We start from the raw sequence: 141,016 nt of genomic DNA on the forward strand, positions 1-141,016 counted from the left end.
GTTCCCGTGCTCTGGCCACACCTGGGGAGTACTCTGAGGTGCCCCCAGGTGTGTGTACCCGTTATCCACCCCTGATGGAGCTCTCACATTTGGTGGTTAGGGAGACCGCACTAAGGGACAAACAGCCTTGATTTAGAGATGACCCAAACCACAGAAACGCTCAGGAAGTTTTGTCCCACGTGAGTTTTATTACTTGGAAATGTTTATGCAGAGAATTTAGAGACAGGAATTGACGCAACACCGTGGAGTTAGTCCTGATGCTCACCTTATAAAACGTAGTGGGAGGCAGAACAGAAATACAGACCGACGAGGGGAAAGGCAGACTTTGTCTACTTTTGTATCAAATGCCAGGCGCCCAACTTGATCTCTTCTATCTTCCAAGAAGTGATAAACTGTAGGGAGCAGCTCTAGGATCAAGCCTCGGGCTGACCTGCGGCAGGGCCACAAAGAAGTCCCAGCCTGGAGGGCAGAGCTCTCCCGGCATCATTAAGCCTGACCCTGTAGCCCTCCCTAATTCCTTCCTAAGCACTAATGGGCTGTGGGAGGTGCAGCAAGTGTTGCCAAAATAAGAACATTTGTATACCGGTTAACCCACCCTTGTTTTAATGAGACTATAGAACAAAGCATCGGCTTGCGGGCTGGGTCTTTTGTGTCCTCACCCAGGTACCGGAGATCCACCGAGCCCCAGCTGTATTCTCGCCCGTCTTTTCTTCAATCCTTCACTGCCCCGCCCTCAGGTTCACCCTTGGCCATTCTGGCCCAGCGTAATAAACTAGGGATGCCGCTCCCCCAATATTCAGCCAGAGTCCTGGCCTCTCAGTGCTCCTGCAGACACCTGCAGGCAGAGTGTGGCCAAAGCTCCTCCCTTCTATGTAATTCACTGCTGGCAGCAAAACCGTGGGATTTTAGTAAAAATGAGCCAAGCACACACACACAAGGCATCTGGAATCTTTAATGGTTTCCAGCATACGAAGCGCAGCAGGCACAGCATGGGGGCCAGGACGGAGCACTAAGCCGGGAGAGGGTAGAGCGGACACTGTGTGCGAGTCACCTACGTGCCTCAGAGGCAGGAGTGGCCACCGGCACCGAGGTTGGGGACACTTTAATGACACGGTGCAGGCCCACCGCCCAGGCAGCGCCCTCACGCCTGCCTCCAGGAGCTGGACGGAGCCTGCACGGGCGCGGGCGCAGCCTGGGCTCAGAAGCAGTAGGACGTGTGGGTGACCCAGTGGGCCGACTCCTCCTTGGAGCGCTTGGCGGAGCTGTGGGTCGTGAAGAGGGACTTGTAAGCCTCGGACTCCTCACTCTGGGCGATGGACCTCTTCGTGGCGCCACAGGGAGGCTTCCCGGCTTTCCCAGAGCAGCTCCCACTAGCTGCTGGGAGAAGGAAAAGCCAGACGCTTTACGGCTGGAACTAAAGATCATTCCAAACACCACATTCTCAAGGGAGAATAGTAAGCCTGCTCCTCCCGGGAATCTTCCTCCTCCTCCTCCCTTTATCATCTGTCACCACCTCCTAGAGACAGAGCCACGATTACCTACTTGCCACGTGCCCACACGGACCCAGCTCCGTGGCTGACATGTCAGGCTCTCCTCACGAGGGGTGGGATGGCCTGTCTTACAGTTGAATCAGAGGCAATAGGGGGCTGAGTGAGCTCCCCTGCCGGGGGCTGCTACATGGGGAGCAGGGATCGAAACCCATAACCACTGTGGCTGCTTCTTACAACATGAGGCCATACATTCTTGCACCTAACCAATCTGTGTTTTCCTTTTTGTGAAATAAATACGGTTTTGTTTTTTAGTTACAGGTAGCAGGTTTCAGGAGGAATGCACTGAATTCTGGACTGTATGTTGAATGACTTTCAGGACGTGGCTGAGAGGCAGGTGGGGAGGGAAGCTCTGAGCACCTTGTGGGGTGCACACAAACCCAGCCCCCACCCCACACTGAGCCCAGCCCTCTACCCTGACTCTGGGATGTGCAGGCCTAGGTCTGGCAGCCCTGTGAGCCTGGACCAAGCGCACGATCCACAGGCCAAGTGAGCGTCAGCACTTGTGCCCAGGCACAACCCAGACAGGCCTTAGGATGAACCTCAGTTTCTCAGTTCCGGCCAAGAAAGCTGTGATGTGACCCAGGGCCCAGTCTTCAGAGCAGCCGCTGCGGGCTCCATGGGACCCACCTGCGCTTCTGGGAGCCGGGCCCACTTTCTTCTCCTGGGAGTCAAGGCTGGAGGCCTCCGGCTTTCCCGTGTTCATTCCCGACGGCCCCTCGGACGCTGTAGGAGAAGCAAAGTAAGAGAAGCGGGCCACCAGGGCACAAAGGCGCCCTCAGCCCGCTGTGGTGAGCACCTACCTTCACCGGCAGCCGGGTGCGAGACAGACTCTGCCGCCTTGGGCTTCTTTATTTTCTGGAGGGAGAGGAAGGGGAGATGCACCACGTTCCCTCCATAGTGGCCTCCGCAGGCCGTCCTCCCTTCCCCCCAGCCTCACGCCAGGCCGTGGTGCCCTCACGGCGGGGCTCATTTGAAGACACCCCAGGCGCCCATTTTTCCAGACCCAGACCCCTGCGCATGTCTCCAGTCATGCACTTTGCCTCACTCAAGAACACATCGCAGAGATCTGCCTACGTTTACGTTCCAGAAATCACATTCGCAACACTTCTAAGGCAGATGCCGGCTTTCAGGGTAAGTCAGAGTGAGTGGTGACTGCTGTCCACAAAGAGCAGCTAACCGAACTGGACCCAGCAGGACAAGCACCCACAGGGTGTCTCAGGTGCTCACACCGCCTTCCTGTTTGCTCTCAGCCCACGAGGGCTGAGGCTGTGCTGAAGGACACCGGGCCGGTCCTCCTGGCCCCGGGATTACTGCCATTAAGATTTTCAGGCACTAAGATTCTGTTGCTCCTAATTTTTAAAATGAAATGAACCATTCTAAAGCCACATGGCTGTGACAGAACCGATCCAATCATAGAAGGAGAAACAGGACCTTGTTCAGAAAATTTCCTTTAAAAATGCCATTTCCCTAAGTAGCCAAAAGATGGCGCTACAGACACGCAGCCTAAGCATCACAGAAGGTTCTCCTCATTAGGCAACTCTCTCGGGCAGGAGCCTGAACTTATAATACACATGTGGCATGCGATCTATAACATTGTGTAAGCCGTGAACACCTCGGCTCACTTCAAGGCAGCATTAACCCGAGGATAACGGCGAGGCCTTCCAGAGAGAGGCAGCTGCTGAGCTCTGAGCTGGCTCACAGCAGACTTAGGTGAATGGGAGCAGTTGCTAGGTGTCTCCTGCTGCGAGTGCCCAGCAGCAGTAACCGAGAGGCGTTCCCAGAGTGCCATGGGCACCTTTCGGAGAGGGCACCTGTGTCCCCGGGAGGCCTGGGACAGACGGTGACAACTCACTGAAGTGTCCGCCACCACTCTGGCATCTCGGGGCTCGGGCGCCCTCTGGAGCACCGGGGGGAGGAAGGCGAGGGCAGCTCCCGGTGCTCCAGGCGCTGGTGGAGGGGCTGCCCATGGGGCCGGGGTGGGCACTCAGATCTGAGCGGTGGGCTCTTCGGATGTGCTGGGTGGCGGCGACTGTCCTTGATTTCACTAGTTATGAGCGCTGGTTCCCGGACCCCACGGGGCCGAAAATCCAAGGATACTCAAGTCCTTTACACAAATTCATTTATAGAAAGAGCATTTACGTGTGACCTACATGAGCAGAGGCTACGGCAGGGGTGCCTACACATCAATTCACTCCTGTGGATCCAGCACAGTGCTCCATGTGCAGCCAATTAAAGCTTTGCTTTTTGGCACTTTCTGGGATCATCTCTGCATCCCCCTCCTGGAATATTTCTGATTTCTGGTTGGTTGAATCCCGTGATGAAAACCCACCAATATGAAGGGCTGACCACTCTCTTCTAAAAATCAGTGAGAGCAGCAATCCTGATCACCCCTGACAGGCCCCACCTTTCCCCCCAACCCCCCCAACCCATCCCACCCCAGACAGGCCCTGCTCTCACTCCACCCCACCCCACCCCACCCCAACCCGCCCCTGACAAGCCCCGTTCCCACCCCACCCCACACAGGCCCTGCTCCCACCCCACCCTGCCCCAGATAGGCCCTCTCCCACCCTGCCCTGCCCCAGACAGACAGGCCCTGCTCCCACTCTGCCCCACCCCAGACAGGACCTGCTCCCACCCGCTCCACCCCGCCCCAGACAGGCCCTCTCCCACCCTGCCCCAGACAGGTCCTGCTCCCACCCCACCCCACCCCACCCCACCCCACCCCACCCCACCCCAGACAGGCAGGCCCTGCTCCCGGCCTGTGCACTCACTGAAGACACTGAGCGAGGAATGGAAAAGAGCTGTGCCCACCCACAGTGATAGGGCTGGCAGCGCAGGCTGGACTGTCCAGCGCCCAGGCCCTGCCAGGTTGTAAAAAGGTCTCAGGTCCTGCCAACCCCCGCAGCCACTGCGAGGCAGAGGAGCAGGGGAGGGACACACAGGCTTACCTTCCCCACCCTCGCTCTCAGCCTCTTCTCCTGCATCCTGCTCCTGAGAGTGTCCACGTCCGCCTTGTTGCCATTGAGCACGATGACGTCTTCCTCCTGGAAGGCGGCCCCGCACTGGAGAGAGCGAGACAGACAGACAGAGCCCATGACCAGGGCAGCCACCGCCGCTGCGGCCCGGGGAGATGCCCGCGGTCCCGCCCGCACGGGTGGCTCAGCCAGCCCCATGCCTGCCCTCGCTGGCGATCGCTGTGGTCTGTCTCTGACCATCACTCGGGGTCAGCTCCTCCTCTAGGGCGGGTCTGGTACATTCTCATGGCTGAAAACACTGTCCTTTGACCACAATCCTGAGGTCAGTGCCACAGAGAAGGCATAAGAACAATGACAGCACAGCACTAGCCAGTTGCTCAGTGGATAGAGCATCGGCCTGCAGACTGAAGGGTCCCAGGTTTGATTCCGGTTGTGGGCACATGCCTGGGTTGCAGGCTCGATCCCCAGTGAGGAGGGGAGGGCAGGAGGCAGTCGATCAATGATGCTCATCACTGATGTTTCTATCTCTCTCCCCCTCTCCCTTCCTCTCTGAAATTAATAAAAGTATATATAAAAAAAATAGCAATGACAGGGGCCCAATACGGCACCCAGCCAGGACTGCCTGTAAGGAAGGGAGCCTTTCCTCGCCATCACGCAGGGAGGCCTGCGGGAGGGACAGACTGTCCTGCGGGAGGAGGCCCGGGGATGCCCACACTGAGGGAGGCGGGGCAGAGCCTTCTGCTGGGGGTGTCCTCCGTGGAGAGGGAATGAGAGGGACCTGCAGGAACAGAGTCAGGCGTGCTAAGGCCCTGGGGGCTGGGCTGGGCGTCAGGAGGCCTCCTGAGAACAAGAGTTAGGTGCCCTTTGGTTCCGTCAGCCCGCACTCTCCCTCCCTGGCCGCTCGGCTTCCTGTGGCTTCTTCCCTGCACCCTGTGCTGCCCCGTTCCGGGCTGAGGAACGAGGACAGTGATGAGCTGGGAACCAATGCCTTCCAAGTATTCCACGCTTGAATGGAGAGTTACAACGCACACAATGCCATTTTGAGGACTACCCTGGACATCACTTCTGCTACCGGAGAGATTCTAGCGCTTCAAAAGGTAACGGAGTGCACCCCACCCCAACGGTAACGGTGATTACTGCTGCTGAGTCTACAGCTCCACTCGGACCCCTGTCTTCAGGGGACTGGGTGCCTAGTCTTCGAATTGTTGTTCATGCGTGGAAGCCAGTTAACTGTCCTGCGCGTGGCCACAGAGGCTGCTGCATGGAGGTAAGGGATTACCTACATGCAGGGTGTAAGGAGTGGCAGCACCCCCAAAGCCTGGTGTGCTCCCTCACACACACTACTTTGGAAACCACCTGTGATTTCAGGGACACGGATGGAGACTGGGGTCTGGTGGACAGAGATCCTATCTGCTCTGTAACATTAGAACTGCCACTCTCTCCAGCCTTTAAAGTACATAAATATTCCAAATAGAACTTCCTGTGGAGCAAAACAGTAGTGCCAACACCAAGAGGACTGTACTTTTCTATGAGCTACGCATTCCCACCTGGAGAATAACACTTAATTTTCTTGGAAATGAATACAGCAACAGAGTCACAGGTTTAACACACTTTTACTATGGCTACAAAGCTGACTTCACAAGACAGACACAAACACCACCACCACCACCACCACCACCACCACCACCACCAGGCGTCAGGGCTAGGGAAGGTTTGCAGACCGAGTGCTGCCACCGCATTTACAAGGGAAACCGCCGGGCCCTGCAGAGTGGCCTCCGCGGGAACTTCCCCCGCCAGCCGCCTGTGCCACAGCAGCGAGCCCGAGGCCTCAGCCCGAGGCCGGCCTGACCCGCCTGAAAGCTGGCGGAGGCAATGACAACAGAGCTGCTATTCTATCGTGCACCTTTTTCTAAATGTCAGCGTGACCCTGAGCCGGACTGTGGACACAGCACTAACAGAACTGAGGGGAGGGGGCAGGCTAGCACCCCACCGCCACGTGCCTGTCTCTATTAGGGAACAAAACACACTCAGCCCACAGGAGTGCGCTACTCACGACCATCACTGAAACCACTGAAAACACCCAGTTCCCTGGCTCTGGGGTTACATGGTGGGAGTGTCAGTGAAGTGGGGCTAACACTTCTGTGGTGGGACCCGAATGTTTTACATCGGCCCCAGCTTAAACCCTCTGAGCCTCTCTCTACACGGAAGCTACCGTACAGGACAAACGTGACAAGTGACAGCACGTGGCGAGGTGTGAGCACGGCCTGTCTGGGCGGGTGCAGCTTCTCAGAATTATTTACATACCTCAAAATATTTACTTATTCACACTGGTGAAAAGCCCCAAAGAAGCAAAAGGCTGCTGTGCACACCCTGGTGAACTGTTGTGAAAATATTTTCATTTCACTGAAGAGCAAGAAGGTGGCTCCCCCTGGCTTTATAACGTTTGATCTCAGGGTCTGAAGTTAGCTGAGCGCCCTGTGCCCAAACACCTGGCTGCCTTTGCTCTCTCTCCAGGGCAAGCACATCAAATGGAGCCTTAGAAAATCCTAAATGCAAAGATTTGGAAGGTTCTCCATACACTTAATAAACTAGTGAATCCTGCTAGTGCTGGGCATGGTGCGAGGGGCTCCTTAAGAATAAAAATTAGTGCTAAATGTTTTGGTGGCAGTATGAGAGCTGAGAGAGGCTCTCTGAGAGGCCTAGGGAAGCAGCCCCTGCCCCCTCACTGCAAGTGGTCTTCTTTTCTCTCTGTGGAAAGCTGGCTGGCTCCTATGGGCCCTGGCTTCTGCTTGAACAGCTAAGCTCTTCAGTCCAGATGACAGCACAATCAACGAATCCAGCAGAAACCGGTAGGGACCTTTTCATAATCTCTCATGTCCACAGAACATCCCATTTTCAAATTACCTTGAAGGGTTTAGAGAGAAACAGAATCCAAAAATCCCAACATAATCATGAAGAACACGCTGTAAACACAAAGTCATTATCAGAGACGGAGAAAGGGCCGGGAATGAAACCACATCCCCAGTACGGGGTGTGAGGAGCGAGGCGGCGGTCCACGCCAGCACCCCTGCGGGGCAGTGCCCACCGCGCCCCGAGGACAGCGAGGCGGGGCGTGGCTGCTGCATGGAGCGTGTGGGATCTAGAGAAGGTGAAGGTGAAGTGCAGGAGCAGGAGCAGTGTGCCGACAGAAGGGGACCTGGCCCAGGCCCCCGGCACGTCTGCTTCTTTCCCCACAGACGCCAGGAGCCACACCGAACGCTGGCTGGGAAGGCAGCATTCAAAACACCAAGTGGAGGAACGAGGAGGGAAATGTCCCTGATGGACGTAAAGGTAAAACAGAGATAAAACCAAACAAAGCCTTCACATTTTACCAAAGCTAGCCAGCCGCTGCCTGGGTGACGGAGGTGGAGACCAACACTCACACTGAAAGTATTCAGGATTGGTGGTGATCCAATTGGCATGTTTAAAAACAGGTTTTTAAAAAACGGTTTATTTCTGGAAATGAGCTCTGTGTCTTCCCAGGTCTCCATTAGAACAGAAAACGGAACACAGGCATCTGCTCCAAAGAGGGCCAGCACTACCCGCTGCAGGCTCCCCGGGCTTGCTTCTATGAATGAAGTTTATTGAACAGCCACGCCCACTCGCTGTATTAATAGGACAACGAAGGGCAGGGTCCCCAGTTTTCCAACTCAGTGAGCTTCACACCCGCTCTGCGTGCACAAGGAACTGGAACCTTTATTACAGGGCTAATTGTTGCAAAGGTGTCCTTTTCAACCTACTGTAAATTGTATATGTGCTTTGACTAGTTTATCATTGACACCCTGCAGCACAGATATAATTCAGCTCAATCAGCTCACAGTAACCTCTGTCATATTGTCAAACCTGGCAAAGGCAGTCCCCATGGCCAAGCTCATTGAGCTGAAGACTGACTTTCTAAAAAACCCAGATGCATATAGATTCGAATAAATGTTTTAATATGTATCCTTGTAGCAACCTTCTAGCAATGAAACCTTGATTTTAATGTCCTTAGATAAGGCCAGAGCACCCCCCGCCCCTCCCTCAAGTTCTTAAACAGTTCTTGAAGAGGAAGTTTTTTTGGCCATGCCCACAGATTCTCCCTGGGTAGCTGAATTCTTTAGCCCCTTTTTCTGGTATCCCAGGGGTTTTAATTACCAGGGCAACAGACAAAAGCAAGATTTGGGTCGGAGAGAGCAGAGTCCCTTTCTTGTGAAAAGTTTGGAAGAGCACTGGCTGACCACAGGAGAGTTCTCAGGCACAACAGCTTTGGGGAAAATACCTATGGAGTTGAAAAGCTACTCCCCCACCCGACCCCCAGGTGAAGATGGCTGCTCGGAGAGCACACAGTCTGGGGAGAAAAAAGACAGACGATGAAGTCACAGCACAGTGTGAACGAGTCGGGGGCGGGGGGGGGGGGGGGGAGGGAGGGGTGGCGCCTGATCTTCAGGGGGCCCTGAACCCTGGTGGACACAGAATACAGGAAGACAGAACAATCTGCGTGTGAAGGCAGCTGCCAGAGCACCCTCTCCCTGGGGACAGCGGGCAGCTTCCCAACCACTGCAGGAGCCGCCGCAGACACATCACCTACTGTAACAGTGCATCTGGGTGTGGTCCTCAGGTCTGAATACTGTGAGTCAGAGATGCAACTACACCAGGTCACCAGTTTTTGAGATGTTTAAAAAAAAGTAAACTCTGACACCAGAGCAGTCCAAAGACAGGCTGTTTCTGCTGCGCCACACACACAGCCAACCTCCCGTCAGGTCCCTGGTCAGTGGCGCTGCAATGATTTCCAGTCTTTGTAAAAAGGCAGAGATGATCCAGTCAGGGAGGTATTCCCACAGGAAGGAGGTGACAGTTAGCGGCTAACAGACCACCTTGGCCTTTCTTCAGAAGCAGGGGCCCGTTGTCATCACCCACTGGGGCTGACAGGACCGGTAAGTAAGTGCTCAGAAAGGGAGCTCAAATTCTCCAAAAAAAGTGACCCGCTTATATGCACAAGTGGCACAGAAAGTAAGGGCTGTTGGCATCAAAAATAAAGTAATGATTTGGAATTATTATAGTGGCAACATGAATATTTCAAAAATGTTTGCAAAAACCCCCCAAAATTAGTTATTGTGTCTTAAAACCACCATTCCCTAGCGTGAACAGTTCAGAAAGTTCTGGCCATCACCAGCTTCGTGTGCAAACTGATGACGGCAGTGAGAGTCAGCCTGACTGGTAGGGACGAGGTGACGAGCCCTTTGGGAGCCTGGCTTTGGGCCTGCAGGCCATCCGCACAGCGACTCTCAATAGACACTATGGTTCACACTTCACAGATGAGCAACCAGCTCAGAAATGAGGCCGCTCCCAGTCACAGGAAGTGAGAGCTGGGTGCTGGGTGCCACTCTCCTGGGTGAGCCTGCAGCCTAGCTCTGTGTGTAGTGACAGCCCTCCATCATTATTAGCAGCAAAGAGTTCGTTAATTTTAATTACCAAAACAGCATGACACAACTGTGAAAACATCCCATCTGTGTGCCTTCCCTCCCAGTGTATACCCACACCTACAAATTAGTTACCCAGTTACAGCCAATGAGCTGCTGCTTCTCTCCTCACTGGGTCCTGTCCTCACACTGCTCGCCTTCACACCCATGCACCCCGCTGGGAGATGCACTTGCACTGGGTCCTCACACTGCTCGCCTTCACACTCAGGCTCCCAGCTGGGAGATGCACTTGCACTGGGCACTGTCCTCACACTGCTCACCCTCACACTCAGGCTCCCAGCTGGGAGATGCACTTGCACTGGGCACTGTTCTCACACTGCTCACCCTCACACTCAGGCTCCCAGCTGGGAGATGCACTTGCACTGGGTCCTGTTCTCACACTGCTCGCCTTCACACCCAGTCGACTCACATCTCTGGCCTGTCGCCCTGCCCCACTGCGTGACCACACCTTGTGCCCCATCTCCTTGGACTGCCTGGGCTCCTCCCCAGTGGGACTGCTCCTCTGTTGGGAGCCATCAGAGTTGAGACAAGCAACTCCGTCTTAAGGAAATAGAATTAAGTTCCTTCTAGCAGAAGTTATTCGGTGCCCCGAGGGTTTGGCCAGAAGCTAAAGATTAACCTGCCGCTTAGCATCTCTGCAACTTCCCCTTCCTGATCCTCCCCCATAGCTAGCCCAGCCTTGGAATGTTACACCTTGGAATGTTACGCTGCCCTGGCAGTTAGCCAATCCTGTGTTGCCAGATACCTTAGCACCTTGTCACTCAGTGCCTAAACCAATTATACACTGCCAAAGACCCCTCTGCATAGGCAACCCTGCCCCCCTTTGTTCCTGCTGTATATATACAGCCATTTCAAAAAATAAAGTCGAGGCTTGATCAGAACCTTGTCTTGCCTCCATTCTTCCACGTTCCTTGTTTCATTCTCTTAGGTGGTTCCTGCGTACCTCCGTTGTTGCCCCGCGGGTCGGGGCACTCCTCCTTTTCCTCTTCTTCAAAACACCCTCCAACTCTCCTACTCCATCCCCTCCCCCACCACCTACCACCATCATTTGCAAGAGCATTTCACAAATTTCAGGCATTTCCCTGCCACATTACTGTCAGTATTTTAGCATTTTTCTTTAAATCTACCCATTGTTTCTATTTAAATTTACTTTAAAAGTTAATTTTATATTCCTGTTATAAACTAAGGAACAGCATCCCTTACAATAATATAAAATAAGTATAAAAATGCAGAGACCACAAAACAGTCCCACTGGAGCCTGCCTGCCACAGCTCTGAGCACAGGTCCTCTCTCTGAGGAGCTCGAGGGTCAGAGGCACTAGATCGCACGGGGGCAAACAGAGACTTTCTCCTCCAGCCAGCAGACGCCTGAAGGAGCAACGACTGGGAGTTACTTCTTCTGATGCTGTTTGCTGTCCTGTCTGGGACCGCCCCACACCGGCCCCCCTCCCACCACAGGCAGGTCCCGTCCTGTTCTCTGGGCAAGTCTGACTGAGGAGCAAACACCTCCTCCTCCTAAAGCCAATTCTCATCAGCTCTGTCCACAGAAAGTGCTCTGGCCCCTGACCTCCAATGGCCTCTTTACCATCAGTTTGGTGCCTGGCCTCAAGCAACAAGGTAGAATGGGCCTTTCCAGGGAACATATGCTCCTGCAGGACTTGTCTCCAAGAACACAGGGACTGCCACCACGGCCTTGTTCCCCTTGGACACCTGTTCACACTGTTAATTAGGAGATGGAGTAGGTACATTCAGGAATTTACTTTCTGAACTTTTTTTGTAAAAGTTTAATGAGACAGATTCTAAATTATCCAATGGCTTTACTCATAATCACCCCACAATAACTTCTTCCTACCGATGACCTTTTGCTTGTCTTTGCATTCCAAATAAATAAAATCATCAGTGTGTCCTCCTCCACATCTGGCTTCTTTAAGAGAGGGATCATTTTAAAGTGAATAGCCATCTGGCCTACCTTAAAGGTGCCTGTGGCTTCCCACTGCTCCAGCGTGGCCGCCTGGGCCGTAGGTGGTGTGACCCCTGCCTGACCCTTCAATCTCGTCTACTTCTCCTCTCCATCCCCATCCATCCTCCACCACTTTCTGTTCCTTAAACCAGCAAAGACCTCTATCATTTCTGAGCTTTTGCTCCAACTTTGCTTGGCTGCCTCCTTTGCACCGATCCCTCTGACTAAGATTCCCGGGAAGGACCCTCCAGGCTGGCAGGGCAGAGGGAACAAAGCACAGGACAGGAGTGGCTCTCAGGCAGCGGCCCAGTGCGCTGAGCTGGCAGGCAGCAGGGACATGGAAGTACAGACCCAACTTCCAGCAGTGACAAGCTATGGGAGGGGTGTAAACAGAGAAACACTAAAGAGATCCACGCTTCAGAAAAAAGTGGAGGATATGGAAATCACACGTGGTGGGGAGGACCCCACACCATCTGTTTCCTCAGCCACTGAAAACAACTGACTCATGTCAACAACTCACTGTGTGACAGACTTCTGTTCTTATCTCCTTCAAGGCTCGTTCAGAAAACACGCAGCCACAGCACCGCAGGAAGCAAAACCTGGGGGAAAAATTCAGTATGGAGAATGACTTACATGATAATTTAAAAATATTACCCACATTATCAATGAACATGTGTTCAGTTTATACAAAGGCCAAGAACCACAAAGAAAAATGGTTCCATTTGATTATATTTATATATAAATATAATTTTATATTTATGATTTTATTTTTATATAAAAATATATAAATATAATTTTTATTCCTCTAAAAATACCACAACAGAAGGTTTTCCAGTTTCCATGGGGTTATAGCAGCTGCAGGCTGCCCTAACAAAAACCTGATTCATAACACTGTACTAAGCTCATTAAATTAATCCTATTTTTAAAAAAACTCATGGATACTAATTATTAGTAATTGAGGAAATTTTTTTTTCTTTAAACAGAGGCTCAATTGTTTATTATAATACTAATTCATTTGTATTTTTCTATATATTTAAATCTTTATTATACGAACTTTACTAAACAGACAGACAAACCAACTTTCTTGTGTGAAAGCCCTAGCAGGAGGGAAGAGCCAAACAGGGGAAGCCCAATTACCTGGGAAGAGAGAGAGGAAGAGCAAAGGAAGGGAAAAACTGGGAGAAGCCACAACCGGAGCAACAGCTCCCGGTAATCCCCGCCCGAGACCCCGGAGCTGCCTTTCCTGCTTCGAAGTTCCTCTTTTGGGGTGAACCATGGCTTTCTTAAAAAGAAGTGGGGAGCTAGACACGAAAGGTTACACACTCTAGGCTTCTATATTTATACTAGAGGCCCGATGCACATGCTTTGTGTAAGAGTAGGTCTTCGCAGCCCCGGCTGGACGGTCGTTCTGCTGTTCGGCCGTTTGCCTTATTTGCATATTATGCTTTTATTATTATAGATGAAATATCCTGATCAGGTAAAACTACTGAGACAGAAGCTGATGTGTGGTTGCTAGGGGCCGAGGGGAGGGGATTAGGTACATGAGTCTGGCTCCCGAATAGTTCCTACTTGATCCAAATGGTGAACATTAGCTTTTGTTTCATTATTTTCCAGCTTTATTTAGGTGTAATTGAGAACTAGGAATTGGGCATGTTTAAGGTGTACAACCTGACGATCAGATGCACGTCTACACTGCGCAATGATCAGCACAGTCAGGCTGAGTAACCACCACTATGTGCTGAAGTTTGAGTGAGGGAGGCTGCAATGACTTAAATCCAGACGACTTGAAGAAGAACAGAATCCTAGGCTATTCAATCTCAGAGTGCTGATGCTCTCTGGCATAGCTGGCCATACAAAGCACATATGTCTGTTAGACGAATGTACACAAATGTGCCAGGAAGCCCCAGACGAAATGTGGTTGTTTACAGCTCGGTAAAAACTGTCACTTACTTAAGATGCTTTCTCCCCCTTTCCTGAATAAAAGTAGTAAAAATTACTACCTTTCAACATGTATTGTGTTGGATGGAAGATTCCATCTAGACTACCAGCTTTTGGAAATATTTCTAAATGGTGGGAAGAGTTTAGAGCTTTGGCTTAGAGACTCCCAATACAAAGATACCTACTAACTCATTCAACAGTCATATATATCAATATATATATATATATATATTTTTTTTTTTTTTTAAAAACCAATTATTTTTTAAAAAAAAATACATTTTATTGATTTTGTACAGAGAGGAAAGGAGAGAGATAGAGAGTTAGAAACATCGATGAGAGAGAGTCATCGATCAGCTGCCTCTTGTACACCCCCTACTGGGGATATGCCCGCAACCAAGGTATATGCCCTTGACCGGAATCGAACCCTGGACCCTTCAGTCCCCAAGCCGACGCTCTATCCATTGAGCCAAACCGGTCTCGGCAACAATCATATTTTTTAAGGGAGAAATACACAGGGCACTTACATTTTCATTATAAATCTCAACCTTAAAATTTCTGGTGCTTTAGCCAAAGGATCTTTGGCTACAAATTCAAATCAAATAATTATCAGCTGGGCCTTGAGTTGACCAACCAACCACATGTTCTGTAACACTGTACCCATTGTGTAATTTTTAGCAATGACAAGGAAATGGGAGGCTTGATAGGAAACATCTGCCCTTTGCTTTCTTTCCCTTAGGAAGAGATCAGATAATCCAACCCACGTCTCATAAGCATCACAAGCCCTAGATGGTTTGGCTCAGTGGATAGAGCATCGGCCTGTGGACTGAAGAGTCCCAGGTTCGATTCCTATTAAGGGCACATGCCTGGGTTGCGGGCTCACTACCCAGTAGGGGGCGTGCAGGAGACAGCTGATCAATGATTCTCATCATTGACATTTCTATCTCCCTCTCCCTTCCTCTCTGAAATCAATACAAATATGTTTTCTAAAAAAAAGCATCAGGAGAGAAATGTTTAAAATCCCTCCTTATTGCAAGCTTTCCTTCTCTTGAGAACAGAAGGCCACAGACAACAGGGTGAGTGCACCAGGACGCCCCATTAGTGGACTTGGCTGACAGGGCGCGAGCCATCCAAACCGAAGAGCACCTTACAGAAGTCTGTGATTGCCAGGCTCCGGACAAACCCTACAGCACCAGCGTTACCTAGGCAGACTGACCTGTGCCGGCCATTCATCTCCAAGCCCACGACCGGGCAGATGAAACGTGCGCGCTGGAGGTCATCGTGCTTGTCTCCTTTTGTGTTTCCTTTATCCCCTTCCCACGCGGGGTTGTCAGAAAGCCTCAGCTCTGTCACATGCTGTGGAAAATCATCCAGATTTTAAGAATTCATTTGATTAAGTGGATCACTCTTCCCTTAATAACCACCTAAATCAACAGAGAAATTGTTATTCTAGTCCCTTCCCATTCAAACCTCTTCTTCCTACCTCCTTTCCTGTGGCCATCAATTAACACGGCTATAAAATTAAATAATAAATTGTGACAGAAAAGATGATTTTTAAAATTCACCAACTAGCAAATAAGTTAGTTAATTTCTATTTCACAAACATTTTCTATTTAAGGAAAAGTAACTTCTGACATGCACAATTACTCCACTAAGAGAAAGCTTTATAATAATTTCATCCAGAGAGGCAGACTCTTTTTCCCTGCTCACGAATCCTCACTGAGGCTAGTCCGTACTTCTGATTACCCATGTTTACTCCACAGCTGGCGAGACAGTAAAATCTGAGGCCATGGTCTAATGAATCCACAGCACACTATTAGCCAGAGAATAGTACCATATTCTAAGATCCAACCATTCAGGTTTTCAAAAAATTCAACTTTACAAGGAGTGACTTAGTCAAATTTTAGCCCTTGAGGCATTTTCCACATTTAACCGCACCACTGATTTCAACCCTCTGGAGCACCTCTGCAGGAAAGCCTCCATCCAGTCAGCTTCCTGGTTTACAGCAGAGATGTGTCCCATCAAGTTCTCTGCGCGGGGTATTTGTGGACTATTGGCTGACAGTAATGATAACCTTGTATGTGTGCACTGCTTTATTTAAATCATTTTGTCTTTACAGTTCAGACTTTTGGAAGAGAGCTTTTTTTTTGGTGGCATTAAAATGAAAAGCTCAAGCACATACATTGAATACTGGTTTAGGTATAGAACTTTATAAATTTCAATGAGAATCACATTTTTGAAATAATTATGTTATCATGGGTCTCTTGATACTCTTCCCAAGGCAAAAGATGACAAAAATCAGCATGGTTATTTCTACATTACATTTCAAAATTACTAATTTGCCTGAAATAAACATATCCTGTATCTTGTAATCATCCCAAGAATTCAAAAAAAAAAAAAAAAAAAAAAGCCTATAATACTATAATAATAAACGTTTAAAAAGAAAGAAGAAATAAAAGAAAATACCCAAAGTCTTAGATGAGGAGTGAGGGGCTCTGGTTCTGGTTTAGCCTCACTAACTGGCCATGTGGTATTTATATTGAGGGTGAGACCAAGTGTTTGACAGCTTGATGGTTCTCAAATTCTTTGCTACTTTTCTAGTTTTTCTCACACTGACCAAATTTGAAAATTTTGTCCTCTTAACAAACTTCCTTTACTACAAACCTTGTTTTTCCACTATCATGAAAGTATTTTAACTGCCAATCAGTACTTCTAGTCAGCAAGAGATAACCACAATGACTCAGCAGTGGTCTACCTATAAAATCTCTAATTCTGCCCTAGCTCGTTTGGCTCAATGGATAGAGCGTCAGCCTGCGGACTGAAAGGTCCCACGTTCGATTCTGGCCAAAGGCACATACATGCCTGGGTTGCAGGTAGCCAATCAATGATTCTCTCTCATCACTGATGTTTTTATCTCTCCCTCTCCCTTCCACTCTGAATCAATAAAACATACTTTTAAGTATGTTTTAAAAAAAGGAAGAACAAATTCTCTAATTCTATAAAGGTGTTTTTCAAATAAAAAATTCAAGTAGCTGAGTTTTAACTACAGAAATAAGGCTCCCCAATGTTTATACAGCACATTGAGAGGTTTTTAAAAATAATTTTTTCTTTTTTTGTTTGTTAATCCTCACACGAGGATATTTTCCCATTGATTTTTAGGAAGAGTCGGAGAGAGAGGGAAAGACAGAGAGAAACACTGATGGAAGAGAAACACAATGATTGGCTGCCTCCTGCATGCGCCCCAACCAGGGCCCAGCTGGGGAGAAGCCTTCCACCGAGGTACGTGCCCTTGATCGGAAGTGAACCCAGAATCCTTTGTTCCATATGCTGATACTCTATCCACTGGGCCAATCCGGCTAGGGCACAGTGAGAGTTTTCAAAGCTCTCTCATGCATATTAAATCATAACAGATTTATAATGTAGAAAGTACAGATGTGGGACCTTCCGGCTTAAGCTTTAAGTGACCACCCAAAATCACATCTTTATTAGCTGGCTGGGTGGGACTGAAATTCCAAATATTTGAGTTCAGTCTATAACATACATGAATTCTATAAGATAAACCTTAATCACTGAAACTCTTGGAGCACTTCAGAATCACCTTTGTTACCTTAATGTTTTTAATGTGAGATGCTGCCTTCGCAAGAGCCTTTTCAGAAGATTTGTCCAGTAGAAACTCAATGACAGCATCTTTGTTATAAAGTCTGCAACAATAAAGATTAGTCAAAACATTCTGGCAACAATTAACCTTCATACAAAGGACAAAGACTAAATTGAGTAAAATCCAAAGTCATTTTACATATGATAACAGAAATGTCCAACCTTACTCAAAAAGTAAATTTAATCCTCTCTCAACTATTTCCAGAGCATACAAAGAAACTAGTTTAAAGTCAAGGGCTCAAATTGGCAGTCTGAGGGCTGAATGTGAATTCAACAAGGATTTCAAAAATTGGGAAATTTAATATAAAAGTACGTATTTTCAGCTTTTCCTGGATGAAAACATAAAATCAGAAGTTCTAGAACCACCAGGCTCACATTCTTGAACTGCAATGGGCTGGAATAGAGTAGCAGCTCCCCTTTTAGATGAGACATGAACTCTCCAGGTTCTCCTAGTTCCCACCATTCCCTAATTCCCCACATGGTTCCTCCATGCATTTGTTTATAACTCAGCTCCTATTAATCTCCGCGTTTTCAATCCATGGATTAAGTAAACCAAAATGAACAGGTTTGTACAGAATTATGTTCACATAATAACCTAGGTTTCACAAATTTGCTTGTGATGATTCACATTTGATGAATCAAGAATTGCATTTACACATTAAAATTCTTTTAAAAATAATTTAATAAAAACTCATCACTATTAAGGAACCATACCTGCCAAGTTCACAGGCAACTATTGGTCGCCTTAATATTTCTTGACTTAGAGCACAATAGTTCCATAGGGCCACCAGTTCAGCATCTTTGTCAACCTACAAAAATAAAAATAAAAATCTTTTAAATTAATTTTTACCTCTGAAAGACATGGTCTACCAATCAACACATAAAGGCTTATTCAGTAATATCACACTATGATGATTTTTGGTTTTCACAAAGATAATGACACAAAAGTTGGGATTTAAAAAGTCACAGTAATCAATACTATGTGAAATGAAGTCCCCTGTAAGCATGACACCTATGACAAAACAGTTTATCTCAAGTCATTAAATTGCCTATGTAAGCTATATATAAATATTAATATTTGTATCTTAACAGTAAGTTAGGGAAGTGATGCAGAAAAAGCAAACAGTCCAGTTTAATTTCTAACAATGGAAAAGGCTCCAAAGTTTTAGCAGAATGGAAGGATGGAACACTGAGAAGATGGGAATTATTATTTAAAAATTTAGCACAAAGATTATTTAATTCTCTATAAAATCACCAACTTAACAGAAGTATTTTTTTTTCCAAACTGTTCACTAGGAGGCATATCAAATCCTTAAGAACAGTATGAAAATGCAGATGTAAGACCATAACCTTCTAATGATAGCTTTACCTATATAATATCCCATGTCCCACTCCCCCCCCCCCTCCCCCCCCCCCCCCCCCCCCCCCCCCCCGCCCCAAGCCAAACCTGAATAATGTAACGTAACAAAATGGCACATTTGGGAGAAAACGGAAATAGAAAAATAAAAACATTCCCTTAAAGCTGATTTTTTTTTTTTTTTTTGAAGCAACAACTGTGTCAGCTTGTGCTAATCGGTTTCTGTAACTTAATCTTTTAATCCTCATAAAAACCCTATGATTCAGTATTTTCACCTTTGTTCTTAAGGAAAGTGAGGCAACAAAAGGTCACAGCAAAAAGATGAAGGCACTAGGTCCTTAAGCTTTAAGTGACCACCCAAAATCACATCTTTATTAGCTGGCTGGCTCCAGAGACCATGCTATAATCATCACTCTCAATTATTTCAAATAAAAACAAACCAAACCCACATTCCTGCAATTGTTACTCTACCCATTTCCCAGATCCACAGCTGCACGTTAGCAATTTAAATAGCTTTTATCAAAATTCACTCTGCCTTCTATTATCAAAAAGCAATGACTAGGCCTAACTTTGAAATCCTGAGCAAGTGAATGGGAATCTTGGTTTCATCACCTATGGGATGTGAAATCTTGGTCATGTTACTGACTCAATTTCCCTGTCAGTAGCATGGAAATGAAATATAATTTGATCAATTACCTGTGAGAATTAGAAATTCATTATATTGATTTTAATGTGCTAGGATCTGGGCTACTTACAGAGCGGGAAAAGGGACAGACTGCCACTGGGGGCTTACTGTCCCGAGATCGACACCAACCAGCCATGAACGCGGCGTACAGGGGGGCGGCATAGTTTTAGGACAGTGTTTCCCAAACTTCTCTCATGATGAGAATCACCTGGTGGAGTTGTTAAAACACAGATTCCTGAATCCCAACTAAGAAGTGCTAAACTAGGATTTTTGAGAACATATAGGTAAAATTGCATACCTAACTTAGTGCTCTGTATATAACATCTGTCTTAGAGCACTAGTTAAGTATACAATTTTACCTATATGTTCCCAAAAATTCTAGTTTAGCACTTCTTAGTTGGGATTCAGGAATCTGTGTTTTAACAACTCCACCAGGTGATTCTCATCATGAGAGAAGTTTGGGAAACACTGTTTTAAGGGAAGGACCTGCTCTCACGGGGATAAGGGGTCGTTCCCTGAGAAATGATGTTAGTGCACACAAAGCCCGGTAAACAGCGCCCATTTGTATCGCTGTTGCTACGGCAGACAGGCTTCAAATCCTGCCGCTGTCACTAGCGTGGCAACTTTCTCCTTTTCACTCTCAATTTCCATGCCCGCAAAGTGAGGATGATGACAGTACGTACCGATGTGAGAATTGGAAGAGACATCCCATATTAAGGGCACTTCCGGGTGAATGGCAATAGCAAGCACGCAATAAAGATCCGTTATTAATACTGATTTAATTTTAAGTTCTCCCCAAGGGATAAATGAGCGCAGCTTCGTCTGCCCCCACCCCCACCTCTCCTCGCTCCCTGGGGGCCCCGACACCCCCAGTCTCCCCCGAGCCCACGTCACTGACCTTCTCAACCTTCTTGGGCCCCTTCACCAGTTCGTGCCTCTTGGGGATTGTACCCCCGTCGCAACCCATCGCTAGCCGGGTGTCAGAGTCAACAGCACTCCCCGACAGAGCCAATTTCCGTAGTCTTAGGCGATTGTGGGAGTCACTTCCGGCGCGCCATTATGACGCAACACGCCCGTCTTGACGCAGCGGGGCGGGGCCGTTGCCAAGTCTCGGTTGCCATGGAGAGCGTCGCTAGGCGCTGGGCGTGGCCCCGCAGCGTGGGCTGCTTAAGGCTGGCTGGGCCTGGAGCGCGAAGTGGGGTGCTCCGTGTTTCCCCCACTCCCGCCGGCCCGCCCCTTCCTCTTTGTGGTGGGCGCTGGGTTTCTGCCGCTCCCGCGTGATCTCTCGCCCTCGCCCTCGCCCGGGGGCGCGGCGGACTGGAGCACCCTGCTCTTGGCTCCTGTCCCTCTCCAGCCTGTGTGTGCATCTGCGAGCGCCTGGCGGAACAGCTGCTTTTTATTACTGCAATTAGTGATGCATATGAATGCTATCATTCAGTTTATTAAGGTGACCGGCGGGACGGTCCCGATTTTTAGCAATTTGTCCCGACTTTTTTAAAACGCCGCGGGACGCGGGACAAATTGTTAAAAATCGGGACCTTCTGGTCACCTTAGTTTACATGTATCTGTTTAAAAAAAAAAAAAAAAGGCATCTTTGTTGAGCACCAACTCTAACCTAAGCACTCATAGCAAATCCTGTGAAATTATGTTATAGGTGATTCTGGGGTTAAAGATCCTTTATCTAAAGCCTGGAACTTTCTGATAGTCTCATGCATATTGTATATATGTGTGAATATATATATATATATATATATATATATATATATATATATATATATGTGTGTGTGTGTGTGTGTGTGTGTGTGTGTTGTGTCTGTGTGTAATTATACATATAAACACACACTTTGTGTACAGTTTGGACACATGATTTTTATTCACAGCCTCCTGAAGTCTGAAAAAAATACTTTTACTTATTAAAAGGAAGGTAGAGTTACAGATAAAATTATGAAAGGTACACTAATGTTTAAATGCCCTTTCCTGAAGCCGACATCACTGGCCATGAACACCGTGTACAGGGGGTAATACAGTATTTCCAAGAGACAGCTGCACTGTATAAGGAGAACCCAAATCCCTTGCAAAATCCCTGCTGACATTCATGATTGTCAGCTCTTGTGCTTTGGGATTGTCTGCTCTCACGCTCTGGACTGTCTCTGTTTGTCCCATTAGTTGTAACTACTAGGAGAAAGCCTGCCCACTGCAAGGGGGTGGACAGGTACAATTGGATGTTACCATGTTAACCAAGGTGAAACATCCAAACTGCTGAAACCATTCTCCACTTGGGAACAGAAAATATGTGCACATGAAAACTTTCAGAGCTATAAGATGGTGTTCTGTCACTGAAACTAATGGGAATGAAAATAAAATAAACCCTTAACTTTTTACAGAGAAGAACGGAGAGGGAAAGAGAGTTAGAAACATCTATGAGAGAGAAACATTGATCAGCTGCTTCTTGCACACCTCCTACTGGGGATGTGCCCACAACCAAGGTACATGCTCTTCACTGGAATCAAACCTGGGACCTTTTAGTTTGCAGGCCAATGCTCTATCCATTGAGCCAAACTGGTCAGGGCTAAACTAAACTCTTGAATCAGTTGTTCTCTCATTGGCTTGCGGCTTGTTTTTATGCCATCACAAGAATTGTAAAGACCATGCGGGTAGGAACTTTGTCATATTCCCTGTTGTGTCCTCAGCACCTAGAAGAGTCTCTGGCAGACTCAATAGTCATTTCCTCCACAAACCAGAAGAAAGTACAGAATCATTCAGAGAGGAGCGACACTCAGTTATGGCTGCCCTGAAACTGGTAAGTACTGTTCAAATCCCATCTGCAGGTGAGGAAACAGATGCCTGGAAAGGTCACATGCCTTCTTTAAGGTCACACAGCTACCCTGTTTCCACGAAAATAAGACAGTGTCTTATATTAAATTTTTCTCCCAAAGTTGTGCTAGGTCTTATTTTCAGGGGATGTCTTATTTTCAGGGAAACATAGGTAGTAGGTGAGAGCTGGGAATAGGTTCCACAATTTTCTGCTGCTCCCAATGGGACAGAAAAATCAGACACAGCAGAGAATAAGCCCAAGGATCTCTAGACAGATTCTCAAACCAGTGATTTTTTTGGGAACTAAACCAGGCCCTCACCGAGTTCTTTTGGGGAAGAAAAATAAAAAGAGTTGCTCTTTATAGGACCATGCCCTGGTGATGTGGGGGTGCCCTTTCCTTCTGGGTTCACAGCCATCTCAGGAGGTAGGGGCTAACATGCCTTCTTTTTCTTAATGACTCACCCAAGATTTGGGTGTATAAAGTGTCCTAGGGCCAGGGCCACACAGCAGTCACAGGTAGTAGTATGTAGCAGTCACGGGCGAGGAGCTTTCTTGAATGAGTCCCATCTAACGAAGGACCAAGGCCATGTTCCTCCCCTCCCCCCCATTTAATTAATTAATTAATTAATTAATTAATTAATTAATTAATTTTAAAAATTTCTATATTGATTAAGGTGTCACATATTTGTCCTCAACCCCTCATTCCAATTCCCCACTCCCCCCTCATGTTCCCACCCCCCTATTGTCCTTGACCACTGGTTAGGCTCATATGTATGCACATAAGTCCTTTGGTTGATCTCTCTTTTATCCCCACCCTCTTTTTGAGCTCCAACAGTCTGACCCATGGCTCCTTATCTCTGGGTCTGTTCTTGTTCATCAGTCTATGTTGTTCACCATTTCCCCTAGATGAGTGAGATCATGTCCTACTGGAAATATACTTATAAGACTCAAAAATGAGACAAGCAATAATCGTTATGCTGAAAAGCATATGAATCAATCTGTAGTGAGTTTCTTTCTGGGCCACCAGTTCTTTTCAATGTCAAACAGTTCCTTATGTGTACATGTCAGCAATGATATTTCAGTTCTGGATGGTGGGCAAATGGTGGTAACGCAGGTCCAACCCTCTCTGGTTTGGTCCTGGGCAACCTGCAGTGATACACAGCTGCTGACTGCTATTATGACAAGACGTCATCAGCGACTTCCATCTCTGTACTGCTTCTCTTTTGTCTTCATGGTTGGAGTAGTCCTGTCAATTCCTCTCTGTTGCCAGAGTCCACATGGTCTCAGAGTTGTTTTATGAAAATATACAAACATATTCTCAACCAAAAGTTAATAAAGGAATATTTTCTATAAATTTGACTTGGATCCTTTTTCATTTTTTGCCCAAATGATTTTCCTCTGACTTGTTTTGACACCATGTGTGTTTTTCATGGGTGTCTTGCTGATAGCATTACGTTTAATTTTCTAAAGTACAAATTTTCTAGATGTAATTTACTTTTAGGATATTTTTCCTTACATGATATTCTTCTACTTTCCCCCTTTTTTTTATTTAAATATTAGGCTTTTGAAAATTTTATAATGTAGTCTTGATAACTTTTAAATTTTAATTTTTTACACTATAATATGACTGCTTTAGGTTCATTTCCTGTTGTGAGATTTTATCCTAAGATGAACTACCAATAAAAATTTTAGTTAACACTTTAAGAATAGCTTTTTGTCTGGTGCATTTAGTTTTTCTAGTATATTTGCTTATTTCAATTAGCCAATTTAAATTAGCCTGAAAACTTGTCTACTATTTTACTGTCAAATTTATTACTCTAAAACAATCTTATTTTACCGTATAAATATTAGGGGAAAGGATTATTTGCCTTCTTGAGTAGGCCCTGAACATTCCTGGTGGTAGGCTAGATTTAGATATAAAAAACCCACTTCCCCACACCATGTTTACAAGACAACTCAAACAAGTCGTGTTGTAGTCCGAGGGCAGCTGCTGTCAGCCAAGTCTCTGTCTGTTACCCGGGTCCCGATTTGAGCTGGGCATGGGAAGTTAAGCAGCCATGGGGGCAGGAGACTCCCTCAGCAGGGATGAGGTTTCAGGCCCCTGCAAAGTTTTGGGGGTGAGGGTCTGTGCCCCACCTCAGTTGACCCCCAAGTTCTCTCCTGATGGCCCCTCTTCGACTGTGCCTGTCTTAGGTTGTTTCTTCCCTGAGGAATCTTACCCATCACTGGCTAACCAGCCATCCTCTGGGGCCAAACAGGGTGATGTGAGGTTTAGTTCTGTCTCCTTGGTATCCTATGCCCCCGTAGGGCCATGTTCCTTGACCTCTGCCCCAGCAGTGACTGTAAGGACAGTCATCGGGACTGCCTGTGTGGGCCCTGAGGGTGGCAGTTCAGTTAAATGTTTTTTTTTTTTTATCTTGCTTCTTGGTTTCCCCTTTTAGCACATTGGTCTCTAGGCAACTCTGTGCCACAGACGATACACAGCTAACACGTCTGGATGATTTATTACCATTGATAGCAACTGCTTCGCATGGAGGGCAGCTGTGTGCCAGGATCATTTTGCCTGTTTCAATTTTGTTGGATCCATTTGCCCTGCCCTTGCCTGCGCTTCTCTCTGCTGTCTTTGTTGAGTGATCTAATAATGGCCATTATTTTACAAGGAGCCTTGGTGACAGTGTTGCCCCAGTCCAGCTGTGGATTTGAAGGATGGGAAGAGGAAGGAAACCATGAAATTAAAGAGAAAAGCATTGTTCTTGAGCAAACCAGTATTTCTTAACATCTTGGGGGGAGGGGGGGTGTCCCTGGACCTGTTGGAGACTGTGATGAAAACTTCAGACTTATTCCCCACCCCCCGCCCCCTGTCCCCGTCCAAATACCCATGAGTACCTAGGAAACTTTGCTACAGTTTATACATGTATGTATTTCATTCACAGGCTCCTGGGGGCTAGGCTAAGAACCCAGTGCTTAAAATGCGTCTACTCTGATCTGGTAGCTCAGTTGGTCAGTGTCGTCCCTATACTCCAAGGTTACGGGTTTCATCCCCAGTCAGGGCACATACAAAATTCAATCAGTGAATGCATAAATAAGTGAAACAACAAATCCATGTTCCTCGCTCTCGCTCTTGATCTTTCAAATCAGTTAATGAGAGAGAGAGAAAGAGAGAGAGAGAGAGAGAGAGAGAGAAGAGAGATATGTTTCTACTGCCTGTTAACAATAGTTTCCCAACTATTTCAGGCTATTTCCTGTTGGTTCTGCCCCTATGCTCTTCCATAGCGGCAGTTTAAAATTCTGTCTGGAAAAAAGCCAACATGCAGAGTAACTCATTTTAAGAGTTAGCATAAAAAACAACAATTAGGGGTTGGGATTCTTTAAGAATTTCACAACCATCTTCTTAGGAGGTTGAAAAGAAAATGAAATGGAAAATTGAGGTGATTACTGAGATAATTCAAGACAAAATTAACTCTTTAAAAAATTTTATTTATTTATTTATTTATTTATTTATTTATTTATTTATTTATTTCAGAGAGGAAAGGAGGGGGAGAGAGAGATGGAAACATCAATGATGAGAGAGAATCACTGATCGGCTGCCTCCTGCATGCCCCACACTGGGGACAGAGCCAGCAACCCAGGTATTGAATCAGGACTTCCTAATTCATGGGTCGATGCTATGCCATTTGGGCCAAAATTCCTCTTAATTCACAATGTTGGGGGAATATTAAAATGATTCTAGAAATGAGCAGGTGTACATGAACTGGCCCTGGCCACTCCTCCGTCCACTTTCTGTCCCTGGCCCCATCCAGCCACTTTGAGGGTCGTCCTTTTCCGCCTTTTCCAGTGCCCTTCCACTTCCGGACCCTTGCCTTGCTGTTCCCTCCCAGGAACACTCTTCCCTGGATAAAATAAAAAAAGAGCCCGAGAAATGTCTTCACAAACAGGCAGCCTTTGCAAGTAGGCAGCTTTTGGAGATCTGGGAAGGACACACATTTTTAAAAAGTTACCACAAACCAGAAACAGCCCCCCCCCCCCCCTCCCGTGCTTGTCACAAGGAAGATCTCTTAACAAGGCCCCTCACCACTTCCATCCTTCTGATGAAATGTAACTTAATTGAGGTCAGGCTGCTACCACCACCGCCACCAGCACAGCACCCACCATTTCCTCCCCCTTGAGAGGAAACGGTACACAATATTGGGCAGTAAAGAAAGACAAAAATTCAGCAAAACGATGCTTAGAGCTGAAAAATGTGATCTCATTCTACGGTGTTTCCCCGAAAATAAGACATCCTCCGAAAATAAGACCTAGCGCATGGAAAGATAAGACATTCCTTGAAAATAAGACCTAGCGCAACTTTGGGAGAAAAAATTAATATAAGACACTGTCTTATTTTCAGGGAAACAGGGTACTTTTAATTTTTTTTTTCAGAAGTAATTATCCTATTGAATTAATCAGCACAAATTCATCCCATAACTGCTGACTTTCAAAAAAAAGGGAAGGAAACACATTTAGCTAAGAGCAGCAGTTTTCATGATTTATTTTTCAATTTAAATTCTTTATTGTTTCAAGTATTACCAATGTCTCCAGCCCCTCCCCACCCCCCGCCCTGAATTGATCTCTCCCCAGCCGCTCCACTGCCCAGCACATGCCCTCAACACCCCTCTGTGTCCATTGGTCATGCTCATATGCATACATACAAGTCCTTTGATTGATCTCTTACTTCCACCCTCCCTTCCCCGCACACCACCTTCCCTCTTAGGTTGGATGGTCTGTTCAATGTTTCTATGACTCTGGCTCTATTTTTGTTCATCAGTTTATGTTATTCATTATATTCCACAAATGAGTGAAAAATCATGTGATACTTATCCTTCTCCGATTGGCTTATTTCCCTTAGCATAATGCTCTCCAGGTCCATCCATGCTGTTGCAAATGGTAACAGTTCCTTCTTTTTTACATCTGCGTAGTATTCCATTGTGTAGATGAACCACAGTTTTTTAATCCACTCATCTGCTGATGGCACTTAGGCTGTTTCCAAATCTTAGCTATGGTGAATTGTGCTGCTATGAACATAAGGGTGCATGTATCCTTTCTGATTGGTGTTTTTGGTTTCCTGGGATACATTCCTAGAAGTGGGATTGCTGGGTCAAATGGGAATTTCATTTTTAAATTTTTTGAGGAAACTCTATACTGTTCTCCATAGTGGCTGCACCAGTCTGCATTCCCACCTGCAGTGCATGAGGGTTCCTTTTTCTCTGCATAAGTTTGTTGATTTGTTGATGGTAACCATTCTGACAAGTGTGAGATGATATCTCATTGTCTTGTTGATTTGCATCTCTCAATGATTAGTGACTTTGAACATGTTTTCATATGTCTCTTGGCCTTCTGTATGTCCTCTTTTGAAAAGTGTCTATTTAGTTCCTTTGCCCATTTTTTTTTAATGGATTGTTTATTTTCCTTTTGTTAAATTGCATGAGTTCCTTGTAAATTTTGGAGATTGAACCCTTATTGGGGGTTGTCCTATGTTCTCCTATGCAGTGGGCTCTCTTGTTGTTCTATTGACGGTTTCCTTTGTTGTGCAGAAGCTTTTGATTTTGATGTAGTCCCATTTGTTTATTTTCTTCTTAGTTTCCCTTTGTCCTAGGGGCTGTATCGGTAAAGATATTGCTTGACATATGTCTGATATTTTGCTGCCTATGGATTCTTCTAAGATTTTTATGGTTTCCTGCCTTAAGTTTTGGTCCTCTATCTATTTTGAGTTTATTTTTATGTATGGTGTGAGTTGGTGGTCTAGTTTCATTTTTTTTTTTTTGCATGTACCATTTATTGAAGAGACTGTCTTGAATAAATAGTATGCTCTTGCCTCCTTTGTGAAATATTAATTGAGCATAATGGCTTGGGTCGATTTCTGGGTTCTCTGTTCTGTTCCATTAATCTATATGTCTGCTCTTGTGCCAGTACCAGGCAGTTTTGAGAACAGTGGCTTTGTAATATAGCTGGATATCTGGTATTGTTGCGACAGTCCTCCAGGATCTCCTGAGTTTCTGCATGTCTTCTGAGCAGAGGCACTGATGGCACTTGGTCTGGATTTGTAGCAAAGACCCTTGGAAGACAGATCATGTCTCCTCCGGAGCAGAAGGGAAGGTTTGTTTTCTGCCCCAAATAATCCACCTCCTCTGAGGCCAGGCTTGGCCAGGTTTGTGCAGATCCTGTTGTAAAGGACTGGGGTTTCCTATGCTTGGGGGTTCTTTGTGTGCACAGATCACATGCACCCAAGGGGCTTTGGGGTATAGAGGGGATGTAAATATGAAATATAAGCTCTTGTGACGCCGTGAGAAAAGTCCTTTGTCCCTGTGCCAGGTAGGCCTGATCCCCATCCTTAGAAGGATTGCAGGATATTAGGACATCCGGGCAAGGTCGGCCTTTGATTGTTGGATAGGAACTTGGACCTGGGGAGGGTTTCCACCATCCCAGGGTTGACAAGAATGACTCAGTGTGTCTAAACTCATTGCACAAACAATGTGACTTGTGTCAAACACCTGCTCTCCTTCTGAGGGTCTGGAATTTTGGTACATGCCACACAGAGGCTGCTGACATGATCAGCCCCCATACAAACCCTGGTGCCGGTTTCTCATGAGCTTCCCGGTTGGTGGCACTTCACCTGTGTTGTCACAACTCATTACCTTGGGAAAGACAAGCTGTCTGTTGGGAGAGGACTCTTGGCAGCTTCAACTTGGTTTCCTCTGCACTCACCCCACCACCTTTTCCCTTCCCACACCTTTCACTGTGATCGACCGCAGCCGGGAGTCCGACTATGTGCTGAGTCCTGCAAATCCTCCTCACGAATCTTTGAACCTGGGAGTGGTCGTGGGCACCCCTGGCATAGTCTCTGATCCCAGAATCTCATGTCTTCTGTCTGCATCCATGAAACAGGGGCGAGCTAATAATCATCTGAAGGAGAAGTGGGGAATCTCAGATGTTTCACAGTTCTTGGCAGAGACACCTCTTTGCCTTTCTGTCAGGACACAAGTGTGTGTGTGTGTGTGTGTGTGTGTGTGTGTGTGTGTGTGTAGGGGTGAATTCCAGGTCCAGGACCACTTGGGCATTACATGCCACAAACCAAGAACATGGGCCACCACTTTGCAATCATGAGTGTTAACTCAGAGAAAATGGAACTAACCAAGTGGGCCCTGTGGATACTGTTCAGCACCCAAAACAAGATAGCCTTTGTTTAAAAAATCCATTTTTATTGATTTAAAAATATTTTATTTTATTGATTTTTTTAGAGCAAAAGGAAGGGAGAGGGAGAAAGAGAAACATCGATGTGAGAGATTGGCTGCTTCCTGCACACACACCAGGGATCAAGCCTGCAACCCGGGCAAGTGCCCTGACCAGGAATCGAACCAGCAACCTTTTGGTGCACAGAACAACCAACTGAGCCATTATGGCCAGGGCTAAAACCAGCCGGTTTTGAAGCCAGTTGGCACCTGGGTGGTTTTAAGATACTTCAGTCAATAGATTTCCTTTACTGCTTAAGGGGGATTGGATATGGGGTTTGATCACTTGTAGCAGGAATCCTAACTGATGCGATCACAGCTGCTCAGAGAAGGTGGATCTCCCATTCTGATGTACTAAACCTCACACAATGGGCTCCTTCTTCAGGAACCCCGACACTAACAGCAAAAATAACCAGCTTCCAGCTGCCAACAATTTAAAAGCAGCCACCGAACGCAGAGCAGCAGGCAGGAACTGAACCTGGTTCCACTTCAGGTGACTACCAGCCCAGAGATGCTGCTTTGTGGCTGAGATGCATATAGAAACATGGACCTTCACTCCCAGTTGCTAGGAGAAGAGGAGGTGGTTTGATGCAAGGGAGCTCCGAGCACGTTTAGATCTGAGCCTGGAGATGGGTATCCTGTCTGTCCCCACACACTTCCTGCCTGGACCACAGAGGGGCGGCTTTGCTTGTCCTTGTGCAGCACAACGTGGTCTCTGCTCCATCCCGCTGCACGCGGAGGGAGAAGCATCTGGGTAACAAGAGTGAGCACTGAGGCTTTGCTTTGGTACCAGAATCCAGGTGACACGGATTGACGACTCCTCCAAGGAAAGCCTTGGTGCAGAGGATGTTTCATGACTATACCTACCAAATACTATACATGGTAATGTAAATGTTGAGGTACAGATCTTTGCTGAATTTATCAACACACACTCTACAGTGTACAAAATAAGTTAACAAGGAACCCAACAGAACAGACTATGCTGCAAGTATCATATGCATCTTTAATGCGGTGAAGACAAAATAGCAAATATAAATATATACTTGGTGTAAGATACAGAATCTCACAGAATCAATTCCATCAAAAATGAAATACCCATGACCTTAGCTAACGGATGCAACCCTTACTCATTTGGAAGTAGGTCTCTCCCCGCCACCCCCTCCTTTCTTTTCTCCTAGCACCTGCCACGCAGTGTAGATACTTCTCAGTCACTGTGTTCTCTGCCTCCCCACTGGGGGCGAGGCTTCCGTTTCCTTCACTGTTGCACGCACAGCGCCTAGAATTGCACATCTAGTGGGTGTCTCAATAAATAAATACTGAATGGGTTTAAAACAGGCACACAATGCACCAATATAAAAATCAGTTTCTCCAGTGTCACTTTGTACACGGACCCGACGTGATGGATACTTAGCAAGGTCCTTACTCAATGCCCCCCGCTCTCCCCTGACTCTATGGGACGAGTCAGTGTCCTGGGGTTGCCTAGGCTTCGGGACGAGTCAGTGTCCTGGGGTTGCCTGTCCCTTCTGCCCATCGGTGCACCCACACACACACCCTGCGAGCTGGCTTTCCCCATCATAGAGGGGACGGAGGGCGGCTCAGTCCAAGGACCCCCGGAACTGCCGCGCGTGCTGCTCCAGCTCCTGGGCGGCAGCGCGGAGCCCTGGCAGCGCGGCGGGGCCGGGGCGGGGCAGCACGGCGCGCTTGGTGGCCAGCGCCAGGGCCTTGAGCAGGCCGCACAGCCGGCTGCTGCCGCGCAGGATCTCGTTGCGCGCGTCCCTGTCCTGTGTCTCCCTGCACAGCGTGTCCACCAGCTTCTGCCCGATCGTGATGACCAGCTTGCTCTGCGCCACGAGGGTCTCGGGGGCCTGGGCGTGGAGGAGGCTGTCTTGGAAGACGCCCACGGCCTTGAAAAGCGCCCCGAAATAGAGCCGGCAGTGTTCCGAGAGGCGGGCCTTCTCCCCGGGGTCCTGCTGGCCCGGAGGCGGGGGTCCGGGGGCGCTGGGGTCCTGGGGGAGAGAAGAGAGCCCGGGTCAGAGGCGGGTTCCACCGACAGGTTGGGCCTGGCCACGTTCCCCGCTTTTGCCCGGTTTGGTAGACCTTTGATGAGAAAAGGTGGTAGTGCAACATTTGCCTAACAAATGAAGGTTTATGTTTTCAAAGCACTGTTATATAAACTTTATGATATATATACAATCCTATGAATGGCATTATATATAATCTCACATATTTTATACGCATATATAAAATCTTATTCAATTCTCTCAACAAACCATCAGAAGAAACACATTGGTAATGACCAAATTTACAACTTTCGAAAAATGCAAGAAAACTTGATGGTGAGATTAAAATGTTTCCTCAGAGAACAAAATTTAAAGGATTTAAAAACTCCTTTCTAACTCCAGTATCAGAGGTAGACCCCGGCCCTCAAAATGTAACAGAAGAAATCTAAGTATGCTGACATACCTGCCTCAACGTTAAAATATTTCTCTTGTGCCCGGCTGGTGTGGCTCAGTGGTTGAGCAAAAGCTATGAACCAGGAGGTCACGGTTCAATTCCCAGTCATGGCACATGCCTGGGGTTGGAGGCTTGATCCCCGGTGTGGGGCATGTAGGAGACAGCCAATCAATGATTCTGTCATTGATGTTTCTCTCTCTCCCTCTCCTTTCCTCTCTGAAATTAATAAAAATAAATACTTAAAAAACCATTTCTCTTGCTTGCTAATAAGGTTTATCTATAATTTTACTTTCACGAATTTTATTTTCTGGACTGCGGACCCAGGGTCCCCCTAGAGCCTACCCACTGTGGAGGGATTTCAGCATCTAACAGCAGCGACCACTCAGGGAGCAACGGAAAACCCCATTGCTAGGTGGTAAGTGAGGGGAGGGAGGCTCCCTGAGGAAAGAGGCTGCCTAGTCTTCAATGAGCAAAATAAAGATCTGGAGTCCGCGAAGTCTGAAGCCCATTCTTCCGGTTAAGCTGCATCCTTAGACCCTCATTGGCCTGCGACCTCAAAATGCACGGCCCAGAGGCACTCCCACTGTGTATGGTCTAACTGTGTTCTCCCCAAATTCATATGTTGAAGCTCCCCTCTCCAATAAGAAGGCATGAGGAGAGCGTGCCTTTGTGATGTGACTAGGACTAGGTGAAGCCACCAGTGGGGCCCCAGGGGTGGGGTCAGGGCCCCTTATAGGATTCCAGAGGGCACAGGGCAAAGGCAGGCTGCAGCCTGGCAGGGAGCTGTCCCAGAACCTGAGCATGCTGGTGCCCTGATCTCAAACTCCTAACTTCCGAATGCTGAGGAATACATATCTGTTGTTTATCAGCCACTCTACCTACAGGACTTTGTTACAGCAGCACACATGAACCAAGACAGACAGGTAAAGGGAAGGAAAGAGCGGGGTGCTGGCTGAGACGGACCTCTGGGGGCAGGGAGCACGAGGAGGATGCAGTGGACGCTGGAATGAGGAGCAACAGTCTACACGTTGGAATGTCAGCATCTTAGCCTGAAAGTGTTAACTGTAGATAAGTAAAAATGGGCCATGATTCTCATCCTGGGCTGTTGGCACTGAGGGATATTCCTGGTTTCTATCACACTGACCAGGGAGTGCTGCAGGCAGCCAGAGTCAGTGCTGGGGGTGCAGTGTTCAACCATACAATGGCCAGCGGAGCCCCCTGTGAGAGAGTGGGAATTTTTGAGCACTATTGAGGCCGTGGGCGATGCCCCAGATAGAGTTGTCAGTGCTGACACCAGGCCAGGCCTTGAGATAGGGTCTCATGGCCCTTTCCCAGCACATAGGCCTTCTTTCATAGAACACTGTCAGCTTTCTGAAGAACAGGATTACCCTGTGAATAACATGGCCGTCAATGGCATGACCCTGACGTTGCTTAGGAAAAACTGTTTTGTCTTGGGTTACTTGTTCTGCAAAAACAGGATGTGGTTAATGGGCTTAAAAGTGGTCCGAAACAAAGGGTTGGGGCTGCTCTCTGGACTCTCTGCATGGAGAACGGCAGAGTAGTCACTGGCAGGCTAATAAAGGTTCCCTAAATTTTAATTTGGTCTGGACTCCAGTGGTCATTCACTTGAGTTTGCTCCACCCCCCCACCCCCACCCTGAGAAGCACTGTCTGTCTAAAGCTGTCATTTCCCATGTGGCCCCTGGATCTGCTGCATCAGCTTCACTAGGAACTTGTTAGAAGAGAGTTCTTAGGCCCACCCAGACCTCCTGAGTCAAACACTCTGTGTGTGTTGGGATGGGGGTGGCGGGGAGGAGACACAGGAGCCTGTGATATATTCTCCAATCTGAAAGGTCTGGTCTAATGCTTACTTCACACGAAGAAAAGAGCAAGGATTTCAGGCCCATAGAGAGGTGCTGGAGGCTCCCGGAATGTGGATCAGGAGGCCTGGGTCCTTGTCCTCATTTACCTCTGAGAAGGCAAATGATCTTGTCCGCATGGTTGGACATCATACCCCCCATTGCCTCCAGCCAGTGGGGTTGGGCTGGCTCACTGATTCCCAGGCTTCAGTGATTCAAAGAAAACCTTCACAAGTTAAGCTCTTCCTGGCTTTCTCTTAACACCAACCTGCTTAATCTTTGTCTTTAAATGGATCCACTTATATTAATTTAAAGGGAACTTTTAAAACTTTTTAAACCGGTGAAAGGAAAACTGCTGTCATTTGCCACCAAGAAAAAGTCATCAATGAAAATAAGCACCATGGGCTTACCTGTGTTTCTAAGTCTTTGTTTTCATCCAACTTTTGTTCCAGGATGGGCTTCACTTTCTCTTCCAGGTTAGGCAACTTCTGAAAAAGACAACCCCTCTGAATCACCCCTTCGAATGGTTTTTGTAAGGCTGGCTAGCTCTTTAAGCCCACTTTGAAATCCAGCACTCCTCTTCATGCTTTTGTTCTGTGAACTGAAGCCTTTTTCAACAAAGGACACTCTGGCCGCCCAAGCGCTGATATGGCCTAGCAAATGACACACAGGCCCTTTTAAAAAGTATTTACTTAATTGGGAAATGCAAAATATCCCAATTTCTAGCTTGTCTAGAGTATGTTGTGGCTCTTATACCACAAGGCATTTTAGCAGAATTCCAAGATACCAAGACTGAGCCCCAAAGCACCAAGTTACCTGGGCCACACAGCCGCAGGGACTTGCAGTTCCTGAAACAGATGCACTCTTTCTATAGCATCTGAACTCATGCAGCAGAGTTTTTCTAAGAGCGACTGGAGTCTCAAGGCTGTTGAGACCACACACAATCTGGAAGAGGTTTACACTTCCTTCTTCCATTTATAAGAAACACACTGACCATGACTAAATTCATAATTTTCAAGAAATGCAAAAAAACCTTGATTGTGAAATTAAGAAATTTGTTCATGGAATGGCTTTTTAAGTCCTTTGTCATCTTAGTGTCAGAGGTAAACCCCAAATCCCCAAATTTCTAGAAGACATCCTATCTGCCTTAACATTAAAATGTTTAGCTGACTGTAGAGAGCACCTGGGAAGGCACATGAGCATTTCTTTAATTATTGTCAGCTGAATCCAGTGGAGTCGGCAGAGCCACGTCCTGGAAACACACCTTGCCAGAGGCAGGTGTGTTGTCAGCCTGACCTTCAGCTCAGGCGCCAGAGGGTGGGTTTCATTATCTAAATCCAGCCTAGCACCAGGAACAAACACGATTATCTGGGCCCACCCAGAAGAGAGCATTACAAAGAAGCCACAAGAATGCACATAATCTCCTTTGTCTTGGGCTTTAGTAAAACTTCCTGGTTTTTGCTGTCTTTCCATCAGAGGACTCAATCAGTCCCAGCTTTCCCTACTCTATTTGTGTCTGTCTCTTTCATTTCCTCAATCCCCCGTCGCCCCTACTCAGGAATCAGACCATTCTCTAGCCATGGTGGACGTAGAAAAGAGAGGAATATTTATAGCTGACTTCTTTCTAAGATTTCACCTGGAATTTTACTTTCAGGAATCTTGTCTCCCAAAGCCTATCCAGCTCCCAAAGCCTGACCAGCTACTGGAAGGCTCTCAGCACCTGACTTAATGGAGACCCACGCCAGGTACGCATGGAGAGCACTCCAGTCTAGACCACTTGGAACCCAGACTCACCTTTTCACAGACACTGGCCCGGCAGGGCCCGCCCTCCCTCTGCTGAGGACAAGGTGCACTCTGCTGGTGGGACTCCATTTCCCTCCGGGGAATCTGGGTGCCTTCTGCAAGCTTGAATTCTGCCCTGGGGGCCCAGGATGGGGTGTCTTCCTTCTCACAGTTCTGCTTGAAGAGGAGCCTGCCATTGGCGATGACAATGGAGGTAAACCTCTTGATGTCTTCCGGGACCATCCGCGCCACCGAGACAAACCTCTCCAGGTCATCCAGGCTGCCCTGGGCTCTGACTGTCACAAGGACATCCAGGGACCAGTGGCAGCCCTCCAGGCTCTCCTTGGCTTCCAGCAGGATGTGGTAGGAGTCGGAGATCGTCTGCAGCTGATCCCTCATTCTGTCCTGGAGGCTACTGCCGGGGAGGTGACAGGCGGCCCCACAGACTCCACGGGCAAAGTCCAGAAATTCCCTCAGGGACTCCTCGATGAGGTCGGCGGCCCTGCGGATCGCCTTGATGTTGGCCTCCAGGGAGTCTCTGAGCCTCCAATTCCTGCTCACGAAGAGCATCAGGCTGTCCACCGAGCTGGCCACCTTCTGCTGGAGGACCGTTGCCGTCCCCTTGGCCAAGGCCAGGTCCAAGGACAGCTCCTTCGCTGACTCCTCGGAGGAGGAGCTGCAGGAGGAGTCGGTGGACGTGGAGGAGCAGGAGGACATGATGCTGGCCCTGCTGTCAGAGCTGTTCATGGACAGTCTGTCCGTCTCAGGGGCAAGCCATGTGGCCTGTCTGGAGAGCCATGCGCAGTGAGGGTCCGAGGTCTCCTCTGAAGCCCTGTTGGCATCCTCCAGCTCTTTTCCAGCCCGAGGGCCACTGGGCACGGCCACAGGGATGTCATAGATGTTGGGCTTGGTGTTCTGCTGCTCCAGGCGGGGAACCAGGAAGCTGGAAGGGACCTTGTAGCTGACCCATCCATCGGGAGGGCAGGTGTCCCCCGGCACTGGACCGGGGCCAGCGGGGGCTTCTGGAAGGCTGGGGTTCTGCACAGGCACATCTCCACGCAGGAGTGGAGCAAGGGGCCGCGCTCTGCTACTCGGAGGACTGTGGAAGCCGGACATGGATGTGGGGAGCGTCCCCGATTCTTCCACAACGCTGGCAGCACAGACGTTTCTCACACCAGCTTTTGCTGGAGACGCTGGAATGTCATAAATCCACTCGGGTTTCTGGGGGTTTGGCAGTGTTTTGAAGCAGGCTGTCCTCGAGGGAACTGTTGCTGTCACAGGAGCACTCTGCCTCTGTGGAGAACCGCAAAGTCACCAGGTTAGCAGCAGCGAGAAGAGGCGTAGCCCTCACTTTACACCTGTGGCCACCGAGGCCCTGGCTGCCTGGCTGTGCTGATGGCCATTCCCGCTCAAGCTTCTGCAGCGGCTCCCCGCCTCCCCGCTTGGTCTCTTCAGGCCCCTCACAGCCTTGCTCCACTCCCCTTAGAGTAAGGTGACCAGATGTCCCACTTTTGGCGGGACTGTCCCACCAAAGGTGGGATGTCTGGTCACCTTACCTTAGAGCCTCTCTTCCCGCTGCCATCACACTCCCCCTCCTGCCCCCACCTCCCTGTGAGTCCAGCTGTTTACCCTTCCCTGGACCCAGGATGGTCACTTTATACTGAGATATTTACTTTTGCCCAAACTGTGCCCCTGCTCTAAATGCCTCTCACCCCTTTCTTTTCCATCTGTACATCCCTCATCACATTGCTCAGATGCCAGCCCTCCTGGAAGGCCTTCCCTGATCACCTTGGGCGTGCACGTATCGATTGCAGACATGTGACAGGATCCAGGGTCAACAGGGATGACACAGATCTCAGGTTAAGGCGTTTCCCTGACATTCAAATAAAAACCCACTTAAACACAGCATGCCTCTGAGGCCTAAGATAGCAAGAGGCATTTCCCTAAGGTCGGCTGAGCGCTTCCTCTGCTCAGCACTGCACTGGGTCCCCCCCGCCCCCCAGGGGTCCCCATGCTCGCCAGGAGTCTGTAATGGAAACGGAGGCTGCAGAGGCGAGAGGACTTGTCCCAGCCACACAGCCGCCCTGCTCGCGGACCACTGCGGCGAGGGGCTCTGAGAAATGAGGTCTGCCATGAGGAGCTGACCTTGCCCATCTTGGCCACGCTGACCCGTCCCGGAGGCTCGGCAGGTCAGAGGCACCGGGTCTCAGCACTGGTCATACTTACGCTGGGCCGGCTGGCCGGAGGACCGTGGTCTGCCTTCCTGGGGCTGGCGGGGATGTCATATAACTGCTGCTTCCCCGGCTCCTGGGAGAGACCACAAAGCAGGACCACGACTTAGCCTTCAGGGCTTTTCCTTCCTGAAGGCTAAGCTATCACAGCTCTCCCACGCCAGTGCTTCTCCCAAATGCAAACACAAACCACTGAGGACGTGGGGCGTGGGCCATGGAGCTTCGTGCTGGGGCTTATGTGCTGCAGCGGGCTCTGTGCCACAGCCCAGGAGCCCGGATGGGCCGAGAAGTGAGTGAACTGTCCTCTGATTACAGGAGGCATGCCTTACAAATTTGACGTACCAGTTACAAACAAATAAGTTTTAAAAAGCATCTAAAATTTTTATTCCCAGAGGTAATTACCCAGAGGTAATCAATGCTAATATAACCAATGATGACTTTAATACTCTGATGTGCAGAGTGGGGCAAAAGTAGGATTATATCCTGGCCAGTATAGCTCAGTGGTTGAGCATCGACCTATGAACCAGGTCGCAGATTCCTGGTCAGGACATATGCCCAGGTTGTGGGCTCAATCCCCCGTGTGCGGTGTGCAGGAGGCAGCCAGTGGATGTTTTTTTTCTCATCACTGATGTTTTTTTTTGTTTTTTTTTTTCTCTCTCTCTCTCTTCCTCTCTCAGAAACCAATAAAAACATATTTTTAAAAAATGTTGGCATACAGTCCTGACAGGTTTGGCTCAGTGGATAGAGCATCAGCCTGTGGACTGAGAAGTCCCTGGTTTGATTCCAGTCAAGGGCATGTACCTTGGTTGAGGGCACATCCCCAGTGGGAGGTGTGCAGGAGGCAGCTGATGGATGTTTCTCTCTCATCAATGTTTCTAACTCTCTATCCCTCTCTCTTCCTCTCTGTAAAAAAACAAAATATATATTTTTAAAAATGTTGGAATACAGTTGTTCATATTTACACTAATAAAAGAGAAACATGCAAATTGACCATCATTCTGATACACCCACCAGCCAATTAGGAGTGAGTATGCAAATTAACCCAACAAAGAAGGCTGTGGCCATGGAGCTGGAGTGAGCAGGAGGTTTAGGTTGTCCCCGGTGACAGAGGAAGCCAAGTTACCCACCCACCCTGGCTGTGGCTGAAGGAGAGGCTGGGAGCCTGGGTCGCTGGGGGGCGTGGCCAGCCTAAAAATGGTCCTCAGCCCCTCACCCAGCCTGGCCAGGCACCCCAGCAGGAACCCCCACCCTGAATGGGGTGTGGCCAGCTTGAAAGCATTCCTCAGCCCCTCACCCAGGCTGGCGAGGCCCCCCAAGCAGGAACCCTCACCCCATGGGGGCATGGCCAATCTGCAAACCACCACAGGCCCCTTGCCCTGGCTGCCCCATGCCCCAAGGGAACCCCCACCCTGATCCGGAACACCCTTCAGGAAAAACCAGCCGGCCTCTACCCGTGTACCAGGCCTCTACCTATACAAAAATAAAGGTAATATGCTAATTAGACTGGGAGACCTTCCGGATGTTTTTCTGGACAAAGCTATGGAGGTGGGGCCAAGGTAGAGGTGCTTAGAGGCCAAGAGGGAAGGGAAGTTGTGGGTAATCAGGCTAGGATGGGACAGCAGTTGTGGGATTAGGCCGGTGGGGGGGAGGGGAGTGTGGGGGGGAGCAGTTGGGGGTGAGCATACCAGCAAGGGGGCCAGTTGGGGGCAAGCAGGCCATCAGTAGGGGTCAGTTGGGGGTTATCAGGACAGCAGGGGAGGCAGTTTGGTGTGAGCAGGCCATCAGGGGGGCAGTTGGGGGCAAGCAGGCCAGAGGGGAGGGAAGGTGGAGGTGAGCACACTGGTATGGGGGGCATTTGGGGGCAAGCAGGCTGGCAGGCAGAGTGGTTAGGGGCAATCAGGCAGGGAGGCAGGTGAGCAGTTAGGAGGCAGAAGTCCTGGAATGTGAGAGGGATATCCATCTGCTGGTTTAGGCCCAATTCCTGTAAACTGGCAGTAGGACATCCTTAGAGGAGTCCCAGATTGGAGAGGGTGCAGGCCAGGCTGAGGGACACCCCTCCCCCCACCCTCTGTGCACAAATTTCATGTGCCAGACCACTAGTGGAAAATAATAAAATAAAATAAATAATAATATAAGGACAAACTCTTTTGTGTACTCACAACTATAAATCTACTTTTGCTCCAACCCAAATATTTTTCAAAATATTATTCTTAAAATGCATATATGTATATGCACATATAAGTCTGTGTGCATGGACCTAAGTGTCTATTACAAATGAGAAGCAGATGATTTAAAGATGTTCAGCATTCAGTCATAATTTTCTGAGCAGGTCTGGCTCCCTGGCAAAAGCTGGATTCTGAGCGGTGCCAGGCCCTTTGGGGCCAGGAGCAGGCAGACACTCTGAGGTCATCCCTGTGACACTAAGAGGCCCCTGGGGAGCAGGGCCGGGGTCAAGGCTCACCTTCAAGGCCGAGGGGCCGCGGCTCTGGGTGGGCACATCGTACAGAGCGAGCAACGAGGCCTGGGCGGGTCTGGGAACCGGAACGACGGCCTTGGGGAGAAAAGGAACCAGGGAAAGGAAAGGTCACCCCGAGTACTCCACCACACTACGCTCCCCCTCCCCCCAGCTGTCCAGGGTGGTTCTGCTGACGGCTACTCCCCTGGGACCCCAGCCCCTGTGTTTATGCCTCTGACTGTGGCACAGGAGCTGCGGCATCACCTGTGGGAGCAGGGGGGCCTTCGGGCGGGAGGGCGCCAGCTCAGCAACGCCCAGTGTTTCTTGGAACACGTGGTTCGAGATGGCGATCAGTTAAGGAGCGAATCTGAGAAACATGGTTTCGAAAGGCTTAGGAGGGGGCTGCAGGAACTAGTGGGCTGGAGACTGATTTCCTCAGGGGATCTGACCCTTTCACTTGAAACACGAAATCCTGTTCTCTGAATTTAAACCCAAATCGGACATGTTCTTCCTCTGGCGATTCTGACAAGCCAGGCCGTGTGCCGTGCTAAGGAAGTTGGAATAAAAAGTAAAACAAAGCGGTTTCCCAGGGGGAAGTGACCAGGAGAAGGCGTGAGGGGCTCTGCTCTCTGGCACAGCTTGAGATTTATTTTTGTTTTGCTTTTAGTTTTGTTCTGTTTCCTGATCTGAATCCTAGTAACTGAGCTGTACCTTTAGGATTTGTAGGTTAAACTTCAATTTAAAAAAAACAAATGCGAAGAGTAGGCAGTGTTGCCACAGAGTCAGGCAGACGCAGGCCGAGGGTGTGCAGGGTCTCGTCCTGGGTGCGGGCAGTAGGGACGCAGACAGACACGCAGACCAACAAGGCGCTCCAATCTCAGCGCCCACCCGCCCTTTCCCTCCGTGGGAGCCCGTTTCCTCATTTGTAAAACGGAGGGCTCTTCTAACCTCCGGGTCCAAGAGGTCCCTTCCAGCCAGCGAGACGCCTGATGCTGACATGCAGTTCAGGGCCGACGTGAGAAAAGTGACACGTCTCCACCATCTTGCCGGCCTTCATCGGGAGGTGGTTGACCAGGGGTAAGGGGAGCCTGTGAGATGGGTCTCCTGGCCTTGCGAGCTGCCTTGTTCTAGCAACGATAGCTCCTGCTGAGAGCGTGCTCCTGGACGGCCTCCGTGCAGGGCTAACCGCCGATTACACAAGCGGGATGTGTCATGAGAGGATGCCTCACTGGTTATCTGTCCCCTGTCTTCTGTTCCTTCCTTCTTGTGTAGAAGCAGCAGCAAGATTACTTAGAATCACCAAACAGTGCGACTGGAGGTGCCTTAGAAATGATAGGCCCGTGGCTCCCGTGATGGAGGCAGAGCGCTGTCTGTGATGGCCCAGGCGGGCAGGCCAACCAGGACTCCAGATCCCGAGCTCCCAGGGGCTCCCTGAGACCCCCCAGCACAGAGGCAATAACCAGAGGGTGGCGGTGGTGGCCGGGCGGCTACGGAGGGAACCTCAGAGGGAATGAAAGGTAGAAAAGTCCCCCGGGGGTTTACGGGGTCCGCCTCATGAGGCCTGGCGAGGAGCCGCTGGTTTCTGAATTCCCCGTCGGCAGCTGTGGTTTCTGTCTGATTTCTGCCGCCCACACGGGCCCGGGCTCTCACCACGGACACTCCGTGCTCAAGGACACAGCTCAGGGCACGTGCCCTGGCCCTCTCCTGCGGAGACAGACACCCACCCTCCTGTTCCTCCAGGCGTCAGGCTGGAAGTGCAAGGCCGCGGAGGGAAGCCTTGTGTTGTTCCAACCATTCAGCAAACGTTCACGGGGCAGCGTGTAGGGTATTAGGGACCCATGGTGACCTGTGGGCATCCCCCACTTTTCTTTGAAGACCTGGGTCCACCCCAGAGGCTGCTGCAGGGTCCAGCCAGCTCCCCTGGGGTTTGCAGCCGGTGCCCGAGGGGCGGCTGTTCTGTGGGACAGCAGTCTGCTTCTCTGCGTGGCATCCCAGGGAGCTAGAACGTCTGAAGCTCTCAGAGCCTTTCAGGGAACCAGCGCCTGCCTGTGTGCAGATGGCGTTGGGAGCTGGTGTGGGCAGGCTGGTGGCGCAAGCATGACCTTCCTGGGCCTGGTCCCTGCTCTTCGCCTGATTCAGTCCAGCACATCCATGGGGAGTGGACGTTCCCAGACACAGGCCTTGTCACCACCTCTGCCCAAGCTGTGCTGGGCGGACTGTCGCTGGAGCAGAAAGCGAGGGCTGGGAGGCAGGGAACGCCGCAGCGGCTGCAGACTTTGCAAATCTGTCCTGTGTTCTCAGCACCTCATGAAGGCGCGGGCTCGGGGAAACAGCACATTATTGTCTTTCTCCTTTTTTGTTTTCATTCCTTCCCTTCTTTAACTTTTTTTTTTTTTTTTTTCATTCTGCATTTACTGGGTGCTTCTTTTTGTCTTAAAAAAAACCCTTCCGTTTAAAAAGAATTTCAGGAGTAATGAATGCTCCATGCTGTAACACACATCGACTTCCTAACCTCTCAGTTGGTGAAATATGGACAGGTGCCCCCCATGCCAGCCACCATCCTGGGCTGGGGACATAGGAGTGAAAAAATAAAGGTCCCTGCTAAGGCTTTCTTTCACTTTCTTCTCGGCCAATCCCACTTCCTAAGGGTAACCACTGGTGGCGTGCATTTTTTTCAATGTGTGAGCACACACACACACACACACACACAGAATTTTTAGTTTCCGTTTGCATGGTTTTTACTTAAATGGTTCTTCATTCCCCTATATAAATACCTCAGAGAACTACTTCATCTTTTTGTTGTTGTTAATCCTCACCCAAAGGTATTTTTCCATTGATTTTTAGAGAGAGTAGGAGGAAGAGAGGGGGGAAGAGAAAGAGAGACATTGATTGGCTGCCTTCCCCACACCCCAACCAGGGCCCAGGATCAATGCTGCAAGCCAGGCACGTACCCTGGACTGGGAATGGAACCTGTGACCCTTCGGTAGGCAGGCTGCTGCTCTAACCACTGAGCCACTGGCCAGGACAAACTACTTCCTCTTTTGTTCACAGCTGCATGCTAGCTTGGAAGTAAGGTTTCTGGGTTGAAGGGAATATATGTTTTAAAACTGACGAGTAATGTCCTGCCTTCGAACCCATGGAAATCCAACCCCTCCATTTATCACTGGCCATTCTAGCGTTCCCACCTCCAATGAAAAAGGCCACCACGCATGCCCACTGCCCTCTGCGCATAGCTGGACTAAATGTTCAGATTCCCACCAGGTGGGGGTGCCTGAAGAGCTGGGGCATCACAGGGTGGGAAGGCCAAACCGAAATTCACCTCTTCACACCAATGGTCTGGGTCCCCTTGGCCCACTTGCTTTGACGGGCACCCACAATTGAAGGGTGGTCCCGCCCCTGGGTGTCACACACTAGCCCTACCTCTTCCATTTGGAGATATGCTCACCTGTTTCGGGAAGCTTGGCACCTTTTCACAGACGATTCTGGCGCTGGTGCTGGCGGGTGGGTCAGGGAATTCATAGACTTGGGCTGTGTGTGGCAGGGGCCCCACCACCCAGCTCTTCATCGACTCGTATACGGGGCCTGGAGGTGAGGGCCTCAGCGGGTTGGTCACCTGATAAGCCTCCTTGGAGCTGGAGAGACCTTCCTCCAGGGGTGTCAGGAAAGGGGGGCAGGGACCGTCTGCCGGGGCCTCCGAGAGGATTTGGAGGCGGTTGGCGGGGGCCAGGCCTTGCCTCCCGTGGAGCAAACACCGCCACCAGCCCTCGCTCTCCGGGACATGCTGTTCCAGAATGGTCAGAATGTCTCCTTTGCAGAAAGCCAGCTCATCAAAGCAGTCCGGGGCGTTGTTATAAAGTGCCCTGGCCAGGAGCGCCTGGGGGTGGGAAGGGAGAAAGAATTCATTGTTATTACCACTGCCATTGACCCCTGCACCAATACCACTCAGTCAGGCACGTTGGAGCTATTTTATTAGCTCAGTTGCTATTTTATCTCCTTCCCTCGTCCCCAGAGACTCTGGTCCCTGCTCTTAGCCTGATTAATTCCTACTCATCCTTGGGGTCTCAGGTGACAGGTCACATCCTCAGGGAAGTCTAACCTGCACCCTGAGACCAGGTCCAGTCTCCCTAATATGCCCTCATGGCTCTGACTTAATTTGTGATGACTATGACCCTTGTAGTTACATAGCTGAGTGACTTCCTGGCTGTGTGTCCTTGAGCAAATTGGTTACTCTCTTTGGGCCTCACTTTCCTTGTCTGCAGAATGGGAATAACAGTAACTAGCCCACCCTATGGTGTTCTTGTGAGAACTAAATGGGTTGATGTATAAAAAGATCATTGAAGTGCTTAGGAAGTGCTCAGTAAAGCTTGCCTGTTACTGTCATAATTATTACATGGTTCTTTGTCCGGTTCTTGTTATTTTTCTCATTGATTGGACTGGAAGTCCCATGTCTGTTGGGACCATATCTCACTTATTTCTGCTCTTGGCACCAGAGTCAAACTTGGACCTGGGTGCATAGGGAGACGCTTAAAAAAAAAGTTCATTAATTCATGAATGATGAAACTAGGACTCAGCAGGTTAGTGACTTGTCGATGGTGACTCAGTCAGGGTCAAATCCAGTCTGTTTCCCTAATTCTAAGAGACCTGTTCTTTCCATAAGCTACATACTCCTTAAAAAAAAAAATCACCTTGTTGCCACAGCAGCGGTGGCTAAGCTCCCTTCTCCTAAGAACTTTGCGCTGTAATTAAATGAAGGTAGTTTGTTTCTGTGGGGTTAATACTAGTATAATCATTCCTTATATGATATCAATGCATGTTTATTACAGGAGAATCAGGATGTATAGGTCCCAGTGCACAGTAGGGGCTCGCTGGCTACCTGGTGAGTTGATGAGTGGATAAGGGTGAGTCATGTGATGCCCCAAAGTCAGGTCTTTGGAGGGAAAGTGACACATGACACCGGATGACAGCTCTTATTTCTGTGGAGAGGAGGGAAGGAGGATGCTCTCTGTGACACTTGGCCCTCCCTCTAGGTGGCCTTCAGTGACAATGGTCGCCATGATGTCCAGAAGACGGGCCTCAGGCCTGGCGTGTCCCCACACTCGGCTCCTGTCCCTCAAATGTGCCGTCTTGTGAGCAGGTTTCAGGGGAGTGTGGGGCTCTGCTTGGAGACTCCAGCAGAGGCAAAGCATTTAGAGGGAACATAGCTTTCAAATTGTAGCAAGAGGATAGGTTAGAGGTCAAGACAAGTGAAGTTACATGCTACTTTACAATTTTTTCGGGTGAAATAGGCAAATACTTTGTGTTCGGTTGGAAAAAATATCTTGGAAGGTTATGGTTTACTGGAGGCCCGGTGCATGAAATTCGTGCATGGGGGGGTATCCCTCAGCCCAGCCTTCACCCTCTCCAATCTGGGACATCCCTCTCACAATCCAGGACTGTTGGCTCCCAACTGCTCACCTGCCTGCCTTCCTGATTTCCCCTAACCACTTTTGTCTGCCAGCCTGATCACCCCCTAACCACTCCCCTGCCAGCCAGATTGATGCCTAACTGCTCCCCTGCCAGCCTGGTCACCCCTAACTGCCCTCCCCTGCAGGCCTGGATCCCCCACAACTGCCCTTCCCTGCAGACCCAGTTACCTCCAACTTCCTTCCTCTGCCAGCCTGGTCACCACTAACTGCCCTCCTCTGCAGGCCTGGTCCCTCCCAACTGCCCTCTCCTGTTGGCCATGTTGTGTCCACATGGGGGCAGCCATCTTGTGTGTTGGAGTGATGGTCAATTTGCATATTACTCTTTTATTAGATAGGATTAGCTTGTCAGACTTTAACCAAATTTGTACTTAGCCCTGCAACTCTATCCTAAAGTTCCTTTATTAACTGCCTACAGATACGAGCTCCTCGATGCTCTTTGACCTGGTTTGCACATTTGTCTGGTTCCCTCGTTAATCAGTTGAACAAAATCTTTGACATGAATTCATTTTCTATTTGCACAGTATACTTTGCACCTTCGGCCTGCTGACTTAAGAGCAGCAGCCCATGCCTTGAGGACGTAAACTCCCAGCACAGGAAAACCCTGAATATGTTGTAACGTGATTCCTTCTGGTATGGTGTTTTCTTACAATTGGCAGGGGCTGCCTCTGGACACCTCATGCAATCAATGAATGTCTCAGAATTTTAATAACCAAAACCATCAAAGTTTATGTTACAAAGCAAAGAATTAAACACGTGTTAGAAGTCCTGAGGTGTTACCTAGAAAGAGATAACAGTGGATTCCATTGAATGGGGAACCTATTGCGTTGGGTGCACAGAAGTCATTATACTCTTTAATCCTCAGGAGCCTCAGTGGTAGGTTTTCTTAGCTCCATTTTACAGATGGAGGATCAAATGACTTGTCCATGGTTACTTGGACTCTGCTCTCCTTACATACATTACTGCGTCCTTCCCCTGACAATCCATGCTCCAGACACCAGCCAGGATGATATTTTATGCACATATATAACAGCAGTTGACCTCTTGTTTTAAAACCTTCAATTGCTTAGAGCAGAACCTAAACTCCCCGCCTGATCGCCCTGCCTGGCCCCTCCTCCTGTTATCCAGCCAGGCTGCTTTCTTACTTGGCTCAGACACACTGGTAAGCTTGTGTCCACCCCAGGGCCTCCGTTCCTGCTACTCTTTCTGCCTAGAACTATGTCCTTCAGATCTTTGCATGACTAGCTCCTCCTCCTCCAGATTTCAGCTCAGGAGTCGCCTCCTGCAGAGGCATCCTTGACCACCACAGAGCTGTACTCCTCCTCCCCATCCTCATGGACTGGGAGTTGGTAATTCTCTAGACCAGAAGTGTGGGATGAACAAGAAAAAGCAGTGAACGTTCGTTGTGTGCCTGTGCCCCTGCACCCTGCTAACCTCCGTATGGGTAACACATGGACACAATCGATAAGCCTCGGCGAAGGAACCTCCTAACAATTGCAATTGTCACTGAGGCCACTCACAAGGTATTTTTCAATGTTAATTTGGAAACATTTGTATAAATATTTGAGATGAAAAATGATATGTATTTATATTCTTACTAGAGGCCTAGTGCATGAATTTGTTTACATCCCAGCCCTGATCATGCACCAGTGGGGTACCTTGGCCTGTCCTGCAGGATTGGGCTGAAACCGGCTTTCTGACATCCCCCAAGGGTCCCAGATAGCAAGAGGGCACAGGTCAGGCTGAGGGACCCCACCAGTGCATGATTGGGGCCAGGGAGGTTGGCCAGCTGGGGAGGGACTGTGAGAGGGCTCCAGGGCATGTCCATCCATCTCACTCAGTCCCAATCCACCAGACTCCAGCAGCAGCTAACCTATTGGTCAAGCGGTGGCCAGTGCATATCATAGTGACTGGTTGAGTGGCCTTAGCATATCATTAGCATATTATGCTTTGATTAGTTGAACGGATGACCAACCCGACACTTAGCATATTAGACTTTTATTACATAGGATTCCCTGTGGACATACAGCTAGTTAGGTTCTGGGTACCATGGAAGAAACCTTAACCAATTTCCCCAAAAAGGGCATTTCCTCCAAATGCCCACTTTGTAAATAGCTGGGAGAGGAGAAAGGAAATGAATAAACACTTGTGAGGGAGAGGAGGGAGCTTTGGGAAAGAAAGGCAAAGAAGAGGCTCCCTGTTCTCATGGGGATGCGCACCTCCCCGGGAGGCCTTCACACACTGCCAGATGCAATGTGCTCATCTCGCTGAGTCAGCAATAAGCTCCGGGAGTAAGAGCTCTACTTGGAGAATCCTGGGATCCATCCATCCATTCATTCATGCATTCATTCATTCATCAAGATTGTACTGAGCATGTATTCTGTTGTGCTGGAGACATCGTGGTGAACAAAAACAGTTCCTGATCTCACACCAAAGTCCATTCCAGTGGAGGACACTCACTCCCTTAAAAACTAACTGCGCTGGCAAGGCAGAAATGCTGTAGATACAGTTCATCCTTGAACAATGAAGGAGTCAGGATGCCGACCCCCACAGTTAAAATTCACACATAAACTTTAACTCCCCCAAAACTTAACTACTAATAGCCTATCGTTGAGCAGAAGAAGCTTTCCTGCTAGCACAGTCAATGAGCACGTATTTTTTTTTTATATTGTGTATATTTTATAGTGTTCTTATAACAAATTAAGCTGTGGAAAGGGAATTGTTTTTGAGAAAACACAGTTACATTATTTCCTGAAAACAATCTGCACGTAAGTGGATGCCCAACTGTAGGGCTTCTGCTTCTCTTAAGAGCAATGAAGGAAAACACGAGAAGCTCTGAGAAACTGTGGGTGCAGTTGGGAAGTGATGATGGACAGGGCTTAGGGCTTAGGAATTTGATCAAGGGTGGGAGAGAAAGGAAATGTGGAATGGCAGAGGGAGGGTGTGTGCATGTGTGTGAATGTGTATGTATGTGAATATGTGTGTCTGTGTGAGTTTGTGTGTGTGGAAGTGTATGTGTGTGTATGTGAATGTGTATGTATGTATGTGTGTATGAGTGAGTGTGTGTGTGTGTGTGTGTGTGTGTCTGTGTGTGTGTGTGAAGTGGGCTGTGGGAGCTAAAGGAACTGAAAGATGAGCAGGTGGCTGCAGAGACATTCACAGGGACCTGGGGCTCGATTTCTGTGTTGGCTGCTGTTTAAATCTGGCTGCTGGGAAGGGGTCAGGCAGAAGTCACGAGCCAGGGCCTGGTTGAGGGGCCATGGCCAGGGCTCAGCTGAAGACGGATCCAGGGCAGCTGTTGGGAAGAGCTGGTGAAAGTTGCATGTGACCTTGGAGGTGATCTTGCAGGACAGGAGGAGAAACTCATGGGGGTCCGACAAGTGGGAAACAGGGACAGGGTCTCTACTCTGTCTTCCGCGGTGGCTCGCACACCCGCAGCCTCTGCTGGGTCGTGTCCAGGACGGCAGGCTGCTCCCAGGCCGAGGTTCTGTCTGTCCTCTCCTGCTGCTTCCCTCTGTCCCTTCTGGGATCAGATCAGCCCCGGGCCCAGACCCACTGCCCCCTCTTTTCGCAGAGCTCCCCTTCCAACCCTGCACTCCTCAGATCAAAGGCTGCTGCTGCCAGGGGTAGGAGCATGGACATCCTCAGATGGTTCGCATCCGTCACCAAATGCCATCATTTCCCTGGGAAGGTCCAGCATCTCACGCGATCACAGCTCCCAGCAGGAAGCAGTAAATGACAAACCCTCCAGACAAGAGGCCGTGGAGAGTGGAGGGCCCTGTGCACAAGTGACTGTCCGCCCCTGCTCTCTACATCACGGAACCCCAATGGTAAGAAGACGGACATTTTCCTTCTGTTAAAATCCTTTGAAAAAAGTCCGTGTTGGGCATTTGAACTTCCTTCTCACAGAATCCATGACTGACTCCCAAGAATTTCCTGTCCATCTTAGGGAAGGCGGCAGAAGTGTTCCCATCCCCCCGGGAGAGTAGCCATAGATAAATTACAATGTTCTTAAAAGCACACGCAGTGACTAGCTCCAGTCCTCCGCTGCCTGGGAACCCTGGGCCCCACAAATCCCCAAGGCAGCTTTAGCTTTGAGATCAGTGAGCTGTAATCGCCATGTATCTTCCTTTCCAGGCGGCTGGGCTGGCCTCGGGCCACCAGGAGTCAGTGCAGAAGTGAGAAAGCGTTTGATGATCTGTGAGGACAGCCCGCTCCCTGGAATGGGCTTGGAAGCATTTCATGTTATGAAAATACCAGGACAGACTTGGAAAGATCCAAGCACACAGAATGCTGCAATGTGTTGGCTTGTGAATGTTTCGTTTTTTAAAAGCTCATTGTTTTAAAAAGAAAAAAGAAGTTCCAAGAACATAAGAAAAATTCCCTCACCACCTCCATTTCCCCACCCACATTTTCCCCAAAGGGGAAGGAAGACAGAGGAAGGCGCCCGGAGGAAGACAGAGTATCCGTAGGGTTTTGAAGGGCAGCGGGGTTCTGTGAAGTAACCCAGGGAAAGTGGAGAGCGGTAGGAGCTTACTAAGGAGTCGCAGTGAAGACCTGGGAAGGCTCTGGGCTTTGCAAACCCCACACATCAAAGACTTTTTAGCTACCTGCCTTCTGTGTCAGCTATATTATTTTCCTATGGATTAGTCCAGTGTTTCCCAACCTTCTCTCATGATGAGAATCACCTGGTGGAGTTGTTAAAACACAGATTCCTGAATCCCAACTAAGAAGTGCTAAACTAGAATTTTTGGGAACATATAGGTAAAATTGTATACTTAACTAGTGCTCTAAGACAGATTTTATATACAGAGCACTAAGTTAGGTATGCAATTTTACCTATATGTTCTCAAAAATTCTAGTTTAGCACTTCTTAGTTGGGATTCAGGAATCTGTGTTTTAACAACTCCACCAGGTGATTCTCATCATGAGAGAAGGTTGGGAAACACTGGATTAGTCCAAGAGAAACTACTTCCTCTCTAGCCTTTTGGATGGATATTGAGTCAGGCACTGTGGTAGTTTGTTGCTATTTACCCAATGCCTTGTTAAAAAGGAGGTCTTGCAGTTTAAACTCAGTCAGGGATTGCGATAGTGAACATTGATCATCTCACTTGGGATTCACTATCCCTCGAAGCAGGTACTGATACTATTATAATATCCTATTTAAGAGATGAGGAAGCTAGCACCGGGTGGTGGTGGTGGTGGTGGTGGTGGTGGTGGTGGAAGGGGTAAGTACCCTGAGATTGCTCAGAGAGCAAGGGACAAAACCAGGATTGGGACATGGGCAGTTGTGACTCCAGGGTCTTAGCCTACAAATCACAATGCTTAGACTCCACCACAGATGGCAACGGATGAGTGCATGCCAAAGTGTGCAGAAGTGTGCCAAAGTGTGCCGCTGGAGAGAGGGATGGACAGCCACTAAAAACATGTTAGCTCACTTGTTTCAGTTGTGTGTTTATTTACCAGAATTTAATTCTGCACCGAGAAGTCAGGAAAATAACTTACATGCAATTACTAGTAAATAATGACATATTTGCATAAAAGAATACTATACAGCTATGAGAAAAGGATGAGGTAGGGTTTTTATGAGCTGACCTAGAACAGTGTAAAAATAGAGCATTAACTTATAAAAAAAAAAAAAAAAAAAAAAACCAGATGAGAAACTGTGTATAGTATGCCTTCCTTTGTGCTTTTATGAATGTAGCATCTTCCTGGAAGATTTATAAGCCACTGGTTCTCCCCCTCTGGCCGGGGAACCAGAGCCCAGGACACTAGAGATTTGGGATTAGAGAAAAACATGCTTTCGGTCTGTGTTCACTGGTACAGTTTAAATTGTGTAAACCCTGTGCATGTGTTTTGTTTTTTCAATATAAAAATCTAGTTTTAAATAAGGATACTTTCCTGTTGGGAAAACACAGCTTCTGTGTTTGTGACCTGAAGCTCTGAGGGGTCACTGCCGCATATGCCCAATCCACGCCCAGACCGGATAGACAGGAACCTGAATTCCCGGCCAGTCTTAACCTTGGCCGAGAGCGCTTGGCACACAGAGGCATCTTGCATCTGGGAAACCTCTCCTGAACTTGAGGGCAACTCACACCGTGGCCACAGCCCCGCTAGCCCCACCGTCAGCGCCCCTGCGCCAATCCCGCCACGGGGATGCTGAGAAATGCTCACGGGCTTTTCGGAAGCTGCTGGCCTGTGTGTTCCTCTCCAGCTCCTGCAGAGCAGGCGGCCTGAGGCACCGAGCAGGCAGCCAGGCCCATGAAAGGACAGTTCAGTTGGGTTCCCTGCAGGCGTGCTGGGAGCCACAGGAGCCGGTGGTCACCGAAGGTCCAGGCCAACAGGAGGCGCTCTGGGCTGCCCTTCCCAGCACCACGCGGTCTCCCTGTGGCCAGCTGCCCAGTGATTTGGGTCCTGCACAAACAGTGGACCAGACAGGGGGCCTCCCCTGAGGGGGCATGCTGCCAACATGGGAAATCAGGCGCGGGGCACCAGAGCTGTGTGTCGCACACGTGTGACATGAAGGGAGGCAGTGGGCGTGACCCGTTGCTCCTTTCCTTGCACGTGGGTGTGTTGTGAGGTCTGCAGGTGAGATGGCAACACCATACGACCGCCACCTCCTCTCCCTCCTCGCCTATCACTCATCTCCTCTCTTTCCCTCCATCTCACCTTCCCTTTGCCCCTCCCCCTTCCTTCCCTTCGGTAACAGCTTCCTCTGACACAGTTGTCCAAGAGAGAAGCAGTGACCTGACCTTGTTTGCCCGTGAACTGCAGCTTTCCATGGCAATGTTTAAAGGTAGAATTCCACACGCGACTGGAGCCGCGTCCATTCAGACAGCGGCATGGTGTGTCTCATTGTCACAACTGGTTTGCAAATCTATTAAGTGACTTCCCTCAAGTGTCTCAGGCGATGGGCAGAGGGGATCCGTGTGCAGGGCTGTGGCCTGACAGCCCTCCCTCCTCACTGCCCTCCTGTCCCCCATCTGCACTTCGTTCTCACAGCTTTTATAATGAGGTGACCGCTAAGTAACTTCTTGTATCTTCTTCCAACATAAGAAGAGCTGCTTCCCTGGGAGCCTTTCTGAAACAGTTGAGGGGAGATTTACAGGAGAGTCGCTGGGAGAAAGCCGCTGTGGCCTTTGCAATGGACCCTGACCTGCCAGGGAGGCTGGGAGGCCGGCTCTCCTTAGGGAAAAGTTGATAAACATTTTAGAACGAGCAGCTCCAGAGTGGGCAGGCAGCGATCCGGCCACTGCACTGAAATGCCCTTTCCCCAATTACTTTTATACGGAAAGTAACATGTAAGCTAAAAAAGAAAAACTTAACTGAGTAGAATATAGCCTTTTAAACACCATATAAATTCTCTCCTTTTTGCTTCAAAACCTGGGACACAAACAACTTTCCATTATTGCCACAGGTGTGAAATAATTTGGAAAACATCTTAACCTCCTACTTCCCTAAACTTATGGGGGGAAAAATAAAGAAATTCCAAGTAATGGACTCCTTCCCACGGCTAACTCGGAGTCCCAAACAGGAAGTGGGTGCCAGAGGAGAGGAACTCAGATACTCACATTCACCTTCATCCTTTAAAGAAATTACTCATAAGGTGATTGTTCTATAACCGGGGCGACTCCGCGGAAATTGCTCTGGAGGGGGCACCTTCTGAGGTAGCTGGGCTCGAATGCCGAGAGGCCCGGGGCTAACACACCCGTGCCCACGTGTGATCTCCCGCAGCTGTCCTCATGGGCCATTTGGGCAGAAGCCAGCGGCCACGGGGAGGGATGGGGTCGGTGCGTAACACATTCCCTGGACGTTCCCGGCGGCCCCCTCCCCTCCATCCGGATGCAAATGGCCACTGAGGCAATTTTACCTATAGGTAATGGGGACAAAGACGTGAACAACCTGGAGGACTTGGAAATGAGATGCGACCCGAGAGGAAAAGAAGAATGTAAACACCTCTACGAGTGACCCTGGATTCCGCCAACAAGCACAACCCCTAACTGACTTCTCCACCACTGGGATTCGTGCTGCCGGTTCCGGTGAAAAGGCCCCGCACACAGGGACTTCCGCAGCCATCGAAAGCGCTGCCCACTCGCCAAACTTTGAGGAAGAGGCAGTGGCCAGAAAAATTCCCAAGCCGCCCACTGGCAGTGAGCCGTGTCCTCCCCTCAGGCCTCACCACTGCGGTTTTCCAGCAGGTTTGGGTCCTGACCAGATCAGCTTGTAGGAATGAGGAGATGCACTGCCAGGGCTCAGAGTTTCCACGGTGCTTACTAAGCCCACTGCGTGCGGGCAATGTGCGCTAGGGGCGACGGGGGGAGCCCCTTGGTCTCAGCTCTGGGCTGAGATGACGCCACAGGAGAGATCGCCTGGGCTTCGGTTAATCGAGGTTTCTGGTGGCCCATGCTCTACCAAAGGGCCTCCTGCAGCCCCAGGCCCGGGATCCCAGAGCGCCTCCCACCGCCGCCCCCCCAGGTCTAGGCCTCACAGCCCAGGGCCGGTCACTGTTTAAGATACTTGGTTGGATAGAGGAGATGCAGGCAGTATTGCAGGAGAGCGAGCAAGGCCAGTGGCTGAGGATTCGACCCTTGTTTGTGAGAAGGGAGGAGGGCGAGTAGCCGTTTCCTCCTCTGAAGGTGAGGCAGCATCCAGGGCATTCTATGGGCTGCCGACATTCTATGTTTCCCTTCTTACGCTCCTCTCTCTCGGTTCTCGAAAGCCATCAGGGGGAGTAAAGATAATCTCAGGTCGGTCTGTCTCCTTCCTCATTTCTTTTCCCTCCTTCTTTTCTTTTTTTTGAAGGGAAAGGAGAGAAAAGGCATGGAGACAATAGAAGGTGCTGTGTGTCCCTGGATTGGTTGTGAACAATGATACCATCTCCACCTCGGAGAAAGCTTGTCTAACACTGTTTCTTTCTTTGGTGTTAATCCTCACTGAGCCGAGGATGCGTCTCCATTGATGGTGAGAGAGAGTAGAAGGGAGGGGGAGAGACAGAGAAAGAGAAACATACATGTGAGAGAGACACATGGATTGGCTGCCTCCCGCACATGCCCTGGTCAGGGCCAGGGATCAAGCCTGCAGCCGAGGTATATGCCCTTGACCGCAATGAAATCGGGACCCTTCATTCTGTGGGCTGACACTCTATCCATTGAGTTAATTGGCCAGCGCTATGACTGTGTTTCTTCTACTTCATGAATCTTTAACTTCATCCATGTGCCATCTGTACATCTCTTAAACTTAAAATATTAAAGTGAGCTAATAAAAACAACACGTGCCCCTGAAGCAGCGTTCTGTATGAAATTGCATGTCTGCTGAGTTGTTCTGGCTTTTTCTTTCTTTCTTTCTTTTTTTTTTTTTTAAACCAAGAGAACAAAGCCTTTAAGTATTTTAAAAAAATATATTATATTGATTTTTTACAGAGAAGAAGAGAGAGGGATAGAGAGTTAGAAACATCGATGAGAGAGAATCATTGATCAGCTGCCTCTTGAACACCCACTACTGGGGACATGCCCCGCAACCAAGGTACATGCCCTTGACTGGAATCGAACCCGGGACCTTTCAGTCCGCAGGCTGACACTCTATCCACTGAGCCAAACCGGTTTCGGCGAGTTCTGGCTTTTTCTAATTCGAATACATAACTGACCACCCGGCCGGGTGGCTCAGTGGGTTGGAGTGTCATCTCATGCACCAAAGGATCATGGGTTTGATTCCCAGTCAGGACACATACCCAGGTTTCAGGTTCGATCCCCCATTGGAACACGTGCGAGAGGCAACATAGATGTCTCTCACTTTGATGTTTTGGTCTCTCTCTCTCTTTCCCTTCCTCTCCCTCTAGAATCAATAGAGAAGCCTACCCACAGGTGAGGATTTTTTAAAAATTAAAATGTATAACTGACCCTAAAAACTGTTCTACCTGTCTGTGTACCGCACCTAAAGTCACCCCGGGTGTCCCCGTCGGGTACAATTTTTCCATCTGGTCGGGTAAGGAGGAACCTGAAGCCACTTCAGGAATAGCAGAGAGAAGAATGAAGGCCCACGGGGTACTTACTCCCTCCCCCAGGGTCATTTTTAGGGGTGTCAGGCGAGCGGGGCTCCGTTCTGTGGGTGTGATTTGATTCCCGCTCCCTGGGCCCATTCATCCTGGCAGTGGTGGTCAGCAGGTCAGCGCGGAACCTGCCTCACCTGGGACGCGGCAGGGGGTTAGAGAACATCTGTGAGCCACTGGCCCTGCCGCCTCCAGCCCTCCCTTGGGGAACCTGGTGCAGGAGAGAAGCAGCTGGGAATACTCTGCTGGAAACACACTCCTGCGCCCTTCCCGGGCGAGTTTAAATTCTGAGCCCGAGAGAACTGCACAAGGCACATCGTACTTTCTGTCACCAGATGTCCCTGGCCAGCAGGTAAACAGAAGCTGCTCTCCACTCTAAGGAGAAGCCACAGTGAAGGAGGGGCTCGGTGACACTGGCTGGCATACAGCTGGGGGAGGGAGCTGCGGATGAGCCATGAGGAACTCCTCCTGGTCCCCGTGGGTTGCCAGGAGGAGTGCTAAGAGCCTGCGAGCCTCCAGGCAGAGGCCCCAGGCCCAGAGGACACCCCGACTCTGACCCGTGTGCACCCACCGCCTCTCCCATCCAGTAAACAAGCGGCTCATGAGCAATGCATTTGGAAATGGTTCCTAAAACGCTCACTTCCCCTTTCTGCACCCTGGGCGGCTGGAACCTAGAATCACTGGCCGCGGCCTGTTGGCAGCCTCCCACTTTCCTCCGCAGTTATTTCCTCTCCGGGCCGCGGTCATTTCCTCCCTTAGTCATCACGGTTCCAAAATGACCAGCTACGTTTCTGTGGTCACTTCCCTGTTTCCATGATCCTGGAGGCCATGTTGCTTCCAAGAGTTTGCAGCAGACTTAATCTTGGAGTGGGATGGTGCTCTGTTTAGCTTTTTTTTTTTTTTTAAGAGTGAGCTCTCGAGTACAGACAGTGTTGAGAGAGTAAAGGTTATTATGGGGGGAAGAATAATGTGCTGTAAGGTGTAAGGGACACTTTCCTAACTCTCATGACAAGTTATTAAGTGCTGAGAGGGTGAAACTCCTTTGTCCTCTGTGGCATAAAGAACAGTGCCTGGGCCCTGGCTGGCTTAGTCCCAGGTTTGATTCCAATCAAAGACACATGCCCGGGTTGCAGGTTTCATCCCCAGTGTTGGAAGTATAGGAGGCAGCTGATTGATGATTGATGATTCTCTCTCATCATTGATGTTTCTATCTCTCTCTCACTTCCTCTCTGAAATCAATAAAGAATTGATTTTTTTTTTTAAAGACGAAGAGGAAGAAGAACAGTGCCTGGCACTGGGTAGGCCCTCACTATCTGTGGAAGGAATATTGTCTTAACAGGAAACAGAAATAAGGTTGTTAGGGGGGAAACAGTTTCTAAAAAATAAAATAAAAAGGTAGCTTGCACATGTTGTTAAATACATGCTATTTATACCTTCCTTTACTATTGCTTCTGCTCGCATGCCCTGACCAACTCAAACACCAAACATTTTTTTTTCAAAAGAAAGAGCAAACGGTTCCTATGTCCACTGAGAACAGCCTGGAACCATCCACGATGGACAAGGAAGGCACCTGCACGCCTCCTGATCCCCGTCCCGCTTCTGCTCTTTCCTGCCTACAGCCCTCTTGTTGCATAGCAGCCTGAGTAAGCACTCACAAACACAAATCAGACCATGTCATCTCCTGCTTTAAATAGACCGGCGGCTTCCTTTGCCATTAGAATGCACTTCTGAGTTCTTACAAGCCGACCCTGCATGCCGGAAACATTTTTTTCTGGCCACTCTCTCCCCGTGTACTCTGCTCCATCGACACTGACCTTGTTATAGATACCTACTCCGCTGAGTCCACTCCTGCCTCAGGGCCTTCGCATGTGCTGTTCCCTCTACTTGTTCTTTTTCCCACCACTCAGGTCTCCAGAGAAGCCCTTTTCTGTCCATCACCTTTATCAGAGCACCTTGTTTTATCTTCTTTAAGGCATTTTTCACCACCCGAAACCACTGTGCTCATTTAGTCTTTTGTTGACTTTGTATGTCCCCACTGAATGTCTGCTCTGTGCTGGTCACCCAATAACTGTGTGTGAGGGAATGAGTTGTGTTTTCAAGTTGGGTATTATGCCTGGGATATTCTGCCTTGGGAAGTGGATGAAGGGATGAAGCCATAGGTCCTTGTGACCATGACTTCAATTGGAAAGGCTCAAATCCAAGGCCACACCTGGCCACAGGGGGAACCAGGGGAAGGTAGGGGCCTTTTCTAAAAAATCTAGGCTCAGTGGAAGTTCAGGCTGGGGCCAGGTAGGGTCAGAGGGCTGAGAGTCATGGACAACAACTAATAACTAGGAAGTTCCTGCCTCTGAAAGGGCTGTGTCGGGAGGGGTTCCATCTGCACTTCCTATAACCTCCCATTCATGCACACACAACCCAGTGATGCAAGGCTCTAGGCACAGAGATTCAGCACTGACCAGGAAAGCCCAGTGTCCCTCATGGAGCTGACTTTCCAAAGGGGAAACAAATCCAGATCCTGATGAGTGAAGGCAAGACGGCGGGCGAGAGAGGAGCACTCCACGCAGGGCCCTGTGGGCCACGGTGAGTTAGTTCTCCACACACGGTCCCACGGACCCTTCTTGGACAAAGACTGACTTTAAACTGTTTTGCTTACCATCTCATAGCAGCTGTAGGTCAAGGGGAGCCTGACAGAACTCCTCCTCACAGATGAGACACCTCAGTCATCCTCCTTCAAGTCCTGGATGTTTGCCCCAGTGAGAGAAGACGTCTAACTTTCAATATCGCCTCTAATGGGGTGTGTGCGTGGAAACACACACACACACACACACACACACACACCACACAGGTCACTTTTGAAATGATCAAAAATCTGAAACAAGGACTTCTATACAATAAAGTCACTCATTCACCTTGTATTTTAGACCTAATTTTATAGCATTTCTGCATTGGCATTGAACATGAAGCCACTGCCTACAGTCCAACAAGCCTGTGAGTGACAGGTGAGATTTACCCCTTTGCCAGGGGTAATGATGCCTATCTTAGTTGCAGCTGTACTGTTTGAGGCCAGTATTTCCTATCACTAATATCACATTTACTTTCCCATTTTTCCTTGTTTTTTATAAGACAACTGGGGGAAAATACAATAAAAAATTCTACAAATCTGCTCCACACTGAGGTGAAAGCTCTGCCGACGTGGAACTGTTGGTTGGCAACAGCAACACCAGGAACAGATGAAGCGGCAGCGTTGCCACCATCCGATGCACGCAGTGCAGGCAGGGCCAGCAGGGCCACCTGGCTGCCGGGGGATGCATGTGAGGGTTGCTGTAAAGCCCAAGGCATCACTCCTATAGCATGGCCCCTTTAAGCATTACATTACTATATAAACAGCAACTGGCCAATGCAGGCATTCACACTAATCAGGTAGCCTGGGTGGTGTGGCTCAGTGATTGACCCATAAACCAAGAGGTTCAATTCCCGGTCAGGGCGCATGCCCGGGTTGTGGGGTCGATCCCCAGTAGGGGGATTGGCAAGTCAATGTGCAGGAGGCAGCTAATCAATGATTCTCTCTCATCACTGATGTTTCTAGCTCTCCCTCTCCCCTCTTCTCTTTAAATTAATTTAAAAAAAAACATTAAAAAGAAAAACGAATGAAGCAGATCAATGGTTAAAATGAATGGAACTCCAACATGCACTTTTCATTGCAAAAGGCAAGAAGCTCAATCCTTTTCAGTAACTGCTCGTGTCTGTGTAAAGCTTTTAGAAACATATTATCTTCTCCATGCTTGGACAGTTGTGCAGGCGCTCCCAGGAAACCATTCCCTGAGAGGGCCCTGGACTAGGATCAAGACTCTACCACCAAAACCGGTTTGGCTCAGTGGATAGAGTGTCAGCCTGGGGACTGAAAGGTCCCAGGTTCGGTTCCGGTCAAGGGCATATACCTTGGTTGCAGGCAAATCCCCAGGAGGGGGTGTGCAAGAGGCAGCTGATCGATGATTCTCTCTCATCAATGTTTCTAACTCTCTATCCCTCTCCCTTCTTCTCTGTAAAAAATCAATACAATATATTAAAAAAAAAAAGACTCTACCATTGGATGGAGTTGCTGGCGTGAGCTGTCACGTCATGCATCTAAGAAAGACACGGGTTGGCCACTACAACCTGTCGATCAAACCCAGAAGACTGAGCTGAGGGTGGAGAATGAGTTATATTTTTAAAGTGTTTGTTGTGAAAACAAAGAATTAAATGCAACAGATTGTAGGTGGCCCACAAAGCATAAAATACCACCTGGGCCATTAGGGAAAGTTTGCCAGCTGCTGGTCTGAGGGTCGGGAGAGAGTGAGCTGGTTAAGAGCTGAGTTCTGGGTTCAGTCTGCCTGGTCTGACTCCCTGCATTTGCTCACTAGCATGTGGTCTTGGCAAGAGAATGAACCCTACTTCCCTCGTCTGTAAAATGGGGTGAAGAATAACACCTCCGCTTCCTGAAGATGTGAGGATGTAATGGAACGTGCAGCAGGCCTGGTGGATGGACAGCCAGAAAGTGACAGCTACTACTATCTCTATACTATTCACAATAGGACTTTATGGGGATTCTGGGAGCACCAAATATAAGTTATTATATATGCACACATGCATGTTAATTACAAATTACAAAGTGCTATAGAGATTAGCTAGGCAGAATAGGTGGCACATAAGAAATCTAAATCATAAAACATCTGGGATAGTAAAAAAAATTGATGTTATGAGAAAAATAAAAAGCAGTGGGTTGTTCTTGATTAAGAATGACAGAGAGCTGACAAGCAACACAGCATGTGATCTTGGGAAAACAAACACAGAAACAAATAACAGCCAAAAAAGCCAAAAAGGGTATTTTTTGGAAAATATGAATATGGACTGAAAGTTAGGATGGCATCATTAATTTGATGATAATTTGCCTTGGATGTGACACTGATATAGGAGTTGTGTAGGAGAACATTTTCAGCAGATGTGGGGAAGTGTGATTATATGTGCAACTTGTTTTCAAATGGTTGACAATGACAGTGTGTGCCAATATCTAAACATCTACATATATATAAAAGCCTAACATAAAAGTGTCCCCTCAGGAGTTCGACCGACTGACCCAGAGTTTGATTGCTCGCTTGCTATGACATGCACTGACCACAGAGGGTGGCACGGCTGGCAGCCAGCAGTTGGGGGAGGCCCCAGCTGGCAGCTAGTAGCTGCTAGGGACCCTACCCATGCACAAATTCCATGCACTGGGCCTTTAGTATAAACTAAATGCTGGAATCGGTGAATCTCAGGAAAGGATACACAGGGGTTTACTAAATTATTATTTTCCCCATTTTCCCAATGGTTAAAAAATTTTCAAAGAAAATAGTTGTGTACAATATTCTAGCTAAGATATTTACACAGGACCTACATAAGAGATGATGTCATGAGTTATTCAGCTATATATTCCACTAATGACACCTAGTTATCAGAATAAGTAACATATATTTAATTCATATAAGACTCTCCACTTAGTGTTCCATTTCCTTATTTTCCTGTTCTACTTATATTTTTTAAAGGTATAGCAAAGTAACCGTTGAGCTTCACTTTCCTTGTGTCTGAGCAAGTTTATTTTTTTGTAGCCAGTTCTACTCCCGAAATAGTGACTCTTTTTTTTTATTCAAGTCCCAGCCTGGAGCTCAGCTCACACAGATCAATACCAAAGGTAACGTGAAGAAAATGGGGGAGCACCCAGGTGGCTGCCCAGGCCTGGGGCAGGAGCGCAGGGTCCTCAGGACACTGGGAGTGACAGTGAGTGTGCTCGGGGTCTAGAGAAAGGAGTGGTGGGGGTGAGCTGAGGTCTCACTTGTTCAAGAAGTTTGTTAGAAGGTGAACGGACACAAAGGGGTCGACTGTGTTATCAACCCCAAAAGCTGGTTTCTGCTGGAAAGTACTTTTCATCCGAGTCCAATTGGTAAGAAGCTTAAAGCACCTTCCACACTTAAACCAACACGAAACCTTCCCATCGCAAACTTAACTGACACTAGCACACTCTGTGGTTTCATTAAAAACTCAGAACAAACACCGGTCGCTGCCATTTGTTTGCCCCCTGCCCGTTCAGAAGGCCCCCATCACTCACCTTGGGCGCCCCATCCATGCCGCTCGCTCCTCTCATGTCCGGTGAAACAGCCGCTCTGAGCGCCACGGATAACACCACCCGCTCTGGAGGCGGGTTACGCAATGTCACTGCATGCTCCGGGCAGGTTCTCAGAAACGGAATTCTGTGGAGCTGACGGCACGGGAAGTTGTCAAGAAGACTCTCCCAGCAGGCTCCCTTTCTGGAAAGCAGGTACGAGTAAGAGGAAAGGGCTGATGGAGGCAGGACCAGAAATCCTGGCCACCCTCGGTCCTCAGTGCCTGACGTCTCACTTCGCTTGTAAGCAGAGATTGTCATATATTTGCTGTGTGAAACCACAAAAGAAAAAAACCCACCAACACTCTTCTGCTTTGTAGGTGGAAGTTCCTACTTTGAAAAGCTCGGAGTATGAGCGCACAGCATTCTCATCCCGCAAACACCGTGGATCGGCCCACACCACGCAGACCAAGTTCTTTCTGATTAGAGGCCACGAGCCCAACTTTCTGAAATCGGTCAATGTTCCTCCTCCCTGCCCCCAACACTGTCCTTTGGTGGCCAAAAGAAAACAAGCCAGGGGACTGCCCTGAAGGACCTTGTCCCCGCTGTCCTCCCCACTCAGCACCCCCTTCTCCCCGCCCTGACCCCATGCCCACCTCCTGGTCTCTGTACCCAACACTCGATGGTCACATTTCCTGGGTGCTGGCTGCACCTGGCTATGCTGAGCCCATAGCAATAGAATTATATTGTCTCTTAAGTCTCACCAGCCCATCCTTCCACCTCCAACAAGCCTTCTGTGCTCCCTTCCTGCGATGACAGCACTCACTGGCTTGCGGGCTGCTTGTCCCGTGTGTAGTCCCCACAAGTCTGAGCGCCCGGAAGGAGCTGCCACGACAATAGCGGGCTGACTTGTGGCTGAGACAATCCATATTTTAAATTGTTATCATTGTTGGAAGCTAACTTCCTGCACCAAGTAACTGATGTGTTGCTGATGGGAGCTGACAACAAGGAACGAACAATGACCCTACAGAATGGAGGGAGGGGGGTCCACAGGCAGGCTGACGTGGGGGTGGGTGGAGAGGGCAGAGATGTGAGTAGGGGGAGTCAGTTCGGAAAGGCTTCAGGAGGAAGGCAAGGTGAGAAGCCAGGCGGGCAGGTCTGTTTAGAGGCAGAGCTTGTGCCTGGCTGGGCCACCATGAACATGCAAACCGGAAAAAATGATGGAATTAGCAAGTTCCATTTAAGGACAACAAGCAGACTCATCTGAAAGAGCAATGAGTCATGACAGTGGCTGAGGTTATGACATTAGGACTAGTGGAACTTCTTTGATCCTATTTGTCTTACTGATAGACAGAGTTAGAATAGCATAATATCATAGTACTGCAATTCGCGTGGCTGGTGACACTTGTAGGACAAAGGACATCCGATGTGTTGGATTAATGTTGGTGCGTCTTCGTCCCTGCTTCCTTCTGGCTTTGGCAGGCGCTGTGCTGGGTGCACAGGCAGCATTGAGGAGGAAGAGGCAGCTGAGGCCTCGGGCCAATGTGGAGGGAGGTTCAGGTTTCTGGTGGGAATCCATGAATCCTAAACTCAGTGCTTCCCGACATATACACATGGGGGAAAATTCCAGAGTGGAGGGGCTCAGTCCAAATGTCTCTTATCTACAACCCACTATTTTCTAAAACAAAAGTCACACATCCCTCATACTTGGGGAGAGAACAAGAGATAGAGATTTGGCAAAAAAAAAAAAAAAAAAAAAAAACAACAACAACAACCCAAACTGGTTTCTTCAATAAATAAACTGCAAAGGAAGAAAAAAGACAGAGGTGGAATCTGAAAATTAAGAGACTTAAGACACATCAACTCGCAATGTATGGGCCTTATTTGGATTCTAATTCAAAACAAATAATTTATAAGGAAATTGGAACACTGGTACTAGGTATGTGATATTAGGTAATTAATGCTACTATTTCAAGGTGTAATGAGGCTAGAAATTCTGTTTAAAAAGGCCTTATCTCTGAAATATATACTGAAATATTATACTTACAGATAAAATACTCCTGAAATTGGCTTCAAAATAATCCAAGAAAGGAGAAATGAATAGAAGTATAGAAAAACAAGAATGGCAATAAGCTGAAAATTGGGGGGTCTGAGTGATGGGTATATGGGGATTCATTGTTTTATACTGTTGATATTCAATGAAAATAACAGCTTTAGGTTTGGCTCAGTAGATAGAGTGTTGGCTTGCAGACTGAAGAGTCTCAGGTTCGATTCAGGTCAAGGGCATGTACCTTGGTTGCGGGCATATCCCCAGTAGGGGGTGTGCAGGAGGCAGCTGATCAATGTTTCTCTCTCATCCATGTTTCTAACTCTTTATCACTCTCTCTTCCTCTCTGTAAAAAATCAATAAAACATATTAAAAAAATAAAATAACAGCTTTATTAAGATACTAGAGTCCTGATGCATGAAAATTTCTTCCCCCAGCTGCTGGCACCAGCTTCCCTCCTCTGGTCCCTGGTAGGCACCCGGGATCTGGGCTGACTTCCCTCAAGTCACCTGCAAGCATCCAGGATCCTGCTGGCTTCCCTCCGGCCCGGCTTCGTCAGGAAGGATGTCCAGAATACGCCCAGTCTAATTAGCATATTACCCTTTTATTATTATAGATAATTCACATACCACAAAATTCACCCTTTAAGAGAGTACAATTCAGTATTTTTTTAAATTTTTATTTTTTGTATATTCACAGTTGTTTAAACCACCACCTCTATCCAATTTCAGAACATCACCCCCAGAAGAAACCGTACCCCTTAGCAGTCACTCCTCATTCTCCTGTCCCCAAACCCATGGCAACCAGTTTCTGCTATATTATTGACTTTTGTATATATTTGGAAAAAGTATAACAGGATAGACCAATGTGCCTGAGACTACATGGTAAAGTGACAGAGATAAAATATGAACCCAAGTCTCCCAGAAAAGAAAAAGGCCCACTTCAACCACGCACTTTCTCACGGGCCCCATGACCTTATCAAATTCCTGATACCGGCTCTTCCCAAAACTGAAGGGCTGACTCAAGTTCACCACACAGATCAGAAGGCTCTGATTTGCATGCCTTTTCTTGGGAAAAACCACCTTGACCAAAAAAACCCAAAAACAAAACCAAGACACAAAAGAATAGGATTTGGCCCTGAAATTAAACTAACCCCTGCACAGAAACTATGCAGTAGCTTGTGAACGAGAGGGGCTTGACTTCTCAACCTGGTATTTGGACCTGCTACGATTTTTCAGAAAGGCCTTACACATTTTGCTATAATCCACTCATATTTGCTTTTTAAGGCAAGTGAGTCTGTCGTATGTATAAATATTGTGAGAGCTGATCATTCTAGGAAATTGCCTGGCTCTCGCAACATCCTGCCGACCCAAGGCTGAAACAGCTTGAGTTCAAGAGAACCAAGGTGAGCCTCCAGTGAGGTAATTATTTCCCCTCTTGACAAATCTGCCACTGAGAACAGGATTTGTCATTCGTTTCTCTTTTCCGAACCTAGTGAGTCTGATAACTTCGATAGTCCTCAGGGAATGTGCAGGAAGATTGCTTTTCTTTATGGAACTTGATTTTGAATGCTTCCCACTGCTCCCATGTGGGCCTGCAACTCTCAAGCCCATGGAGCAGTGGCAGTGGGACACTGGGCACTTGATACCTGCTTATTACTTTTTAAAAATTTTATTGATGTCAGAGAGGGAGGGAGAGAGAGATAGAAACATCAATGATGAGAATCATTTATCGGCTGCCTCCTGCATGCCTCCTACTGGGGAGCAAGTCCACAACCAGGACATGTGCTCTGACCGGAATCAAACCATGACCTCCTGGTTCACAGGTCAACCACTGAGCCACACCAGCTGGGCTCGATACTGCTTATTAAAATACAGTGGACACCAGGTTTAAAGGCGTGGGAGGAAACACCAGACTGCATGGCTCTGAAACCATCTGATTCACTGGCAGATTTGAACCTTGTGAAGGTAAATAACAAATGGCTCTTTTGGTCAAAGAATTGCATAAGCTGCCAACAAATTCACCTACATCCCTTAGTGTAGGGATGAAATAAGGATGACTAAGGCCCCATAGCTACCATAATTTCTAGTGGTAACTCACTTTACTAGCCTAAATTTTGATCCCAGAGTTGAGAGGGAAAAGGAATCAGAGCAAGACTTGGAACAAAAAGCAAAGGGATTGCTGTTGGGTGTGCAGTGGTCATAGAACCGGAGGAAAGGCTGAACGTCAGCGGGAGAACAAGGAAAACCAGGACAGAAAGCGTTGCTAGGGGTAAATAGTCCTGCGGGCTGAGGGAGGGGGAAGGACCACTTGGAGAGGGTGCAGGGAAAGGGGCTGCAGAGACAGGCACTGGCCAAGGAGCAAGAGGCAAAGGATAAGAGCTGCAGAAACAGGGCAAAAGCATGAAGTACGAAAGCTACAGAAATCAAAATGTTTCCTAACAGCTGTTTCAGTTGTTCCAATCTACTCCGTAACTTCTTAAGTTTCTTGATCCTCGGTTGAATTTTGATTTCCTTATTTTGGTTCTTCAAACATACTATCTTGTTCATCTGATAATCAGTCTTTCCAAGTCTGACTGGTTTCTAGCTTCTACCAATTCTCATCACTTTGCTGTTTCTCCGACTGTTCCTGGGATGTGGCCCTCTGAGTCTTAGAGCTTTACTGGGAGGCTTGAGGCCTGGGTTCGATGTGTTCTTCCAGAGACTCTGAGCTGGCTTCTGTTGGGTACCTGAGGCCACTACCAACTAGGGTTGCCTTAAATTCCTGGCTTGTGTTTCTCCCAGTCACACAGGTCCTGTGAATTGTTCCAGCCTTTCTGGACCAACAGCCTGTGGACAGGATTCTGAGAAGACCCTGCCCTGTGCAGACTCCACACCCCTCCCTGCACACCTAGGCCTGTGCAATCTCAGAGGAACCCTCCTCCTTCCAGGCAGGGTTTTTGTGAAGTTCTCCCTTTTGCTGAGGGGGGCATCTTTTGGGTTCTGGGCTTTCTTTCTTTATTAAAAAAATATATATTTTATTGATTTTTTTACAGAGAGGAAGAGAGAGGGACAGAGTTAGAAACATCGATGAGAATCATCAATCAGCTGCCTCTTGCACACGCCCTCACTGAGGATGTGCCCGCAACCAAAGTACATGCCCTTGACTGGAATCGAACCTGGGACCTCCCAGTCCGCAGGCCGACGCTCTACCCACTGAGCCAAACCAGTTTTGGCATGGGTTTTCTTTCTTGATCAAAGTTCCTACCCTGTGAAGACTCAGAGCTCAGGAATTAGGCTAGGAGGGCTTAACAAATATCCTTGGTGTAACGGACAGGGTGCTGTCCTGTTAACCTCCTGGCTTTGTGCATTCTGGTTGTTTTTGCCCTAGGAATCCCTTGTTTTCTTCTATCTCAGCTATCTATTTATAGCTTAAAAATAAAGTCTGTCCAGGGTTTGTTTCAAAAAAGTTCTTAGAGTGCCTGGTCTTTCATTATTTTCAGGGACAGAAGTCTCCCCTTCAAAGTACATGTCTTATGTCTTCCCTCTCCCCATCTGTTTATGTCATGACTAGAGCCTGGTGCATGAGATTCATGCATGGGTAGGGTCCCTAGACCTGTCTGGCAATCAGGGATTATCAGGTTCCCTGCCTCCTCCCCTTCCCTCACCACCCGTGCCACCACTGCCACTGCAGTCCCCCCGACCCCCTTCCCTAGCTTCCTCAGTGCCCCACCACAACCACTTGTCTCCCACTATGTTCCGCATCGCCCTCTGGTAGTCAGTGCATGTCATAGCGAGAGATCGAACTCCCATTCTCCGGGTCGAATTCCCGAGGGAACACTTTACAAAATAGTCTTTTATGTATATATTAGTGGCCCAGTGCACGAAATTTGTGCACAGGGTGGGTGTCCCTCAGCCCAGCATACATCCTCTCCAATCTGGGACCCCTGTGGGATTGAGCTAAACTGGAATTGGACAACCCTCTCGTAATCTGGGACTGCTGGCTCCTAACTGCTCACCTGCCTGCTGCTTGATCACTCCTAACCAGTTTGCCTGCTGGCCTGGTTGCCCCCAACTGGTCCCCTCTGCTGGCCTGCTCACCCCCAACTGGGCCCCTCCACCCCCCAGCCTGATCACCCCCAACTGCCCTCCACCCCCCACCCCCCGGCCTGATCACCCCTAACAGCCTCTGCCCTGGCTCCGCCACCATGGCTTTGTCTGGATGGATGCCTGGAAGGTATCATGGTCTAATTAGCATATTACCCTTTTATTAGTATAGATAGGATATGACATACTGCCATAACTGTATGTACCAGTATTACTATGAGAATACATACTTCATGCAATAGGAAGGCATCTAATACATTACATTGTATATGCTGTAAGTCAGGGGTCTTCAAACTACGGCCCGCGGGCCACATGCAGCCCCCAGGGGAGTCTGATCCTGCCCGCCAGGTTTTTTGGGCAGTGAGCGCAGCCAAGGTGTTACAGTAGGAATTAGTAGTTCATATAGTCCGGCCCTCCAGCTCTCTGAGGGACCGTGATCTGGCCCCCACTTTAAAAAGTTTGAGGACCCCTGCTGTAAATAGTAAGAAATACTGTATTTGTAGCAATAGTATATACCCTGTGACTTCCCTTCCTGATTTGGGAATGGTTTCCCAGTTCTTTGAATGTTTCCTGGTCCCTATTGTATTTTTTTGTCATTCAGTGTAACTTTATTTACTGTTTATTGCACATGATTTGAAATCTTTAATTTCTAACCACCAAAGATTCAAAGGACTATTTTCTCCATGAAGTTTAACATTAACATCAGTGAATTCATGTATTCATGTGTATTCATTGTAAACATCTGAATTATTCACATTGTCATAGATCCTGAACTCATAAGCATGGACCATGTACTGACTGGCAGCAAGCCAGGAAGCCTCTCTGCAGCAAACAGATACTCTGCATAATAAGGAGAGAAGTCATAGCACAACATTTAATGTCCAACCGGAGTCACCTCAGAATGTTATATATATTGACTTCCTAATTCATATAGTATTGGGAACTCAACTGCTTGCTTGGTGAAGGGTTGGCCTGGTTTCAGGATTATTCCTGAAAAAATTAAAGGAGGGGAGGCACTCAATCTTTCTTCTTGTTTGCTTGCTCCTCCCCAGCACCTTCATCCTTCTTCTCATCCTCAGCTTCTTGGGCATCTTCTCCTTCACCTTCCTCTTTTCCATCCTCAAATTCTTCCTTGGCACTTTCTTCCTCTTTCTCTCCTTCCTCTTCACCAGCCAGTTCCTTCTCCTTCTCCTCCTCTTCAGATTCTCTTTTAGGTTCCTCAGCTTTTACAGCCTCAACGGTCTCCTCCACCTCTATCTGCTCCTCCTGGATGTGGCTGGTGTATTAAGAAGGGAAGGAGCGAGCGGATATCAAGTAGGAGCTAGTCTGTAACCACTGTAGGCAGATCGACCAAAGATCTGGGAACTCTGGGAGTAGCTGCTGGCTATGCTTCTCACGCTGGTGAAACTGAGCTGGGTCTCCTCACCTTCCAAGAGTTTCCTGTAAGCTGCAATGTCAATGTCCAAAGCCATCTTCACATTGAGGTGGTCCTGGTATTCTTTTAAATATCATACAATTTCACCCTTTGTAGTTCTCAACTCATTTTCTAATTTGTTGATTGTGTCCTACATAGCACTAACGTTGGAGTTCTGTTTATCCTCCAGCTCTCGCAGCTGCTTTCCCAGAGCTTTGTTCATGTCCGCATGCTTTAATCTCTAGGGTCTTGGCCTTGAGCAGGTAGCTGCTTTCAGACAGCTTGTCCTTGGAGGTGCGCACCTCATAGGTGTTCTTGGCAGTGCTCTCCATCAGCATGGTGAAGCAGCTCTTGTACCATTCTTCTGCATTCTGCATGTTCTTGGCAGCCAGCTTCTTGTATTGATTGGGTGCAGATGTCCTTGAGCGCAGCAGAGGTTGGACTTGGAGAACATGGCCTTCTCCATGAAATCTGAGCATACTGGATCTGTGCCTGCAGCTTGGCGTACCTTCTTCAGAAAGGCGATTTAGTCTCTCAGGCTGTCGAGGTGCTATTCCAGCTCAGCTTCAGCGAGACCTGCCTCATCTGCACCTTTGCGCGCTTCCATCAGCCAGCTCTCTGCATCATCATGGTTCAGCATCTCTTCCTGATAGCATGCCTGCAGGTTGCTCCCAGTCCCTTCCAAGCCCTGGTGCCTGCTTACTGCTCACTGCCCTCTCCTCGCCAGGGCTGAGGCTGGGTGGGCTGGGGCACAGGCATCCCATTTTCATTAAAATGTTCAACCCTGGCCTGCTCCACCGGTGTCTGCAGGCGGCCTGGTGGCAGACAGCGATTCTAGACACTGGCCATCACCCTCTGCCCGGTGCCATGCACTGCCCGCCCGCCCTGCCCAGATACCAATCATAGATTGGACCCTGCAGGTGGTGTCAGGCACAACCCGCCCCTCCTGCATATGCCATCTTTGTTGGCTTAATTTGCATATCACTTCTGATTGGCTGTGGGCATAGCAGAGATATGGTCAATTAGCATTTTCTCTTTTATTAGTGTAGATGTAACTAGAGGCCTGGTGCACAAAAATTCATGCACTGGAGGGGGGGGGGGGGGTTTGTCCCCTTAGCCTGGCCTACACCCTCTCACAGTCCAGGACCTCTTGGGGGATGTTCACCTGCCGGCTTAGGCCCTTTTCCTGTGAGAGGGATGTCTGACGGTCTAAGCCAGCAGTCAAGACATCCTCCTCACAATTCAGGAGCCCTCACTCCTTACTGCCCACCTGCTTGCTGCTCCTTAGTGCTGCCTCAGAGGCAGGAGAGGCTCCTGCCACCACTGCTGGGCTTGCCCGGCTGCTGACTGAGCAGTGCTCCCTGTGGGAGTGCACTGACCACCAGAGGGCAGTTCCTGTGTTGACCATATGCCCCCCTGGTGGTGTTTGTCACATCAACTGTCATTCTACCTTTCAGTCGATTTGCATATTACCCTTTTATTATACAGAACTGAAGGCCCAATGCATGAAGATTCGTGCAAGAATAGGCCCTCCTTCTCTGGCTGTTGGCACCTGAGACCTGGGCCTTCACTCTGGCCACTGCCTCCCACTTCACACGCTGCCCAGAGGCCCGGAGTGGCCGGGGTGAGGCGGAACGCCTGTGTTGTTGCCATGCCGCTGCCATCTTTGTCACGTCTATTTGCATATTCCCTCATTGGCTGTGGGCGCCATAGTCTTTATGAAGTGATGGTCAATTTGCATATTCCATCTTTATTAGATAAGCTAATAGAAAACGTGTTTAGAAGCTTCCCTGACACAAGTGCACGTTGGAGATGTTCTGATGAAGCTCTTTCATCACAGAAAAGGAAGCTGAAGCCTCAAAGAGGATAGGCTGCCTTCCTATCTTATCTCCCCTCCCTCCCCAGGCTACCCTCCTACCTAGATCGTCACACCCCCCCCCCCCCCCCACACACACACGGGAAACCAACGCTTAAGGCAAAAGGCAGGTTTTTCTGAATGACCTAAATAAGTGAAATTATACCCAAGTTTTCAAATTCATAGAGTGGGAAGAGCAAAGATACACAGCTAAAGGTGATTAAACTACAAAAACCTGACTTCCAGAACAAAGCACTAAAGAGTGAAGAGTAACAGCTCAAAGCCATGACAAAAACATTTAAAGCAAGCAAGCTCCGAAAAAATGAATTAGCTTTAAATTATCATTATATACAAAAAGTTTATTTTAAAAATCACCTATCTTTAAAAAATAACATAGTTTTAAATTCTTATCCTGACTGGGTATTATTCACCATTTGAATGCCAGGGTAGTGTGGTACAATTATGTGCAGATACCAAATTTATGAAATACTCAAGGCATTTATACCAGTTCAAAACAAGGTAATTTTTAAATGAAAAAAAAAAAACAAACAAAAAAACAAACTCAGGTTAGAAAGTTCATTTTGGAAACACACAAAAGTATCTTGATCTTGTAAACAGAAGTCCTGAAACTACAGATCCATTGCTGAGACTATTCCAAAAACTGGAAAAAGTGGGTATCAGTATTTTAATTGACGAACAGTTAGAAGGATCCGGCAGGACTTACATGTGGAGTGCAGAGTGCGCATCCCAGGGCTTGTGCCAGGGCAGAACAATGCGGAAACGCCAACCTCTTCTTCAGTTTCACAGGTTGGAGGAAAAGAGAAGCCAGAAAAGCAAGTGGGAAGCCATGTTTGGTGATTTTTTGGGTAGAACTGGTTATCTTTGTTCCTAGTCAACTGTTATCTTTTAATCTTACAAAAGCAGCACCGTTTGATGTCCTAGTTCAAATACCAGGGAATCAGCACATAAAATAAAGTTTACTTACTATGCAGCACAAAATATAGGTCTTTGTAAATCTGAACAAAAAACTGTGATTTTACTCGTTAAGAAAGCTTAAAATCATTTTATAAAGAATTAAAATGATCCTTAAGGACGACTAAAGCAGAATTTTTATGCAATAAACATCAGATTTTAAAATTCCTATAACGTAAGACAATTACATTACTCTATTTCACTTTTTACCTACTACTCCCAGGTTATATTTTTAGGTGCTCCCACCCAGATCATGAGGTATTTGTATTTGGGGAAAAATATAAACCGAAGATATCTTAGTGAGGGGAGTTTGGGTTCTTTGACCCAGCTAGTGCTCAACACAGAGAAATATTGGTACCGACTAAAAAACTTTCAAAAAAATAAATAAATAAAAGAAAGAAAACTTGTATCAGTCAGTTAATTGCAAAAATCTTCTGAGAACACAGTTGCCTTGTGCATCCACGATGTGTAGTTAAGGTTCAGGCTGAAAAATAAGATTTAAAGTTACATAAGAACAAAGCCTAACAATATTGACCATTCATGAAGACAAGCAACACCTGAGGGCAGTGGTTGGACCACCTAACTCCAATTAGATTGGACATAACCTCCAAATCTATGCTTCCCCTCAAATGGCGGCATCTGATGGGAAATGCATTTACTGAAGATGAGCACTGCAGGTATGAAAGGTAATGTGGGAGGTCTGGTGGAAGATGTTCCTGTAAGTCTCAGGAAAACTGGCCATTATGTTATTGAAGTGAAAATGTGTAACAGTAAAGTTGCAGGTCTGAGCTTTATTATCAGGATGTCATTTCAGAGAATTGATTCTCTAAAGTGGTTTAATAGGGCACGAAACTCCATTCTCAGGGTATGCCTACTTATCTGTCCAAAGGCATTTTGAAAGGAAAACACAGAGATGTGGAACAGGCACAGAAGATGACAAAAGAGCCCAATGAGAATTCCTTAGGACAGATCCACCTGAGATCTGGAAAGCACTTTAATACTCTACCCTTCTTCAAAAGATCAAGTTCAGAGAAATGGCAAGTCCTGTATTTACAAAACCGATGAAAATCACACTGTAATAATCAGTGAGTGCAGAGCAGGGGTCTGCGTTTCCCACTTTTTCCACCATGATTCCACATCAAGGTAAAAAAAGACCCTTTTGTACAAATCCAAGAAGGGTGTAGAGTTGGCAGCCTAACTGCCAAAGATGGTACCATGACTTTCTACTGCGGCTGGCTGACGGGACAGGGGAGGGGGGGGTCCTCTGGGAAAGAACCCGATTTAAGGCGGGGCTCTAGTCTGTGGTTGACCTCCGGTACCAGAACCTGGCCCTGAAGTCGTCGCTGCAGGTCATGAAGCCGGGGTTGGTGGGCGAGTGCACGATGCAGCGCACGATGTTGTTGTGGCCCAGGGACAGCAGGTTTCGGCGCTCGGCTGTGCGCGAGTCCCAGCAGCACAGGCTGATGGTCCTCTCGTCTGGCAGCAGCACGTAGTCCTCTGTATGGTTGAAGACAGCCTGTGTCCGGTGCACCTGCCGCCCGCTCAAGCCAGCACCTGCGCACAGACCGAGAGGGTAAGGGCCAGGGTAGCTTTACAAGTTCACACCTTAGACCCTCTGTTCTACTTTGGCTATTAATCCCAGAGCTATAAAAAGAACATTTTAAAATTGCTGAAGTATTACACATCTATTGTGCAGTTTTGGGAACTCTAAAGTATGAAAGAGAGAATCACTTCTGGCCTAATCCCTTAGGCAGCTGTTAACTGTGATGCACTCTGAGGTACAAAAACCTTTTAAAAAACAATACAAACTGGTGCCACATCCTATGTCTCTAAACCAACTTTCTGTTGGATACATTTTCCATCTTTTTTACTGTCTGCAAAGTATCCCATCGTTTAGAAACATCATTGCTTAGTTCTTTTCCCATTTAGTCTGTTTCCAATGGTAAGCAATGTGGTGATAAACGTTCTTTGTTCAGAACACATTACTTCCTTAGAATTAAATTCCTAGGACTAGAATTACTGGGATGTAGGAACATCTGCTCTCCAAAAGAAAGCTTTACGCTTTTTTATGACCATGAAAAAGATATATTTTGTTTAAACTACTATATCAAGAATAAAAAATGCCTGATAACTTTACACCCATAGTCAATATTTTGCTTATTTTCCTTCCCACATATCTCTGTGTTGTACTCATTTGAAATTATATAAACCAGAGCACACATCATATGCTGTTTTTACCCCAGTGTCAGTAGTGGAGATCATATAAAAAGGGAAGACAGCATAATGAACAACAATACAAACTTTGGTGTCTCAGCTGGTCACCACTTGTTATTGATGTGACCTTGAACAAAGTACTTCCCTCCATCTTAATTCTCTTGTTTCATGGGGATCATTACAGCAGCACCCCCAACACTGCTGTGGGGATTAAATGAGGGAGAACCTGTTTACTCGAGGCTTCTGGTGGACATTCATGCTGTCTCTAACTTTCCACCACTCCAGACAATGCTGGGTGGACATCTTTATGTGTGCTTGTGCAAGCTGCCTATCTATCTTTTTAGGCTGAATTTCTAAGAGTGAGTATAGGGGGTCAAAAGATGCAGGGTGGGGCAAAAGTGGGTTTACAGTTGTAAGTACAAATGCAATAATTATTACTGTATTATTTTTCATACGAACCATTATAAACCTACTTTTTGCCTCACCCTTTATATATCTTTAAAATTTTGATATGTGACACCAAACTGCCCTTTAGAAATATTTTACTAATTGATGCTCTTGACAATGTATTTACTGAAATGTTTATCACTACTAGATAATACCAACCTTTTAAATTCTTGAAATCTGATGAGCATAAAATGATGCCTCCCTTTTCATTTCTTAGGTTTTCAGTGAGGTTGGTCATTTATCTTTTGTGTTCACTGACCAATGTCTAACATGTGTCTATTATATATGCTATGACTATTTCCCCTCTAATCCAGCATTTTTATTTTGTTTACAGAGTTTTCAATTAACTTTTAACATTAAAACTTCTCATATATAATTGGTAGTTTTCTCTTTTCCTTCATTATTTTAAGATAGAGGCCCAATGCACATCGAATTTCGTGCAAGAGTAGGCCTTCCTCCCCCCGGCTGCCGGCACCGACTTCCTTCTGGCACCCGGGACCTGGGCTTCCCTTGCAGCCCTGGCTTAGTCTGGGAGGACATCTGGTCTAACTAGCATATTCTTCTATTATTATAGATAATTCTAACTAAACATTAAAACGGGAAACAGATCTAAATTTGCTGACACAAAGGGTCTGTGAATTAGGAAAACTGAAATTTGCATATAAAATTCAGTATAACCTTATTTAAAATCATCTCCCAACTGCCCACCAAAACCAACCATAAAACATTTCGAACATTCATTAAAAAAACCCCAAATATAATAAATTTTTGTCAGCAGTCTGGTGTACTTTTTCAAGGGGGAGGAGCTTTTACCATTTTTCTTTAAGATTTGAAAAATTGATTTCAGAGAGGAAGGGAGAGACAGACAGAAATATCAATAATGAGAAAGAATCATGGATTGGCTGCCTCCTGCATGCCCCCTACGAAGGATCGAGCCCAAAATCTGGGCATGTGCCCTGACCAGGAATCGAACAGTGACCTCCTGGTTCATAGGTTCAACGCTCAACCACTGAGCCAAGCCAGCAGGGCAGTTTTCCCATTTTTACTTGGTCACTGTTATACCTCCCTTTTGCAGCACACACAGTCTTTTCATAGATCAAATATCTTTCAAACAAGCTTAATACAACAGTAAGTGCTCAATGTTTCCCAACACTTGCTAGTTGTACCAGAAGCCAGACAGACAGCAGGAAGCAAGCTCAGGTTTTAAGGAGGTAAATCTACAGTAGACTATGCTGCCCCCTAGTGGTTAAGATCTCACCAACTCTTCAATTTTCTCTGCAATGCTAACTCCATAGCAGAGCCCCTTTCAACAATTTTGGGAGCTCTTAGGTTAGTCATGCAATTTCAGCACATGACACAAGCACCTCACAGAAGAAACTAACTAAAGTTTACTGGAGGTGTTCTACCACACAACAGCCTTTGCTTCTACAGGAACAGGAAAATGAAACACAATATTTTAACAACACTCACTATAAATGGTTAGACTTGAACAGACTACTGTGAAAGGATAAATTTAAATCTCATCACAGAGCTCAAAGCCACAACTGTTACCAATTAGAGGCCTACATGAATTAATGAGAAGCGGAAGAACAATTTTTTCTGTCTAAGCACCCATTTTATATCTAGCTTCAATTTAGAACACTTGTGGTCTCCCTTGGGGGCTACCTCTGTTCACTTAGGAATGGGCCAAGATCTTCCCTCTCAGCCTTCTTTGTCCTTGATGTGTACACTTAGGGAGGCTTTTCTCTGGACTGCAGAGAAGGCAGGCGGTCAGCCTGCAAAGAGACCACCAGTTCTCAAATGCTACCTGCATGGAATCAGATCTAGTTAAGCTATAATGTATTGAAAAAAGCAAAGGTAAGAAACTAGGGCTCTATTTCCAGGTCTGCCACTTACTAACTGTAGGGTTGGCTAAATGACTTGGCCCTATCTAGTTTAAGCCTTGGTTTCCCTTATCTGAAACTGTCAAATGATGACTAAGTGTTCAATAATATCAATTTCTCACATACCTGTGTATCTGACCAGTGTCCGTCCTGTTGATATTTCCCAAAGTTTAGCTACAGAGTCTTTTCCACTTGAAAGAATGTATTTAGAATTTTTGGAAAAGATGGCAGAACAAACTTCAGCACCATCGTGTGCTTTCTCAAAAGTTGTGATGCACCGATTCGAGACACCATCCCACAGCTTGATGCAGCCATCCTTGCTGCCAGTCACATACATGTTGGCACTAGGGTTGTAATTAACAGAACATATGGCATCGGTGTGTTGATCTTGAGGATTGCAAGAGACAAAACATTGGAATGTGTTGATATCATAAAGTCGAAGAGTAGGATGCTGAGTCCCCACAAGTATAAAGTCTCCGGAAGGGTGAAAAGAGATGGAGCGTAACATTTCAGCTTCCTGTTAGGACAGAGACGTTAACATTAAGTGACCAACTATGGGACAATTGTTTCCAGAGGAAATGTGGAAAATCTTTGGATGATGCAAAGAATCCATTAAACAATGGGTCAGGTATGAGAAAGAACAAATTACTTCAAGGTAACAAATGTGACTTTCAGCAAATACCTGACAGTTTTAACTGAGTAACTTTATTACCGTGACTTTAACAAAGTGACTGTTTTGTTTTCAAATGGATCTGCAACCTTTAGAGTGCAATAGGACTCTGAATCCTTACTGAACTGACCTGTAGCAGTGCCAACCCGCCAGAGGATGTGGGCACATGACAACAGGTGAACCACGTGCCCATGGAATCTGAGCCACATGCCACCTGTGGCATACATCCTTGTTGCTGTACTTTTATGTATGATTTCTGAGACTACTTCTAAAAAGAGAATAGCCATACAACAGCTCGCTGTATTAAAAAAAAACACATTCCTAACCTGAATGTACTTGAATGCTCTTTTCGCAGATGGTTTAGAATAATCAAATAACTTAAGAGTGTAATCCCTTGAGCCAGAGGCAAGGATCTGTTCCGTTGGGTGGAAAGCAAGACATGTGACTTCGTCCACGTGGTCATAGAGAGTCCGGATCACTGGGTGGTTTTCCATATTCTGTTGTGCAGTCTCATTCATCATAACCTAGACCAATAAGATAAGGAGATACGCAAAGTGTAAGATCTAACTCACAGAGCACTCTGCTACTATGCTTAGCAAAGCTGGTTTAAATTACTCTCCTTCTCCCAGGAGGGAACAAAGGCAGGTAGGCAGTGTTACAGGGGTTTTTACCTCTATTGGCATGGCACTTTTGGCCAACATCCTTTCTGTGTCGAGTATCTTTATGGAGGCGTCAGCAGACCCAGTAGCTATTAGCTGCCCATCTCTACTATAGGTAGCTACTCGGCATGGTCCTTTATGGGATGTGACATAGCAGGTTTCATACTCTGAAGCCTCTGGGGACATGGTCTGGACATCTGCATCGAACTCCAGGTCAATGCCTGTGCCTGGGGCAACTGTATCAGAACGACCAATTGCATACTGAACTGCAGTATCATCATTTTCCATTCCTGAAAGGAATAAAAATTAAGGGCATGAAAAATATTATTTTAAAAGGCCAAGACAGGCCCTACCTGAGTAGCTCAGTTTGTTAGTGTTGCCCAATATGCCAAGGTTGCGGGTTCAATCCCCCATCAGGGCACATACAAGCATCAACCAATGAATGCATAAATAAGTGAAACAACAAATCAATGGTTCTTTCTCCTTAAAAAAATAAGGCCCACACAAAGTTTAGGATCTAAACTGGGAAAGATGTTTGCCATATCAACATACTACTTCTTGGAGGTGCATGATCCTTATATCTTACGAAACTAGGCACACTGACCAGGGTGCACAGTGACTGCACTGTAGGGAACATAGGTTGTAGAAGGCCAGCTTCAGTAAATAGTCACCTCTGCTGACTTTTGCTTCCAAAATGTTCTATGTAACTACAACTACAGAAACAAAAAGCAGCTCTGTAAACTGTTCCTTTTTCCTACTCCATATTATACATTATAGTTAGGGCTGAGATCTCTTAATATGAACTCTGAAGCTCATTAAGTCAGATACATTAACACTAGTGAAACATATCTGAAAGAATGTTATTTATTAAGAACGCTTGAAATTTAAAAAGCTCCACACATCATATAAACAATGTTTAATAGCATAGGAAAAATTGAAAAATGCAGATGAACAAAAAAATAAAAAATGACTGTATCACCCAGAGATAATTACTGTTAACATGGTTGTATAAATTCTTCTGGACTCTTCTCCATGCATAAAGTTGTTTCACTTCTTAAAACAAAAATTCCCACAACTGGCACTGCCAGGTCAGAGGGTATAAACAGGTTTGATAATTCTGTATTTCACTGAGTGTTTTCTATGAACCAGGCAAGCACCAGGGCATACTATTGGACAAGAAAAGGTCCTGATCTTTGAGGAGCTTGCCATTTTATTTTATTTTTGTGTGTGGGGAGGTATAGATCGTGTGGAAAACAACCCAAAATACTAAAGAAAATTTCAGACAGTTCTTGTGCTAGGAAGGAAATGGGACTGTGTGTTAGATTGAGAGAGAGAGAGAGTGTGTGTGTGTGTGTGTGTGTGTGGAGGGGAATGGGGATAGTTGTGAGGTGGGTTTTAGAAAAGGTAAGAAAGGACTCTGGGGTGACAATGTGAGCTGAGACTTGAAGAGTCAATAATCCAGTGACTGAAGGGTCCAGATAATTTGCATAAAGACCCAAGGCTAGAACCAGCTGGAAGTCTTCATAATCTGGACTATGCTATCTCCTTCAGTATCGAGCACTGTACTTGACATGTATTACATTAAAGAAGTGAAAATAATCTTGAAAAATTCTGATGGGTGAGGACATCTGAAACCTTGTCAAGGGATCAATGAATTGCATTCACAGCTACCTAGTTTGATGAGATGTAGGAGCTGCTCTGAGGGTGCGCAGACAGACTGAGGCTTGATTTCATTGATGAGGCCATTAGCAATGCTGATGAAGCCATCGTAGAGCAGCTGGCTAATGATCAACTTGTAAAGCTGCTGGCGGTCCTTCAAGCCCACTTTGGTTCTGTACATCTTGGAGAAGAGGAAAACAATTTCTCTGACAGCTGCAAAGAGGAAAAGGGTGAATGGTGAAGTGAGGCACCAGTAAATCACAGAAGCAACACAGAAATTGGATCTGACCGGCAGGACTCAAATCCCAGCTCTACTACCTGCGTTATCTTTGGTCAATGACTCGTTTGCCTGAGATCAGGTTTCTCAGCTGTTATGTGGCTACACTACTGTTTCCACTAGCTCCGTGGTCAGCAAACTGCGCCTCGCAAGCCACATGCGACTCTTTGGCCCCTTGAGTGTGGCTCTTCCACAAAATACCACGGCCCGGGGCAAGTCTATTTTGAATAAGTGGTGTTAGACGTTTAAGTTTAAAAAATTTGGTTCTCAAAGGAAATTTCAATCGTTGTTCTGTTGATATTTGGCTCTGTTGACTAATGAGTTTGCTGACCACTGCACTAGCTGAATGTATGTTTACTAATATCAGTTATGTCAGTCTTAATACATGTTATAAAGCATATATACATATGCTTTAAAACATGTATTAAGACTTAAAGCAACTGACGTTGTTAAATTATATATTTAGATAATAAATCAAGATATGAGGGCAAAACACCTATTGTGCTATGAAAAGTTAATCAAGTCAAATGTTTTGGAAAAGAGTCAAAGGTGAAATGCTGAATAAAATATTGGCAAATAACACGGCCAAAACAATAAAAAAGGAGGGAGGCAAAACCTGAAGGATTGGGCACTTAGATGGATTTACAGATGTCTAAGTGCTCCAGGCCCTAGCTGGGAGACACATAGCAGGAAGGCAACGATATGAATGACCTCATTAAATCATCATTTAATCCTGTTTAGGACACGGACAACCTGAAGCCCAGAGAGGCCTAACTCACCCAGGATCACACGGCTTGTAAATGGCAAAGCCTGGATTCTAAGCCAGGCTACTTGACCCCAGAGCCCGGGTTCTTAAAGCGCTGCACAGATGGGTGTTAACAACAGCTGACATTTATTAAGCACTTGCCGACACCATGCTGAGCGCTTTATAAGGCAGCATTTGCTCGTTGCATAAATTCATTCAATGGACTTAATAAGTATACGTGGAAGCAAATGCATATAATTCTTTTATGCTTGTGTAGACAGCACCAGGACACAACAGAGATGACGAAACTAAATCAAACTGGTTAAGAAATCCACCGAAAGTAACACGTGGCTGAGCAACTCGTCCAAGATGAGTGGCCGCCAGGACTGTACACACCAGAGCCCAGAACTTAACTTCTAATCCATCCCGTCTCCTCACTCATGCCAGGAGCACTGTGTGATGTACAGAGAAATTCAAAAGAAAAGAGAGGCCGAGCTCCGTTCTCAATGCACAGAACGCGGTTCGCGGGGCTAGGAAGCGCCTAATGACCACCCCCGGTTTGCAGGTGAGGACGCCGAGGCCCGAGGACAGAAGAACACAGACAGGACTGGCGATGCCCGGGGCTGGAAGAAGGCCCGGGAGAAGAAGCGGCCCTTCGCTGTGCGCCCCGCCACCACCCCGGCACCGAGGTGAACTAGGGTTGGAGGGAGGGAGGCAGCAGGCCCAGCCTGGCAAGTCAGCGCGCACCCCTCCCCGCTCACATTCCCCCTTCCCCTCACCCCAGTCCTTCCCGTGGCGCCCTAGAGGCCCCAGCCCGACCGCTCCAGCCGCTCTGCGCGCATCCCGGGCCCCCGGTACCCGCGAGTGCAGCTCCCGGTCTCCCGCTCTTCCACAAAAATGGAGGCACGACGCCGGCCCGATCGATCGCTCCCTGCGCAACCTCACTGCGCACGCGGAAAGGACGCCGCGCCGAGCGTTGCGCGATCGATCAGCCCACTCGGCCCCGCCTGTCTCGCCATCTTACTTACTGGCACCTTCGAGAGGTTCGTTCACCTCCTCTGACTTTATCTCCTGCGCGACAGCACAGACGCCGAGAGGCTTCCGTTTCTCAGACAAATGCCACCGCCGGAGAGCGGCGCTCGCGCTAGGACAGCCCGGGGCCGCACGGCGGGTCGTTGGCGCCGCCACTTCCGGGGCCTTATGGAGGAAGTGCGCCTGCGCGCCGCGTCCGCCTTTCTTGGACCTGATCGGGCCGTCGCGCTGGCTGTGAACCAATGAGGAGGCAGCTCCTCTCTGGCTCGGGCCAATCGGCTTCCGGACTAGAGAGTTTAACTCCTATTTAAAATGACTCTCTGAGTCCTAACGGCTCGGCTCTCCGGAGGACTCGGCGGCCTCGGGTCGGAGGCCGGAGCCAGTAGGTGTCCAGGCCCAGCTGGGGTGTCGGGGGGGAAACAGCTCCGGGAACGTGAGGGCGGCAGGCCCGGGTGGCCTTCGAGTGGGCAGCCGGGCGGGTGGGGCCGCGGGGCTGGCGAGGGAAGAGTCGGGGTGAGGAGGCGTCCCTCGGGCCCGTGTCCTCCTGCCATCCTCCTGCCATCCTCCCTCCCTGACCGCCGTCGCCCCCCACCCCCGCTTTCCCAGCGCCCTCCCGTCCGCTCCTGGAACTGAGGCGCCCTTCCGCTTGGTGCGTCTTAAGCCCCCGGAATGGAAGGGCGGGGGCTGGGGGCTGGGGGGTAAGGGTGGGGGTGGAGGTGCGGGTGCTTTCTGACGGGATGGTCGTAGTCAGTATGCACCTGGGAGGGGGAAAGCAGACGGAGGTCTTCGCTGTCTTGGAGCTTAGGTTCTAGTCGGGGTGAGGAGGCAGATGACGAACTAGCAAGGTAACTTCCAACAGTGAAAGAAATGTGTGTGGTCTCCAGGGGGATAGGATAGTCCTGGGCTAGGTGGAGGGATGTGTGAATAAGTGATTAGCCTCCTCGAAGAGGCCATCCTGGGTGGGCTGGTGCTTTGCAAACCGCAGCCCGCCCGTATCGGGGTTCTGGGGCGCCCCTAAGTGTAGACCCACCTGATGAATCAGAACCGCTTGGCGGGACTCAGGTGTGTGCTTTCAGCAAGCTCTCCAGGTGATCTCGGTGTTTCATTGAGAACTAGTGATGTGGACCAGCGCATGCCAGTCGTCTGGGGAGTGGTTAAAATGCGGCATCTGATTTGTTAGGTATGGGGTTGGGCCTGGAGGTCTCTATTTCCACCTCTGTTTCTAACCCTCCTCACCATGTGGACGTAGCTGCTGCGCTTGACTTTTCACGTCTCCTGCTTAACTTTCCTTGTTGAATTAAAGTCTCTCCAGCAGCACTCATTTCCTCTCCACTCTTTATTCGTGGATGATATTAGTAGGTTCCATGGAAGAAGGAAAAGGTATTGCTGTTAGACATACAGTGTTGTTAATTCTAACAGTTTTCCCGTTTAGAAAGCAGGACCCCTGGTCTGAACTGCAGGAGTCTTGTGAAGGTCATCTGGTCATGTGACTCCTGACGCTGGCTGTGGACAATCTCCTGAGCAGCAGTCTTCCTGGAGCTTTCTCCAGAATTTCTGGATCAGAATCTTACTCCGTTCTGCTTGTTATTAATCTCCCTGGGAAGAAGAGGTTTGTTAAATTGGAGCAAATGTCTGTAGTTTTTGTTGGGAGCTGTTGACTCTATGTCCTTTGGCCCATGTGATCTCAGTGTGCTGCTTGTAATTGTTAGGGAAAGTGAAGAAAGCAGAGCCTGTGAGAAATTAGCATTTTATAAACAAGCATATATTTTCATCACTTGTCTATGGTTTGTACTAACTCTGCTTGGTATGAAGACTCATCTCCAAGGTGGAGTGATTTGCATATTGATGAAGTTGCTGTGAGAGCTTGGGGTGGGGAGTGCTTTCTGATTGGATTCTGGAATCCAGAGAGCACTGGGTACTAAAAATACAGAAAGGTTTCTGCTTTCTTGTTTATGTTCTACTTACTTGACATGTCAGTGCCTGTCAAGTTGGGTTTAGTAAATGTTATAAACTAGTATTTTTATGATTGATTTGCGTTGTTATTGGGTTAATTTATTCCCCAAACGTTGGTGTACATACTGTGTGCTGGGCATGTTCTGGGGGAGACCTTGAACAAAATGGAAGTAAGCCCTTGCTCTCATCGAGCTTACTTTTTTTTTGGGTAGGGTGGGGGGTGGAGGAGAATATTGAGTAGGTAGCTGGATATCTGAGTCTGGGGACAGTCAGTAAACAGGTACAAGTAATGTTATGTAAGATGCTAAATAAGGGCCATGAAGGAAAAGGGAAAGATAGTCTGAAAGGGAACATCTGGCCAGAGACTGAATGAAACGAAGGAGCAAGCCACACTTCTACTTGGCAGAAGAGCTTTATAGGTGGAGGAAACAGGAAGTGCAAAGGCCCTGTGGCAGGCAACTTGAGGAAAGGAAGGAGCCCTATATGGCTGTTGTGCAATAGTCAGAGGAGATATGGTTAGAGAGGTAGCCAGGGTCCACATTCTGGGACTTGGTAGGCCTGGGTCTAAGCTAAGTAAAGAAAGGAGTGGAAAATGAATGAGTGAGCTTGTCATGCTGCTTAGAACTCAGGTAAGATGGAGGCGGAGCACAGACTTGTGGATTGGACAGTAGGGCTAGTTATGAAGTGGACTAAGGGGAGCTGAGAGAAGTAGTAGGTAGTAGAGATGATCAGAGCGGCCAGCTCTTTCAGAGAGATTTGCTATGGAAAAGGGAGGAGAGAGGTGTGGTCATAGCTTGAGTTCTGTTAGAGTGTAAAGAGAATTTTTTTTTTTATGAAGGTAGCAGGTATAGAAGGAGGCCTGAACACTGATGGAAGTGGTCCATTTGAGAGGAGATGATGGAACAGAGGGACGAGTCAGTTCAGGAGTGAAGATTGAGTACCAAGAAGGGGAGGGAAAGAGGGGGAGATGATGGGAGGAGGCTGGCTGGGACGGGATGGGACGCAGTGCAGAGTACCAGGGAGAGGTTGGAACGTGGGAAAGGCCCACACCTGAACATTATGTCACATAAGAAAACAGTCCCCTCTTGTTGGCTTCATTCGGACAAAGAAAAAGTTTAAAATTCTGTGATATTGAGGCTAGGACCCCGATCTAGCATAACAGGTATAAATTAAAGGTTCTTTTTTCTTTTCAGGCATCATGGACAAAGCTAAAGAAAACAGCATTTCAGGGCTGGTCAAGGTAAACGGAATAATCTGTTACCTCAGTCACATTTATAAAACCCAAATGGAGATCGTTCTTCTATTTGGAATTCTTCTCACCTTCACTTTGGATTTGTAACTTTAGACCGCTTTTCTCAGCATTCAGGAACATTTTGTTGATTCTCTCACTGTATCTGTTCCATTTTGTCTTATACTTACCTATTCAAGTCTGTATTTTCCATTGTATGTGGCATAATGTACACAATAGAAGCCTAATGCTTGCCGGTACATGCTGGCTAGAAATTAATTTCTTTGCCATGGTTTGGTTTGGTCTCAGTTCAGGGAGTGTAAGTTCACAGGAACGTCAAAACAGATGTTAGTGCATGTTTCCTAGGACTCCACTTTGAGCCGGGTTCTGGGTCAGATGTAGTTTTCTCTCCATTTTTTTTTCTAAATATGTATCGGAAAAGAAACTTCAGAGTTAATGGGATTTTGGTATACTAGTAAAGTTTCTGTATTGCAGCTTTTTGCTAAATCATAATTCCCAAGTCACTGAATTCTTAGGAAGTGTTTGTCTTCCTCTTTAAATGGGAGTTTAGTTAATGAACATTGGTTTATGGAAGCGTGGTTTTAGGGTGGGGCCCGGGAGGGGTTAGGAAGTACCATTCAGGTATTCCTTTCAGCCATGTATTAACATTGTCCTTTAGTGTTGATTAAAATAGCTTTTTTCTTCCATCTCTTACCCTGACACTCGTTGTTTTGTTATAACTAGAAGCAAATTCTCAGGATGTTCAGCTTTTGTTTATGAAGACATTGAAGCTTCTTTTATTTTTCCCTCCTAACCTAGACTACAATTCCATCTGGTGATGGTCCAAAGCGTGTTCTGGTGACACAGCAGTTTTCTTCGCAGCATCCGTTACCTGCAAACAGTGGCCAGGCTCAGCGGGTCTTATGTCCTTCGAATTCCTCCCAGCAAGTTCCTTCAAAAGCACAGAAGCTTGTCTCCAGCCATAAACCAGTCCTGAATCTGAAGCAGAAGCAATTGCAGGCAACCAGTGGCCCTTGCCCTGTGCCCAGACCACTGAATAATACACAAAAAAGCGAGCAGCCCCAGCCACCAGCCCCTGGTAAATCAGCTTTTTGAGACTCATTTTGTAGTCATGCTTTCTAGTTAGCTTAAAAAAAGGGCAAGTGTATAGTCTTGTACTTTATATTGTTTGGAATCCTAGCCTTACATCATTTCTATTGAGATTGGGGAGGAAATTTGATGTCAGGTTGAAGTCACAGTTCTGTGGGCCAGGCCTGTGGGGAGAAGACCTGGTTCCTACCCTCATGGTACATATGAGGAACCAAGTTCCAAGGTTCACAGCATGGAGGAAATCAGGGGGAAGGGGATGGGCTGGGGCAGGCCGGGCCGAGGTCACTGGGCACTGTTGGTGGTGCTCAGTGGTGGGGCTTCATCCCCTGTGCATTGGGAAGTTGCTGAAAGGTTTGTGAGCAGAGGAGCGACTGACGTGCCTTATAGAGAGCTTATCTGGAGCGTGGAATGCATCGGAGTAGCAGTGCTGCACCCAGGGGTGCAGGATGGTAGGGAGGCTGAACTCGGGGTGGAGGGGGATTGGGGAGAGGGGCAGGATGGATAGTAATGGTTCCTATTTACCTTCTCTTGAGTGCCCACACAGTAGGCTCTGAGATGAGTGCTTTCTTCATCCACCTTGTCTTTCAATCCTGTAACCACTCTAGGAAGGTAGAGTCATTAACCCAGTTTTATAGAGGAGGAAGCTGGGACGCAGAAGCATTAAGTAAATGACATGGAGAGGCTGGTTATATCGGTGGCATGAGCTGAGATGGTGAGCCATGGAAGGAAAAACAGTTATTTTGTTATAACCAAAATCATGGTTTTTCCTTTATAACCGCTGTGCCCTATATTCGAATATCTGAGCAGACCAAACTGTGCTGCCGCTACAGTTCAAAGTGCCAGAGAAAGACACGAGTCAATGTCCCACACAGTCTCTGGCTGGTGAAATAGCGACGTTAGCACCCTGTTGCGCCATTGGTTTGTTGTACATCTTGCTGAATTGGTGGCTTCTGGTTCTGTGTGTCCCCTGACAAGGAGTAGAGTGAAAGGCAGGTACGGTTTAGGTGTGGGTGCACATTGTTGATCTTACTTGTGTGCAGCACATGGACAGTTGGCTGTCCCACCTCATGAGAGAAAGGTGACCGGGGGAGCTTGTCACGGATGGGAAGACTTTTCTGCCTTAGAAGCTCTTCATTTGGAAACAGGCTTTGGGGAGAATCTTCAGTCTCGAGCCTTCATGTTATTGTAAGGCCTATCTATATGAGTCCGCTCATCTTTATTCTAGAAATCTGTGAACTTCACAGGGTGGCAGTTGGCTCATGCTGTGGTAGTCCTTTTCTATAAAGAAACTAAAAATGGCCAGGTCAGAATATTTTGATGACCATTATTTGATTTATTTCTGTTCTCAGGTTTTTAACTTACTCTGTATAGTTATCCTAAAAACAGGTTTTTAAATTATTCTGTGTAGGAAAGAATTCTGAAAAGGAAGTGGCTTCGAAACAGAAAAACGAAGAATCAAAAAAGTAAGCTTTACTTATTAAGTTTGTGTTATCCTATTAGAAAACACCATTTAACTGCAAATTTAATTTTGTGAACTCTTTAAAAAATAAAGAGGTCTTAATATTGTTAACTTTGAAAATATAGATGTTTCTAATTAGAAAAGAAAAGAGGAGGGATTTTAATGATGAATGTTAACTTAGGGACTCAAGTTTTTCAACTTTAGAAAAAGCTTATGTGAATTTGTTACAGAAATGTATGAAATAAAGTCTCTTTCTACCCTCAGAAGTAACTACTGGATACTGGATATGGTTTATGCATTCTTCTATATATTTTTCTATTGATGTGTGTGTGTGTGTGTATATATATATATAAAATTTTGTGATATATATATATATATATATATATATATGCAAGTTTGTTTAAAATATGGGGTCATGTTGTAGAACTGTATATAGATGACTATTTTGACAGTGTTCATAGAATTACTGTGTTCTTTATAACAAAGTATGGCTATGATATCTTCACCAGATAGTTTCTAAAAGCCTGCTATTAATCTCTGAACTGTCTAGATTCTAGAACATGATATGTTGCTTTAGCTGCCTAGCGGAGACTTTCTGAGAATCTATTGGTTCCCCCTCTAAATGCCCTGTGGGGCCCATCCCGCTTGTTTACCAGAGGTTCTCCGCCCCTGAGAGTGTTGGCATCTCCCAGGGGTTGAGGAGAGGAGGCTGTGGTTAGTTTGCAAGCAGCCCAAGATGGTTCGGAGGCACTCTTCCCTGGCCATATCCGTAACCTGATCCTTCTTATGGGCTTAGTGTTAATGGGTTGTATGCCTTCTGAAATGCCATTGAGTATTCCAGCACTAATGTCTACATTATTCCTTGTCAGCGACTCACAGCCAGTGGCAGGCAGGTGGAGGTGTGGAGGACTTAATATCTGGTGCCTCATTAATCGTGGTATTGTCTTGGTTCTGGCAGATGGTACATTCTGAACAATAACTATGAAGTTATATATAGGGTGTGTCTACTACTCATTAATGGTTAGAAGAGATTTGTTTTCTTGACATTTTAAAATGATCACATTTTTTCCTAGAAGACAATGGACTTTGGAAGATTTTGAAATTGGTCGCCCTCTGGGTAAAGGAAAGTTTGGAAATGTGTACCTGGCGAGGGAAAAACAGAGCAAGTTCATCCTGGCTCTGAAAGTCTTATTCAAAGCCCAGCTGGAGAAAGCAGGCGTGGAGCATCAGATAAGAAGAGAAGTAGAAATACAGTCCCACCTTAGGTGAGTTTTCAGGAATCTTCCAAAGAGTGGTGCAAAGAACTCCACTGAAGATAAATGACTGAACTGCTTCTTAGAAGGCCTGCCTGCCTAATTGTCTTGCAGAGGAGGATGGAATTTGTCATTTTCCAAAGATTTTTCTAGACTTACATGCTGTGGGCCTGAAAAATATCTTGGAGGTTTATGTTAATGGAGTCATTTCTTTGGGTGGATAATATGGGGAATGATCTCTAACTCTGAATTGTGAGCAGAATTTGCAGGCTTGACTTTGGCCAGAGTCCACACCCCCCCCTCCCCCAGGTGTTTTTTCAAACTTGAATCAATTGCTAATACCTAAAAATTAGGTACGTTCAGATTTAAAAATCTGTCTGTATCACGCCTGTATCCCTACTTGGCAACACCTAGCTGGGCTTGAGAAGGACTAATGACTCTGATGGCTATACTCTCAGCTGCACGGAGTCCTCAGCAGCACACATTTGCCATTCTTGAAGACCTCTTTTATATCTGTTGTAGCATTTGATATCCAGTTATTATGGGAATGCCCTATCTCTTTTAATTAGCAGGGAATTGATATTTAGCTGAGTTTCACCTTCCCTCTCTCCCCCCCCTAAGAAAAAAGACAGCTTAAAGGAAGGAAAGAATAATCTTAAGTAAACCTGAAGTCCATGAATACCCTGAAAGCATGTAAACTGATATGTGTATTTTTCTTAGAGTGAAGTCTATAGTTTCAGATCCTCAAGTTGGGGTGTGAGGAGGGGGGTCTTGTGACCAGAACAAGGTTTACCACCAGTTTTACACGAAGAGTTTGTTTGGTGTTGAGCACATGTCTGTATCTGCTTTAAAACCAGGTGTTGAGTGTTCACCTTTTGTTGCAGGCATCCAAACATTCTCAGGCTGTATGGTTATTTCCATGATGCCACCAGAGTGTACCTCATTTTGGAATACGCAACTCTGGGAACTGTCTATAGAGAACTTCAGAAACTGTCCAGGTTTGATGAGCAGAGAACGGCTACTGTAAGTGCTTGATAACTGTCCTGCATGGCCATGTGCCTTCCAGTACAGTAGAGGGGATCTTTTTAATTCACCTATAGCTTAATAGGATCGAATATTTGAAGTGGAAAATCAATCATTGTACCGTATATACAGTTAAATTGGATACCCGGTAGAATGTTGAGGCTGGTTTGCTTTCAAAGCTGTTTTTCTGTGGTAATGTATATAAATAATTGCTTTTTTTTTTTTTTTTTTTTAAATGAACTATTTTAGAAGAGTTTTAGATTTACAGAATAATTATAAAGATAGTACAGATCTATTTGCTGATTTAGTAATACACACTTAATTTCTCCTATTAATATATGATATTAGAATGGTACATTATCTTAACTAATGAATATTCTGTTTTTCACTAAAGAAATATTGACACATCACTGTTAATTGAAGTTCATACTTATTCAGATTTCCTCAGTTTTTCTTATGGTTAGACTAGGTCAGTCAGTGGGTGTTTTGAGAAGATCATGGAGGTAAATCATGTTCTCATTCCTTCTCAAGGGTTCACACCGGCTTATCCCGGTGGGTGGTGGCCTTAATCACCTGGCCGAGGTCGTGTTTGTCACATTCTCCCTTTCCATACCGTGCTCCTTCAAAGGCAGGCTCTATGCACAGCCACACTACACAGTGGGGTTATGTTCCACCTCCTGTGGGGAAGACATCTACAAAAATTAGTTTGCATTCTCCTTATGTATTTACCGAGTCATTTGTTAATATGGACTCATCAGTATTTTATACTTTGAATTACAATCCAATACTACTTTATTTTGTTGCTCAAGTTGTTCCAACTTTGTCCACAGCGAGCTCTTTCACATGGTTCCTGTGTTTTTGACATTTCTCACCATTGTGGGTGTGCAGTATTTAAAAAATTTTTTTATTTTTTATTTTAAGCTTTCTGACTCTACTAGATGCTCTCATCTTGTGTATTTTCTATCCCAGTCCTAGAATTACCATTTCTCCCAGGAGTCCTGGTTCCTTTTATTGCAGTGTGTTACTGGAAACCAAGATCTGGGTTCTGGGTGTGCTCATGCTACTGGGTGTCTTTACTTCAGCTGACAGAGAGCAAGGAAGCATGTGTAAACTAATGTGTGCATATACATGTATCTATTAGTATATCTACATTTATATATCTATATCTGTATTAAGCAAAGTATGTGTCCATTACCGTGGGGATCATTCTACCCCCCTTGCCTTTCTATGACCTCCCACCCCAGTGTTGGGAAACCTGGATTCCACCATCTTCCATCCATTTAATTATTTAATGCTTGTGTACATGGGTAGTGGCATCAGAATGGTTAGCCAGCTACTCCTGTGAGAAACAACTGGTGTTTGCATTTAAGATTCATCCGTATCTTTTCAGGGGTTGACATAGCTCATTTCTTCTTCTTCTTCTTTTTAAATTTCTTTAAAAAATTTTTTTTTATTCATTAAGGTGTTACATATGTGTCTTATTCCTCCATTCCCCCCCCCCCCCCCCCATGCCCTCACCCCGTTGTCTATGTCCATTGGCTCATTTCTTTTTATTGGTGAATATATTTCATTGTATGGGCATACCTCGGTGTATCCTTCACTTTCCGAAAGGAAAGCCCATTGCCCTTTGCAATTCTAATGTGTAGAAGAGTTTCTGTCTTTACTTTCAATTCATTATCGTCTACATTTTGGTCTTGGGCTTTTGGCTGAAACAATGAAAATGTCTTTTCTGATAATGACATTTGGTTTTTACCCATTTGTTTAATAAACCTTTTTGGTGTGGAATAATGTTCAGTCCTGTTTAGCAATAGCTTTTGGAAAACAAAGCCTTCTCACTTTTAGTCAGAGCGAAATACATTTTTCAGTATACTAATAACAGTTCTTATCTAAATGTTAAAGCACATTCTGGACTTGTGAGATCTTTCAGTTGAGGTGGTAACTAACAAAAGGATTGACAGCTTGTGGACTCTTAAGATGACTAATGAATTAGTTTATCCTGAATTTAACATGCCAATACTACACCTGCTTCTAGTTTCTGTTTATTGTTCAGGATTATTTACTCCCCTCCCCTCATATTTTTAGTGTAAATGTTTAGCTTCAAACAAATTCTTTTGTTGCAAATTGACCTTTCTTTTAAAAATGGGAATTGACTGTACTTGAGAAAATTTTTTTGGTGTTTTGAAAAAGTTGTTTATATTTGACTCATTTGTACTGGTTGTTCAGTATTCTCTTAATTGCTGGGCCATAATTTGTCATGTGGGGATGTAGTTATTGCCCATGACTGTTTTTCCTGTCTTTCGATGTCCCATCTGCTGTGTTAGCAAATAAATAACCTTGCACTGAATGACTTGTACTACATGCTGAACACCAATTTGATTCGATTAATTTTTGTGTTTTTTGAGTCTCAACTGGTTCTAGCTTTTGCTTTAAAATCTACAAAACATGTTAAAAGTCTATGTTGGGTTTTCTTTCAGAAAAGATGTCTAAAATTAACTTGTTATATGAACTCTAAAACACCAATTTTAATACTTTTTTGATAGTATATCACAGAATTGACAAATGCCTTATCATACTGCCACTCAAAGAGAGTTATTCATAGAGACATCAAGCCAGAAAATCTGCTCCTCGGATCAACTGGAGAGCTTAAAATTGCAGACTTTGGGTGGTCCGTACACGCCCCATCCTCCAGGTATGTAACTTTAGGGGGAACTTGTTGGGGTTAGCAAAAGCCCCAGTGGCCAAGCATGAGCTAGATAGTAAAGTACTTAGCATAGGTGATGTGCTCAATTGGGACAGGTAATTGACATAATACTTTGGAGTAATTTATGTCCCGATAGTAAAATAGTGTCTTCCAGGACATTTTAATTCTGCAACCACTTAGACTATTTGTTGTGTCCTAGGCCTGGGATAAAGACAGTTTATGTCCTTAACAGCTAATGCATGAGACAGGTAAATAAACAGATAGGACAGATGTAGGACAGAGAAGAGGTACAGGATGTGTAGAGGGGAGTCCGCCTGACATACTGTGACAAGTTCTCTGGGGCAGCAGCTGCCAAGGTCTGGATCTGAGGGCAGCTGCGGGAACTCCAACAACCAAATGGGTTTGGAGGGAACTTTCAGGGCGGAGGTTAAAGATGCTCTTTGGTCTGCTGTCATCAACAGAACAGTCCTTTCTTGTTTTTCTCTTAAAATTAAAGCAGAGAGATCAACCGAAGGAAACAATTTAAATCTTAAGTGAACTTTGCAAACCAGAGCAAAGTTCTATACTCTTTTAAATTTAATTTGAGTTTAAATAAGCTTTTGAAACCACATGTGAAGTAGAACATTACAAGCATATATTTACTCATAGAAGTTAGTCCACTTTGGGGTAGGGCTTAAAAATTAGAGCCAGATTACTTAAAACAGTTCTTTGGATTTTTTTATTTTAAAAAATCTAGTTTTTAAAAGAAATTGTATAGTTTAAATAGGTATCATGGGATGGGGTGAGCTTTGTTTTTATTACCCCCCACTTGTAAATTGTTTCTAGCAATGCACCGAATCTGCTTTTTAAAAAAACCTGGTTGTCTATCACCACTGGATGCTGTTGGCACCTGCTGAGGCAAACAATGAAGAATTGTAGGCTTTGTGGCATCACCGGGCTAAAACTACACCGTAACTATCCAGCGATATCACTGTGGAGGGAAAGATAACTTACCCTTTTCTGAAAAGGACATTTGTGTAAATGTTGATGGTCACTTCGCCCTCCCTCCCAGACATTAGTAAGCAGAAGGGTTCCCAGTCATTGGGTGCCATTTGCCTCATCTCAGTGCTGATGAGAGGGGCTGACTGTCTGGGGAGCTGGCTCCTTCATCTCCAGTCACCATTTAGTTGAGTGAACACTTGTGTGCTGGCTGGGCTCCAGGCATGACTCAGCATAAGCTTTTCCGTGGCAAAGAATATTACAATAATATAAAAGCAACAAACATCAACAGGTTTGTCTGCCACCACCAGCTTATTTCCAGCCTTTGGAAACTCACTGACACATAGAGATGCTGAATTGCAGTTGATCTCTCACCTGACTGCTCAGAGCATGTCAGGTGAGCGATATGGGGATTTATAACAGCACCTGTCTCCGAGCACAGGATCTGCCTAGGAAGAGCACTCAGTCAGAGGTAGGGCGGTTGGTGATTTTAGCAGCGGCTGTGATCATGGAAACGAGCTCGTTAACCTGCACCTCCCTGTTTCCAGGAGAACCACCCTGTGTGGCACCCTGGACTACCTGCCCCCGGAGATGATTGAGGGCCGAATGCACGATGAGAAGGTGGACCTCTGGAGCCTTGGAGTTCTTTGCTATGAATTTCTAGTTGGGAAGCCTCCTTTTGAGGCAAGCACATACCAAGAGACCTACAAAAGGATATCTCGGGTAAGACACAACTGGGAGGGATCCAGCACCTGTTAGAACCCTTCCTGTCCTTTTCAGCCTTCCCTTGAGGCTACGATCTGAATGTTTGTACTGTTCTCTCTAAACCACGTTTTGTGACTGTCTGTCACTTGTTGTACTCCAGGTTGAATTCACATTCCCTGACTTTGTACCAGAGGGGGCCAGGGACCTGATTTCAAGACTGTTGAAGCATAACCCCAACCAAAGGCTGACCCTGAAAGAAGTATTGGAACACCCCTGGATCACAGCAAACTCCTCAAAACCATCAAGTAGCCAAAAACCTAAAGAATCAACCAGCAAGCAATCTTAAGTCTTGCAGGGGGAGAGTCTCTGAGCCAGGGTTGCTGTGTCATTGTTCAGAAACACAATCCTGACATAATCTACTACTGACTGCCTGCTCGCAATCCGCAGCACTACGGAAAAGTATAGAAAGTTCTACTTCAATAAACATGTCCCTGAAGCGCAAGCAGCCATGAGATTGGTGATCGCTTCACTGGTTTCATCCTCTGGAGACAAGTGCAAGTGCAGCCGCCCTGCAGCCCGTGTGGACTAAGGGTCCTTGTGGAAGGTGACCTCCGAGTTGGTTGTGGGCAGATGGCACCTTTGTCCCGACCCGATCAGTTCAGGAGCCGTGCAATAACCTCCCAGGTGCCTGAGTGGGTGTGTAACCTGCCGGGTGGCCTCACCTGGTAAAGTTGTCAGAATGAATATGTGATTCTTTTAAATGTTTAAATAAAGAGATATGCATAGACTGTCCCTTCTGGATGCTCTGTTTCCCCTGTAGGGCCTGTTGCTTAGTCCCCCTCAACCACTCATCCTGCCTGAGACCAACAGGAACACAGTGGAGAAGCGTCGCAGCCAGTTCTAAATGTTAAGTGCTTTTAAAAAATGTTTTCCGAGGTTTATATGTTGTTTTTATAAATACATTGAGACATATACAGAATGGTTACTCTTTTTCAAGTTCTCATGTATAACCTTGAAATTGTAGTGTTTTTCAGGAGCTTACAGTGGATCCTTTGAGCATTGCTGGGCGAGGCCTGGGACAGGTGAGGGTGGAGGGTTAGGCAGAGAGGTCTGTGCGGGGCTGTGCTATCCAGGCTGAGGTTCTGGAACTGGGCTGGCCTGTGAGCACCTCCATTCTCTCAGTCGCAGCAGCGAGGGACACAGCTGGGAGGATGGCCACTGACCATGGTGGGGTAGAGGTGCGGGGAGGGCAGATTGTGATGGGGTAATTAGAAGTTGGGAGAGGTGCCCAGGCAAAGTGGCATCTGAGACCGGAAGGACAGGGAGGATTTAAAGGTTGGAGGCTGGTGTGGCGAGAAGTCCCTGCTGCTGAAGGGGGATGGCGGGAAACATGGCACAGAAGTGGGGAGCTATGGCTGTGACCTTGTGGCAGATGGTACGCCCTCCCTTCATCCTTCACTGCCATGTGCCATGGAGTGTTCGTTCCTTTTCTAGTCAGTGGACATGCAGTGCAGTGCTCAGTGACAGCCCAGCTCACAGAGCTGACTCCTCGGTGGTCCTCATCCTGTGGATGCACTGACAGTCACTCAGCAGAAGTCACAGAAGTGGTGCTCCTGGGCTGGCACGGGCTGAGCGGAGGAGGGCTGAGCCAGTGCTGCGGGTGGTCAGGAGATAGGGGAGGAGTCAGGAGCATCCACATCCCCGCCTGCCCACCTTGGGGCTCTGCCCTGGTCTTGGCAGGATGGCAAAGAGCCCCATACATGGGTGAGTTGGTTCTTTGCAAGCTGACTTTTCAAGTGTGGTTTGTCTGGATTCTCTGGTGAAGGAATGTTCCCTTAACTAGGATCCCTCATTTTTCCCCAAAGAGGGATCTGGGCTTGCCCAGGGTTCACTGCGGCTTATAAAAGTGGAAGCCCCTTCTGTGCTCCCGATCACCTGGCTCCATGGCACACCTAGGGGCTTATTTTTCTATTACACTGGAGTTACAGCATATGTGTAAACTGGAAACATAAACACACATGGGTCTGGAGTATGGGGGTGACTTCACCTGTTCACTGTTGGCCTGGAAATGAGCAGGTCTGTCCCATTTTTGGTCTCAAGTTCTATGTGCCTCCTAACATGCAGAGTTACGTACTGTTTCTAGCTGCCAACGTAATCTGCTCATCGACCAAAGATGGTGAACTTGACAAGGATGAAGGAAAAGGTAGAAGTGTTAAACTTACTGAGAATTAGTAGACAAATATGCTTTCATGGCCAACTTTCAATGCAAGAGACTAAATATCAAAAATGTCCAAAATGTAAGGAAGTGGCGAACACCCACTTCCATATCAATGTTGAAGTAGTCATGGCAACTTCAACACAACTGCAGTGTCCAATTAGCTTTGAGCTGACCCAACTTCCACCTTTCCAAAGTAGTAATACTTCATGTACCTTCCACCCCAGCTATAGTTAATGTGACGTGACTAACTTCACCTGATATAGTAGCTAAACTGCCGTTTCCCCAACCAGAATCCCACACAGCAAGAATACAGTCCATCGTAGTCACACAGTGCTGCTTCACAATCAGCATCAATTATTGCTTACCAGAGAGCAATCAAAGTTTCATAAACTACAGAGAGGTTTGTTTCACGGCACTTAAGCTGCTCATTTTGTTAGATTAAAAAATGAGAGGTGAACAATGCCTTACATGTTAAAAATAGATCATCCGTTTTATTCCTAGTTGCATAAAAACAGTGAAAATACAAGCCATTTGTAGAGCCTGCTGGTGAATTGACATACCGGTCCTTTAATTTCCTCACCCTCTCGGTTCTGCTCTTCTGACCACTGGTCATGGGAGAGGAGTGGAGTCAGGGCTGAGAAGAGACGCTATGGCTATTTGATGTGATAATTAGTTTTATTGCTTGCCCTTTCAGTCCACTCCCATCACTCCAAACACAAAGTTTAAAATTTAAGCCCTTAAATCTATAAGAGGTTTTATTTATTTATTTATTTATTTATTTATTTATTTATTTATTTTTGTGTGTGTGTGTGTGTGGTTTTTTTTTTTTTTGCATAGGTATTATGAGGGATCTGTTTGGTATAGAAGGGGGTTAGGAGCCTGAAGCCAATGGTTTATAAAGACAGATGAGATGAAAATGCGGGTCTCCCAGGCCAGTGTGGTTCAGTGGTTGAGCATCAACCCATGAACCAGAAGGTCACTAGTTTGATTCCCTGTCAGGACACATGGCCGGTTGTGGGTTCCATCTCCTGTGGGGGGTGTGCAGGAGGCAGCCAATCATGTTTCTATCTTTTTCTTTAAAATCAATAAAAACATTTTTAAAAAAATGTTGGTCTGGACCACATGAAGAGTGACCTTGAACCAGTATTGGGCATCTCGATCCGCTGCGTGACTGTCCTTGAACTTAAATTCCAGAAAGTCAGTTTCCATTTGAAACTGGTAAAACCTTTTGGCACTGAGCTAATTGCTTTGAAAGGAATAAAACAAAATGAACCACTCTAGGGATCTTATAAATGGGGAATTTGTTCCATAATGACATTTGTAAAACTGAAGTGATGGACATGGATTACTAGGGGACTGTCAACAGCCAGATCATAAACTCAGGACTGTCAGATGATATAGTACCTTTAGTTTTCTGATTGTCCTAAATGTAATTAAACATAATGGGCAGTGGTGGGCAAAAAGGGAGCCAGAAAGAGAAACACAACTAACTCCCTTGACCAGGACAGAACTTAGACTGCGGTTCTGAGTGTGGAGCCAGAGCTCAGAGTGAGTGCAGCCTGGAGGGCAGCAGCGTGCACTGATGCTGAGGCCCAAGGAGGCTCCGCCAGCGCAGACAACGGAGACATTTCTTCCCTCCCCCGGCTCCTATATGTCTTCCATTTATAGCAAGTGCTACTATCTCTCCTTTTTAGAGCGTGACTTAAAATCTTTGTTACTGTACATAATTTTAACACAGTTGGAAATATAAGTAGCAACAGAATGTAAACACTGACAGTTCTGGAATGTCTGGAGTTTGAGAAATACAGGGTTGGGCCAGGATTGTCTCAGCTTTCCATATGTGCAACGTCCACTTCCTGAGGACCTGGCGACATGAGCCTCAGGACGCCATTACTGTTGGACAAGTTTCCACATTTCACCTGGACAGAGACAAATGACCCTGACCTACTTTCATGAAATTTGCAAAGGACAACCTGAGATAGCCCCCTGCATGTCTGGATCTGATGGGGTTTTGGGACTAAAGAAACACACCGGAAATACTTGTTTTTCTTTCCCCCAGACCAGTGGTAGGCAAAACTCGGCTTGCAAGCCACATGAGGCTCTTTAGCCCTTTGAGTGTTCTAATGCCACTTCTTCAAAATAGACTCGCCCAGGTCGAAAACCGACTTCTGCGCATGAGCCATGAAGTTTCAATTGCACTGTACGTGTGCACCTGCACATGGTATTTTGTGGAAGAGCCATACTCAAGGGGCTAAAGAGCCGCATATGGCTCGCCAGCCACAGTTTGCCGACCACTGCCCCAGACAAGTGTAACGAATGTAAAGAAGTTGATGCTAATTATTACATACTGTTAAGTCTTCAATTCTGCTTCATTAATGACAGCACTGGCAGCTGTTCTGCAGAATATTGCATATTAAACAGCAGGCAGCCTGACCACAGATACTGGAGGGAAGGGAATTTTAAAATTAGCTTAATGAAGCGTTGCTCTTTAAGAATGTGAACAAAGATGGACCTCTAGGGCCATTTTTCTGAGAAACAGTTCCTAAAGCAAGCTGGTAAGCTAACAGATGACGATGATGCTTTTGTGATGCTTTGCTGACATTTTAGATAATGCATGTAAGTCCTATGATGAACAGCCCTAGCAAAACGTATAAAGCAAACAAATTACAATTTAACACCCACATTTTGCTGGCAAAAGTAAATCTTACCCATGCCAACACAGAAAGTAGTCCCTGTCCCCCAAAACAAAAACAAACCCGATAACCCTAAAATCAACCCGAATTGTGAAATTTAACACAAAGGGGTCTCCAGGCCCAGAGTTGAAGAGTTCATCAAGGGTTTGCAGGGGGAGGTTTAAAAAATCCCACTTTCCGAAAATACCTGACCAGCAAGGGCACGGACACCAAGGTGATGCTGATTCTGACGGGCGCGAACAGCTTGTGGATGGCATAGGCCACCACGAAGGTGCTTGTGCCTGCGGCCATTTTTGACTGAACCAACGACTCCTTAACACCGAGCTTAAGCAGGATGGCAGACATGTCCACACCACTGGAGGGGAAAAAGGCAAAAACAAAACAATTATTCGAGCACAGGGTTACCCTGAGATGACAATTTGGCTCTGAGATTGACATTATTTTAAAAGATGTGATGACAGTAGCTAGATGAATAAAGTCTTGGACAGAAGGTAATTATTCCCAAAGAATCCCCCATGACAGCAGAAAACAAACATTGGTTACTGCCAGCAATCTCACCTCGAGACTACCATGTAAAACATGCCCAGGGAGATCAGTGAGATTCCAATGTGCACGGACACGCCAACGGCTCCGTATTCTTGAAAAACCTTCTTCAGCTGCTGGGACTTGCTCTGCTTTCTCTCCTCTGTATCGCTGATGCCGCTCACTGCTGTCGCGGTGGTTTTGCTGGGGTTCTGTGCACAAACCAGAGAAGGGGAGAGCGTCTAGGTCAGGAGTGGGTGTCAGTGGTGGCCACCAGCTTCCACATCACAGTCTCTACTCTTCCCTCTGCAGTGGGTGCCTGTCTTACTGGAGAGCTCAGGCTAATTAACACCCACTTAGCCACTAACACAGTGAAAGGCTGGTACAGTATGATGGGCAGAATGATGGCCCACAGATGTCCCAGTCCTAGTTCTCAGAGCTGAGACTGACACCTTACAAAAGGATCGTGCCCCAGTGATCAGGTTCAGGATCTTAGATGGGCAGGTCGTCCTGGACTCTCTGAGGGGGACCATGTGAAGCTAAGAGTCCCTGCGAGGGAGGCAGGAGGGCTGGAGGAGCAGATGTGAGGACAGCAGCAGAGCCTGAGGCTGAAGGGTGCTCCTGCTGGCTTGACAACAGGATGGCCAGCACCTCTGGAAACTGGAGAGACAGGAAGTGGGCTCTCCCCAGAGCCTCCAGGAGCAACCAGCCCAGCCAACACCTTGACTTTACTCTGTGAGACCCAGTGTAGGCTGCTGACCCCGGAACAGTAGAGTAATAAATGTGTTTATTTACACAAATTAAATTTGTGGTTCCATCCACAAGAGGCACTAAGGCCTCAGGGCTCATACACTTGGGGGCAATGATGACTCTAGTGAGCACGTGCTCTGGGACAGGTAGTGCTCACATGATTCTGTCCATCTGCTGTCTGCCTTCATCTTCCCAAACCTGGAAATAGCTATTATTGCTCTTTCCACCTTCAAGAGGAGCGACACCAGCTCAGGCTGAGGAACGGGCCGGGAGTCGCACAACTGGAACTCAGGTGGCCTGAGGCCACAGCCTGAGCACTCGACAGCCATGCTAATCGCTATGAAACAAGCACGTGGGTGCCCAGAAAACCTGTGCAGAAGCGACGGCACGTTTACTTCCAGAATCCAGATTTACCCTGCCATCCCCACAGGTACAGGAAGGGCCAATCCGGGCCATAACAGACACAGCTCACTGCACGTGGTATCTGCTAACATCTACTGAGCACTACGGGTCTGCAATGTTTGGAAGAAACAAAAAAGCCAAAGCGTTGAGTTAGGACAACAAAGATGAAAACGCCCCAATATGGAGCTCACCTTTTTTTAGTCAGGAGATCTCTCTAGCCCTGGACCGACCTCGGAGCTCTTGTGTCTGGATCAGCTCTATAGCCTGGAAGAGGCCAGCGCGCCTTCCTCCCTATATTTTGAGAGCCACACTTCAAAGGTACGAGCATTGATAGCCCAGAATCCCTAAGACAGTGGTCGACAAACTGCGGCTCTCGAGCCACAGTTTGCCACTCTGTTGACTAATGAGTTTGCAGACAACTGCTAGGGAAAAACACTTAAAAAACATTTTAATGTAATATCTTTAACCTGAAGTCAAAACTTCTGGGTAACGGTAATGCCTTAGCAGTGGTCGGCAAACTCATTAGTCAACAGAGTGGCAAACTGTGGCTCATAAGCCACAGTTTGCTGACCACTGCCCTAAGAGGTAGGAGAGGACCCCTGGAATGAAGGTGAAATACACAGGGCAGCAGTGCACACAGCAGAGGCCCCACATTCAGCCAGGTGTGCCCGCCAGAGACAGGGCATGTCCCAGCCCTGCCCAGCCTGCTCGGAGCAGCTTGGACCTCTGCGGGGCCCCAGGTGGCTCAGACGTGCTGGTCTGTTTGCCCAGAACCTTCCTTGAGTTTGAATCATACATAACAGCTCTCCTCCCGCGGTATAAAACTCAGATTTATAAGTTAAGAGTCTTGTCTTTACTCCCAATTGAAAGAGCACCCTTTTTGTCCCCAAACTGCAGTTGGAGACACAGCCTCCAAAACTCAGAAGCATTGGCCTTGGAATGAAATCTGTTCCATTAAATGCTATTTGCATCCCTGGGAATTGTGTTGAGGTCACGGGGGAGGGAGTGGGACGAACAATATTCCTCACTGCCTTTCTGTTTTGACTTGTGTGTGTTTTTCAGACTCAAAAGGAACACTTTATAAAGGGGGAGGGCCAGCGAAATCCAGTGAGGGGCGACGGAGAGATTGAATTCTGACATTCTGACAGGTGGTAAGATAGCGTTTTTGGAAAGGCTTGAAAACCACCAGTGTCCTATTGAGTACTGCGTTGGGCTTGGCGCTGGAAAGTCATCACTTCATAACAACCCCCCAAACCCTGCCACGTGACCACTCTGTCGCTCCCGCTTTGACAGGCAGGACACAGAGGTTGGGGCAGGTCTATGGCCATACCACCCTGAATGCATCTGATCTCAGAAGCTAAGCAGGGTCGGGCCTGGTTAATACTTGGATGGGAGGTTGGGGCGGGGAGCGACGAGTGGGCTGGCAGTGCCTGGACTGGTTACTGCGCTGGTTACCACCCAGCCACACGGCCTCTAAGCTCCTCAGCAGAGTCCCCATCCTGTCCTAAGAGGGGAGCGTTCCTAAAGGAGGACACCCTGGGACCTCCAGGCCCTGAGGGGAAAGAAAAGCTGTGAGCAGTCTCCTCCTTTTGGTTGGCCAGCACATGTGACCCCTCTCCTCGCAGCCTTTGACTGTCTGCCGCCCACCCGCCGAGTGGCTGCTCCCTCATAATCACACCGCAGATGGGAGAGCTGCCAGGTGCTGGGCCCTGATAGTTCGAACACCAGCGAACTGCAGCTCCAAGTGCTAACTGACCTTCTGGCGGAGGCCGGTGATGGCTGGGAGCTGACCAAGCCCACGATGCCCATCTGTCCGCGCACTGGACCGAGCGCAGCCGTCTCTGAGGAGGCCCTTTCTTTACCACCTCTGTTTTTGGCAAAAGGCCTATGGCCCAGAAAGAGACGGAACAACGCAGTCGGCTTCCAGCTACAAAAGAACCAGCGTCTGCTGCAAGGGAGTGGGAGGGACCATATCCAGACACAAGGGATCGTTTTTAACTTTCCTGAGTTAGAATGTGACCTGGACCATTTTCTTCCTTCTATCTGGGTAGGAAGAGAATCTTTAAGCATTGTGAGCCATGCATTTTTCTTCCTACCCTGGAGGAGACTAAAGCTAAAATAAAGGAAGTTATGAAGAGGTGACTTGTAAGGAATGGAGACTTTTCAGACATTTATTTTTTAGTGAAATACTGCCTTACACGGTAGGCTCTGCCTGGGATGCAGACACTGTATATCCCAGTGCCTGTACTTAGACCTAATGCTTTCATATACGTGAGCATGAGTGTGTGTGTGATGCCCCTCCAATATTCATAAAAGTACAAAGGCTGTACTAGAAGGAGCAGGAAGGTTTGAGGAATGAACCAAAGATCTTACAAGTTGTTTACACCTATTTTCACTCATTTGATAAATATTATTACTAATAAACACTATATTGTGTTTAGTCTGTATTGGTTCTGAGTACTTTGAAAATATTATACATAATTATAATGTATACATAATCATTAATAAAGAACTACAATGCTCACTAATGACTGATTACTATGATGTTGCACTTATTTCCCTTATGTGACTTACAGGCGCATCACTTCTCTCCACTAATACCAGCAGCGAATATTTTAGCAGCCGATGGCCACGTCATTAGTCTTGGACTGACTTGTTTGGTGTGCACAACAGGAAATATTTCGCTTTCAAAGAACAAGAAAAATAGTTTTATTTATGTGACATTTATTAATTTGTGCAGTTATTCAGTGTCTGATAAGTTAATGTTGAATAAAAAAATATTAATTTTTATTAAAGTGTTCTATTATTTTATGTTAACGATTATTCATTTATTTCAGCCCTTTGTATTCAGCATGTATCTATTGAAATAAACCTACGTTTCTATTGAAGCTTTTGTTTTTTTGTGTGACCAACACAAACTTGAACCTTGTTTATTTGACCCGTGCTAGCCTTTGAGTTTGACATGCTTGCTGTACACCTCTCTCTCTCTCTCTCTCTCTTACACATACACACACACACACACACACACACACATACATGCCAGTGCCAGGAACTGGACAGGGGACAGATTGATATGGCTGCTGGGGCAGACAATTCAGGAGAGCATTCCAGATGATGAGCACAGAAAGATCCACACCCATGGGTCTGAGGGGGCCAATGGAGGCACCCAAGGCATCACTGGTGATCAGGGAAGGCTTCCTGGAGGAAGGGCTGAGCCATGAAGAATCACAGGAAGCAGCTGGGTGTGTGTGGAGGGTGCCGGACCCCTGAAGATCCCCAAACTGGGCTCAGGACTTACAGACAGGATCTGTCCGATGGGGGAGCAGAAGGGACTGCCGGGTGCCAAGCCCGAGACCCTGCTAGGTCAGGAGGCGGGGTTCTGCATGTTCCAACACAACTTGTTAGTCTCCTCTCTCCATTAGACTCTTTCTTTAAGGAGACACACTTAAAGGGAAAACAACAACATACATATATGTATGTATACACACACACACACACCTTTATTTCTATTCTGAATGGAAGTGGTTTTCATTTACTATACAGAGAAGGCAATGGCAATGAAATAACTTATTCTTGGGTGAGTCTTGCCTGAAGTCTGCTATTTTGACTAGGTAAGATTAGCTTGACTCTAACAACTCCCAGCAGCCTCCTCCCAGGCCCGGTGATGAGGCGCTAACGTGACTTTAAAAGGGAACAACTCTGAGGGCCAACCTGATACCAAGTGAAGGCCTCACCTAGGACACTTTGGGGACCTGGGCCTCCCCGCGAGAGACGCGGACTTGGGCAGATCGCTAAACTGGCCACAACCTGTTTCTCAGGTGTCATCTGGGAGGCTCGCTTCCTTGGCTGGCAGAAATTTGGGGTCGGGGGACCCTTGAGGAGCTCGGTCTCGGGCAACTTCGCGGGCAAAGCTCTCCTTTGGCGGAAGTGGCCCGGGATCGGAAGCCGGAGTCGGGGTGGGGTGGGGTACGGTGGAGAGGCTTACCTGGCGGCTGCCGGAGTCCCCGCGGGCCGCGCACAGCAGTCGGGCGTGCGGCCCCGGTCCGAGCAACGGCAGGAAGAGGGGCGGCGGGGCGCTGGGGGCCGCGGCGCCCAGGGGCCAGGAGGCGCGAGGCCCGACGCGGGCACCGATCCTGCCCGCCGGGCCCAGCAGCACCAGGAGACGGGCCATGGCGCGCGGCGAGGCGCGGGGGTCGCGCGGCCGACCGGAGGGAAAGCGAGCTGGAGTCCCGAGCAGCGTGGGCGGGGCCGGAATGCGCGCGCGTCCTGATTGGCCCCGCCCCGCCCCGCCCACAGGCCCCGCCCCGCCGGGGCCCAGAAGTCGCTCGGGGTGGGCGTGGCCGGAGCTGGAAACCCCGGCGGAGTGGGCGGGGCTACGGACCCGCGTCCTTGGAGCCTTGGTGGGGGTTCTGCCGGCGACCACAGGTGGTCCCAGCTCCCAGAGAGGACGTGGCGGGAAGTGTCAAGGCCACAGGAAGGATGGGACACACAGCTGCCATGGTATTCCGTAACTATGAGCAGATAACAATCTTTGGTTAGGAGGGAGCCTTCCACAACACCTCACCCACCTCGCACACCTGACTCTGTAAAGCATTTTTTTTTTTCATTGAAAGTAGAGGATCCAAAATGTCTTTAAATCTTTGCTATTTTAGGCAGGAAAGAACGTAGCACAGGGAATTGGTGCTTGGGAAATCATCGGAAAGCTGGAGGAAAGACTCCATGGCTAGCGGCCCCCTCAGCCACAGCTGAATTCTAGGACACTCTGGCACAGCTGTGACCCGGGGATCCGGAAACTGCTGCCCCTGCAGTGCCCTCCAGCTCCCACAAAACAGGTCACTGGGCACTGCCTCTGCCACAGCTGCCTGTGCACAGCCTGGATTCCGCTGCAGGAAACCTCCACATCTCTGCACACATGATCACCAGCAGCAAACAGCCCAAACCACGGGAAGATGCCTCTGCCCCACTTCTGCCTTCAAAATATTGTGCAAGCGCATCCAATCGGCAGACACGAATTCATATCCAGAAACCTAGCTGCAAAGGAGTTTGGGCAATTTCAGACTTTTGTCTAGGAGTGAGGTCTTGCCAATGTACCTCATGTACCTGGTTTTGATAAAAATGGGGTCCGGCAGGAGGGGCTCAGTGATTGAGCATTGCTCTGTGAACCAGGAGGTCACAAGATGATTCCCAGTCAGGTTTTGGGCTCAATCCCCAGAAGAGGGCATGCAGGAAGAAGCTGATAAATGAGTCTCACCATTGATGTTTCTATCTATCTCTCCCTCTCCCTCCCTCTGAAATCAACCAATAAATATATATATTTTTAAAATAGGGTCATACTGTACATATGCATTATAATGAATTTTTCACTTCATAGATCCCTATTGTCTTTCCTGTTAAAACCATACTAATAGAACATTATTTATTCATTTATCGTTCATTTATATTGATCTCAGAGAGAAAGGAGAGAGAAACATTGATGTGAGAGAGAAATATTGTTCCATTGTTTCCTGCACTCACTGGACTGGTATTGAATCTGCAACCTGGGCATGTGCCCTGATGGGCAATTGATCCATCACTTTCTGGTGTATGGTGTTATGTTATGCTGGTACCCTGACCCCAAATTCCAGCCTTCAGAACTGTGAGAAAAATACATTTCTGTTGTTTAAGCCACACAAATTTATGATCTTTCGTTATGGCTGTCTGAGCTGACTAATATAGACTATAATGGATATGTAGGTGCCCCCTCGAAATTAATTGCCAAATCCATCAACCTTTTTTTTTTTTTTTTCCTTTTCCAGTTCCCATCATTTGTGGCAGCTTGCAGCAACAGATGGTGTTGGTAACTCCTTAAAACTGTCTCAACCACTCATTTACTGGATCATTCAACATGTGCTTATGGTTTCCAACTGCATGTGGAAACTGTGTGTGGTTTGCTTCCATCACACAGCACCTGCTGATGCTTCTCGCTCTGAGATGCAGGGTCTTGGGAGGCAAACAGGTCAGAGTTGAGTTCTGGAGCTTGCGACAATTAGCTGTGTAACCTCCCCGAGCCTTGGCTTTCTCTTCTGTAATATGGGGCTAACATCACCCGCATCTCTGGCTTCCTGAAAGAATGAAAAGCAATCCAGTGAGTGCACCATAGGCATGGAGTCAGTGCCCCAGAGGCTTCACTCCTCACCCCTCTTCTCTCCATCATGCAAGCCTCTTGGACCACTACCAAATTGGAAACCGGGAAGGCAGGAGCTAGAGGCTCTTGTAAAAGGAGACACGTGCATTAGCTAATTTGCTTGGCAACTATTCATCCAGCATCAGTGTCCTGCTTGGTGCTGTGCTGGGCACAAAGGGAAACAGGAGAAATACAGGCCAGGGTCCCTCCCTGGTCTTGGAGATGACGGACACAAAAGAACCGTGGTAGCTGCTGCCACTCACTTCAGAGTGACCCCTTTCTCTGACTGGCCCACCCCATGGGAGCTTTGTCCCTGTTTGAACTAGGAGTGATTTTGGGTCACTATCTCTGCTTTCTGCATCATGTTGAGAAAGAACATGGGCCGTGGTGACAGAACAACCTGGATTTGATTCTGACTCAGCCACTTTGCTGATTGTGGCCCCTTGGCAAGTCACTGCCCCTTCCTGTGCTCACACACAGCCCTCACCGCTGATGTGGGGACAGTGATAGTAAACACCTTCGTTAGTGTGAGGCTTAAAGGGGATAACATCTTTAGGGTGCTTACCCTAGTGCCTGGCACATGGCAGGAGCTCAGAGTTTTTAGAGGAATTCTGATTCCTCCTGCCCCGGGTTCCTGCCTTGTTGGGTTTCCTCTTCTTTCCACAAATAATGTGGAAAATTGGTCCAATGCTTTGGGACTAATGGCATTTCATGGATTGCCTGGGGCTGTGTCCCTTTACTGTGCATTAATTGTGTGACTGGGCAACTCATTCAACATCTCTGAACTTCAGTTTTATTATCTGTAAAATGAGAATAATACAGTGCCCACCTCATGGGGTTGCTGTGAAGATTAAGAGGAATCATAAACTGAGGATAGTTGTCATAGGGCTTGGTACATACAATACCCTCCAGAAATCTAGTCGTAGTGAGCACAACTTCATTATTCATTCTGAGAAGTGATGTGGGCTTTATTGTGTCCTTTGAGGAAAGTATTGATAGTAGCTGGTTGGAGGATGGAGATGCTGATGTGGCATTTTCAGAATCTCTTCTCAACTGCCTTTGAGATAGAAACAGAAATTTATCAATACTTAGGAAGGATCTGGATTAGTTGAGACTATGATGTCTGCAGTCCCCTTGTTTTTATAATGTCTAAAATGGTTTCTAATGATAATGTTAATGTCTCAAGTACTATGCTAATGATGTAAAGACTACTGATGTGTGTCTGAGAAACAGGACTCACAGGAAATAAAATCAATATCTGTAAAGCAAACCAGCACCTGCCTGTACTGTTGGCAATTGTGGAGTTTTTAGAAGCTCAATTGATTTTTTAAATTATAAGTAATATTTGCTCATTGCAAAAAATAAAATTCAAATGACACAACCAGTAAGGCCATTTACTTGTTCAATAAACGTGTTTGGAGCACCTACTCAGTGCCAGGCACACAGCCCTGAACTAGGAAAACAAAAAAATCTCCACAGAGCTTATGCACACTGGGGAAGATATTTTGGGGAAATATCCTATCTAATAGAAGAGTAATATGCAAATTGACCATACTGCAGCCATACCCACAAGCCACGCCTACCAGTCAATCAGAAGTGAGTATGCAAATTAACCCAATCAAGATGGCTACAGCCATGGAGGGAGCAGGAGGCTTGGGTTTCCCCAGCAATGGAGGAAGGCAAGCTTTCCGCACACCCTGGCCAGCCCTGGACTCCACTCAAGGCTACAAAGTTTCAATTATAGAAGATAAATAAATTCCAGATACCAGGGCCTCTGCTTGGGCTGCCAAGGGGCGTGGCTGACCTGCAAACCACCACAGGCCCCTTGCCCAGGCCACTCCACACCCCAAGAAAGCCCCAACCTCATCTGGGACATCATTCAGGGCAAACCAGCTGGCCCCCACCCATGCACCAGGCCTCTATCCTATATAATAAAAGAATAATATGCAAATTGACTGTCACTCCAACACACAAAATGGCTGCCCCATGTGGACAAAGATGGCTGCCCCCATGTGGACACAAGATGGCCACCACAAGATGGCCAGCAGGGAAGGGCAGTTGGGAGGGACCAGGCCTGCAAGGGAGGGCAGTTGTGGGCAATCAGGCCAGCAGAGGAGGGCAGTTGGATGGGACCTGGCCTGCAAGGAAGGGCAGTTGGGGGTGATCAAGCCTGCAGGGGAGGGCAGTTAGGGGGACTAGGCCAGTAGAGGAGGGAAATTGGGGTGACCAGGCCTGAGGGGAAGGGCAGTTGGGGAGGATCCAGGCCTGCAGGGGAGAGCATTTGGGGCGGGGGGGAAACCAGGCCTGTAGGGGAAAGCAGTTAGGGTGACCAGGCCTGCAGGGAGGGCAGTTAGGAGCAATCAGGCTGGCAGGGGATCAAGCCTAAACAGGCAGTAGGACAACCCTCTAGGGGTCCCAGATTGGAGATGGTGCAGGCTGGGCTGAGGGACGCCCCGTCCCCCGTGCACGAATTTCATGCACTGGGCCTTTAGTAATTATACATAAAAAAATCTGCCAACCTATAAAATAAGAGGAGAGAAAACAGTTTTATTATTGAATATTATTGAATAAATATTAAGGCAGAATGCGATGCATATGGCAAAGACAGAAGGAAACCTCACCCTTTTATAAAGCTGAGCAGGTGGTAATCCGTTACATGCGTGTTCTCAAGATAAACAATAACTCGTTCTCAGGTCAGAGGACTTGGAGGTGCCATTTGCCACACAAGTTCATCCTGAATCCCCTGGTCATTAGGGCGGCCATGGCCATCAGTGTTTTCTAAGTGTCTTTATCCACAGGAATAACAAACTTCTCATCTCTCCGACAAGCATGTGATTGCAACAGGGAGCTGGTCACCATGAAGCCTCCCCTTGGCAAGGGGTCAGGGATAATCTGTCTTCATGTTTACATTTCTCAGGCTCTTACTAAACACAGATCTTTGTTGTGAAAATTAGCAGGATTACTTCACTTTGAAGAAACGTCACAAAATTTCTAAAGGAAATGCAGCAAGAAAAGGGGAGGGGGTGTCTTTTCTCTTTTTGCTCTAAGGAAAATTAAACTTTTCCAGAGTGTCTTTACCTTTACAGACAGCATTAAACAAATAAGCTCTGCATCCCTCTGAGGTGGGGTGGTGGTAAGTGCCACATGGGAGCAAAGTCAGGGACTGGAGAGTAGCTGGTGTCCAGGAAGAACTCGTGTGCCTAGCGTCTGGGGCAAGAGACCCAGGAAAACCCTGCAGTGGCCTTGTCAGCGCTCTGCAGGTCCTTCTGGGCATGTTTCTGTGTGTGAACAATCACCTATGGCTGTTGCTTTATTTGACCTTTTTTTTTTTTTAAACCCAAACAAAACAAAACAAAAACAAAAAAACTAAAAAATGGGATTGTAACATGTTCTCCATTTGCTTTTATCATGGATATACCACCAAGGACATCTGCCCATGTTGGTAGAGCAGCCTTATCTTTCTTTAAATGGGAGCTTTGTCTTCTCCTGGTGGCTGTGTCAGAAGGTGGCAGGTCAAAGAGCCCGCCCCCGAGGAGGATCTACGGACTCTGCCTGGGCTCTGCTGGCAACACTGGGTCCCAGGGGAGGACCTGATGGACCTGGAGGCCTGGAGGTGGAGCAGAGGGCTTGACCCTCTTCCTTTCCCGTCCCCCCTTCGTGCCCAGGGTAAGCCATCTGCAGCCTTCCCTTATGCCATGGGTGAGATGCCTGGGAATGACTCTGTACTTCAATTAGCTTCATTCTAGGACTTTGGCCTAAGGTCGCAGGATGAGCCCCGAGTGAAGTGAGGACCATGGGGACTGAGCCGCCAAACCCGCCAGCCTCTGTGTACACTTTTTTTTTTTTTTTTGCATTTTGGTCACGGTGTGGCGTCTGCTCCTCTGACCAGGACAGGCTTGTGTGTCAGTTCTCTGCTCATTCACGTGGAGCCAGCTGTCCCTTACTGGAGCCGTCTTTCGTGGTCTCCCTGCCCTCCGCGGGGCCAGGTTCAGGTTTTAGTGGAGGCTCAGGGGCTGGGACACATGGATGGCAGCAGCCCTGAGCGGGGCCTGCAGGAGAGGGAGCGACTCGCTGGGTAAGTCGGATCTGGCTTTGGAAAGGAGCTGGCCCAGAGGCTAGGGACGCACGGTGGGAACTCGGCCCAGTGGTCTCTGAAGCCACATCTTCACCAGCCTCTGCACAGCGGGCCAGGCCTCAGCCTCCCACACGCAGGGGCATTTTTAAATGATGTTGGTTCTTGGACGATCAGGGTGTGTGTGTGTGTGTGTGTGTGTGTGTGTGTGCGTGCACAGGGAAAACAAAAAGCCATTTGATTCGTCGTTTTCCTTTTAATAGATTACCAAGAAAAAGGGTGGGAAGTGGGCTGGGGAGAGATCCGACCTCCCAATATCTATCCAGGAAGAATATTTTTGTTACTTCTAGACACAGGCTGCTGGCATTTGAATGTTAGTCCTGCTACTTGCTGCTAGCTGACCTTGGCACCGTCCTTAATCTCGCCGAGTGTTTCCTCATCTGTACAGTGGAGTATGATGTGATTGACTGTGGGAGTGCTGGAGGGTGACCCAGTAAGGCTCTTCAAATAGAGCTGGCAGACAGCAACTACCTGCTGCCGAGTCCTGGTAGGAGGACCCCGCTTATTATCCTTGTTCGATTGTGTCATTCAGAGGAGATTCCAGCCGGTGAGCACCTGCTCCTTATTGCAGGGTTTGCTGCCAGACCCCGAGTGCCTCCTGTGGAACTAAGAACAAGCCCACGGGGCTGGCATTATATTTATTCCTATTTTGCAGATGACGGCATTAGAGAGGCTGCAGGAGGGTGGTCTGGGCTCCTGGGCCCCCAGCCCGTGGGAGGACAGAGACCTCTTGGTCAGCATCTCAGGCACTCTCTGTGGCTGAGGACTTTGCCTGGTGCGTGAAGGCGATCTGGTCCCAAAGGTGGCAAGAGCCGGGGAGCTGGGCCTAAGAGGCAGCCAATAGGGGACCGGACTGACTGGCTGCAGCTGGGTGATGCTGGCAGGGACAGCCAGATTCAACCTCAACAACCAGTCCAGCCCCGGACACTGATAACCCTGTCCTAGGTGCCCTCGCCCAGCAGGTGGCGCTGCAGGCCTCCGAAAGGCTTCCAACACCAAGAGCAGAGGCAGAGCCTGCCTGTTGTTTGGGGAGAGTTTTACAAGCTGAAAATACAAGGACCTGAGACAGTGACGGGGCAATGCGCTTTCAGCAATAAGCTTCTGCACTTGAGTCACGAATTGCTTTTTGTGAAACCTAAACAGGGAAATAATCTTAACCACTCAATGAGTGCTTTATTTGGGTTGTTTTTGAAAAACAAACAAACACACACAAAAAAAACCCCCAAAAACCCCTCCAAAACCTCCCCAAAAAACAACCCCCACACTTATTTTTATTGATTCAGAGAGGAAGGGATAGGGAGAGAGATATAGAAAAATTAATGATGACAGAGAATCATTGATTGGCTGCCTCCTGCATGCTCCCTGTTGAGGATGGAACCCACAACCCGGGCATGCACCCTCGACCAGAATCAAGCCTGGTACTCTTCAGTCAGCAGACGGATGCTCTATCCACGGAATCAAACCGGCTAGGGCTTTTTGGGTTGTTATTGCTTCTTTTTCTTTTATTTTTTCCTAAGTTTTTTGTTACATCAAAATGAGTCCATATTTATGCAAAACATATGGCTCAACTGACATAGTATCTCTAAGGAGAAGCGTGCAAACACAGCAGATGCAGATTTACAGATTAGAAAAAGATGAAGAGAGATTAGTGGTTGGAGTAGTGGAGCCAGGCAGGAAACCCTGGTGGGTCTAGCTCCAGGGCTGCTGAGCAATCGCCCTCTTTCCCCGCTTCAAACACCCCCTATTGATTCTATGAGCAGAAAAGGGGATAATTACTGGAGGGTGGGGGGTGGGGGAGGAAGGAAATGGTGAATGGAAAGGCACTATTTCCTGAGAAGCAAAGGGTGAGTCCAGGCCCTGCACAGCGGCGTGTTCCTGACTGGAATGGGTCTTTGGGATGTACCAGGTGCACATCATTCTGGGATCAGGAAATGAGACAGGGCAAGGCTGATGTGGGAGGGCAGTGCCATATCCATCTAAGGGGCAGCTGCCTTTAGCTCTAGCACATCATGTGCCCAACGTGGACACATCTACTGGTTTCGTAAGATAAGCTATTTGTGGGATGGAACCAAGATAGCAGCATAGGCAAATAGCTTCTCAAAACCACATCAAAACTACAACTAAAAGACAAAACAACTATCATCCAGAACCACCAGGGAAAGCTGGCTGAGTGATAGTTCAATGAAAAAAGTGCATTGAGACTGGAAGGAGGTACAGAGGCACGTGAGAAATGGGCTGTGTGTGCTGCTTCGTTTTTGTTTTTCAATTGGAAGGGAGATACAAGCTTCCTATTGCTCTGAACTCCAGTTCCAGGCAAGACTCTTGGGTCCCAGACTCATATGGGGAGAATCTGGACTATCTGGCATCAGGCTTGAATGTAAGGGCAGCTTTCTCTCAGAGGTGCTTGCAGCAAACATTGTTCCTGCTTGGGGGCCTGGATTGTGGGGACCTCTCTGGTGTAGGGCTGACTGGCAGCCATTGCTGTTTGCTCTGCCCTGGTGATTCCCTGAGACCCTGCTCCAAACAATTTACAACCCCACCCAAGCTGTGGCTTTTGTGTATGAATGGTCTGTCCTTTCTCAGTCTAAAACCTATAAAACTGCAGCTGGGTCAGAGAGTCCCAAAGCTTCCAAAAGAAGGTCCAAGGGCCAGCAGCAGCAGCCTGCCTTGCTTCACAGCTGGGCCTCATCTGGGCACTTCTAAACCCTGTCTGTAGCTCCTGCTGAGTGGCCTCAGGCAGTGGCTGACTTTGCACCTTCTTGGAGATCCAAGATCCAGTGTATCCAATGGTCAGGTTAGACCATACCAGAGTACAACTCTTCACATCCATAAGCAACACACTCAAAGGGCAGACTCAGTGAGCACCAAAGCCCCACTGAAGCAAGTCCGTCCCATAAGGATGTCTCCTGTACAGCAGTTCTTCCACTGTAGACAGCTGGTCTTCAAAGCCAATTCCTCCCAGTGATACCAACAGCAATCAAGGCTTAACTATAATAAGACTGTGCACGCAGCCCACAAAAGGGGGCACCAAGAATGTCTACCTCAGGTGATTGGGGAGGCTGAGCCACTGGGCCCTATAGTCCACCTATCACTCAAGGCCACTCTATCAACACAGGAAGCAGCCAAAATATGGAGACAAAAAAAACAAAAACAAAAACAAAAACATGTCACAAATGAAAGAAATGGAGGAAAGCAAACTACCAGATATAGAGTTCAAAACCACAGTTATAAGGTTATTCAAGAATTTTCTAAAAACCTCTCTATGACTTAGTGAGACCTTTAAGGATCTTAGTTAGAATGCAAATAAAATAAAATAAAATAAAAAATAATGGAAAAGAACCAGTCAGAAACTAAGCATACACTGACTGAAATAAAGAATAATATACAGAGATTCAAAAATAGGCTAGAGGATCCCAAGAATCAAGTCAAAGATTTAAAATATGAAGAAGCAAAAAATACCCAACTGGAAGAGCAAAAAGAAAAAAAAATCCAAAAATTTGAAGAATGTGTAAGGTGCCTCTGGAACACCTTCAAATGTACCAACATCAGAATTATGGGGGTGTCAGAAGAAGAGAGAGAGCAAGATATTGAAAACCTATTTGAAGAAATAATGACAGAAAACTTCCCCCACCTGGTGAAAGAAATAGACTTACAAGTCCAAGAAGCACAAAGAACCCTAAACAAGAGGAATCCAAAGAGGACCACATTAAGACACATCATAATTAAAATGGCAAGGGCAAAAGACAAAGAGAATCTTAAAAGCAGCAAGAGAAAAACAGTTAGTTACTTACAAGGGAGTACCCATAGGATTGTCAGCTGATGTCACCCAATAGAAACTATGCAGGCCAGATGGGACTGGCAAGAAATATTCAAAGTGATGAATAGCAAGAACCTACAACCAAGATTACTCTACCCAGCAAAGCTATCATTCAAAATTGAAGGTCAGATAAAGAGCTTCACAGACAAGAAAAAGCTAAAGGAGTTCATCACTGCTAAACCAGTATTATATGAAATACTGAGGCTATTCTTTAAGAAGAGGAAGAAGAAGAAAAAGGTAAAGATAAACATTATGAACAACAAAGTGACAACAAATACATATGTATCAACAAGTGAATCTAAAAATCAAGTGAATAAAAAATCTGATGAACAGAATAAACTGATGAATATAATAGAATCAGGGGCATAGAAATGGAGTGGACTGACAATTCTTATGGGAAAGAGAATGTGGGGAGTGCAGGAAGAGACTGGACAAAAATCTTATACTATGGATGAGGATAGTGTATATGTGGGGGCAGGTAAGGGCATGGAGTGGGGTAGGAACTGGGTGGAAGGGAGCTATGAGGGGAAAAAAGAGGAACATCTGTGATAATCTGAACAATAAAGAATTTAAACAAACAGACAAACAAACAAACAAATAAATATAGGGTGGATGAGCAGGGGGGAAAAAAAAGATAAGCTTCATGCAAAGTGGCTACTGTGGCTGAGGGTCTATTTTCTACCCCTGGAGTTTGGGCTGGCCTGTGACTTGCTTTGTCAATAACATGCAGTGGAGGTGATGGGGTGTTTGAGCCCAGGTCTCAAGGGGCCTTTGCATTCAGCTCTTGCTCTTAGAACCAGCCTCTGGAGGAGGAGACCCAGGGGAGCAGGGCGAGGCATCCCAGCTGAGGCCAGCCTTGAGCAGCCAGCCACAGCTAGTCCAGTAGCTGGTCATAAACCTGTGACCAAACCCCTCTGAGATCAGCTAAGCTAGCCCAGCCCAGCTGAGCCACCTGGCTGACCCAGCCCAAACTGCTTGTTGTAGTAAAATATAGAAATGTTTAAAAATGCTTAAAGAATGTAGGAAAAGTTAAAAATGTTTGCGTTAACTACCCTTAAACTTAAAGCCTGATATTAAAGGCATATTCCCCACCGCCCTGAAGCGTGTGTACCCCAGAGATAAGGATTTAAACTGACAAAGAGTGACTTGTGTCAAGATAAACACGTGCCTGAGTGACTCTCCTTAGCCCCTCTCCATGTTTGAGATAAACATATGTGCATTGACGTAAATCATTGATAGCCACCTGGGCTGCTGCGGGTGTGAATAAGACTTAAATATGGACCCCGGCCAGCCAACGATGCTCATCTTGTGGTGACATTACAAAGGCCTGTCCCTTCGTCGGTCTGACAAGCGACGCCGCTCCACGCTCCTTTTCTGCCAGATGACAGAAGAACGGCCAATAATCCCCAATTGAGACACGATCGAGCTCTTGGGAGAAGAATGCTGGCCCCCTGCACCCAGACCAGACCAGCCCAGCTGCCGGACCCCAGATGACAGCACCATGGGGATCCCTAACTAAGCTAGTACCCTCAGCCACTCAGGAATTTGTGTGAGTAATAAAGAGCTGTGTGATTTGCAACTGCTTCTGTTTCATGTGGTGTAATTCCTCCAGCAGTTAATTGAATTAATTTGTGTAAGCTTAACATTTAAATTAAAGCCTCTGGTCTTTGTCGGTCCTAAGCCTGCCACTCTGGTCCTGCTGGCTAAGAGCAGTCTCTTCGCTAGCAACTACGTGAATGTCCCACACCTGCACGGTTCAAGTTTATCCCAAGGGACGCCTTAGGTCAACGCCCCAGCTCCTTTCCGGGGGATCTGCTTGGGACACTGCTGGACCACAGCATCTTGAGACAACAAATGGTTGTTGCACAGAAAATGCTAACTGGTCCAAGCTGACCACCTGCATTTAAAGATGTAAAATCTCCTGATTGTTAAATGTTGGAAATGAATTAAAACAAACAAGCAAACAAAAACAACAAACCCACCAACCAAAACCTCTACAAGTTGAACCAAGTATTTCTGAGTCCCCTGGCAGCAGGGATCACCCGTTTCCGGACGGTGCCACAGAGCCTGTGGAGCAGAAACTAACCCTGGTGTGCCACTTGCAGCAGTCTTGGCACGTGCAGACTTGAGTGAGTTTGGAAATGCTAAGTGAATGCCAATGCAGAGAAGGTTTGTGGCTACTCTCAAATGGCACTCATCTGCCTGGGCTTTCCTCTTGGGGCATGGAACTTCCACTTTTGTATCTATGGGTTTCTTTGTTCCAGATTCTCTCTGGTCCTGTTAAAAGCAGAATCTTTAAGCTTCAGTAATGAACAGAGCCCTGATGTTATTACTCACTGCAGTGGGCCTGGGCACCAGCAGAGAGTTAGCTTCTGCCCATCAGCTTGTTTTAATAACTTCAGTGGTGAGAAATCAATGGGTATTGACTAGTGCGAGGAAACGGGTATTTTGAGTCAGCTAAGTAATAGCAAGATGGAGCTAGATTCTTCTTTTGCACTTCAGATTTTCAAAGTTGCCAAGATGTTTTACAGGCATCTGTGAGGTTTTAAAGAGCCATTAAAAACAATCGTGGTTCTGAATGTCTGACATAATGAACAGATGTAATTCCCTCAGATTTGCAAAACTGGGAGAGAATAGAAAGCCTCAAGGAGATAGGAGTGGCTCCGGGTTCTCTCAGGGGAATTTTTCTCCGAGTTATTCACTGGTGGATCTTTTATGAGACAGGAAGGATATGGTAGCGCATGTTTTACACAGTGGAGCCCAGTGTGCCGTCCTCTGCCTTCGGACTTGAGGCTCATCTGTGCTTGCAGATGCTTCCAACGCTATTTCCATTTCAGAAGCTAAGATCACTCCAGCTAATGAATCAGTGGAGAAGAGACTCCAGTGTACAGGGCATCTTTTCTCTGAGTGTGGGCGGGGACTCCCCTACATCAGATTACATGGGTCAGGCAGGAGGCAGCTCCTTTGTAAGGAGATATAACTGACATGTAACATGTGAGTTTGAAGAGTACAGACATTGGTTTGCTTCATTTATGTATTACAAGAGGAATACGCAGTAGCATTAGCTAACACATGTATCATGCCACATAGTTATCATTTTTTTTTTTTTTTGAGTTGTCAGCACTTCGGGTGGTCTCGTAGCAACTGTGAAGTGTATAGCAGCGCTGTTGACTGTAACCACTATGCTGGGCATTAGGTCTCAGAACTCATTGACCCATTGCCTGTAAGTCTGCACCTTGCAGCATCATCTCCCCATTCCCACCCAGGCCCTGGTAACCACCATTCTACTCTGTTTGTACAAACTCAGTGCTGTTTAGATTCCATGTATAAGTGATGCCATACAGTAATTGTCTTTTGTTTTCTAACTACCACACTTAGCACAATGCCTACAAGGCATCCATGTTGTTGCCCATGGCAGGATTGGCTGAGTAGTAAACATGTGTGTGTGCTACATCTTTAGCATCCATCTGTTTACAGACATTTCAGTTGTTTCTATATCTGGGTTTTTGTGGAAAATTCTGCAATGGGAGTGCAGCTATCCCTTAGAGATACTGGTTTCCATCCCTCAGATAGACTAGTATGCCAGCCGGGGATCGCTGGGTCACATGGTAGTGCACTTTGTAATTACTGAGGAGCCGCCGTACTGTTTTCCACAGAGGTGTGCCAATGTGCATCCCCACCAACACGGCAGAAAGGCTCCCTTTCTCCATATCCTTGCCGGCAGTTGTTATCTCCTGGGGGATGGTTTCTTTAAAAAGCAGACTCCTGGGTCCAGGCGAAAGCCACTGGTTCAGAGTCCTTGGGGTGGGGCATGGGGTTTTATAATGTTAACAAGTTACGTAGGTGATTTTGTGCAGCCCATTAGAGGTGCGAGGTAGCAGGCATGTGGGCAAGGGTGAGCTCTGGAAAGATGTCCCCTATGTGCCAATATCTGAGCAGAGAGGTCTCAGTGAGATGCTGACCTGAAGCCTAGAATGTACAGACAGTTGGCTTTGAGTTCTGCCAGTAGGCTCAGGAGAGTCTTTTCTAGATATTTAAGATCATGTCTTAGCATAGGGTCAAAGGTCCGGCTCCTACTGAGGGATACCCATCTCTGTGTCTGACTCACAATACTTCCACTTGGAACTGGCCCTTCGGCAGGAAGGTGACACTGTGTGAACTTCGGTAGTTGCCCATCACTGCGTTGCTGATCACCCCAACAATCAGTGACTCAAAACAACCAATGAAACTTGTAAAGAATTTTTGTGAGTTTATTTGAGCCAAACTGTTGATATGTCAACAGCATATGTGCTGGGAAGCAGAATGTCAATGAATTGAGATAATGCTTTGGAGAATGGTGGGTTACATCTGTATTTATACACTGAAATCAAAGGAAAAGGACGTAGGTAGGTTACATGAAATTTATTGATGATAGATTAGAAAATAAAACAGTGAAACCCCTGGGACTGGACAAAAAGTAAAATGATGGACACATACTTAGGTGGGTGCAGGTACAATTAACAACACTGAAGGAATTTGTGGTATCTGTGCTGGAGCTCAGCCACATTAGGTTGTGCTCCAATGGGTCCAGAAAAAGGGACGATACAAGTTACCCAGACATTCCAAGGGTATGTTATCATAGATGCAAAAAGACAGATAAGCTCAGTTAAGGTAAAGGTTGACCTTGTCAGTGAAAATACTGGCCTAGGATGTAACTATCCACCATAACTGCTTTTTAGTTAAAGTTTAATTTCAGATCATCCTTTGTGGTTACTTTAGGTCTCTGAGTTTGGAAGACCGCCATGCAGGCCTCCCCTGAGCTTGTCAGGTCAGCATGTGGCCCCTTTCACCCACATCAGGAAACATTTATTATCACTCACAAATATTGTGGGCAAGCAATTTGGAACAACTTAATTGGGTGGCTCTGCCTCTGGATTTTTCACAAGGTTGCAGTCAACATGTGGGCTGCAGTAATCTGAAGGTTTGATTGGGGCTGGACGGTCCATTCCAAGGCGGTCCATCGCATGGCAGACCCACTGGTGTTGGCTGTGGCCGCTTCCCCTCCACAGAACAGCTTGAGGTCCTCACATTACAGGCCAAGTGATCTCAGGAGACAAAGGAGAAGCTGTGATGTTCTCTGTGACCTAGATTTGGAAACCACACACTTCTGTAATAGCTTTTTGGTCAAAGAGGTCAAGCCTATTCAAGGAGGGAGGGGTGACACCAAAATGTGAATTCCAGGAAGTGGGGATCATTGGGGACTACTTTGGAGGCTGGCTGCCACATGAACAATATTCACTGTGCCACAAAAACAATAGTCTCTAGTACAGATAGAGGGCTGACTAGGGGCTAAGATCTGTGTGGTGCTCGTTACACACAGAATCTCATACATATAAATGCTGTTCATTGTTTTTTTTTTTTTTTTTTTAACATTTAGAAATAATTCAGCCAAGCATGAAAGGAATACGTTGTAAGTTAAGAGTTCAGAAGGAATTGTAAATAAAAACGGTTTAGAAACATACAAGCCAGATACTGTGAAGTGAACAGGAGGGAGGACTGGAGAGAAGAAGGGAGGACAGATGCTGTAAGGTGGACGGGAGGGAGGACTGGAGAGAAGGAGGAGGACAGATGCTGTGAGGTGGATGGGAGGGAGGACTGGAGAAAAGGATGTGGGAGCTAGTGAGCAACTTACAAAGGCAGAGCCTCAAGAATCCTGTGGGAAGTTGATGGAACAAGAATAGAAGGTTGAGAGTCACCAAGTAGAGCTCTGAGTATCAAAAACAGAGATAGAGAGGGGACGTTCTGAGCTAATCCTGTTGGTGGGCAGGCGATGCATGGCTAACTTCAGGAATAAGCATGTTCCTCAGAGCTGAGCAGGTGAACATTGGGGTTTGTTAGTTGGAAATTGGTGCTGCAGGCCCCACTGGAATGATTCTGCAGGGGAAGACGTGTAGGCCAGATTAGGAGGAAGAGAGTTAGACATTCCAGGGACTTCCCTGGGGAAGCAGACAGTGGTCTCAAACCTGAACTTCCACAGAACCACCTGCTGGGCTTGTTAGAACCGGGCTGTTGGGCCGGTGCCCCGAGTTTCTGCTGCAGCAGTCCTGGGGGGAGTAAGAGAAACTCTCCCGTGTCTTCCCGCTGCCCACACAGACCTCTGTAAGCAACTCTCCAACATCGGCCGGGCGCCCTGCAGTTCAGCTCAGTCCCGACCTGGGGTCAGTGGCAGATCCCACAGTGGAGGGCTCAGTCCCACAAGACCAGCCCCACTTCACATGTTGTCACCTGGGCTCCTGGCCAGCTGCCTATAAATAGGAGTTCCCCCAGCCTTTCACCCCACTTGGGTTTGATAATTTGCCAGAACAGCTCACAGAACTCAGGGAGACACATGCCTGCCCAGACACTCAGCCTGTCTGGAAGCCCCCACCACTCTGGTCCTTCCCGTGCGGAGCCCTCAGCCTGATGGGGAAAATGACAAGACAGCACAGAGGACACAAGGTTTTCAAAAGACATAAAAGAAGAAAGGGTGCTGACAATAGTGTCTTCCCATGCCTTTTCTTTCACAGTGAATTCTTATATAGGAGCACGAATACTTTTGAGTTCAGTGACTAATTTTCTCCTGTAATTTTATTCCAGAACATTGCCTTCTTAGAGGCCTCCATGGTACCAGGGGAAGAATACAGATCCACCCGGATACCATGCGATGTATAGCAATACCTTCCAGCTGTGCAAAACACGACCTCTTGTTTGAACACCTGCTGAAAAGTAGCGTCCTGGCTCATTTATTCCTGTGTTCATTCATTTATTCATCCAACAGATATTGACTGGCGTCTTCTGTGCGCCAGCCCGGTTTGGGGGCTGGGATACCGCTGTGAATAAGACAGACACGTGCTGCCCCGAGGAAGCTGACATTTATGAGAGTACCTTCCCCAAAAAACACTGTCCCATGTGTGGTGGCAAAGCAGAATGGACACGATGAGGGAAAAAGGTGGGAGAGGCGAGAGTGCCACCTGACCTTGGCAGGCAGGGCACATGGGGAGTGTCACAGGTGGTGACATTGGAGCAGAGGCCCGAGGCAGTCTGGGAGTGAGCCACATGACCACCTGTGGGAGGAGCGGTAAGTGCAAAGATCTGAGGCCAAAATGCGCCTGAAGTTTGCCATTGAGGGTGAAGAAAAGGTGGCCGAGAGGAAAGAAGTTAGTAGATGTTTACACCCATCTGTGCTTCCGCAACCTCTGGCTTACGGACCCAGTTTTCCTTCACTCTGTCCTCTGAATTCTTAAAACACACACACACACACACACACACACACACACACACACAACATATATAATCTCTACCACAATAACTTGTGTAAGAAAAGGGAAATATAAACCACAATTACTTTTTAATTAGGATGGAACCTTCTTAAATGGAAGGCCTGTGATTCTTGGTTTGGATACACAAAAATGAGTATGGTATGGAATCAGAGAGAAGGGCCTCAGGGGAGTGGTATTTATGTACCGGGAAGAGGACGTTTGGAGCTGGGAGGGCAACCAGGAGGGCGGGCACAGGAGGAAACGTGGGCAGGAGGAGGGTGGGGTAGAGGCTCCGAGGGAGTGGAGTGGACTCTGAGGAACCTCCCATGGCAGCTGGCTGAAGGATTTGCAGAGGAAAAGGTTTTAAATATAAAATAACATTGTTTTTTCAATTTATTTTAGTTTATTTAATCAACACTTCCTTAGCATTTAGCCAAGCATGGTTCTAAGTGCTGTTTGAAATGTGTGTGTGTTTTTTTTTTAATACAATTCATATACCATACAATTTTAAGACAATTCATATACCATACACCCTTTTAACAAAGTGTACAACTCAGTAGTTTCAGTATATTCAGAAAATTGGACATGCATCACCACTATCTAATTCAGAACATTTTCATCCTCAAAAAGCTAGGGTGGTAAAATGTACCAATTAATGGTCATTCCCCAGGTGTAGAAAATGTTTACTCATGAATATTCATTACAAGTAAGGTAAAGACTATAATTATCCATTGTTTTCGAAGGAAGAACTGCACTCAGGGTTCATAGAAGGTGGGATTTGAGTTTGAACCCAGGACATCTGGACCAAGAGCCCCCAGTTAGAATTAATTTATTGACAACAAGTGAAGGTATTTCCACCTGCCACAGAGTGGAGCATTCAATATGGACAAAAGCAACACTAGGCAGCACGCAAGAAAATAAGCAGGCTCTAAAACTCCCCCACCCTGTCGCTACCTCTCCTTCATGTTTAGTTAGATTTTTAAAAAATATATTTTATTGATTTTTTAGAGAGAGGAAGGTAGAGAGATAGAGAGCTTGAAACGTCGATGAGAGAGAAACATCGACCAGCTGCCTCTTGCACACCCCCTACCGGGGATGTGCCCGCAACCAAGGTACATGCCCTTGACCAGAATCAAACCCGGGACCTTTCAATCCGCAGACCGACACTCTACCACTGAGCCAAACCGGTTTTGGCTTAGTTAAATCTTTTGATTTACATCCCAGTTTTAAACTATTCTTTTTAAAAAATATATATTTTATTGATTTTTTACAGAGAGGAAGGGAAAAGAATAGAGAACCAGAAACATCAATGAGAGAGAAACATTGACCATCTGCCTCCTGTACACCCTCCACTGGGGATGTGCCCACAACCAGGGTACATGCCCTTGATCGGAATCGAACCTGGGACTCTTCATTCCGCAGGTCGACACTCTATCCACTGAGCCAAACCAGTTTGGGCTTAAACTATTCTTATACTCTTCTCCATCTCTGTAAAAACCACCTTCCACTGCCTGGTTCCTCAAGTCAAAGGCTTAGAAGATTCTTTTGCTTTCCCCTTTCTTCTCATCCTTCATGTCCCGTCCATTTTCAAATCTCGTTGACTCCATCTCCAACACCCTCAGTGCGTTCACTGTTTCCATCAGAGCCTCGCTGACTTGAGTCCACACCAGCTCTCCTGTGGGCTCAGCTGATTGCAAGTCATCCACCATGCCACTCCGTCCTGCTTCCACATTTTTACCCACGCTTTGTGCACTGCCTAGAATGCCCCTCCTCTTCTGTCCATTCGCAAAGCCTTTTCCAAGAGTAACAAATACATAAACTGAGATACATAAAATGCAAAGGCATTTTTCTCTGCAGACGCAGCGGGAGAAGTGAAGTGGAGCCTGCTATAGACCACTGTCATGCAGAGCAATTGGGGCGGGATGATGATGTCAGCGTCCAAAAGTGGATGCTGGCAAAGTGCAACCTTGGGCCCCTGCAGGGTGCAGTGTAGGAGGATGCACGCTCCGGGAGAGGCCCAGGTTCAGGGGCACAGACTTTGGTTGAGATTCTCACTCTCCCAAGTGCCTTCCCTTCTTCCTGAGCCTCAGTTTCTTCGCTGGGAAAAACTCTCCATACCATGGGGGTGGGGAGGGCTAGAGACTAAGTCGCGCATGCTTGGCGCACAGCTGGTCAGGATTAATCTACAAAATCATGTCACCATGACGTCACAGGTCTGATCTGTTAAACCGGGGCTGGAGTTAATTTGGAATTTGGTAGAAAGCACAGCAATAAATTTATATAAATAAAATCCATCCTTTCATGTTCTGAAGAATGATCTAGTGTGAGGGAACTTCCTAACCGGTGCACCTGGAAGGCGGGGGAACTCAGCGCAGCATAAACAGGTTTTTTGCAGGAAAACCCCAAGTCCTTTAATGTCTAAACGGTACGAAGCAGTGTTTTTGTCTCCCAGGCAGCCTGCAAATGAGAATCCGCTTCCAGCTAACACACTGTGAGCGTCCTCCAGGAAAGGCTTGGACTTGATGCACACACGTATCAGGGAGCCTACTTCTCAGCCCCGAGTCCACACCGGGCTGCTCGGGATAGAGCCAGACCTGGCACACGGGGCTGTCCCACCTCAGTTCGGAACCCGCCTGTGCTGTGTGGGAGTTGTGGGAAGATATTCCTCCTCCGTGCCCTTTGGCCTCCTGTGAGTGCCTCCTGCTGGCCAAACCAAGACAGTCCCAGGCCTCCGAGCAGGGTGATGGTGAGAAGGGCTGGGAGCAGGTGGACAGAGCAACCAGCTCAAGATGAAGCACGGACTGCAGTTGGAAGTCCGCAGAGCAACCAAATGTCAGAGGAAACACCTCGTTTCCCAGAGCAGAGAGCTCCGAATTGTCTTGGCAGAACGTGGTGCGTGTTGGGGCAGCTTCGGGACCGAGTGCTGACTGGGTCATCATTCCATTTCTCTGAAAAAGGCTCCTCTTGTACCTGCTTTTTATTTAGATTTCCCTTAAGATTGTGCCAGGAGAAAATGTTCTATGCGTCAGAGGCCTGTTATACAATCACTCTGCAGAGCGCTCCGACCCTGCGTGCTCCCTAATCTGCAGGCAACGCGATAAAGCAGATGCTCCTTGAACTCCAACCTGGGATGGGAGATTCTCGTGACTGGTCTTGCCTCTGCGGTCCCGCCAAGCCGCAGCGGGAGCAGCCCCCCGTGCAGGCCTGACACGATGGGGGAACGTGTTGGCTCCTCCCTCAGTTTGGAAGAGGCGAGGAAGGGCAGGGTGGGGTGCCACACCGGACTCAGTGCCCCACAAAGTGCCTGGCTGTTCCCGAGGAAGGTCTCACCAGCTCTTACAGCCCAGACAAGTGGTTTTTATGATTCAGAAGAGGCGCTCTCCCGACGGGGAGTGAGATGCTAAGTGCAAAGAGGTCTCGGGGTGCAGCTTTGAAATGTCTGATGTATGTTGCCGGCACTGCTTGTTCCCGGAGGATGTCGCAGATCCACGCAGGAGACACCTTGTTCTCCCCATCTCTCTAGCTCAGCGGCCTTTCTGAGGGGGGAACCTGCTGCCCCGCCGTCTTGGGGTGTATGGGGTGCCTTCCTTCTGTTCCAGAACCTCCCATTTTCCGTGGTAAATACTCCGGTTTAGACTGCAAAACTGTGTATCCCCAGGTGAGAGAAGGCAGTGATGCCTCATTTCAGATGGAATGCAGGCGTTACCTGGCCATCCCCTGGCCAGTTAAGCTGGCATGCTCTTCAGGGTTGGTGACTCCAAGGCCTCCTGCCAGCCCTGAGGCACCCAGAGCAGCCCTGCCTCTGTGAACTGCCCAACTCCTTCTCTGTATTCTCCCGCAACAGCACATCTACTTCATACCAGCAAGGAGGACACACAGAGCATCCTGGCAGCTATGTCCTTGTGCCAACAAAACTCTCTGCAGAAACCGTGTTTCAGGAAGGAGCAGTCCACTGCACGGAACCCCTGTCCTCACCCCCGAGGAAGGCGCTTGGCCCCCAAGCAGACATTTGGAAATGCCCAGTGCAGCTAAAGGTGAGACCAGGAATGCTGCTCACATGCACAGGGCACAAGGCAGTCTCACCACAGGGTGGGGGGCCCCAGATTCCATAACACCGAGGTGGAGAAGCCCCAGTAGAACTGAAGCCTGCTAGGTAAGCAGGCTTGTGCATGCTGGGATTCCATGCCCTCGCCACCTCCCTACCTATGAACTCCTGATATTTTATATTAGCGTTTGGATGCTTCCAACAAAATGTTTATTGAGTGCCCCTCATGCCCTGGGCACTGTTTTGGGCTCTGCAGGTGCAGCAGGGAAGACGATCAGGCCTGTCTGCAGGGAGCACTTTTCTCCGGTGGGAATTCATTCTCTGTCTATGGCTTTGTAACCTGCCTCAGATTCCTTTTAGCCAGCTTCATTGGACCCTCTTCTCTTCTGCCCGGGTGGGCGTGGACTGGATTTCTCAGGAAGCCTTCTCTGGACTACTGGAGACAACCAGCACCAGTGGGAGGAACGTGGGTTTTGGAGCCAGATGGAAGCATGGTCAAATGTTAGCTTGGCTCTTTAAGAAGCTGTGTGCCTCTTCAATTCTCAGTGTCTCACCTTTTTCATCTGTACAGTGGGGATAATAATTATGCCTATTGCTGAGCTGTGTCACTTTGGGATGTCAGCCATGGCCAGAGGCCCCAGGAGTTACCCTGAGGCAAGAGTTGGGGGGCATCATAAGGTCAGGGAGTCATGAGAGTCTCTCTCTCTCTCTCTCTCTCTCTCTCTCTCTCTCTCTCTCTCTCTCTTAAGCCACTTTGAGTTCCTTGCAACTACTAGACAGAATCTTGACATAGATACAGTTTCAAATTTATTTTTCTGTGCCATATACTTTAATACAATTTCTTGTCCATCTATACAAATTAAAGGGTAATATGCTAATTAGACCAGGAGACCTTCTGGATGTCCTTTTGGACAAAGCCATGGTGGTGGGGCTGAGGCAGAGGCGATTAGGGGTGTTCAGGCCAGGAAGGGAGGGCAGTTAGGGTGATCAGGCCAGCGGGGGTAGGGGTGGGAGGGCAGTTGGGGGTGAGGAGACTCACAGGGGGTCAGTTGGAGGTGATCAGACTGGCAAGGGGGGGCTGTTGGGGGTGAGCAGGCCAGCAGGGGGGTCAGTTTGGGGTGAGCAGGCTGGCAGGGGAGTCAGTTGGGGGTGAGCAGGCTGGCAGGATGGGGGCAGTTGGGGTGATCAGACTGGAAAGGGGGTGCAGTTGGGAGTGAGAAGGCTGGTGGGGGGCAGTTGGGGGTGAGCAGGCTGGCAGCAAAGTGGTTAGGGGCGATCAGGCAGGCAGGCAGGTGAGTGGTTAGGAGCCAGCGGTCCTGGATTGCTAGAGGGACCCGGCCTAAACTGGCAGTCAGACATCCCCCAAGAGGTCCCAGATTGGAGAGGGTGCAACAGGTTGGGCTGAGGAACACCTCTCCTTTCCCATGAGTGGTAGGCAACCAATTGATGTGTGTCTCTCACTTGGATGTTCCTCTCTCTCTCTCTCTTCCCCTTCTCCCATCCACTCTTTCTAAAAATCAATGGGAATACAAAAGATCCTTGAGAATTCTTATAACGATTGTCTTAAACTCTGTATCTAGTAGTTCGCTTGCTTCTATTTCACTTAGTTCTATTTCTGGAGATTTCTTTCACTTGTGACATGTTTCTTTGTCTCTGCATTTTTGCTGCTTCCCTGTGTTTGTTTCTATGTATTAGATAGACTGCTATGTTTCCTGGAATTGGTAGAGTGGTCTTATGTGGCAGGTGTTCTGTAGGGCCCAATGGCTCAGCTTTTCCAATCAACCGAGTTACACACACTAAGTACATCCCTATGTGGGCTGTATGCACAGACTTGTAGTTGAGTCTTTGGGAGGAATTGACCCCAAGGTCAATTGGCTGTGAGGACCAGCTGTGACTACAGTAGAAGAGCTTCTGTGCAGGAGACACCCCTATGGAGCAGGACTTGTTTCAGTGGGGCTTTGGTGCTCACTGTGTCTGACTCTTGAATGTGTCACTTGTGGGTGTTTAGAGTTATAATCTGGCATGGCCTAAAGCTGTCCACTGGCCCTGGGGACCTTCCCTGGAGCAAAGTTAGCCCCTGCCTGTGCCCTTCCTGGGGCCACTTGTGAGGAGCTACAGAACAAGCTACAGATAGCTGCTACCTTTTTTGGGGGGCTTGGAAGTGCCTAGGAGAGGTTAGGCTGTGAAGCAAGACAGGCTGTTGCTATTGCCATGTCTGGGACCTCTTATGGAGTGGTATGGGGCATGCTGATGCCGGCTGTTGCTTCTTTGAGAGATTTTAGGAAAATCTGAAACCTGAGCCAGGACAGGGCATTCATATGGAAAAGTCACCAAAAACAGCTTGGGTGGGGCTGCAAATTGGGTGGGGCAGGGTCTCAGGGACTCACTGGAATGGAGTGAACAGTGTGAGCCAGGTTAACCAAGACCCAGATATGGCCCCTGCCAGTCAGCTCTGTGATAGAGGAGGTCTCAGCATAGGAACAATGACCACGGCAAGCACTCCTATCTGGGAGAAAGCCACTCCTGCTCTGATGCCAGATAATATAGTTCCTTCCTATATGTCCCTGGATTCCCCCCAAGCTTGTGCCCCAGTACTGGAGCTAAGTGGGAGCAAGTCCAAGTAAGTCTGAGCACCAGCCCTTTAAGAGGAACTGCCTGGGTCTTTGGCTGCCTCCTTGACACTCAGCCATAATCCCTACTGGTTTTGATAACCCAAAGTTACAGAGGCTTCTTCTTCTTTTTTTTTTTTTAAATATATATTTTATAGATTTTTTCACAGAGTGGAAGAGAGAAGGATAGAGAGTTAGAAACATCAATGAGAGAGAATAATCGATCAACTGCCTCTTGCACACCCCCTACTGGGGATGTGCCCGCAACCAAGGTATATGCCCTTGACTGGAATCGAACCTGGGACCTTTGAGTCCCTAGGCCAACGCTCTATCCACTGAGCCAAACCAGTTTCGGCCAGAGTAATAGCTATGGAACCCTGGGCTCAGGGGTCTGGTGTGGGGCTTGGACCCCCTGCTCCTTACAGGAGGCCTCTGCAGCCTAGATATCCCTCCCAATTCAAAACACGCAACAATTGGATTTTGGACCAATCCGTTCTGTGCCTCTGCCCTTCCTACTAGTCTCAATGTGCTTTCTTCTTTAATTCTTTAGTCATAGGGCCTCCATTCAGCCAGATTTCAGGCAGCTCTGAGTGATGATTGTTCTGTATTTTAGTTGTAATTTTAATGTGGTTGTGGGAGGTGGTGAGTAACACATTTACCTAAGCTGCCATTTTGGTCCTTCCCCCTCTAACCCAGTTATTAATTCAATAAAAGTATCTTGGCAATAATTTAACCATTTTCAATTTTGCTTCTAGGACCAGGATTCATCCCCTGTGGCTCAAGTGGGTTTGCAGATGCACTTTAAGGTCTATGTAACTGTGTATGCCTGGGCACGTTTTCAGATGGCGGGATCTATAATTTTCATCAGGTTCTCAGAGTGGTCCAGGAGCTCCAAAGGTCAAGAACTGCTGCTTTAGAGATGGAGCCTCATCCATGGCAAGCAGGGCGAGTTTGTGTGAGATGAAAGCCCCAGCTCTGACTTGCTGCTGGGCCCTCGGGAAATCACTTGAATCAGAAATGAATGCTGAGTGGGAAGTGTCCTCAATCCCACTGCTGACTGAGTTATTAGCTCAGGCGTGGTGTCCAGGCTGTTGGGGAGGGACTGAGGTTAATTGCCAAATGATGAGTGGGAAGGTGGTGTAGAAGACCAGTGCACACCAGCTTTGATGTGAGTCCAGATAAAAACCTGGAATTTTTCATTATCTCTCTATAGAAAAGTCTAATATGCTAAGTGTCTGACCATTCGACTGGTAGCTATGACGTGCACTGATCACCAGCCGGCAGATGCTTCAAGGCACAGGCATGGAAACATGGAATAGATTGATGAATCTCAGAGTGAAGGGGCAATGGGATGGGAAAAGATTAACCAAAGATCTTGTATGTATGCTAGGGGCTCAGTGCATGAATTTGTGCACCTTGAAAGGAATTATGGGCTGTGAGGCTGCAGTGGGCACAGGAGTGGGTCTCAGCCCATCCTCTGTGCCCCCACCTGGCCCCTTCCACCACAGCCCCTGGTCTCCTCTCTGCTGGCAGCCCACTGCTGCTGCTCCCACACGCTGATGGCATGAAGTGATTGGGGCTGGTGCCAGCAGAGGGTGCGAGCAGGACCAGTGCTGTCAGTGGGTGTGAGCAGCAGCTGCTGCCCTGACCATCCTTCAAGGAGCAGGTGAAGGTAGAGAAGCCCTCAGGGGTGATCACGACTGGCAGCCACTGCTTGCACCCACTGATGACACTGAGCAATTGGGACTGGCACCGGGTGCTGGCAGCAGGTGTGAGTGGTGGCTCTAGCACCAGCTGCAGATGCGAGCAGGGCTGTTGCAGGTAGCGTGTGCGAGAGGCAGCTGACAGTCCCAATTGTCTGTTAGGAACAGGGGGAGGTGGAGAAGCTCTGAGGGGCGATCAGGGCCAGCAGCAGGTATTCACACCTGCTGACGGTGCTGAGTGATTGTGGCTGGTGCCGGGCACCGGCATCGGGTGTAAGTGGGGCTGGTGCTGGCAGCAGGTGCAAGTGCTGGGTGGGACTGTGGCATGCAGGAGCAAAGAATTTTAGTAACCACCAGAGGCTTGCCCTGATGACAGCAACCGGCGCCCCCCTCACCTGCTCTACCATCCCGCTGCAGCTAACCCCCACAATGTTCTGCACTCTGCCACCTGCTGCTGATGCCCGCCATGTTCCAGGCATGCCCCCTGGTGGTCAGCACATGTCCTAGCAACCAGTTGTTTGGTTGTTCTGCCCTTCAATCTATTTGCATATTAGGGTTTTATATAGATAGACTAGAGGCCCGGTGCACTGTGCACTGGTGGGGTCCTTCGGCCTGGCCTGTGGGGACTGGGCTGCAACCAGCAGTCTGACATTCCCATAGGGGTCCCGGATTGCGAGAGGGCACAGGCCAGGCCAAGGGACCCCACTGGGGTACAAATCCATGCACCAGGCCTCTGGTCTATCTAATAATAGGGCAACATGCAAATTGGTCAGGACACCCCATCAGCAGGCTGAGTGTGCAGCGAGGCGAGGTTGTGGCTGCATGCACGGAGTGTCCACAGGCACCAGTGAACCAAGCCCCTCCCCTGGCTACACCCCTGATCAGCCTCTCCCACCCCAATTGAAGGTGGGATGGTTAGTTGAGGCAACTCCCCTACCTCTTCCACCCCCTCCTCTCCACCCCCGTTTGCACCCTCTCACCCAGGCCAGCCCCGCTCCCACATTTTCCTGGGGCTGGCAGTGCCCCAGGCAGGCTGCAGGCATGGCGTTGGTCAGAGGCAAAGGTCCCAGCTGTCCCTGGCCTAGAGAGTCCCCAAAACCTCAGCAGTGATCAAAGACCAAGACTGAGTGGAAAGGTTCCTGCTGGCGCTTATGGCTCAAAGTGCCAGGAGGAGGTGGATGTCTTCAACCTGCAACCCTGGCACCTGCACACCAAGCCTTGGGGAACACCACGTGGTGGCACCTTTGGGTGAAAGGGGGAGAGCAGGGAGCTGGAGTGCAAAGCTGGGAGTGGGGGGGGGGGCTAGAGTCTTTGGGAACAGCCCCCACACCTGCCCCCCTGACTGTGGCATCTGGGCGTGAGGAGAGCCGCCTGCCAAGGTTGCTGTGACCTGTGTGCTCTGGCCACCAGGCCCTGCTCCCTGCTCAAATCTGGGTTCTGACAGGTGAGCGAGTTTCACCTACCCCCAGCCTCAACTCTCCCCAGCTTCAGGAGAGGAGGGAAGCCGAGCACTGTTATACAACAGAGTGTGCCCAGGACCAGCACACACCCTGTCTAGTTCCCTGAACCAGCTTCCTCAGCTTCCCTATGAAGGTGACCAGACGTCCCGCTTTTGGCGGGACAGTCCCAATTTTTAACAATTTGTCCCGCATCCCGTGGCATTTTAAAAAAGTCCAGGTTTCGTGGGACAAATTGTTAGAAATCGGGACTGTCCCGCCAAAAGTGGGACGTCTGGTCACTTTACCTCCAGCTCAGGCTTGGTCAAAGCCCCTGGTCAGCTCTGCCACTTGCCTTCCAGGTGCAGCTAGCCATGAGCCAGCTCGCATTGTGCTCAGAGAAGCAGCTGCCACTAGGCTCAGCTAAATAAAAGAAATCAAAGAGCCGAGAGTAAATACCCTCCCAGCTCCTTCTTATGCCCTTGGACGAGGAGGGCTGGGGCTGGGGGTAATGAAAAATGGCTGTTGTTTTGCATTTTATAATGAAAAGACTCCTGCTCTGTAGAGAGGAGAGCTGATTCCTTTCCAGCAACACCTGGCGTGTTCCCTACCCCAGCCCTGAAGCCTGACAGCATCTAGCAAAGGGGTGTCTGCACAGCCACGTTGGCCTGGCTCCTGGAACATTGGGGGCAAGATTGAGCTGCATTGATTAAAAAAAAGTGAAGATTGAAAAGCACCTCTTTGTACTCAAATGGCATTATAAAATGTGGATTGCAGCATCTCATTTTGTCTTCTGTGTTGATTTTGAGGCAGAGTGTCATTAGGTTCACGGGAAAAGCAGACAAAAACAAAGGGAAAGGGAGAGGATCCTGCCGTCCATAACACTGAAGGTTGTTTTTTGTTGTTCTTATTTTTCCCTCTCTTCTTCAAGTCAGTATATGCCATTTAAACCACTTTATGGCGTTAGGTAATGAGCTAATTCTTTCTCTATTAAGAGCAAGCAGCAGTATCTTTGATATGAGTCTCATATATTTAATCCATTCAAATGGAGAATACTGAGTAGGGAGAATGGTATGTGTCATTATATAAAGAACTTGGCATTATGATGCTATCTGGCTGAAGATCTTATTTATTTTTCAATTTAGAGAATGTAGACAAATCAGACATTGAAAATGAATGTGCATGCTTAAATGCATGACTTTATTTCATCCATAATGACCAAATGACCAGTCACCAGGAGGTGCATTGATGGGTCTCGCGGCGCAGTGAGTCTAGGTGAGGCTGCGTGATGTAGGCCAGGCTGGGGGATCTTAGCCCACGTCCCCTGCCCTGGCACTGGGATGTGAGGCTGCGTTCCCCTGCCTGGTGGGGCTTGACAAGGGTGTGGCCAGCCGGGTCTTGGTGTTGCCCAATGGGGTGGGGCCACCCGGACACTTCTATTATAGAGAAAGGGCAAATAGCAATATTAAAATATTTCCTCTAAATTAATTAGAGGAAATATTTTAATATTGCTTTTAATGGGTAGAGATTTTGTGCACAAGATCTAGTAAATCAATAAAAAAGAACAGGCTAGTGACTTATTAATCTGGGATAGAACAACATCATTTTTTCACTTGCTTAAGATAAAAACATTAGAATCATTCCCAGCTCTTCATTCTCTCATATTAAAGACCCATATTTACATTTGAATGTGCATTGAAAAAGTCCTGGAGACCTACATCCCAATTGACTGAGATTTCCATCAGGGAAGGGAATGAAAAGAAATTGGGAAGCAGGTAATCAAAGGGGACTTTAGTCTTATCCATAATGTTTTAGCTTTTTGCAGGAAACATATTCCTTCTTCCATTCCTACCTAACTTCCATATACTTATCCATTCATCCATCTATTCATCCATCTATTCATCCTCCATCCATCCATCCATCCATCCATCCATCCATCCATCCATCCACCTACCCATTTATTCATTCATCCAAGAAATATCCACTGAATGCCAACTATGTGGCAATCGTTGTGTTAGACATGAGATGTGAAATTTAAAAAGACAGACATTGTTCTTGCTCTCATGGAATGTGGAGTTTATTGAGGCAAAGGACGATAACACTAAAAATCCCACATATCGTCATGTAATGACTGTGACAATTTTAAAGGAAAAGTGTGGGGCACTAGGAAGAAAAGAGGACTTTTCTCCCAAATAGCTGCTTCTCCCAAGTGCCTTCTTTATGTATTTACTAGAGGCCCGGTGCACGAAATTCGTGCATGGGGGTGGGGTGGGGGTTGTCCCTCAGCCCAGCCTGCACTCTCTCCAATTTGGAACCCCTTGAGGGAAGTCCGATGTTTAAACGGGCAATCAGACATCCCTCTCACAATCCAGGATTGCTGGCTCCCAACTGCTCCCCTGCCTGCCTTCCTAATTGCCCCTAACTGCTTCTTCCTGCCAGCCTGATCAATCCCTAACCACTCCCATGCCAGCCTGATTTATGTCTAACTGCTCCCCTGCCAGCCCACTTGCCCCCAACTTCCATCCTCTGCCGACCTGGCCACCCCTAACTGCCTTCCCCTAGAGGGTTGATTGCCCCCCAACTGCCCTCCCTTGCAGGTCTGGTCCCTCCCAACTGCCCTCCCTTGCTGACCATCTTGTGTCCACATAGGGGCAGGATCTTTGACCACATGGGGGCAGCCATATTGTCTGTTGGAGTGATGGTCTATCTGCATATTACTTTTTTATTAGATAGAATATTTTTTTTAAAAAAATACATTTTATTGATTTTGTACAGAGAGGAAGAGAGAGAGATGGAGAGTTAGAAACATCGATGAGAGAGAGTCATCGATCAGCTGCCTCTTGCACACCCTTTACTGGGGATATGCCCGCAACCAAGGTACATGCCCTTGACCGGAATCGAACCCGGGACCCTTCAGTCCCCAAGCCGATGCTCTATCCATTGAGCCAAACCAGTCTCGGCTAGATAAAATATTAATGTAATGATTTGGCATTAATTGTGGTGTGAGAATTTCCAGAAGTGGGAGCTACCTTAATGATGAACAACCTTCTCCTGGGGACTGTGGAAATGGTGATGTTTAATATCTGAATATTATTTATTAAATTAAAATATCAATTATATGGTAAATCTTTATTTCTATATTGTGCCAGTCTGCATAAGTATTTTTGACTGATTTTTTTGGGGGGGAGGGGGCAGTTTCTTCACAATTTTCTCTGGGAACATCGGCAGTTTATCCTCCACCCCTCAAACTTGTAATACAGTTGGACATAAGTTCATGCCTCAATTTATCTCCAAGTCATTAAGTAGAATGCAGACATTGAACCTGATCCAAACACTAGTTTTGAAAACCTTTAGTCATGTACTCCACACGGGGTACGCACTTTATTTTCATCATTATCCAGTAGAGGAATCTTGCTGCGATCTGCACGGCTAGGGTTTAGGATCTGAAGGAGGGGCCCATGCACAAATGAAAATGTCATATAAGAAATATGAATGTAGAAGGCATTGGGGGCCAGGTGGGACCTTTTTCTTGAAGAGACACACTGACTTCTGGCCTGATCCACTATTTATTTACTTGAATACACATTTTCCCTTTATCAATGCATACAGGCACATCAAAGGTAAAGTTTGGTAAACAGCAAAATAATTATCAGGTTAGGGAATTGCCTTGAGCCACCACTATCTCAACAGACAGCGTACTTAGTGCCTGAGGTCTATCAGCATTCTGCATTCCTTGGTGCACTGACAGTATTGGCAATCTGAGAAATCTAAGGAACTTTCCCAGGGTCATAGAGGTAGGTGGTAGAGGGGCCAGGCCACCAGTCTCTATAGAAATTTAAAAAAATTTTTTTCACTGTTTTATCTCATTGAATTGTGGGAGTTTTTATACTCAGACATCATTAGGGGCCTGTTTAGTGTCATTCACTGTGCCTTAGGGACTGAGCCCTTTGAGGGCAGGCCAGTGCTGGGTCTCATCCATCCCTGCATCCCTGCTGTCCTCATAGTAGAGACATAGTAGGCCCAAAAGAAATGGTGAAATGCAGAGGTGGTGACTCCTCACTGTTGGCTTTGGAGGAATTTTTCTCCCCAGTCAGGTTGCCTGGGCCAGCCACTTACAAGTGATGTTCATGAAACCTTTCTTGAAAAGTACCTCCACCAGAGCTGCTGCATCAGCACTGCCTGCTCAGGCTTGTGTCTCGTTATTCTGGCAAGTGTAACCAGGAGCTATTTGAATTATTATTACTTCCTCCCAGAACACAGGAAGCTCTTGTGATTAGGAGACACAATTGGAGCTGGCAGAGGGGAACATTGTGTGTGACTCAGCATTAGATAGACAAAGCCCCCAAAGGCCTGGGGCGGGTACAGACGCCCGTACAGTGTGTTTCCTGACACAGGCATGTCCCAAATGCTCAGGTCCCAAATTGCTGTCCTCTTAAAAGCCGGAATGCTCAGTCCACTCTACATAATGCACCAAAATTGCCTCTTCAAGGTCGTAGATGGTTGAAATTAACTGATTAAAGTAATCCACATAGCAATTTATGAACCACATTCTCCTTAAGGAAATAAAAGGAACATTGGCTGCATAATTTAATAAAGCTGCTCCCATTCAACTGTAGAAACAGCTGAGTTATCCAGCAGGGCTCTGGTTTAACTTTTGCATTTGGCTTAATGACTGTTGAATTAATTCAACCTGGTGCTGGCCTCTGAATTAGGACCAAGTCATAGCAATTGAGGTGTGGGGGTGAGGGTGGGAGGGATAGGGAGAATGAACTATCGATGCTCTAGGGGTAAATTAGGGAAGAATTGGCAAAAAAAAAAAAAAAATCAGTCAAAAGAAGCATTTATAGGTTGGCAATTGCAAAGAAATAATTTTCTGTTTGATTAAGTAAATGTATGCTCATTTAAAAAAGAAAGGGAGGAATTATTATTAAATTATTGTTTGCCATGTGCCAGAATTAGGGCTTGGCATTTGAGCATATATTTCATCAGCATGAGATTTTATGTAGATGGGTGGAAGGGAAAGATGACTCCAGTGAGGAGGCCTCAGAGGTGGGATGAGAGAGGTGGTTAAGGTTTAGTTTCCAGGTGGGGGTGTCTTTCCCACAGAGAAAGAGAAGACACAGGGAGACCACTGACAGGGAAGCTGGAGACCAATGCCGCTTGCCACGTCTCTGAGCGGTGTGCCTCGGAAGATGGAGCATTGCCCAGAGCAGTGGCGGTGCAAGGGGAGGCCTCATGCTTGGATTTTCCCAGCATGCCCTCCAGAACTGGCACTATCCAAGCTCCTTGATTAGAATGGGTACACTATGAGCAAATTCAGGGGCCAAAATGAATCAGCTGCAATCCCCCAACATACCTGGGCTATTCTTCCAGCAGTATTTTGTGGCGTTGTTCTGAAAGTACTAAGTGCTTTTAAAAGATACTTGGGAAATAAAGGACAGCAAAAAAACACACACACACACAAACAAACAAACAAACAAACAAACAAAAAAAACAATCCCCAATTCCATCACTGAAACACAAGCATGATCATATCTTGGAATAGTCCCTTCAGAATCATAACATATGGGATCTTCAGTGTCCTCATTTTTAAAAAATATGTTTTTATTGATTTCGGAGACAGGAAAGAAGAGGGAGGGAGGGAGAGAAACACCAGTGATGAGAGAGAATCATTGATTCACTGCCTCTTGCACGCTCCCTACTGGGGAGCAAGCCCACAACCCCACATGTGCCCTGACTGAGAATTTAATGGTGACCTCCTGGTTAATGGGTCGATGCTCAACCACAGAGCCACACCAGCTGGGCCGGTGTCCTCGTTTTCTTTTACATCAGGTTCTAAATGTTTCCAATTTATCACAGTTTAGAGCTGTTAGTTTTAGGGGGAGGATAATATTCCACCCAGCGGATATATTATAAGAATTGACTATTATTTCTACTCTTTCTGGTTAGATGAGTTGTCCCCCAAAATATAACAACTTTGCCGATATAATCTTTCTCTTAAATTATTTCTTGGGATTTTGATTCCACTCATCAAATGGCAGAGTTGACAGAGAGGAAATGAGCAAAAAGAACATCAGCTAAATAGGAAGAAGAGCTTCCTGGGGTCAGATGCCAGGCCCCGAAAACCATCTGATGTGCTTTCCTTCTAAAAATCATGTCCTGCAAAAGTATGGTTGAGTGAGGTGTCACATTGTATAAGGTTACAGGGTGATAGGACCAAAGAAGTTTGAGAAACAGTTAAACATTTCAGCACATTGTTTTACTTATGCATATCCCTGAGATGTGGACATGGTGATGTCCCTTGTGAACCATCTAGAGCCGCCCTGCATAGTAGATCCATTTCTGTGCAGATGGAAATGTCCTTGGCACTGCCCAGCGTGGATGTCACTAGCCACATACAGCTACTGAGCACTTGAAGTTTAAGTTTATTTTATTTTAATTAACTTAAATGTAAACCAGCACATGTGGCTAGCGTTTTCACATTGGTAAGGCAGGTCTGGAGGAAGATGCCATATGATGTCTGTCTTAAACTGATCTGGTCACAGACAGTTATCTTTTCCCCTGTGGTATCTCTGGGGAAAAAAAAAAAAAAGAGTATGCTTCACAAAACGCACGTGGGCAAAGCTGATGCAGAATATTCCTCTGTAAGGGTCTTTGGGAATAAAAGACCTTTAAGGAAAGTAGGAAAAATTGAGAAGCAAAGGTGAGTTCTTTTACATAAGACCCTCACTTACTAATCTCTGTCTATTAATTGCTGTATTCACACCTCTCCCCCTCCCCCTGTTCCATAATTACTGTGTGTGAGTAGGGTCTTTGGTGGCCCACTTACATCAGACTGTGGTGGGGACTGCTGGCCAGCTTATGGAGTGCCTTCCTTGTGGACGATACTTAGCAGCGGTCCAATCAACTGTGGCTATGGAGGTCATGTGGTACCAAACATGCGTGCCTAAGGGCTGTCTTGATGAAGAGTTCTCTGTTCAGGACACACTGCCCAGATCTGATTGTGGGTGGCACAACAAGGTATTAACTGATAAGCAATGTGTAAGAAAGCACTGTCTAGTCTTGATATTTCTGAATCTCAGTTACCTTCTCTGTAAAATGATGACAGTACTGAGGAATTAGAAAGTTGCCATTAAGGTGGCATGATATACCTAGGTAGTGGGTTTGATCCCCAGTTGGGTTGCATACAGGATACAGGAGGTAACCAATCAATGTTTCTCTCTTTCTCTTTCTCTCTCTCTCTCTTCCTGTCTCTCTAAAATTAATAAAAAGAAAACCATATCCTCAGGCGAGGATTGAAAAAAAAATGGCATGATATACTATCAATATATATTGTAATAAAACCCTAATATGCAAGTTGAGAACAGTAAACCAACTACCCTGTTTCCCCGAAAATAAGACAGTGTCTTATATTAATTTTTGCTCCCAAAGATGCGCTAGGTCTTGTTTTCAGGGGATGTCTTATTTTTCCATGAAGAAGAATACGGTACACATTTATTGTTAAATGAAAATAAAGGAAATTTATTACCTGTATACGGTACGGTAGTACGGTAGTTGTCAACACAAACCAGACAAACTGTGAATCCTACAGTATCAAGAATTTACTCATTTATTCAATGACAATCATGTCATCATCTTCTGGAACATCATCATAACAACTCAATTCCTGAATTTCCTGGTGAATTTCTTGTGACTCCATTTCTTTCAGAATCAGTAGACCAAATCTCTCATGTTTAGCCTAGGGGGGCCTTATTTCCGGGGGATGCCTTATATTTCACTCAGAAGGAAACCTGTAAGTAGGTCTTATTTTCGGAGGATGTCTTATTTTCGGGGAAACACGGTAGGAATGATGGTCGCTATGATGTGCACTGACCACCAGGGGGCAGATGCTCAATGCAGGAGCTGCCCCGTGGTGGTCAGTAAGCTCCCACAGGGGGAGTTCCGCTCAGCCAGCAGCAGGGCTCAAGGCTGGCGAGCACAGCGGGGTGGCGGAAGCCTCTCTTGCCCCCACTACAGGTGGGCAGAAAGGAGCAAGGGGTCCTGGACTGTGAGAGGGAACAGGCTGGGCTGAGGGGCCCTCCTCCCGCCCCCTCTGCATAATTTTCATGCATTGGGTCTCTAGTATTTACATAAACATACATGTTTGTTATATGTGTCACTGCTGTTTTTCTTTATAAATTTATGAATTTGTGGGTTGGATCCCCTCTCCACCCTTTCACCTTGCTTCTAACCCCTGTGCTCACCTTCATCAGCAGCTCCCTCCCCTCTGGCTTCTGGCTGGGTTTCCACACAGAGAGACTGGAGGGAGGGATGAGAGTGAGGACTGGGTTCAGGGTGTCTGTTCTCATCTGGGCTCATTCCTACAGGTTCACTCAGGAAGGTTGCATCTTTTGACTAAAGAACATGGCTCTGGCCAGGCACCGACGGCCCTCTTCACCTGAAGATCTCCCTCCAAGTTTTGATAACTATTTTTTCTTCGTGTTCCTTTGGGTTTAATGATGGCATCTTTGTACCCTCTCTAGCAATGGGGTACTTCCCTACCCCTTGGGACTTCCCTCACCTTTGCATGTGGGTCTTTTAGTTAAATCATTCCATTTGGGTAGGTGTGGATCCTGATAGATGTGACATCCTTATCGTCCCTTTTGATAGAAATTCCCCCGCCCCCAAAGCCTTGTAAATTTGTAAATGGAATGGCTTTCTTGCCTGACATTTCGGTGTTTTAATCCTTTTTCTGGGCAGCTGTATTTCATTGAAGATTAGCACTGACTAAGCAGGCAGTAGG

The 141,016-nt window shown here is 47.4% G+C and overlaps 5 protein-coding genes and 1 pseudogene across 17 annotated transcripts; 1 reads left to right on the top strand and 5 right to left on the bottom strand.

The window, feature by feature from the left end:
• Nucleotides 1-934: 934 nt before the first annotated feature.
• On the bottom strand, nucleotides 935-20,862 carry RTF2 (replication termination factor 2). 2 transcript variants are annotated; one of them, XM_084886789.1, is made up of 9 exons: nucleotides 20,515-20,862; nucleotides 18,289-18,383; nucleotides 17,525-17,618; nucleotides 15,134-15,273; nucleotides 12,503-12,581; nucleotides 4,499-4,612; nucleotides 2,351-2,405; nucleotides 2,178-2,273; nucleotides 935-1,374 (listed from the first exon to the last, which is right to left on the bottom strand). In XM_084886789.1, exons 1-9 carry the CDS (start codon nucleotides 20,581-20,583, stop codon nucleotides 1,199-1,201), a joined length of 918 nt encoding a protein of 305 aa, XP_084742915.1. In that variant the 5' UTR covers nucleotides 20,584-20,862; the 3' UTR covers nucleotides 935-1,198. The 2 variants fall into 2 exon arrangements, with proteins under 2 accessions (XP_084742915.1, XP_084742914.1); XM_084886788.1 differs by having other exon boundaries at nucleotides 935-1,377; nucleotides 20,515-20,849.
• Nucleotides 20,863-30,680: 9,818 nt separating this feature from the next.
• Nucleotides 30,681-62,967, bottom strand: CASS4 (Cas scaffold protein family member 4). 2 transcript variants are annotated; one of them, XM_084889029.1, is made up of 8 exons: nucleotides 62,863-62,967; nucleotides 62,105-62,303; nucleotides 43,922-44,350; nucleotides 40,483-40,572; nucleotides 38,017-38,097; nucleotides 35,803-37,083; nucleotides 34,419-34,496; nucleotides 30,681-31,702 (listed from the first exon to the last, which is right to left on the bottom strand). In XM_084889029.1, the coding sequence occupies exons 2-8, from the start codon at nucleotides 62,138-62,140 to the stop codon at nucleotides 31,292-31,294; spliced, it is 2,406 nt and encodes an 801-aa protein (XP_084745155.1). In that variant the 5' UTR covers nucleotides 62,141-62,303; nucleotides 62,863-62,967; the 3' UTR covers nucleotides 30,681-31,291. The 2 variants fall into 2 exon arrangements, with proteins under 2 accessions (XP_084745155.1, XP_084745156.1); XM_084889030.1 differs by lacking the exons at nucleotides 34,419-34,496; nucleotides 62,863-62,967 and having other exon boundaries at nucleotides 30,687-31,702; nucleotides 62,105-62,264.
• Nucleotides 62,968-68,706: 5,739 nt separating this feature from the next.
• On the bottom strand, nucleotides 68,707-71,297 carry LOC311624780 (neurofilament light polypeptide-like; annotated as a pseudogene). The gene is made up of 2 exons: nucleotides 71,197-71,297; nucleotides 68,707-70,339 (listed from the first exon to the last, which is right to left on the bottom strand). The product of its transcript is annotated as a neurofilament light polypeptide-like (transcript).
• Nucleotides 71,298-71,839: 542 nt separating this feature from the next.
• On the bottom strand, nucleotides 71,840-82,261 carry CSTF1 (cleavage stimulation factor subunit 1). Of its 7 annotated transcripts, none has more exons than XM_084887609.1 (7): nucleotides 82,054-82,261; nucleotides 80,016-80,216; nucleotides 78,357-78,634; nucleotides 78,012-78,209; nucleotides 77,142-77,532; nucleotides 73,782-74,025; nucleotides 71,840-72,955 (listed from the first exon to the last, which is right to left on the bottom strand). In XM_084887609.1, the coding sequence occupies exons 2-7, from the start codon at nucleotides 80,182-80,184 to the stop codon at nucleotides 72,889-72,891; spliced, it is 1,347 nt and encodes a 448-aa protein (XP_084743735.1). In that variant the 5' UTR covers nucleotides 80,185-80,216; nucleotides 82,054-82,261; the 3' UTR covers nucleotides 71,840-72,888. The 7 variants fall into 7 exon arrangements, with proteins under 7 accessions (XP_084743735.1, XP_084743730.1, XP_084743731.1 ...); XM_084887604.1 differs by lacking the exon at nucleotides 82,054-82,261 and adding an exon at nucleotides 81,884-82,005; XM_084887605.1 differs by lacking the exon at nucleotides 82,054-82,261 and adding an exon at nucleotides 81,805-81,908.
• Nucleotides 82,262-82,274: 13 nt separating this feature from the next.
• On the top strand, nucleotides 82,275-95,254 carry AURKA (aurora kinase A). Of its 4 annotated transcripts, none has more exons than XM_084887612.1 (10): nucleotides 82,275-82,439; nucleotides 83,490-83,666; nucleotides 85,204-85,250; nucleotides 86,058-86,337; nucleotides 87,757-87,811; nucleotides 88,881-89,072; nucleotides 89,945-90,083; nucleotides 92,624-92,772; nucleotides 94,311-94,485; nucleotides 94,628-95,254. In XM_084887612.1, the coding sequence occupies exons 3-10, from the start codon at nucleotides 85,209-85,211 to the stop codon at nucleotides 94,811-94,813; spliced, it is 1,218 nt and encodes a 405-aa protein (XP_084743738.1). In that variant the 5' UTR covers nucleotides 82,275-82,439; nucleotides 83,490-83,666; nucleotides 85,204-85,208; the 3' UTR covers nucleotides 94,814-95,254. The 4 variants fall into 4 exon arrangements, with proteins under 4 accessions (XP_084743738.1, XP_084743740.1, XP_084743737.1 ...); XM_084887614.1 differs by having other exon boundaries at nucleotides 82,292-82,439; nucleotides 88,884-89,072; XM_084887611.1 differs by having other exon boundaries at nucleotides 82,299-82,439; nucleotides 83,477-83,666.
• Nucleotides 95,255-97,491: 2,237 nt separating this feature from the next.
• Nucleotides 97,492-105,318, bottom strand: FAM210B (family with sequence similarity 210 member B). Its single transcript, XM_084887615.1, has 3 exons — nucleotides 105,038-105,318; nucleotides 99,937-100,112; nucleotides 97,492-99,733 (listed from the first exon to the last, which is right to left on the bottom strand). Exons 1-3 carry the CDS (start codon nucleotides 105,221-105,223, stop codon nucleotides 99,517-99,519), a joined length of 579 nt encoding a protein of 192 aa, XP_084743741.1. The 5' UTR covers nucleotides 105,224-105,318; the 3' UTR covers nucleotides 97,492-99,516.
• Between the last annotated feature and the right edge of the window lie 35,698 nt (nucleotides 105,319-141,016).

The sequence above is a fragment of the Pipistrellus hanaki genome, assembly GCF_964339955.1.
Source record: "Pipistrellus hanaki genome assembly, chromosome: 6".
NCBI lineage: Eukaryota > Metazoa > Chordata > Mammalia > Chiroptera > Vespertilionidae > Pipistrellus > Pipistrellus hanaki.

What these genes read in the sequence shown, in the direction of transcription:
- RTF2 (XM_084886788.1), bottom strand. Translation starts at nt 20,583, where the DNA reads ATGGGTTGCGACGGGGGTACAATCCCCAAGAGGCACGAACTGGTGAAG. An exon ending in GTTGCCTGTGAACTTGGCAG is followed by an intron (nt 17,619 to 18,288) that starts GTATGGTTCCTT and finishes TTATTGTTGCAG; the next exon opens with ACTTTATAACAAAGATGCTG. An exon ending in CTCACATTAAAAACATTAAG is followed by an intron (nt 15,274 to 17,524) that starts GTAACAAAGGTG and finishes GATTTTCCACAG; the next exon opens with CATGTGACAGAGCTGAGGCT.
- CASS4 (XM_084889029.1), bottom strand. Translation starts at nt 62,140, where the DNA reads ATGAGAGGAGCGAGCGGCATGGATGGGGCGCCCAAG. An exon ending in GCGGCCCCTCGGCCTTGAAG is followed by an intron (nt 38,098 to 40,482) that starts GTGAGCCTTGAC and finishes GGTCTCTCCCAG; the next exon opens with GAGCCGGGGAAGCAGCAGTT. An exon ending in ACAAAGACTTAGAAACACAG is followed by an intron (nt 31,703 to 34,418) that starts GTAAGCCCATGG and finishes TCTCTCCCCCAG; the next exon opens with GACCCCAGCGCCCCCGGACC.
- CSTF1 (XM_084887609.1), bottom strand. Translation starts at nt 80,184, where the DNA reads ATGTACAGAACCAAAGTGGGCTTGAAGGACCGCCAGCAGCTTTACAAG. An exon ending in AAAGTGCCATGCCAATAGAG is followed by an intron (nt 78,210 to 78,356) that starts GTAAAAACCCCT and finishes TTATTGGTCTAG; the next exon opens with GTTATGATGAATGAGACTGC. An exon ending in GACACTGGTCAGATACACAG is followed by an intron (nt 74,026 to 77,141) that starts GTATGTGAGAAA and finishes GTCTGTGCGCAG; the next exon opens with GTGCTGGCTTGAGCGGGCGG.
- AURKA (XM_084887612.1), top strand. Translation starts at nt 85,209, where the DNA reads ATGGACAAAGCTAAAGAAAACAGCATTTCAGGGCTGGTCAAG. An exon ending in GTACACGCCCCATCCTCCAG is followed by an intron (nt 92,773 to 94,310) that starts GTATGTAACTTT and finishes CCCTGTTTCCAG; the next exon opens with GAGAACCACCCTGTGTGGCA. An exon ending in CCTACAAAAGGATATCTCGG is followed by an intron (nt 94,486 to 94,627) that starts GTAAGACACAAC and finishes GTTGTACTCCAG; the next exon opens with GTTGAATTCACATTCCCTGA.
- FAM210B (XM_084887615.1), bottom strand. Translation starts at nt 105,223, where the DNA reads ATGGCCCGTCTCCTGGTGCTGCTGGGCCCGGCGGGCAGGATCGGTGCC. An exon ending in GGGACTCCGGCAGCCGCCAG is followed by an intron (nt 100,113 to 105,037) that starts GTAAGCCTCTCC and finishes GTTTGTGCACAG; the next exon opens with AACCCCAGCAAAACCACCGC. An exon ending in TTTTACATGGTAGTCTCGAG is followed by an intron (nt 99,734 to 99,936) that starts GTGAGATTGCTG and finishes TTTCCCCTCCAG; the next exon opens with TGGTGTGGACATGTCTGCCA.